Genomic DNA, 144,179 nt, shown 5'->3' with positions numbered 1-144,179 from the left:
GGTGTATATTGTTCTGGGATAAAGAAGTGTTCCTGCTGCATTGATACATCATCGCAGCCAACCACAATCACTGTCTGTGGACTGTCAGCAGAGACCAATTTGGGCCACATACACTCTGACCATGACATTTAAGAAAAATTAATCCCACTCTAAGCCGAAGAGAATTAACTCCGCTGCAAAAGACTATCATCAGACCTCTACAGAGGGCTGACGGTGCGTGGGGTCTTATAATTCTACAATTTTCTTGTGTTGATCAATAGGAGAGGAAGTGTTTGACAGCCTTTGTGTGAGTCGGCTGATTCTTTTTTTGTACAACCAGATGACACCAGCATAAGCGTCTCTCCCAGATGTAGATATGCCTAAAATTTGAATTGGATAACAGACTGAGTGTTGAGTGCGAAGCTCTGAGTAACCACTTAGGGAGCTGTCAATCACACCACTGACATGGCTCCTTTCTGTGTGTTGATAAAGTGAGATCGAGGTGGTGGAAAATCACGGGGCCTACAAACAACACTGAAGGTGCTGCTGTCAGGAGAGAGCATCCCGGCAGCTAAAGGAAGCTTTCATCAATCCTGTGAGGAACAAATCTCTTCCCTCAACACAATTCTATGGAGCCAAAGCATTTGGATAATAGCCAAGTTTCTGCCATGATAGAGACTGAAAGGATGAAGCCTTTTTTCACGTAGAGGCAATAGCAACACTCAGAGATACAATATCCCAGGTTATTAATGGGCTTTAGCAGTCAGAAAAAAGCCCTCAGAACCATGACAGTGAGACAAGACATTTCACTCAGACACAAACATACATCCTACATCATATGTTGTGTCAGAGCTTCAAAGGTTGTCCAGGCAGGAACATACTGAGCATCACTGCAATAAACTCACTTACATCTCACATAAAGAACATTTTGACAGTTTCTAATATTTTCACTTGACATTCCAAAATTGTGTGTTGTGCTGGTATCAGGTTGAACAATGTGTGCATCTGTTTCCAGACTCTGAAGAAGACCAGTAAAACTTGCTTTATGTAAAGTTCCTTTGATTGCTTAAGACGCTTTGCATGCTCTGTTTTGCAGAAGAACAGAATGAGCCGCAGACTCCATCTTATTTACATTTCCCTTTTTGTAACACATTCTGTTCCAGCACGAGCGCAGAGAAAGGCAGTGAGAGAAGACAGGAGAGGAAAACAGACAAGAAAAAGAAAGTGTGCTTCAATGCCAAGGTGCCTGGGCCTCTTTTTAAGCAGTAAATGTTCTGATGGGGGGAGAAGAGAAGGTGATAATGAGAGCAGAACTCCTTTCCAAGACAGCCACATTGTTTTAATTGTTCAGACCGGAGAGCAGAGGGAGAAAGAAATCGAGTCTGTTTTCTCAGAGCCAGTGTTAAAAAAAGAATAAACCTGGCTTTTTCCCTGCAATGTGTTGGAGCAATTATGTACAAACCCTGTAATTATGCATATCTCTTGGAAACATGTAAAAGCTGCATGGAAACGAGACTGGGCTGCTTTAACAGCACACACAGTGCCCCCCACGGCTTTGCATTGTTTGATATTTCAGGGTGTTTTGGCAAAGAAATGTGAGTTTAAGGCACATTGCAGCTTTGTGTGTGTTCATGACTCGTGTCTATGTGCAGCCACTGGGCAGGTTGATCAGTGTGGACATTAGCTGGTGGGCAGAAATGAAGCACAAACACCACCTTTCTCACTGTATCAGTGCACCCTCCCACCCCTCCCCCCATTTCCATACCTCCTCCTTCCTCCACAGATCCAATCCTCTCTCCTTCTCCCCACTCGTCTCTGCATGCAGTAGGTCCCACCCTTAATTAAGTCTGCTGGGGTTTAAAGTGTTGAATCTTGTTTAAAGCCCATCTCAGCACATTTAAAAGGACTATGAGAGTCTGCATGGTAATCAGGACATCCATAGCCATTTGGGTGAGTCGGCCACTGAGAGCATGATTTCAGACTTGATTCCTTCACAGTTGTTTTTGTTTTTCTGCATATATTCTTGGGAGAGGATGTGATTATTCCCTACTGTCATACAGTATGTGTATGCATCCTTTGTATGGACTCAAGGCTCCTACTGCTCACAATTACCACAAGTTAATCTTATCACAGCAAAATTCAATTACTTTTATCAAGGTTCTTTCATAGGCTACAGATGTAGCCTGGGTAGACCTTATTCTGCTAGCCATTGTGTGCCTTTGCATGTGTTTCTGTGCCAATAATTGAACTCTGCTTTTACCCACAAAATGCTGTGTCCCAAGCAGCAACAATGCAACATGTAACAGCTCTATGAGAAACCAATAATGGGGGAATTACTGCAGTTCACCTCAGGCCGAGCACCTGTTACTGTGTCTCCATTCTGGGCTCACACTGACATTTAAAATGGACATTTTCTGCATTGATAACAGGTTAGTGGCAGGGCTGCAAGCCAGGAGTCTGATGAAGGCTATTTAAATGCTTGCAAAGTGGTGAGATTAAAATCGAATAAGTGCAGCTTTTCCCCTCCCTTTTTCTGCCTGACTTATCTGGATTTGTTCCCCTAGACCCTTGCTGCAATTCTGGGTAACTCCCCCCACCCAACATACCAATTACCCCTGGATGGATTTTTTTTGAATGAAGCAGGATAATTGTGTAATTATCTTGGGTGAAATGGGAAGTCTAATGTGTTAAAGTGGGATTTTTTTTAAGCCACTGTAAGGTGGTGAAAAGTGCAGACAGCAGGGCAGGATTGTGCCGCTAATGAAGCTGTAGTGCCTATCTGCTAACACAATATATAAATGAATAGATAATGCCTGTTACATCCTGTTTTGTTTTGGTGTTTCCTGTTTCAGGCTCCAGCTTGATGAGCTGATTGACAAGCACCTGTGCTGCCTTGTTGGCCTTGTTGTTGAGCCTGTATAGGCAGATCCTCTGTTCAGCTCTCTTTCTCCCCACCCTGCTGCAGCGGCACCTTTGTGGTGCTGGGTATATGCTTTTCATTCATGTATTCATCTATTTCAATAAACGTTCATGCAGTAAACCTCTACCCTGGTAATAATTGGGGCTCATCCAGGATCTAAACCTAGTCCTATAACTAAAGATTAGTGAGATCATTTATTTGTTACCATATAAGATCAGACCCAGCTGAGTGAGCTCATGGGTGCTAGACAGACCAGCACCACTTTACTATTTTTGTGTAGCAACACTGAATGGCCCTTGTACTTGGGCACACCACTGAAGATAAAGCGGTATGGTAAGGTAGCAAACCCTCTCAGGTAAGTAGAGAATTGTTTGAGAGGTTGTCATCAAGTTAAAAATGAGCCCATGTCAACTATGTAGCAGCTTATTACAACATATAATGATGTCTTGTTGTGGCGTCTAGCAGCTGTAGTGATTACGATGGAAATACAGTAGATGACACAGTATAAAGACAACAACATCTATGTTAGGAGGATGTTGGGGTGGCTGGTTGGGTCAAAAAAAGACACAAGACTGATGGACTAGAGATCTGTCCAGGGTGTACTCTGCCTCTTGCCCAGTGTCAGCTGGATAGGCCCCAGCAACCCTGCAACCCATCTCTTGTGACAGACCAGACCCTGTGGCTTCTGGACCATGTGACCAGAATAATTCTCATGTTATTTATCCTGTTGTGACTAATTCTCAGTCTCAAAAAGCTGAATCTGTTTAAGGTTGATGATTTGACATTGTGTAATCTCCAAATTTTTGCTGAAACTCCATTGAGACTAGGTAGGGGGGAGAGTTGTATTTCAGAAGGCTGATCCTTCCTTAGCTAAACGTTTTGCAGCTGTTAAGCCTAAAGAGCAGTTGTCAATGATGGTTTTTGCCCGGGAGGGGATGTGCTCATGTGTAAGAGGACTGCTATCCCTGATAGTTTTGACTTGAACTCCACTTACCAAGTTATTGCTCCTCAGCATACCACTACAACTACCATAGATATTGAACTTCGCTCATGATAATTCTATGTCGAGCCACTTGGCCATTACAAAGACAATCGAATAATAAAACACTTCCTCTGGCCTGGTTTGAAGTTGCATGTTGTTGATTCTTACTTGTTATGTATAGATGGATGACAAATTAATGGAAAAAAATCTGAATTAATTAGTAGAGAAACATAACAAATGCAGATGCTTCCAAACAGGCACACTGCATGGTGTAATTAAGCAGTTAACATCCAATCATGCTCTGATGCTGAGCAAGCCCAGTTGATTCTGATTTAGTATCAAGATGGCCAGAGGAACACATCTAAGTGAAAGAGGGTTCATTGTTAGTGCACAGACAGCAGGAGCTTTAGTCAGCACACATTTAATGACTGTCATGCCTGTGAATTAGTGTGATACATAAGGAAAAACAGAAGAGCAACTCTTCCTCGGGTGACTGAGAATGTCAGTGCAGGACATGATCAGACTGTCAGCAACAAAAGTCCATCAACCACCACATAGAGAGGGATACTATAGCAGGGCTGCTGTGTATGAACCCCTTATTACAAAGATGAATGCACATGTTAGAGTTCACCACAGACACAGGTCTACAGAGATGTGGAGGAAAGTGATATGGTCAGATGAGTCGTCCTTCACCATATTCTCCACAAGTGGGTGATTGCATGTGTGGTGTACACCAAGAGAACAGTACAGGCCTGAATCCTTGACCCCTACAGAGAGGGGATCCAGTGGCTCTGTTATGCTGTGTGTGTGTGTGTGTGTGTGTGTGTGTGTGTGTGTGTATGTGTGTGTGTGTTGGGGGGGACTGTAAATCAATACTAAGTTGTTCTGAGTGATCCCATTTAATCTAGGATGAAACATTTCTGTCCTGACCCCATCCACAGGGCGCAACTAGTCACTAAATGGTTAGATGAGTATGAATATGATGTGAATCATGAGGCCTTCACAGAGACCAGATCTCAACCCAGTTGAACACCTGGAGACATTGGACCAACATGTGCTCTCCACTAGAGATGTACACGAATCCAAATAAGTTATGAGGGAAAGCACAAATAATGCAGTGGAAACAGGTATTTCCTCTACCCCAAGTTACTTGTTATTATTGAGAAAAAGTCAGTTCCTTGATTGTCATGTCTGCTGTGTTTCATCTATTATGTTTCTTCAAATCAGTTCTTACAGTTGTGGATGGTCACAGGATAAAAATACCAGCTCACCAACAGGATCCCCCACCCTCCCAAGAAGAGCAAAGAAAAAAGAAAGCTAGACTTATGTTCGCGTTTCTCTCCCACTTCCGTGACTTCACATAGTCTCACCATATGCGTCTGCACACAGGAGCCACAGATGAGACAGGTGGACAACTTGCCATTAAATGTAAGAAAAGCTCTGACAAGCATTGTAAGTCTTTGTAAATCATCCTTTCACATGAACCTTATCAAAAGCCTTTTTTTTATTGTTATGTACTGTATACTAACTGAAATACTAACCTCCCCGATGTATGATTGGCTCCAGTTGGGAAGGCGTGGCCTTCCCTCATCTCAACTGCCTCCTGCTCCCTGATTGGTGACTTGTAGTCCTGCTCCACCAATCCCTCAGATGCAGGTTTTTTTTTTTGTTTTTTTTTTTTTGTTGTTGTTGTTGCATTTAACAAGATACTTGTGTTAGCTCAGTATCAATATTCAATCAATATTAGCATCTGTAGTCACAGGAACATCCAGCTGCTTTGAGATGGTCTTGTAGCCTTTATCTCCTCAGACTCTTCCTTTCTTTCTCTTGTCCATGTTTAGTGTGGTTCACAATGAGTACCATTCTTTATAGACACCTGTGATACAAACTGAAGACAACTTTCTGCTTGAAATATCCCTACAATCCACTTATCTATCATCACTTCTTAGAGGTACAAATTATTTCCAGGCCATTTTAGAAGAACTGGAATTATCAAGAAATCAGTTCTTTTCACAGCTTCTTTGTTTAGAATAGACTATGACAAACCAAAGACATGCAGGTATGGATAAAAAATAATTAATTCCAACACTATTCAGGAAGAATGGAGCATTGTTTCAGTGAGGGGTAAGGGTACCATCACTTTTGCCTATCATCCTTTCACATGAACCTTATCAAAAGCCTTTTTTTTTATTGTTATGTACTGTATACTAACTGAAATACTAACCTCCCCGATGTATGATTGGCTCCCAGTTGGGAAGGCCATTATATACATGTCTGTGTATAATGGCCAGGTTGTCAAATTTCAACATGGCAGTATGCAGAAGCCTAACAATGGTACCATATGGGCCGATCCATTTATCAAAGACTGTACTCCAGTAATGTAGTTTTAATTGTTGAGGGAAAATGGGGATGAAAATATGAAAATCAATGGAAAGCGGTGAAGGTATTTTCCCCCAAAATAACATTGCATTGACCCTAATCCAAATCCACTCAGAAACCAGGCAATTTCTCACTGCCAATCTCCAGACCCTAGCTCTCGTCATGGCTGCAAGTGGGTGGTAAACACTCACGTGTGAAGGAAGGGGGCTGGGGGGCATGAAATGAAAATTCAAGGGAAGGGAACATAAGGTATGTTGTCTGCTTTCAGCAGTTGTTAGAAAATAAATTGCTTTTGAAAGTAGAAATGTTTACCTCAATTGAGAACCATTTTATGTCCTTGACAGGAAATTATTTCACAGCTTCTCTAGCAGTTGCTCTTTCCAGTGGTTATGTTTCCTTAACCCCACCAAATAACTTGGCTTTCACATTCGGTTACAGTATAAATAGCCTACTTTGCCCATGTTTGGAGGCCTTTCTCAAGGTATTCCTCAATTAATTTCTCTCCTCTATGGAGCAGCTGGAGGAATAGAATACAGGGGAAATCGTACATTGGTGTACCAGTAGCTTCAGGATAAGCTCCAGTATCTGACTGGCATTGGAGTAAATTTGTAGGAAAACAATGAGAAGATTAGATACGGAAGAACACAGCAAGTGGTGCAAAGACAACATCAGTGAAACAGCAAATAGAAAACCAAAGATGTTGCCCTTTAGATTGCTTCTTTTTTTCTTTTTATAATCACTGTACATAGAAAGACACAAAAATGGATTGGAACATTTAACATGACAAATCATACTCTTTGCACATTTTAATTATTGGATTATTGTTTCAGTTGTGATTTTATGATAATAATCTTAAATTGGAAATATATTACTCAGAGTTACACACAGCAGTTGACAATGACAGAATTGGCCATTTGGTCTAACAAATTGGTTACGTTTACTTTTTCCTGAGAAGTGACTTCTTGTGGTTTTGCAAATAACAACTGTTGCCAGTAAACAGAAAAGAGGGTAAGGTGAAGGTCTGCAAGACCTCCTAGATAAGAGGATGGTGTGAGTGTTTGGGTGTATAAATTGTTTGACTATGACAAGAGAGGACACGGCTTGCATCTTGTCTCCTGCCAAGAGTCAGATCTGAACTGCACATAGGAAGATTCCAAACTGAGTGACCCAGAATTATCAAAGTGGAAACCATTATAAAAGCTGGTCAAATTCTCTAAATGCTAAGGAAAGATGCCTCAGTGCTTTCTATCTAATTTCCTTTAGCCAGAGCTCCCTGGAGGATTCTTTAGGAAAAGAGATAACACTGACCCACAATTCCTTGAGGCAGCAACATTTAAAGTGAGCCACGTCAATAACATCCACTTTCTCACATTTACATAGTGTCAGTGCAGTCCAGTTCTCTCTTTACTCTTGTCTTTTCCTTAGTCCTCGTGAATTCTTCTTCACATCTTTCCTTGACCTCATTACATTTTTCATGGAAGTCAAGGAAAAGTGGTTAGAAAAGGCATAGGACATAATTTTTTTTTGACTATTTGACCACAGCCAGATCACAGGCAGATCGCACACACATTGATACTGAATGCATCAGTACAATTTTCACAAACACCATATTTGTTTCTGCCACAATATCTGATCTTGCTTTACAGTATCCACTCCAGCATTATGAAACGGTTTGGTTCTATTTAGACTCTTACAGCTCTTAAGTTTAGAGAAAGATCCTGGTCTGATTTAATTCTGAAAAAGTTCCTAGTGACATCAGACACAACACATTTATTTACATTTAACCAGATCATCGCAAAGAGTGGATATGGATACAGATTCAGAAGTGGAGTGACCATCAGACACCTCTTACACCTGGTTGACATCAAGTTGTACACCAGGGGTGAACAAGACATCAACTCACTGATCCACCTCACCAGGATCTACAGCAAGGACATCAGGATGTAATTCATATAAGTGTGGCTGATGGTAGCAAAGAGAGGGAGGATGATCAGCACTGAAGGGGTGGAGTTGCCAGAAGGCAGAATAGCAGACATATAGTACAGCTACAAGTAGCTGGGCATCCCACAGGCTGATGAGAGCCATGATGAGGATGCAAAGAAATCAGCCATAATCCAATAACTCCAGAGGGTAAGACAGGTGCTGACGGGCCAGCTCAATGGTAGGAATAAGACCCAAGCCATCAACATGTATATCTTACCACTCATCAGATATCCAGCTGGAATAGTAAGACACTCTAAAGACCAGGATTTCCACCTTAACCACATCCGTGGAAGATTTTGTGGCGCCATGACAACTGTAAAACCACTGATTCTCTCTGATTCTCAGATTCATTAAAAACAAAAAATTCCCAGAATGTTTGTAGGTACATTTTTTTTCTTTGTAAAGCTAAACCTATATACTTAGATTGGCACATCAGCTTGTTATTTTGGCTAATATGATAGACAACAATTGATACAAAAACACAATAATGTCAGTTCTATGATTGATTTCTTCACATCAGTTCTATATTATCATAGACCACACAGTGTTAAAAAAACTAGCGTCTGAGACAGTACACACCAAAGTTAGGGTGCAGGCAAAACAACTCACCTATGTAGGTACAAGCACAAATTCTATGCCAGCATTTTGGTCTCCAGATTTTGCAAATCATGGAAAAGGTAATGCAATCTGCATTGGCCTTCAGATGTAATGGTATTAATGAACATGTGGGAACGTGGGAACGTCGTTGATATGCTCCCAGCTCAGTGGGTCCATTAAAGGTTTCAGACCCTTTGATAGTTAATGACTGCTGATGAGTCAGATGTGGCTTATCCTGAGTCTTTGAGTCATTCTTTTATTATGAGTGGCTGTATAAATAAACCGGAGGAGATTTCATTTGATTAGGTTATACATTCTGATTTAAAACTTTACCAGGAAGTTTTATCAGGCATATTATAACATGGTAATTTCAGCAGCTCAGGAAAAGCAGCAATAATCATGATTGAATAGTGATGACGACTGTCATAAAGCTATGGTTGTCTGATCAAGTTAGTTCACCAAGACTAACGACTGCAACAACACAGAAGAATTGACGATGACTAATTAGCAAATCCATAATGTTTCCCTCCTCTTAAGCATCTCCCTTGAGGCTGTTTTGAATCATTATGCAAATGATGTTGTCAAATGTCAATTAACGTGAGCAGAAATCCTGTGATTTATTATTTTGAAGAGTTGTGTGCAGGGGAAACTTTCTTCTCCAAGTCATTAAAACTGTGTGGGAGACAAAGGTGGCAGGGAGGAAATAGAGGAGCAGTTAACTTGCATTTAGGTACAGAAAAAAAAACAGTCCTGCTGTTCAGACTCAACATCATTGACCAGGAAAGACTGCAACACAGAGCCACTATTCATGTGGTGCTGACGGAAATACATGTAATGGGCATGAAAAGTGGGAGAAGCTGTATGACTCAAACCTGGTATGGAAGACAGCCACAAACAGGAGAAATTAGGAAGTAGATGGCAATCGAAAAAGGTTGGTGATAAGTACAGTGGCAGAAAAAGGACAGGACTGCTAAGACAGCTTAGGTTGAGCTCAAGACAAGTGCTAGACCAGTCCAGCTAAGTGCCAGTCTGGATTGCATCAACAGGCTCATATATGCTGTAATAACAGTGATCTTGCAGGTTCAAGTGGTCTAATAAAATCTTGGTCATAGTCTGTGTTGGACTGTGCAGTGTCATACTGAGGCACCTAAGATTAAGTGTCACATCTCTAACCAGCACAATTTCTCTCTACTGTTTTAAATGTGGCAAAAGCAGCAGGTAAAAATCAATCTTTGGTCATTGCACTGTTTCACTGTTTTTGAGTTTCTGAACACATTTCTGGCAAGTTAAGATTCAGATGATCATTCTGGGATGTATTTTTATGTTTTTTCTGAGATGAGAGGTGATTTACAGCAGTTGGTGACAGGCCTATGTGTTTCCGTTTGCTCAGCCAAGTGCGATCATTAACAAACCTGCATCAGTTTTTTCCCCTACATTACACGTTTTATGAGTGGATTAATTCATAATTCCCATGTAGCCTATCTTGCGTCTTCACTGACATATCTCAAATTTTCTGGCTGTACTAGGTGTTTAATCTCTACCATTCTGATACACACTATATGCTAATAAGTCCTGAAAAAGTAATAAAACTTAACAACAATTATACTCGTAGGAAGAGGGGGCTGCTCATTGTGGCCTACTTGAAATATCCTGCTAGCATTTCTTGTTGACCAAATATGTTGGACTGTATTGATTGAATTATACAGCTTGAAAAATTCAGGGAACATTTACCATCACAGGATAAAACTAAGTCAGTTATACTTCAGAGATATTAATCTGTCCATTTATGAAACACAAGTGATTGTTAATCGGTTACACCTGCTTTGGCGCAAATGAAAGTGAAACCAGGTGCAATGAAGAGGCAAAAACAAGACAACCCCCAAAAAGGGAATGGTTTTGCATGTGGTGGCCACAGACAGTTGCCCTCTCCTTATCCTTCCTGACTGATTCTTCTCTAGTTTTGTGTTCTGCTAATGTATTTGTTACTGCTGGTAGCATAAGGTGGTACCTGCAGCTCAATCAGGATGCACAGGTAGTCCAACTCCTCCAAGATGGCACATCCATATGTGTGGCTGCAAGAAAGTTTGCTGTGTCTGCCAGCACAGTCTGGAGAGCATGGAGGAGATATATATCACATTTGCATGATGTCACTTGGGAATTCCAAACACAACTACATGACTTATTAGCTTGTAGTGTTTCAGAACAGTAGAGATTAAATGCCTAGTGTGGCCAGAAAATTTGCGATATATCAGTGAAGACACACAATTCACAAATTCTGAATTATTATTTTTACTATTTTTAAAATGAGTATGATCGCAAATGGAGACGCATAGGCCTGTCACCAACTGTTCTAAATCACCTCTCATCTCAGAATAAAATATATTCATATAATAAAGAGTAGACTATAGTGAGATTTGTTGAATAGCTTCTTTCTAACTGTGTGGGGGCAAACACATTGTAGGAAAGCAAGTAAACAAGTGTGATATGTTACAAACAAATGGAGTCAGGAAGAAAATATGTTCCTCAACAGACGTAATTGAGAATGCCGATTAATTGTACAGGAACTTAATTAAGCCCACCAGTGGCAACCAAAGATTTCACTATGTTTCTCACATGATAAAATTGTGACAATACAGGCTGCAATTCAACATGTACAGAAGTGTCATTGGTAACACATATGCACCAGAGAGAGTGATAGCTGCAGCACAGTCAAGTACAGTGTATGGGTTTGTACAGATGTGAGTAATGAGCACATGTAGGTACAAGAGTTTGAGCTTATTTTGAAAAGTTTTATTAGACCCCCATGTATTGCAGTATCCCTCTGACATTGTGTTTACAATGATGCTTCACAGATTTAGGAATTACCAAACAGACAGCTGGAGAGCTGGGGGAGCAAACCAAAGCACTCATTGTTCATGTAAAAAACACTTACAACAATCAACAGCTCCAATCAAAAACATGATGAAATCTTTGTTCTCTCCATTGTTGTGGTCCTGACAAGTACCCAGTGAACAGAACGAGCACAGACTTTCAATAGCAAGGGTGAAGTGGCTTTTTAGAGGCAGCACAATTACCCAATAAATCAACCTATAAAAGACAATACAGGGTGTCAATTAGCTTGTGTAATTGAATAATTACTGGCCAGAGAACTCAGGCACAGTCACTGTAGAAGCCGTTCTCTAAATGTCAAAAAGCAATTGAAATAAATTACACATATCTCAGATCACTCCAGCAATTAGGACAGCCATAACAATTCCCTCCGTTTACCTGCTACAGTTCCTGCACATCAGGATATCACTACACACACACAAACACACACAGAGTAAACTCCAGCTGGTAGATTGGCTTCAAATAAATCAGTCTAATAACTGATTTAGTTTGTTTATTTGTCTGATTCTGCATCTGTGTGTACATTTGTGTAGAAGCACAGTTTCTCTCAAATTCAAAATCAAAAGGCTTCACTGGCATGAACACATTCAGATAGAGCCCTGCTAAACACTGAATGAATACTGATGTAAACTTGGAATATATTCAGAACATTATTTAAAAATGGTAAAAGCAGAGGCAGGATGCACAATGTTTGGGGCTACTCCTGTTGGCACAGTCGCTGCCCATTTTAAATCCCACCTGGGTGCACCCAGTCTGTTCTTTGTTAACATATTTTCAGTCACTGTGGTCAGGTAAGTTTCCATAGCTTTTTACTTTGTGTGATTTTGTGTTTTAATCAGTGTGTTTTATTTTGGTGACTTCATGTCACTAAAAGTCACACAATCAGTCAGACAATTACAAAAGGTGGAAACAATTATCTGGAAAACAGCTGACAATAAAATCATTACTGTCCATCACAGTTTACTGACCCACTGACTGAGGTGTTTTTGCGGTGTGGTGGGAGCACGGTCTTGCTGGGGGAGGCCCCTGTCATTGGGGAGTGCATCTGCCATGGGGAGGTGTGCTTCATCTACAATAATGTTAAATTGGGTGGCATGTATTAAAGTAACATCCAGATGAATATCAGACCCCAAGGTTTCCCAGCAGAACATTGTGTTGTAAAAAGATGACTAATGTTATTCACTTCACCTGTCAGTGGTTTTAATGTTGTGGCTCATCAATGAATGTTCTCTAGAATCTTAATTTGTAATATGAGATATAAGGATGCATAAAATATGTGATAATTATTAGGGTACTTGGATTATAGTCAACACGTGGGTCACATTTCTGAAAATGACCTGTTACTCACTGTTAAATATGTTCTACCTAGAACACTTAGGCTGAACTATATGAATGTGATGCTATTATGTTAAGTATTAATTTCAACAGTAATTTCAGCCGTAGCCTCGGTCGTTGTGCTAATAACGAGTATCCCAGGTGTGGCTCGGTACGTACATAAGATAACACTGAGTGAACCAGGAACATAACCTGCTCAGAGCAGTCTAGAGGTGCATCATAGATTACCATGGCAGCAAATCCCGGTTAAAACCTATCAACCATTCACAGTACATGTTTATCAGGAAGTTACACCTGACATCACTAAGTACTCTTGAAGTTATCCTGAACCCAGTAACCTCGCTTCATAGTACAGGTGTCTGGTTTTTTACCTGTCATCTGAGTCCGTGAATGATGCATTTGGGTCCTGCCAGTTTGAGCTTTAAAAAGGGCTTTATTTGTGTTTCTATTTGTATATAAGCACTCTTACTTATGGCTATTGTAAATCATCTGCATTGTGTTTACAGCTTCTTTTCTGAGGTGTAGAATTTTCCTTGCAAAATAGTAAATCCAACAGAATGTGTAGTCAACCTCCATTAATGTCTCTTATTATTGTTTGTAACTCCTTTAAATACAAAGACAAGGAGGAGTCAGACACTTGCACAAATAACATGCGTTTGGAGCAGAATGTGTCACCTGCACCTGAAAAATTGCAGCACCCTCAGAACTGGCACATATGTGAGACACTCATGTAAACCAGTAGAATTTTCACCTCACACAACTTCATCACATCACATCACATCAGGGTTGTTGGGTGAATGGTTTAAAAACTCCTTATCAAACCTGGCAACAGATGATATTATGCTGCTGTTTTGATCTCTGAAGGACATTGGTATAAAGAAAGGCAGAGTGCGGTGAGAGCAGTGAGAAGTATCAATGTGCCAGATCAGCGCTTTGATGAAACACTGAAGGACTGCTTCTCTGCTCTGTTTCCATGGACTCCCATGAGTCTCCTGCCCTCCACCATTGTCCATCATGCACTGGAGCCAGGGTTAACCTCACCTTATTGGTCAGACCAACCTTTGATGGTTTCCTGGGAAACAGTGGAGGCGTAACTGTGGAATACTCACGCTCTTCATGAGCAAATGTGGGTGGGGACTGGCTTTTGATTGACAGCCCAAACTAAAGATGATCAAGGTCATCCTTAATAAGATGCTGTAGATTCATGTTTGTCATGGATCCACTGGGTCCATACAGATGATGTCCCATAACAGTGTGTGTGTTCATAATTTGAAGAAAATGGAATTTAAAAAACACATCTTAGAATAAAGCATTAGGAACAAGTAATAATAACAACTAAATAATGAGTAACAGACTTGAAAAATGATCAGTAAAAAGATTGAAAGTTTTTTTTTTTTTTAATAAAAGTCCAAGATGGAGGAAAAGAGCATGGAATAAAAATATAGTGGATTTTATTCCAACTATAGTGATAAATGTAAGACTGTGACTTTAAGAGTAAACCTAACATTATATTATATGTACCTTGTTGTGAACAAAGCCCATGAAAGGAAAAAACAGCAATATGTTAATTTCTAACTTGTGTATTCTGTGTGAAACAAAACAAAACAAAACAAGACAAAAAACAAAAGCACAAAGAAGGCTGGATTTTACAATACCTGTTTAATATTAACTGAAATGAGTTTGAAAAAAGCTTATAGTCATTTCTTAGAAAGGAGGTTTGCTCAGTTATCATGCAGATGATTCACTATCATCACTACAGTCACTAGTTTCACTAATGAAGGCTCAGTAGTACAAAATAAAAGGAAAAAAAGTGTAATGCTGTAGTTTTAGCATGTTGTCAAACAAATAAAAAATATTGGGAAAATCAACTGCAGTCACAACAAACTATACCATTTCTACATTCAATGATTGTTCTACTGTTAAAGACAATTTGAAAAATATAAAATATCATCAGCCTTAAACCTTTAAACACTTGTTAATTCTGCAGCCTCAGTTCATATGCATTATCTTAATAAACAGAGTGGATCGTGTGCCTGCGTCAGGCCTCGAGGTATGTGGAATCAATCAGCATGGAGACGATGAAAGTCTGTTTTAGATCCTGGCTGAGTTGATGAGTCCTTTCTCCTTTAATTTCCCATCAAAGTGTCGGTAAGATCACTCATTTCCCACATTAAACATCATTCACTGCTAACTTATTCAAGAGATTCCAATTAGCTGAGGAGTGGTTCTTCATTATTGTGTTCCCCATCCACCCCCCATTCCTATTCAAATACTTTAAAGAAAGCCTTAAAGGAGAAATCTCCCTTCCCACCCCCACCCATCTTTATCCAGTGCATGTGTGCTGCTGCTAGTGAGCTCTATCAAGTGGTATAAATCTTTAATTTTGGAGATCAGCATTAATGGCCGAAACAGCTTCAGATCTGGGCTCAGCTCGTTGCTTTCATCCTCTCGGCTGGAGGAATTCTGTGGGGGGGGGGGGGTAGCTGCCCGATCGTTTGCTCCCATAAGTACACAAAATTAGCTGCTTATCAGTTGATCTCCATACATGATCCTTCAGAAATCTTTTCTATGTGTTCAAGGCCGCTGCCTTTGCCAGAGTCTCGTATCCTCACTGGCTCCACAGAGAGGAGATGATAGAGAGAGAGGGTGGAGGGAGGTCTGATTAAATCGCTTTTCAAAACAATAAGGCCAGAGCTTCCTCCTCCTCCTGAACTTCCCCTGTCACCACACTAAGCTTCAGCCTTTTACCTTGCAGCTCTGTGATGTGAAGAAAATTGAATTGTCATTAATCTGGTTTAGCCTCCTGTGTTGTCCATTGCCCTGTTTTATCAAAATTCAGTGAGCTAAAATAAAGAGGGAAGCAGATAGAGAAAGAAAGGGATGGAGGGGAGGAGAAATACTGGGTGGAGAGTGAATCAGTCAGCACTGCAAGGCTAAGGCTGCTCTTGTTTTGATGTATCCCCTCGTTTGTTAACTCGGCTTTCTCCTAATCAATCAAGCACCAGATACATCATTTTGCTGTTCTATTTTGACTTCTTTTGCCAAATATGAGCAGGGGTTATTCTCCAGGCTGCTTCATAATGTTGCTATTGCCCTGTATTTCTCCACATTAATGAGTGCAGGCTGTGGAATTAGGCTGGGCGCTGCCTGTTAATGGGGCCTGTGAAAGCTGGAGAGTGACTGCAGCTCTCGTTAGCTGAGCCGGCTGCTATTGATTGCAGCGGGCCACTGGGGGCTCCCTACCTGCGGTTGACTTTGTACTTCTGCTGGAGTTGTAAGGGTCTGCTGAACAACAGGGACTACGCACATCTCAAACAAGGTCTATGAAAAGCCTATCAATTAGGCTTTGAAGGTCAAGCAAACTCTCTCCCCCCGCGCTCTCCGTCTCTGTCTCTCCACTCTTGCCTGGTCTTGAGCTGGCAGTATCTCCTCTGCTCTCTCCAAAATACATCTGAAGACTCCATTCAATTAAATATCTCTCAGCTCCAGCTGCTCCCTAAGTGAAAGGTCAACTAAGTCCAGGAGGCTAAAAGAGAAAGGCTTGGCTTCTTCACAACCCCTCCCCACAACAAAGCTTCCCCCAAGCAGGCGCTCTTGCTCTTAATGATACCCACTGGTCAATCCCTAACTAGCAGTGACAGTTAGCCCCAGAAGCACCACTGCAGACCAGAGCCAATCGATCAGGTGAAAAAAAAAAAAAACATATAATGATAACCGGCAGACATAATGTCAAGCCCTTGCACTGTCCCAATTGGTTGACATTCAGGTAGATAGTGGGAAGAGAGAGCTGGCCAGACATCAAAAGCAAGGTGCAGCAGTGAGCTGTCTTGCTCTCTTGTGCCCACTGAGGTGGGTTAACCCTCTCACATGAACTCTAATTATCCACACTGTGGCCTCAGGGAGTCCCAGAGGGATGGTCAGCCAGCCCAAAGACACACACTCAATAACCATCAACACAAACACCACCTAATTGAGTCAAATTGGGCCTCATTACTTAAGCTTAAGTGCAGCCATGTTGAAAGTGGAGCTAACTGTGTCTGTGGACCCAGAGATGCCACAGTAGTCCAGTTTCCTGGGCAGCTGTGGCAAAAGTGAAAAAAGATAAACAATTGATGTTTCTGTCCTTTAACTTTATTATTTCATTATTTCTAAATATTTTCTCATCATCATTCAGTCATTTTACATGGTTTATCTACTGTTCCTTCCAGGTAATGAATGGTTTCCATTCATTTTCATTTCCACAGATTTCATTTCACTAAATATGAAAAGCAGTCCTTTGACAAAATGGGTCATTTTTCATTCAATTTCCAAAAAAAGAAGAAAAACAATCAAAGACAGTTACAAAATGAACTGATAGGTGATCTACCACCTCTATAATTACTGTTTGGTTATGTTTAGCAAACTAAAACTACTTCAGGTCAGGGGAAGAGTGTGGTTATGGTTAGGTCATCTTTTAGGTTGATGCAAACCTAATGGCAAACATATTTGCATATTTATGTATCCAGTAGTTTGACAACCTTAACACTGATTTGTGGCAGTGGAATATTCTCTCTGCTAGCACTGTTTTTGGTCTCGACTGTAATCTGTAGCTGAGTTCTGGGATCCAGCTCTTTACATGCTCCACTACGTTCACCAGCTAGTCTCTAACTGTGTCTGTGGTTTGGTGCTGAGCAGGTAGTGGACAGTGAGTTTTAGAGTTTTTTCTCTGAAAACAGCTGCACTGTGAGGCTGGAAATGACACTATGAGAGCACTTACAGCTAAATGAGCTGAAACTCACTATAAAGCTTTGTAAAGCTAAGTGAAGCCCCAGATTTTAGGTGGTAATACCCTGTATAGTCATCAATATTAGTGAACCCTTTTACAAATAAAAACACACTTTGGATACAGAATAACATTATTGTCATGGGGAAGAGAAACCAGTTCTTCCTAAAGTCAGACACCGTTGACTCTTTTGTCCAGCTATATGAAAAACACATCAGTGAGCCACACTGTTGTACTGGATGATAATAAACACACAAACTATAGTTTATTTTGACTCAATATCCTTTAAGAATACTAGGTTGTATTAAATCAGAATATAAATTAACTGTGAACTGAATCATCAGCTTTGAACAGAGGTGATTCAGGGGCCATATTTACAAAGTATCTAATCTTATCATTAATGGTCCTAAATATGAAAATTTCCTCTGAGGAGCACCTCCGCCAAGCTGCTGAGAGACACTGAAAAGAACAGGGGACTCCTGAGAGGGTAGGGTTGACCTTTTTGCTATGGATGACTAAACTAAACATATATCTAAAGTGATGAAGTTGACATGTGACCAGTCTGTGTTGGTGAATGGGAAATTAAATATTAAAGGTACAAATTAGAGACTTGAGTTAGGTGGTGTTAATAGACCCTTAATAAACTGTCCAACAAACATGGGTCTGAAATGAACATTTTTGGTTTGATGAGAGACATTTCAAGTTCAATTTGTCATCTCTGTTGTTCTTGGATAAATATTAATCAAAAATAATACATAATAATAATAATAATAATAATAATAATAATAATAATAATAATAATAATAATAATAATATAATATTATAGATTTTACAAATAAAATAGTTTTGGCCAATTATTTGTTTCTTTCTTTTCTTGAAATTTATCACAGGTGCAAACAAATAACAAGAATAAATGTGGCATTGGTTTTATTTGCAACTACTGTGGAAGCTTCTATAATGTCTGCACTTTGCATTGTTGATTTAAACATTTCACACAAACAAATAAAATAAACAAATAAAAAAAATTATATATTCTTGCAGAATAACATACCTCTGATTGGCTATTCCCTCTTTTGTGATCACTTATGAGTTGCTCTTAAAAGTTATTTTTACACTGTGCTGTAAGGAGGATTAAGTCACCTCATGAATGTGTCTTGTTGCAAAGAACATTTATACAGTTATGTTGGTACATTAGACCATTCTTAAGTGCAAGTAAATGGTAAATGGACAATACAGCACTTTTCTTGACAGTACAAGTCATATTCACCCATTTACACAATATCTATTTTTAAGTGTAGAGGTCCTGCAATAAGGTCTAGCTGTCACAAGACATGGTGTGGGTTGCAGAGGCTATCCATCCGTAGTGGGACGTAGTACTGTGATTGTGTCCTCCTGCAGCCTCCTGCAGCCCATCCCTCAATCTGTGTGGGGATTGGCTCACTCAGAGAGACACTGTCCACACTTTCAGATCCAAAATCAAGCTTCATAATGGAACATATAGTCCTGTCCTGGATTTAGGGCTTGAGGAGGCGAAGCAGTGGCATAAACCTCCATAACTTATCAGGCTCTCCGGTCAATCCACTGCTTCATCTCTCCTTTTCAGTTTACTATGTTCCTTCCTGTAATAGTCTCTAAGGTTTCTAGACTGTTTCCTATTGTCCTCAGCTCTCACCTACTGCATCAAATGTAAAAATAAATATCCTGAACATACACTGTAAACCACAAAAATAGAGTTAAAAAACAACAACTATACACACACACACACACACACACACACACACACATACCTTTCACACCTTAAAAAACAGGGGGATATGGCATGTTAGTGTTTTAAACTCTGGCATAAGAATATATTGTATGTAAATCTAGAAGTGAAATATACACAGAGATAGCATAGTGGTGCTAACATGCTGTATACTACAAGTAGTGCTATTCTGTCTGCTTCAACTCAATAAATAAATATTTTCAATAAATTAGATTACCTTATGAATATTACAGTGAATTTTGAACTGTTGCCCAAGGCCAAATTTGAGCATGAATACAAGTGATATGTCACATTAAACAAAGAACTCTGCATTCTGTTTTGGCCGGCATAAGTAAAAAATATTAACTTGAAATTCTGACTTGAAAGACAGATAACACGCCAATATGGTCCTTTATATTTGCCCCAATACCACTGAGCTCAATATATAACTCAACTCAACTCAACTCAACTCAACTCAACTCAGCTTTATTTGTAAAGCGCTTGACCAAAGTGCTGTACGCAAACAAAGCAAAGCAAATAAAAAACAATGAAAAACAATAAAAGCCAAAGACCACTGACCTGTCTGAAACCTATTTCCACTTTCCCATTCCTCTTTCAAAGGAAAAGAATTTTAGCAATTAGTTGATATTACGTGCAAACTATGGCCTCTCCCCTGGTTCCCTTCTCAGATTCAAGTCAGGGTGTTCCATTTTTGGATATGAACCGGACAGACGGCCTGACTCCAGTGGCAGATGAGAAAGTGCTGGGTTGGGCCGCCCCAAACCCCCATCAATAGACTGTGGAGTGGCAGCCAAGCAGCAGTAAGACAGGATGGCTGTCGCTGTTTCACTGATTAGAACAGCAGACTGCAGGAGGATACGGCGAGACACTAAGAGACTGGAGGGATCCCTTACACAGTCCCTCTGTCTTCCCTCTGATTTCTCTATCACCCTCGCCCTCTCTTTCCAAATGAAAAAGCGCAGACTAAAGGCGATCACATTTCCCATATTATCAATACTATCTGCTCTGTCGCCCTGCTGCGATCCTGTCACCCCTGCTCTTGTAACCTTGTTCTACAGTCTCTGTCCTTCTCCACTACTTCACTGCTCTTACCAGGAACACTGGCAACACACAGCTGCAAGTCAACTCTTGATGAATGAGCACAATATCATCTCTGAATAAGTTCTACCTTGGCCACCAGCACTGATTGGCTGGTGGAATAATAATTGCACAGCTTTGATATGGAATTTACATCACAGGTTTTAAATTAATGTTAATAGCTGTAGGGTTACTGTTGGATCCTTTTAAAGAGTAGTTAAATATATGTAACTAATACATACTTGAAAGCTGACTTTCAATAAAATCCACAATGACCTGTGTAAATAAGATATCATGATTTGCAATGGATTATCCCAGTGGTTCTCACACTGTGGGCCCAAAAGTTTAAAGAGTTTAAATGTTCAACTAGCATTTTTAATGGCACAATTGTGATTCATCTGACCAAAAGTTTGTCTTATTGATACATTATACCTGATATAAAGCAAATAATTTTTTTAACTGTTAAAATGGCCATATACTTCTGAAGTTGTTGAGCTGGTCCCACAATGATCTCACAGATGTTGGTTGTAATTATTGTGACCTTAGCTGAAACTGAAACAGCTTTTCTGTAATGAAGTGCAATGCAATCTGTGACCTATTTTTTCATTATTATTGAATTAAATTGCTGTAGTGTTTACAAGTTGCTATTGAGGTGGAATAATTCTGACTCACCATTGCATGTGTGATCAGTTCAAATGGAAAATGATTCAGCAGTTTCAGTGTGCAAAGTGCTCTTTTCATATGTTAATACTGTGGTAAGAATCCCTGTAATATTTAATAGTCTGTGTAAATAATAACATGTCATGTTGAATGTTTTTAAAGTGTTGCCCAGAGTGAGGCCTGTCAGGTATATGTTTCTGATGCTGTGTAAATTCCCAACAAAACATATCAGTCAAATAGTTTGATGTACAAGGTTAGAAATGTGTTGCTGTGATTTGAGTGATTTGAATTGGTGGAGCTTTATGGAGGTGATATGCAGCCTGGGAATACAGTGAGGAACTTCAGTGGAAAGAACTGTCATTGTAGATGAGCTTATAAGCAACATTTAAGTGCAATATCACAATCACTGAAAAAAAAAGGAACTTACATGTGTGATGGTTCCCAATATCAAGAATGAACTTTGAAAGTCAACCACCAGAATTATCTGACACTAGTTTGATATCAAAACCAGTGTGATCAATACATAAATCAATTTATTATACATTTAATTAACACTGTAAGAAAGACTGAAATATTGTTCTGCCATCATGGTCAAAACTTTTACATTACAATTAACATAGAACCTCTGATCAGCCTTTTGGATTTGTATTGATTTAGGATCATTCTACTCTACCCTCCATGTCAAAGACAACAAACGCTGTTGAAACGTTGAGTTCTCATTATATTCATGTCTTCACAGTTCCACTAACAGAGCCTCCACGTCACTATCATTTGTTCTCAATGTATTGCCCTGGACAATGATTACCTATTGACCCCTCCCCTTATGGGAATGCTTTATATGACAAAGGGTCTATTCACATTTTCAAATTTCCTGTAAGCATCTCATTTCAGTAAACACTAAATCCATAACTGGATTTATATTTCTATGGCTCTGGGAAAACTGAGAACATCAGAAGGTGACTGTCTCATATGACATTTTACTGCTGTAGTAGTAGACTTGTTCTGTTACTGTATGACAGCTGTGCTGACCATTTTTCTGGAAATATGAAAACCTTCACGTTGATTAAACACTTCTGCAGATTTTGGATATGGACAGCAAATAAAACATTTATTAGTTGTTATGTGGTTTAGATGCTTTGATAGGTCACTTTAAGACCGTAAAGGACGTAGAACAGAGTGGTTAAACAACACCCTAACAATTGCTTTCAAGTTTGATTTCATTTTCTTGATGCAAAATCATTGCATTAAACTTGAGTCATATTGGTCTATGACTAAAAACCTTAAGTACACAGACTGATTAAGTTCCCTCTCCTCAACCTCTCATTTCAGCCAGGTTCAAATGCCTCCTGAGTGCCTGAAATGGCTCATTTGTCAAAGTAGTCCCCTGCATCCATTTCTTCAGATGCTGCACTCATTCATTTCCTTTGACTCCTCATTTCTCCCTTTATTCTCAAAGTAATACTTGTTTTCTTTGATTGAACTCAATAGGGGAAGTTAATCACTCCTGGGTTTGTTCACTTATTACCATGTGAACTCCTCCTGGCTCCCATTGTTTCCAGGCCTTCCATAAGGATTACCTGCTTTTGCTACAGAATTGCTCTGTTGTCTCCTCTGAAGCACAGGCTCCTTGTGAAAGGTGAATGGGTCCATACAGATTGTATATACCCCTGTGAAATATCACTAAAACTGTTAATGATTCAAATTTGTACCATCTTAGTAAAATTCTATTATCCTTATTTTTTTATTTGAAAACAAACAGGTCTGAAAGTACAACCTCAGTGCGACAAAAGTGATCACACCTGTAATTTACAGTTAAGGCTAATTAGTGTAAATGCTGAGAGTGCTCAAACTATTGTTATCCAAATTTTATTATTAATTTTCCATATGTTTTTCAGTTGCTAAATAGTCCTGCATACTTTCAGCTACTGAAACCATTCATTCACTTTGTTGCAGATATCTGTAATAGCTGATTTATATGTTTATGATTTTTTAAATGAATGGGATCCTATGGGAGTGCAACTCAACTTTCTTCAAACCAACTCAACTTTAAAAGCTTACTACACTGACATACATGTACCCACAGACTCCATTTATGATTTAAAATATTCTAAAGACTTTGATCTTTCATTATTGCACTGTTCATCTGCTAAAACTGTATATTTGACCAGATTTTGACCTTATAGTTGAAGGGTTTTAGAGTTTTAGAGTTCTCAACAGCATACCATGTACCCAGCATGGATCAGCAGGTTCTCCTGAAGTCCATGACAATCTCCTTTGTTTTAGTGTTGTTCAGGACCAGGTTTTAGCTACTACGTTTCCTTCTACATTTCACCCACTTTGAGCATTGCTTCAGCAATCTCTTCTGGCTTTCAGCTTCCAAGGTTTTCTCTCCATTTTAACTGTTAAAATCAAACTTACAGCAGCTGATTTTCCCAGCCACTTACAGCGATCACAGCAAGTTTTGCTTCTACATTTCAACTTTTTTCAGCAATTTTAAGCATTGCTGTCACACTTTCCTTTAGTTTTCAGCTTCCAATTTCCTTGGACTTGTCTTCTGAATTTCAGCTGTTTTTTTCCAGCCAGTTATCAGCACTGCTTCAATGATTTCCTTCAGCTCTCAGCATTCACAATGCATTTTCTTCAGGAAATGCATTTTCTAGTTGCATGAACAATGTTATAAAATAACCTGTGAACATCGCAGCTTCCTCAGTTAAATTTACTCATTTTGCAGACACTTTTATCTAAAACAACTTAGAAGTGGGGAACAACACTACAGTTTAAGTGCAAAAGAAGATCTTGCAGTAAGAACTAAGTACTAAATCTACTAAATGCAGCAAAGTGAAAGGAAATAAATTAGGAAGTGTGCTGAAAGTGCATAGTAAGTGTAGGTGTCAGAGGTGTTAGGTGAGGAGGTGCTCTCAGAGAAAATGAGTCCTGAAGAGAGTCTTAAAGATAGAGAGGGTAGTATTCTCTGATAGTATTTGGGAGTTTGTTCCACCAGCAGGCAACCACAGATGAGAATATTCTGGACTGAGAATGCCTTGTGTGCAGGGATGGCAATGTCAGACATCTTTGGAAGAACACATTGGCCAAGAGGAAGCATAAGCCTGTAAGATTGAGCTCAAGTAGATGGGTGCAGACCCAGAAGTCTCTATGCAAGCATTAGTGACTTGAATTTGTTTCAGACAGCCATGGGTAGCCAGTGGAGGTCAGTGAGTGATATGTGCCCTCCTTTTAGGCTGATCATATTTTGCTGTCATATTTTGGACCATTTGCAAGTGTTTCACTGTCTGTGAAGGGAGGCCCACCAGAAGGGTTAACCCTAACCTTGAGGGTGGTGTACTGAGAGAGGTAAGGCCTGGATTTTCTTATGTTGTATATTGCATATATTCTTATATAGTCTTAGAAAGGTTTAGTTGTTAATCCATAAGGATTTGTCTGAGAAATGAGATTTGCACTAGAAGTGTGGTGTCTGGTGGGAAAGGTATAGTATATAGTGTATCATCTGCATACCAGTGACATAAGAAGCCGATGTGAGTGGATAATTGTGGTGAGGGGATGGACAAGGACCTTTATCCTTTATCCTTAGCCATGACACACTGCAGGAGTGCCCAGTGAGATAGGATTCAAACCAATAAAGCACTTTGCCCAAGATTCTCATATCAGAGAGTCCTGGCCTGGGCTGTGTTTAATGCAACATGGTTCCTCAGGGTGAGGAACTTCCTGAACAACGAGAAACCTCATGAGAGACTTCATAAAGATGGAGAGGGCATCAGCATCAGCAGGCTACTGAACAGCTAAGACACAGCTGCAGCAGTGGTTAGGGGGTATAGGATAGAATTTTGATTGGATTGTTAGATTCACTTGTCATATGTATACCGACTGTATTTACACTTCAAGACTTAGTTTCCTTTCCACTTCAGGTTCACAAATCAGAGTTTGAGCACTATACTGTATGAAGGTGAGATTTAGTCTCAATTTTTTTTGGATATGTTTTTAGTCTGACTCAGATGTTTTCATTTTCTTCTGCTCTTCTTTGTTAGAACATTTTGAGAAACAAATACTTATTTTAATTAACAGTGTGTTATGTTCTGAATACACATCTATTGTTTAATAAAACTTCATGACAAACTTTATGCAAATTATTGTTTCTCCAACTAGGGGAAACAGGCTTACAGCCTATTGAAATTACTCTGTGACTTGTAGATGTGGGCAATGATTCAAAGGTCTGGTAGCAGGTTACATCAAAATTTCACAGAGAGCACACTATATTGGAGTTAAGAAGACCCCTCATTACACCACCTTTGCTTGTTTACACTGAACCCCACAAAGCCGGTGTAATGCTGCCCTGGTGTGTGATTTTATGCAGCATGTCACCATCACAGAATTAGGGGTGTGTAACATAGCAGCTTTGTCTTTGGTGAGCGTCAGTTTAGCTATGCCAACTCCCCTTTCTAAACAGAGGAATTCAGTTCTGTGACCACTTCTGTTGCCGGTTTAAAGGTGGGACAACAACACCTTCCCCATTCAACTTCTATACCTTTTATACAGAACGGTGAGGCAGAATAACAGTGCAGCATTCCTGCCTTAAACAGGATGTGTAAAAGGGGCTTTTTGTCCTTCTCTTTCTCCATGAACTTCTTGTTTGAGTCTCTACTGTTACCATCAAAAAAGACATGTGCTAAAAGTAATATAATAGTAAAAAACTAAAACAACATATAAACCATCAACATCTCTTGAATACAGTGCAAACCCTGTTGCTTACCGGTTATAGGTGTTGAGACACCCAACACCCACAGTCCTGTTGGGTGCTTTGCAATCATGTCTAGCATTTCATACATAGACTTGTGAGAAGGTCAAGCAGCCATTGTTAGTAATTAACCCCAGTGTTGACACAAGAAAACATTGCCAACAAAACCTCACTTCAGAGGGCCATTCACCCTTAAACTTATACTTATGACCCACAGCCAACAATCAACATCACCAACACACACGTACACACATATATCTGGGTGGATGGGAAAAGGTCAGACGTAGCACTTCCCCAAACCTTTCGAGGTGGTTTGCTTTGCCACTGGGAGAGCAACGTGTTGAGGGACTGTCAGAACTATGAGGGCTCTGCCAACAGAGGTGTGCAACCTTTAGTGTCCTGGCATTGAGGAGCACCACCACTCTCACCTTAACATTGTTTTAAAGGCCATGTGTACTATTTACACTTTACATTTACCCTTTAGTTTGCTATCTCCTCAGCTGGAGGTGTGACCAGCATATTTATGAACACACATAGTCCATATATATCAGCTGAGAGCACAAACAGTTATCAAGGCATTCTAAGGTACAAAACAAAGGCTTTTAATGGACACTTCATTCAAATGTTTCACTTAAGTTTCATTTTAGTACATTTTCATAATGCAGGAGGAAACATTTAATCTCATTCATTCACATCAGTGGCTTTGATTGACATCTTTCTGATCATCCCATTCTGGTTTAGATTGAAAGGCATCCTGAAAATCAAGGGAAATCTTAACTGACAAATAAGTATGTACATGAGTTAGGTTGACTCATCTGAGGAAAATGCAATTACATTTAATGGAAAAATTTACTGAATTATGGAGCTGCTTTCCTGTTTTTATTCAAGAGTGTGGTCTTTCAGTTTGAGAGCATATTGTCGCTATTTCACATTCAGTTTTTAGTCAGTTAGCAATGTCTCAAACAACAGGCTATTTGTTTGGCATATTTTCTACTGGACATTTTGACCGATGATATTTTCAACTGCTGGACAACAACGCATGATAGTGGCCTTATGTAAACTGGGAAATCCATGTTTCAACTGACAAAAGTGAGGCATTTGCCAGACAACCGCTACATGTAAAAGAGCCCTGGAGGTAAACGGTAACCACCCATAAGGGATGCTGTAAGAAATAACGTGTGTGCGCCCATATAGAAGCAGTGAGGATTTAGTTGGTTAGCATCATAGATGGAATTTTATTGGTTGATAAATGTTGATACGGTCATCTCAGGTTAAGTCATAAAAATCCATGTGCAAGAGGAGAAAATTTGAGAGCAGAAGGTTTACGAGTGTACAGAAGTAGTTTGAGCGTGAGGAGACATTTTAGTGCAAGCAAACAGTTTTTGAGCAAATTTGAGCTCGAGCAGTGACATTTTGAGAGAGGGGAGAGATTTTGAGCATGAGCAGAGCACATTTGTGTTCGAGCAGGGAGTATTTGAGAGAGAGGAGAGAGAATTACAAAAACTGAATGTGAAATAGTGACAATATGCTCTCAAACTGAAAGACCACACTATAAAGATAGGAGAGTAACTCCATAGCACTTGTGCTAAAACACTCAAGCAATGCATGTGGTGATATTGTGATGTCCATATCAAATAAATAAACACATAAATAAATAATACCTGAATGTCACTTTTAAAAACTACATTTGCATCAGTTTAGTGACACAGAGTTCTAGGAGACTATCGTATGGGGTGATGAAACTAGTGAATTTCTTTTGTTCCTGTGGGTCAGTGGTATGGCAGGTGTATGAAAGGTCAAGCTGATGACGAAAAGAGCGCTATCCCCACAGGGAAACATGGAGGGGGTGTCTGAGATTCTGCTCTGACTTAACATGAGTGCATCCCATCATTTCTGCAGATTTGTCCGCTGCACATTCCTGCTGCCAATCTCCTGTTCTATCACATCCCTAAGATGCTCTACTGGATTCAGATCTGGTGACTGCAGAGGCCACTGTAGTTCACTGAACTCACTGTCATGTTCATGTAACCAATTTGAATAACTAAATTGACTACAAATAAACACTAGGCAGACAGTGTGCTATCACATAATATTAACTATTAGATAAATATTTAACTTTGTACAAAGAAACAATGAATGCATTGAATAAAGCTTTAAAGATCCATGATAACTATGTAAAAAAAAAAACCTAAAATTTCTAATAAAACGTGTTGTTGATGTATATATGTAAAGTGCCCATAAATCATAATTCTAAATGTGTGGAAGAAAACAGTCAAATTAGGATGATGACATATAAATGTATATATCTTTCCCTAATCTTAACCAGGTTCTCAGTCCACAAGATATGACATAATAATGTTAAGCATGCTTTAGTTTCCATGAGCCGATACTGTTGGGTAAGAAGAAGGAAAATGTAAAGATTTTACTGATGCATTCCTCTATTAATATTTAATTATATTGATTTTAAAAAAGTAACCTGGGTTGCATTATTTTCCTTTCAAAAGTGTATTTGCTGTTGCATGTTTGTGCCATATAAACAGAATTTTGGGGAGAGAGGGTTGCTTCTGTGTTTGCTCCAAAACAGCACATTCCTTGATACTGCGATACCTCCACTGAAGCCCCAAATTATCCTGCCAGGTCACTGGTGATGTTTGATCTTTAATGAATAGCAAAGCATGTTTCATTAGAGCTTTTAAAGATACCTCTGAAGCTGTTAAGTGAAGTCATGTCCTATCCTCTGTCATATCACTTCCAGTGGGACAAACTCCCTGGCTACTACATGGATTTTATTGAAAAGCTGATATCAGCACAGTGATAAATAGCTCCAACACTGGTTTAGATGGCCCGGCTGGTGGCTCATTTGGAAAAAGAGATGCATACAAAGTTCATTCCCATCTGTCTCCAGCAGAGTTAAGAGTCAATGCTGGTGCCACAAACACTCATCCATGATATTTTGCAGTCATCTCTGAAACACATATCATCCTGTGGGGAGTCTTATAATTAGGAGTGTTTTGCATGATTTAATCGATCAACAGAGAGAAAAAAAAGAGAAATATCCACAAGGTATTAATTACCGGTCTCCACAATTTTCTGTTGCCATATCCACAATTCACTCAAGTGGGACACATTTACAGTCATAGTCTCTCCCTCCACAATGAAACATGAATGAGCATCCAGGGTGGTCTTGGCTTCTAACTATGCCCTGAGCCAATGCCATAGGCAAGGCGTTCCTCTGGCTCCTTTCTATACAACATCCCTCCAGCCAAGAACCAATGCCTTTTCAAGTGTGTTTCACAAAGTGGAAATGTTGAATATGAGGAGGAAGGAGGACTGCACAAACACAGATACATGAATCAAAGGCCTGTCAGCGTCAGGGGAGAGGAATACACACACCTTAATCAAGACAAGCTTGTATATTTTATTTATCACCTATTTATTATTGAGTATATATCACTGCTAAATAATTCACCAACTTCTTCTTTCTTACCCATAAGTTAGGTCTCAGTGCACAATACCTAGAGGGTACATTTTCACATTCATTTTTTTCCAAAGTATCACTGCTAACATTAGATCTCAACTTTCTTTTACTCCCCTCAGGGGACTTTTGATTCATAATTCAATCATTAATTCGTCCAAGGTGACAGAGGACTTCCACCAGTCAGGGTTTGCTTTGGTAATGTAATTAGCCATTAAACAGACACTGAGACATTTTTAAAGGTGACATGATCTGTCTATGTCAAACTTCATCACATTCACCCTTAAGGCTCACAATCAAATGGGGATATGTCCAAGTCAAATTATACAGATTACCAGTGTAATCACAGGTGATGCAGTGGCAGCAGTGCTGTCAATCAGCAGGCTGTAGTAAAGGGTGTCATCAGGTGGTCATCTCAGTCCTGAGCTGCTCCTGGAGCATATGAGAAGTGAATAAACAGTGCGGCTGGCCAAGCAGGCTGCCAGAGATGGTTTAATTAAAACTGTGACATTGTATCATAAAAACCAGAAACCTAATCGTGATGGAATAAGTATAATGTAATTATCAGCCAGGTTATAAATAGCTTTAATTTCATGCTTTGTGGAAAATGAAATGGAAATGGCGTGGAGGGGAGGTACATGAATGTGTGTGTGTGTGTGTGTGTGTGTGTGTGTGTGTGTAAGGGGGTAGTTTACCGAGCTTGTCGCCACCCTCTGCCAGCACCAAGAGACAGGAGCCAAATCCAATTTCTCCTCTCAGGTCAAACGTCTGTCCACTCAGCCATCCTTCAAACTTCTCGCTATCTGTCACCCTCGTCATCATCATCCTAACCGGAACATTATACAGTGTGACTCGTAAGGGATCCAGGACAGCCGGGAAGCCACCTGGCAGGCCTGAAAGTTCTGACAATTTGTCACCTTCTTTTCCAGGTGTTTGGAGAGCCTTCAGTAAAAAGTTAGCATTGAAAGATGAACTAATCATAAAATATTGTATTTCAAATTGAGCCTGCACAATAATATTTAACTATAATTCAACTGATTGCATGTTAAATCTGCTATACTGTGAAAAGTTAGTAAATTATGTGAATTATCTGCCAGCTTTGTAGCATTAAACACCACTGGAAGTGGTTCAATAAAAGATGTTGGTTTTTTTTGTAGTTGTGAGCTACACAAACTAAATTCCAGCCATCTCTTTTATATAGGGATGGAGACAGAAATCTCCAGAGACAGGTATCAAAACCTGGACAAATTGTGTCTGTTGATGCTGTTTATGCTGTTGGTCGCTTATGCTCACCTCAACCTGCAACTGCTCACCTCAACCTGCCACCTTCATCAGCTGGACTCTGCCATTCCTACCCATCCTCACTGCTGCCATCTCTATCTCTGTAGCGATTAACAAAAGAACTGGAGCCAAAATGCAGCACTTGGAAAAAACAAAGAGGGGTTTATTAAGAAAAAACAAAAACACTTGACAAAGAGCAGGCAGGCAGGCTGCCAAACAAAAAGGTGGACTCAGCCATAAGTCAAAACTTGGAACACTGATCTCCAGGGTGTGGCAGATGAACAAAGGTAAGGTACTGGTATCTGGGTTAGGGGGGAGAGACAAAGTTAGCCAGCAAGTGGAGAGGGTTTCAAAAAAGGAGTCATGCGCTTGAATACCATGCAGGCAAACGGACGATCTGGCGAAGACTGAAGTGAAGGACCAGGGTATAAATGCAGCCGGAGTCAGGTGAGGTAATGAACCAGATTGAAGTCAGGAGTGCTTGATTGAGTGGAGGGAAACTCAGGTAGGAGGAGATAACCAGATAGCCACGCCCCAGAAAACAAACACAGACAGGGGGAGACAAACAGGAGACACAGGGAAGGGAAACACACTGACACAAGAGGGGAGAGAGGCATACTGCCAAATCCTAACAATCTCATGTCATCTCATTCCCTTATCATTCCTCTGTACAAAAAACATCTATGAATTTCCACCCTCAGTCTGTGTCTGTGATTGGGTCCAGTTAAAACCCAGACCTAAAAGAAAAATCTGGCCACTTTAGATCCAGTGGACATGGAAAGAACCCTATTGTGAAGTCTGCAGACGACACCAACATCATTACCCAGATTACAAACAATGATGAGAATAATTTTTGGGATGAAATCAACAATCTTGCAGAGTAGTGCTTAGAGAACAACCTACTGTTCAACATCAACAAAGGAGCAAGGAAAAAAGGAAGCAAAGACACACACTCCTGTCAACATTAGTGGCACAAGTTAACAGTTTTAAGTTCCTGGAAATCACCGATGAGCCACAAGATTTAAAACCAATGACAGGTGAAGTGAATAACATTGACTTTATTATTGCAATGGCACCTGTCAAGGGCTGGGATATATGAGGCAGCAGGTGAACAGTCACTTAATGTGTTGGAAGCAAGAAAAATGGACAAGGGTAAGGATCTAAGTGACTTTGACAAGGGTGAGATTGTGATGGCTACGTGGATCTCCAAAAAGGGAAGCTCTTGTGGGATGGTCCCAATATAGACTGGTCAGTACCTACCACAAGGAGGGACAATTGGTGATTCGGCAACAGAGTTACTGAAAACCTGTTGGTTATGATACAAAGACACACAGTGCATCACAGCTTGTTGCGTATGGACCTGCATAGCCACAGACTAGTCAGAGGTCCCATGCTGACCCCTGTCCATCACTGACAGGATCCACAATGGGCACATGAGTATCTGGAAGAAGGCAGCCTGGTCTGATGAATCACTTTGTTGTTTAGATCATGTGGATGGCCAAGTGTACACATGTCATTTATCTGGGGAAGAGATGGCAGCAGGATGGGAAAAGGCTGTTGGAAGCAGGGTGGTGCTCAGACCAATGTTCTGCTGGAAAACTGGCATTTAACAATGAACACATTGCAGTGGTATTCTCAGGTGACAGTGGCCTCTTTCAGCAGGATAAGGCTCCCTGCAACATAAAACATGTTCAGGAATGGTTTAAGGAACATAAAAAGGGCTAAAAAGTGTTGATATGATCTCCAAAATCCCCAAGTTGTTATGAACTCTAGTATAGGACCCCAATGCAGAGAACACACACAGGTAAGTACCAACAGATGGCTCTTTAATAAGGCACTGATGAAAACACAGGAACAATAGGCAGGCAGCGTGGCAGGCGACTGGCTGACTATAGAAAGTACTGAAGACACGAGGAACAGAAAACGCTGCACTGGAGAACACAGGTAGCCACAGAGAACAGGAGAATCCAAACGCAGGTAGCGCTGAGAGCTTGCACACAGGATACAGCAAGGAATACTCTGGCAAAGGACTGGGGTGAAGGCCGGGCTTAAGAAGGCGAAGGGAGAACGAGCGGAGTGGAAACAGGTGTGTGTAATCAGCCAGCAGGAGGAGACAGCCACACCCCTAGCAACACACCAGCTCTGCAACCAAACAGAAAAAAGGGAAGGGGAACAGAGAGAAAAAGCAAGAAAAAACACAACACAAAGACAAACTAACCCAAACCATAACACAAGTCTCAATCTTACAGAGCACCTGTGGCATGTGCTGGAAAAACAGAACTGATCCATGGAGGCCCCACCTCGCAACTTACACAGTTAAGGTTAGGCTGCTAAAGTCTTACTGCCTTATACCAAAGGACATCTTTGGAGGTCTTGTGAAGTCCATGTCAGAGTTATTTTGGTGGCACATGGTGGACCTACACAACATTAGGTTTTTAATGTTGTGGCTGATCAGTGTATATTTGCACACGGCATGGTGTGATGTGTGGCAAATTAACAACATACACAGTATCATTTTCCAAACTCAACAGTAACAACGGTTGGGTCAGTTGGATCAGTTTGGGGAGAAGCTAGGAAGAAGAAATCTGACTGTCCATCTCACAAAAGCTGGAAAGACATCCAACTGCACGTAGAGTGTTTGGATGGAACAAACTTACTGAGGTAACAAATGGACACTATCTGTAAAAATAAATTCTTCAGTAAAGAGAAAGTGTATTTGTTTGAATTGTACAAGGGACAGTCTAAGACAATGAGGAATGCATCCAGCTTAACTGTAAAATGTTTTCCTTTGAGTGCAGATGAAGCAGAGAGGAAGAAAGAGCACACCACGGTTCCTAAGCCATACAGTGACCAGTGGTAGCTGAAGTTGGTCTCATCCTCCATTTTGAGTTGGCTGACACCCCACACTGTTGATGTTGATGTAAGCATGTATCAGAAATAAAATCCTTCAAAATATTCATTTTTTGTGACAACAGCTGTGGAGGAGGTTGTGAATGTACCAGAAAACACCAGAGGATTATGGGGGTAAACAAAAACTTAAAAAGTGTCACACATCACTAATACATTTAAAAACATCTTAGATGAAGGCAGGATGTTCAATACATTACTAACACACAAAGGAAAAGAGAATTATCCAAAACTAATAACATTATCCATTTTACTTCAACAAACAAAACAAACACCAATATTGTTGAACATTTCAACAGGATTCTTAAAACTAAAAAGACGTGGTGGTATTTATCAGCCAACAATTCTAGACATTATGTAGACATTTTGCAAGACTCAGGAAGTGTCCACAATAAACTTTGCCACTGCAGTGTAAAGTATTTATGTCAAAGAAACACTTTTAGATCAGGTCCGATCATCAGCTACATGTTCATAATGCTTCTTAATACATTTTATATGTATTTTACATTTTTTATTTTATTAAGTGTGTGGAGGCAGACTGAAAAATATGCTCCCCCTGAGCAGGAGATGCATTTTGTCAGAGTATTAATAAAGACAAGTTCTGTCTTCATGTGTTCTGACATGATGTTCTGTTTGTGGTTTTTATACACATACTCAACAGGCAGGTCAGAAAGCAGTTGTTCTGAGACAGAGGTGCTAAGATGTCTTGGCTTTATAATCAATCAGTAGATACACATCAGGAACACATTTATCTCTTGTTTTTGAAAAAAAACAGAATAATTTGTGTTAAAATTAATTGTCCGACTGGCTTTGCCTTGAAAAAAAAATGGTTAGAATTTAAAATTTTCCTTCTCACCCACAAAGCCCTCAGAGGTCAGGCACCATTGTATCTCAGAGAACTCAGAGTCTCATTTTATCCCATTGAAACACTTACTGGTGGCTCTTAGAGTCTACAAAAGTAGAATGAGTCTGGTTCTGTTGGAGGTTTCTTCCTGTTAAAGGGCATTCTTTCTCTCCACTGTTGCCATTTGCTTGTTCATGGTGGGGAAACACTGGGTTTCTCTCTGTAATACACTAAGGGCTTAACCCTACTCTCTAATTTCCTTGATATATTGTAGATTGTGATTTGGCTGTGATAAATAGAATTTATATAAAGATCTACTGATTTTACTGTTTGATAACTTAAAATGAGTCTGTATTACTCTCTTACTCTGAGATTAAATGTGGCAGTTGTTACCTTTTATGTGAATGGTAGAGGTCTAACAATCCTCTTACTAATGTAGCAGGTGTAGCTTTGTAAAGACCCCCCCAACTCTCCTTTAAAGCTAGGGACAGAAGAGACCCCAACACATCCTGCAGGAATCCTCTGTTTCACTTACTGGCCCCTCAAGATAGCAGTGCAGAGGGATGTGGAAGTCTTGGAAACGCTCAACACCTTCAGCAGATACACCCCATTTGCAAAACACACACACACACACATACAGACATACACACATACAAATGCATAATCACAAACTCACAGTGATGCACTCGCACACAGATACACATGCATAGAAATACACATGCACACCCAGGCACGTCCACATGTGAATAGGTGTCTCCTTTATTCTTCTTCCCTTGACAAATGAGCAGTTCAACAACCAACACCAAGAGAAAAGGCTCAGATGAAAGCAGCACAAACAGCATTGGTGATTTGCTTGTGGGAGGATGGAATTTATGAAGAAGGTTCACAGGTGTGAGAGGTGAAAACCCACCCGCCTTAGCCTGATCTGAAGGGGCCTTGAAGTACTCCTTGGGGAGTCCCAATAAAGGAAAGCAGGGGAGGACCACACCAAGAAAAAACATGGTGGTGACAGTGAGCCAAGAGAGGAGTTTTCCTTTCAATAATGCAGGAGCTGATGAGGAAAGGAAGGCGAGAATGGTCTAGCCTGCAGAGAAACACGCTTGCCGTTATAAGTTTGATAGTGTCTTTTCTCACTTTTCTCTGTTTGCTATAATCAACACAGATAGTTTAAATTTGTACAAATGCTTCAAGTGTAAGTGCTTTGCTAAATGTCTTTGCCTCATTGCATTGAAATTATGTTTATGAAAATGAGAAAAACAATTCAGAATGTGTCAAAGATTCAAAATAAGCCAATACCTAGGTCAGAGCCATTCATTTTATGGCTGCTTTAAAGAAAGGCATTTGAATTACTGCTTAGATAAAGTGAAAGTCTAAGCATTAGTATCAGCGTTTAATGGAAATGGTTCCAGTGAAAAGCAAAAAACAGAGCAGGCTATGCTTAGGGGGTAATAAACAGTGCTTAGGGAATAATACTGGACTTTTTCAACCCTCCTCTATAAAAGACCAAATGAAAGGTGAGTCTTAATTATATCTTCAGTAATGACCTACATATATTGAAGACTGAATGAGCTCAGACCATACATAACAGCAAAGGACAAAGTCGTTTTCTTGCACAGTATAATCATAAAATGAAATTCCCAGTGTCCATTAAAAAGAACCAGCTTATTATGTCCCAAATGCCTAAAGCTTGCTGATGATTGGGAAGCCTCTAACAACGGCAATTCCCTGTTTATGTTTATTTCAGCACAAACCCTGAAGTCTTATTTATACTTTTATTTTCTCTTTTTGCCAGCCTGCAATTTGTGTTTTAATGTGTCATATTAATTTCCCCTGAAGTGACATTCTGATAGGAGCAGAACAGATGGAAATCCAGGATTGTCCTGGCAAAATTCATCATGAAAAATGCATCCGACACCTGTGTAATTTGCCTAATCATCTTTTCCTAATAAGCTCCTTCCATTAATTATTCACGACTTCCACAATGCAATCAAGATAAGAGTAAATCTGATGACTTAATATCCTTCAAAATCCTTGCTTTTTTGTTCTGTGCCTTTCTCAAATTAAAAAGTCAACATAAAACTATTTGTTGCAACAATGCATGGTAGTTGGTGGTAGTGTTTTTAGTGATTGTAATCTGCCAAATTTTCTCAGAGTACATTTTAAATCGGCTTCTGTAACCTTTAATTCAAACATTAACCTTTAAGTATCTGTAATTAAATAAGAGGCTCAGCAATGTTTTTTACTCTTTAGATTATTGTAATTAAAGAAAGAGACCCAACAGATCCCACCATGAGCAAGCACTGAACTCAGGGTGGGCAGTCATCTGCCTCGACCGGTTGAGAGGGGGGTGGGGTAAATGGTAAATGGCCTGTACTTATATAACGCTTTTCTAGTCTTTTCGACCACTCACACTACAGATCACATTCACACACATTCATACAGCACTTGTTCTATACATTAGTGCTTTCTAGCACAGACACACACATTTGCACACCAATTTGGGGTTCAGTATCTTGCCCAAGGATACTTCGGCATGCGGACCGGAGGAGCCGAACCAATGACCTTCTGACTGCTCTACCTGCTGAGCCACAGCCGCCCCATAGTGGGGGGGCAGGAGAAAATAGCATAATGCAAATTCCATATAAAAATATAAATTGGTATCAGTAATACAATAGTTGTAATAATAGCAATGGCAGTTAAAATATTGATTACAAGTAACAGTAATACTAAAAGCAGCACTAATAATTTCTAAGTATAGCAGCAGGTATTGAGCGGGCTTGTAGGAGCAGCAGGAGGCCTGTCATCACAGATCAGACTCTACAGCTCCAGTGGCAAAAATACCTGCAGAAAGAGACAGAAGAGGAGAGACGGAAGAGCACAATACTACAGGAAAGGGAAGATATCAGGTTAGTAACAAATGATTATGGGACATGAATCAACACTGAGAAAGAGAGAGAAGCTTGTTGCATCATGGGAAATCCCCTGGCAGTCTAGGCCTATAGCAGCATAACTAAAGGATGGTTCAAGCCTCAGCCAACCCTAACTATAAGCTTTATCAAAGAGGAAAGTTTTAAGCCGACTCTTAGCCTACACTTCTTATAGAGACCCAGACTGGGAGAAGGTTCCACAGTAGAGGGGCTTGATAGAAAGAGAGATTGAAACTCTGGGAACTACCAGTAAACCAGCATTCTGGGAGTGCAATGTTCTGGTGGGATTGTAAGGAGCTATACAGTCTTTAAGATAGGATGGAGCCTGACCATTAAGGGCTTTGTAGGTGAGGAGGATTGTATCAACCAATACTGTAATACCTGCCAATAACGTAACAATTTTGGCCATTTTAAACATAATAAAGTCAATAACGTAATAACTTGCCAATAATGTAATAAAATGTTTGAGCCAATAACATAATAACATTTTGCCAATAATGTAATAAGTTATTTCCTGGTTATTACGTTATTGGCCTAGCATTAAAAAAATCATTTGAAAATGTAATAACTGCAGCCGATAATGTAATAATATATGTATATTTTTTTATTTCTATTTTCTGGACGGAAAGTGACACACACACACACACACCCTCACTCCCCCTATACAGGATGGCTTAGAGGAGCAATTATGAGTTGATTGGGTCTTATTTTCTGTAGAGCGACCATGTGGAAATGTTGCACACACAGGAAATATTTTCTTTTGCAGCACCCGCATTTGACCACTAGATGGCAATGGATTAGCTAAGTGTCAAGTTAGCGAAGTCATGTGACTGACTAGACTGATTAGAATTTTCTTAAATGCTGAACTTGGTGCTCTGTGCATACTGATGTTCAATCTAGAGCTTACCCTTTGCTTGACATGGTTGAGGATGCTGGCAATGAGCCTGGAGTTCAATACCTACCCTCAGAGATCTTATCAAGAATTACTGAATTTTCTCTCAAGCAAGATATGTCAGTGCTTGGGACATTCAATCAAGTCTCACTCTTATTCTGTGAACTGTCTGCACCATTCCATCCCAACCTACAGTACTGTGCAAAAGTTTTAGGCACTAAAGGTAAAGTGAGGATGCTGTCAAAAATAATCCCATGATTAATTTTTATTCATCAATGACTGACCTCATGCACAGTGCAGCAAACAGAAAAAACCCAAATCAGTATCCCCCCCCCCCCAACACACACACACACACACACACAGTAGTTCCTCTGTGGATTCAGGCTGTCTCAGTGTCTCTGTCTCTTCATGTAATCCCAGACTGACTCTGTAATGTTGAGATCAGGACTCTGTGGGGGTCAGACCATCTACTGCAGGATTCCTTGTTCTCCTTGTCTCTGAGGACAGTTCTTCATGATGCTGACTGTGTGTTTGGACTCATTGTCCTACTGCAGAATTAATCTGGGACTGATCACACACCTCCCTGATGGTACTGATGAAGAATAAGAGTAAAAACATCTGAACTGCCTGAAACTTTTGCACAGTACTGTATGTATAAGAGATGCACGACCAGAGAGCCTAGAACTGGACAAAGAAGATGACTGTTCCATTAGTATTATGAAGCTCTACAAGGCTGCTGGACACAACAGTGGTCTAAGCTTACACATGTAACAGTTATTTGGCAAGGACAGCCAATGGATGAAAGCCTGGATTCTTCTCAGTAATGTAGCTTTTGGGGAATACAAAGTTAAAGACATTTACTGGAAGAAGTAATACCAATTTTTATGTTGATGTTCAACTCTCTTCTGTTTTATTTTTTGTTGTTGTTTGTTTGTTTTGTTTTGGTTTTTTTTGTGACATTTATAAATGAGTATTCATGTTCTATGTTGTATATTGGAGTGCTATTATAGTGCCAGTTCAGTCATTTAAATACAGTTTTAAGTGAGGACTGAATCGTTGTAACAAGTTCCTTGAGAAATGTTTGAAAAAAGTTTTAATTAAATGTTTTGCCAAAAAAATGTGGTAAATTCATTTGACTATGCAACATCCTAGAGACACTGACATGAAATTATGAATTTACAAATCTAAGCAAATAAACAATGTTCTAAATAAAGACTTTGTACAACAAATAATTCTCAAATTACCTCTTACAACCATAATTAAGGAGAGAGTTAAGAATTAAGAATTAAGTGTGCTGCATAATACGTATCCTTGATGAATGAATATGATGACTATACCATCCACTATACCTATTTTTGATGAGCAAAAAAATCTTTTATTTCCAAGAAATGCAGTCCTTTTTATGTATTATTACATTATCAGCTACAATTATTACATTTTCAAAGGATTTTTTAAATGCTAGGCCAATAACGTAATAGCATTCCCCACCCCACAGCGACAGGACCCTAAGGACCTATTGCCAATGTCCTGGTGCCAGACACCACGGGACACCCCCAGAGGTCCTGTGTCCATGCCCCGATGGGTCAGAGCTGTTTTGGCATCATAGAGGGTACCTACGCAATATGGTTTTAATATTGTAGCTGATTATTGTATGCTGCTGTTCATATTAAGTTCAAGTCACTAATACTCACCTGCAGAGTAGCCACCAGCACAGCACCCACCTAACTGAGTTACCTACAATCTGAAAATGAATTCCAGTCAGTCCTACTATGAAATCTCAATCCAAACTATTCTCATGTTCAGTGCCTCTGTGGTGGAAGTTACCAAACATGATTTGGTCAGCTGAATCCCTTTCTGTCTGTCTCAGAACTGGCTTGAAGACCTACCTCATTAGATTTTAATGTAAACACATCAGAAAGTTCTTAAAATGCCATTCAAATTTAACAGTTCGAGAGAAAAAGAAACTTTAAGCCATGAATGTGAACCATTTCAAACATATCCTGAACTAGCCATTATCACTACTAACCATTGTTAGCAATACCAGTTGATAACAACACTCTACATGGTATTTTGCACATACAAAGAGCGTAGCAATAGGTGTGGACATGACAAACACTGAAAGATACTGTGTATAACTGACTTAATGTGGAACAAATAAGACAGAACTGCTATAAACAGTAACATTGTTACTAACAGTGTTCACTACTATTAATGCAAGTAGCAGCCATCTTGAATTCTTATGTCAGGGTTGGTGGGGTTTCTCCAACTTTCCAAGTTGGAATTCCAACTTCAGGAGGCATTCCAGTCACAACTTCCAACTAGGACCTTGGAAATTCTGACTGCCAAGTACAACTGTCCAACTTCTCAGCTGGAACGCTGTTAACTAGGTGATGTCACTCCCAGTTCCAAGTTCCGACCTCTGATGTAAATGAAACACACCATTACTACAATAGATTATTAGTTTTTGATAGGCATGCCTCTGTAGAACAAAGAGATGGGGTGCCCAGAAACAATGTCACCCCCTCTCATGTGACACTCTAGTATTCAAACAACCAAAAGCAGTATATCCAAAAGCAATCCCTGCAATGTAAAACATGTATTGCAACATATATTGACAGCATTGCATTTGTTAAAACTAAAAACATAGGAGACCATAATGCCTCATGGAGAAACTGAGTGGTGGTTTTGTAATTCAAGAGAAAATGTCACCAAGTAGAACAACAGTGGAGAAAGTCAAAGTTTAGGTTCACCATGAAATCTACAAGGACAGACTGGATGGCAACAATGAAGAAGTGCCCCAAGATATATAAATGAACCTATCCTCCAGATCTCTAGTATTACTGCTTGTGCTGGGTCTCACTTTGACCCCATAGGCCTGAGATCACTAATAGGATAATCGTCTATCAAACAGTGTGTTAAAATCATCATAGCACACATACCAAAGTTGTGGATGATCTGTGTATCTGTTCTTGTGCTCCTGAATCTCAGTGCTGCTTTTGATGCCGTTGACTGTGATTTTATTTTATAAGGTTAGGAAAATGGGTTAGCTTATCCATCATTTCAAAATGGTTCAGAACTTACAGGACAGACCATTCTTTATGTCTATTGTAGACTTTTCCTTGGATATATGGGTATTATGTGTGGAATAGGGTTAAATTTTTAGACCACTCTATGTGCTCCAACTTACACGTTATAGAGAAACACTAAATAAATTCTTTCTCTTGATGACCTAGATCTCATACATTCCCTGATTCAGTGTATTAATGATATTAGAGAATTTTTTACAACTGAACAAAAACAAAACGGAAATACCCATATTTGATGCAAAGTGCATTTTCTGCACTAATTTTGCATATTTGCTAATACAGATTAATCTTTGGCACTCACTCACTATGTTGCGATTGTATTGTCATTTATGTAAAGCACATTGTGTTGCCTAGGAAATGACATGCTGTAGAAATAAAACTTGACTAGCGTTTTCCAAGGTTTCAGGGCCACTCTCAGTTAATAAACTAGTGTTCATATCATCACAGGGTTGAAGTACAGAATGTTGGTCAGCTTTAGTATATTTGATTTTGTCATATCTACTTCCATTTATACTTATATCAAATCTTTCAGAGACTGTCAAAGTGGTGTAATTACTGTAGCCTGAGGATATTGTAGTTGTACCCTTCCTTTTGGCCACAGCCTGTTGTGTGGTCACAGGTAGCAGCTGTAGGTGAAGTTAAGTGTTATTAAAGCTGGCAGTGGTGCTCTGAAGACCTAATGAGTCAACCTTTGCTGGTTTGCTGTCTCGCAACGCAACCTAACTGTCATGATCTTACAGGCTCCATGTGTCTTTACTTAGTTTTGCCAAATGAGCTATTAAGAGATAGAAGGGAGGAGTATCTCCTGGGGTCACTGCTCATATAACAGCAGCTTGTTGTCCAGTTGGAATTTTCAGGCAAAACCAGACAATTACCTAAAAGAAGTTATAGGTCTCTTTGGAAATGGTGACTGACCTATCAAAACAAAACCAAGTCTATCTCTGTTTGACATGGAGCTCCAAGAAGCTGTCATGTGAAGGAGGCAGCAAATTTATTATATCAGTTAAACCCATTTACTCTGAAATGCTGTAAGATTCACAGTGTGCTTTGAGGTATGTCCATCACTAATGTAAGGAAAGTTAGATGAAAACTGATCTCAGGATAACGTTCCTGCTGTAACACTGCTGCTTTAAGTAGCTGTTTATGGTAGCTTTTACTTTGTTAATTTGACATCTGCTGAAGTGTTAATCAATGCTGTTGCTGTGGCAACTGAGCAAACAGCAGAGTCTCTGTTAATTGTGCTCCATTGTTTCTGGCACATGCAAAGAGAGAAACAAAGGAAAAGTATAGGGAGATGAAGAGGATACAGTTGAGAAATGAAGGTCTTTACTCATCAACCAGCTGTGGAGTTAGAGTGAACATTTTTACATTTATAAATAACCCAGTATGCCAAGATGACTAATCTAATCTATTGATTTGTACACCTCTATATCATTAATAAATATTTAATATTATGTATGTTTGCCAATAACCACTGCTTTGTTATTTTATTTAGGGTAGGTACAATTAAGTGCCGGTGACCAGGCTGAATTACCAGCTAGGCATATCAGGCTATGTGGGCCTAGTCTCCTGGGGCCTTGTTTATCAGTTCAGTTGGTATAATTTCACTAAGTGCAAATTGTTTTGGGAATACACCACTAAATTTAGCCCAGTCATCTAGAAAGGATGCTTATATATGACTAATTTGAAACAGCAAATACATTTTGGGAGGAAACATAATTGTGACCAGATTAAGTTTCCTATTAACATAATGAAGAAATGTTGACATGTTGACAAATCACAAAAATATTGATACTAAACAGTTGGTAAACCTAAAATGTTCCGTGTATTTGTTTTCCACCACAATATTCATCTTCACAGAACAATTTCCACTTGTAGTGACTACAGCATTACTAAACTGTTTTATGGCTCTGCTTAGACACTGGCAGCACTTGGTTAAGGTTAGGGGAAAGATTGTGGTCTGGTTTAATACAGAATGGCATGGGACCTCTCACGGTGTCCTATGGTGTCTGGCACTGGGATATTGGCTGCAGATCTTTTGGATCCTGTGGGTTGGGTGGAGCCTCCATGGAAATGCACAATAAAATAGGGATCTGAGGAGTTTGCAATGTGGTGGGTGTATTTTCCTGCTGAGGGAGGATTCGAGGGGTCTCAGCAGAACATTGCATTGTTACAAGATGATCAGTGTTATAGTGTGTGTGTGTGTGTGTGTGTGTGTGTGTGTGTGTGTGTGTGTGTGTGTGTGTGCACAACATGATTATTCATCAGACCAGGCCACCTTCTTCCATTGTTCTATGGTCCACTTATGATGCCCATGTGCCCATTGTAGATGCTTTCAATGATGGACAGGGGTCTTGGGACGTCTGACTGGTCTGTTGCTATACAGGCCAATAGTCAACTGTGATGCACTGTGTGTCCTGACAGTTTTCTGTCACGGCCAGATTAAAGTTTTCAGCAAACTGTTCACTTGTTTTCTTTCCTTGGACCACTTTTGGTAGATACAAATCATTCCATACCAGGACCACCCCACAAGACCTACCGTTTTGGAGATACTCTGACCCAGTCATGTAGTCATCACAATATGGCCCTTCTCAAAGTCACTCAGATCCTTTCCCTTGTCCATTTTTCCTGCTTCCAATGGATCAACTTTAAGAGCTGACTGTTCACCTGCTTCCTCATATATTTCAGCCTTTGATAGGTGCCATTGTAATGACAGAGTCAATGTTATTCACGTCACCTGTCATTGGTTTTGATGTTGTGGCTAATTGGTGCATATTATTCATTCAAACATACAATTTCAATGACACAAAAATTTAGTACATTATGTCTCTTTCTTCTTTTCTTGTTTTTCATTTCTCAGATTTTAACTAAAGAATCCTCTTAATCAAACCCTGTTTGAACTGTGCAGTATAGAACCACACTACACTGACAGCACCTTTTCCAACCAGTGTTCAAATGAACTCATCTCAGTTTATTATATTTTTAAATATATTTTCTATATCTTTTCATATCTTGCATCAATAACCACAAAATATAACCATTTCACAATAAATTTTATATTTTTGATATTTTTATTAAACTCACTTGTGCTAAACACAGTGCTATGGTATTACAAAATGCTAATTTTATGTGTGTGGAATATGAAAAATGTTGCAAAGCTTAACAGAACGAGTTAAAGTTGTATGTTTAAAAATCAATACGAAGTTTTAATGGGTTTTATGTGGGTAATGATAGGGGAGGTTAAGAGGCTAGGGCGCAGGTTAATGGCACTATCAGGACATAGAAGTGTTAAGTGCAAAGGAAGGTCTACCACCAGAGGTTAATTAACCTTTCTAAACCCAAGGTGTCTGAACGCACATACATATTGAATGGAAGCTGCCACAAAAAGCCTGTAGGTCACAGCTAATACATTCTGCAAGTTACAATTAAAACATCATCAGACCAATGCCTGTTCTCCATTTAAGAGCCATTTATGAAGCTGCAATTCAGGAAGCAATTTATTACAGTCAAAAGCCATCTGAATGGGTGTAGTTAGGTTAGCACATATGTAATTTCAGTCAATGCAAACGCAGTGACTGGGGAGAAAAGACCAGTGATGCAGGCAGTGAAGCATTTACTGAATCTACATCTACCTCTTTATTTATGTTTGTGAACACAACAGTGAGAGAAAAAATAAAATGACAGGAACACACAAGTCCTGAGGAGACTTGTAGTGCTGTACTGTGTGCAGGCTTTGCTTCCTAGACCACCATGTTCACAGTCATCTTTCTGCTGAAAACTGATTTGATGTTAAAAAAAAAAAAAAAGAAAGAAAGAAAGAAAGAAAGAAAGTCATTTGGTTTCTGTTATCAGGGTAGGGGATGAGGGAATTCTAATTTTTCCAGCTAAATGTCTGATTTTTTGGCCATGTATACATGTAATCTGGCTTTTCATCAGTTTTTTCCTTGTACCAAACCCTGTCTCCTAAAAGTTATGTTTCCTTACAACTAATCTGAATTCTCAATTACATCTGTTGAGGAACATATTTGAGCAAACAGAAACACGTAGACCTGTCACCAAATGCTCTAAATCACCTCTCATCTCAGAAAAACAAAATCATATAATAAAGAGCAGAATATAGCAAGATTCATTCAATGATTTAAAATCATTGAATGCGAAAGCGAATCTAAAACATAGTCATAAATTTAGCATAACCCTACAAACTGCTAGAATGATTACTCCACCACAGCTCAGCAAAGAAACAGACTATATATATTCTTTTAACTTCACAAAACACCTACCTGATTGTTCCTTAGCTTCAGCTGAACTTTAGATAGTTAGTTAGTTTTTGTACAGAGAGAGGAAGTTGTATTTTGCCCATCATCTCCTACAGTGCAGTCATCATGGGGATCTTTTATGGCTAGTATGAAGAAAAATTGTGTGCAGCTATCAGTAACATATATCATAATAACACATGCAAACTAGAAAATGCATTTCCTAGAGAAAATGCAGTGTGAATGCTGCAGCAATGCTGAAGCAATGCTTAAAATGGCTGAAAACACAGTTGAAATGCAGAAGAAAGCTGACAGCCAAAAGTAATCTCTGAAGCAATGCTTAAAATTTAATATCAATAGCTAATATCAAACGGTCAACCTTCTGATCAGGAAGCACCCGCTCCACTTGGTGTGCCACTGAAGCCCATACTGCAAAGACTTTGGAAAATGAGAGTATATATATTTCTCTCTGGTAAACAGATTTAAAAACAAAGCTTTTTTGTTGAGATGTTATTATTTTCTGTGAGCTCTTGAGTAGTTGAGCATAAAAATACATAGTATGCATCCACACTCCAATGGGAGTTTTGGCAAGTTAAAAAAATGGGGAGCACAGCACAGCCCTCCACTCTCCACTAGCTGGTCAAGTGACACACTGATAACTCCTCCAAGGAGCTGTGACATCCCTCACTAAAACACCACATATCTCCTAAATTAAACATTTTTAGCAGTTACAACACTAAAAGATCAAAGCCTTGGGAACATTTTAAGCCAAAAAGGAGTCTGTGCATGCACGTATGCCAGAGGGGTAAGCTTGCAAAGTTGAGTAGCTTCCATAGGATCCTATTCATTTATATAAAATTGCCCATGAATAACAGGAAAAGGTTGAATAATAGCAGAAATGTCCCCAAAGAGTCGAACATTTTGATACACATAGTTCGAATAACTTTTTTGAATGTGAATCTGATTACTTGTCTGTGTGCATGTGATACTGTTTACTGGTCACATGCTTCTCGACCAGTACAAGCTGTGATAAGGTCCTGCCCAACTGAATGAGGTGAGCAGAGAGGTATCCAAACAATATGGATGTAAATATGAGTGTAAATTGCTAAATAGTAGTATAATTAGTATACCACTAATTATATATTACTGTTAAAGCAGAGATACTATCAATTGTCATTTTATTAGGTTTACAAGGAAAAACTATGTATCCGTTATACAGAGAATTGTTTCTATCATTTAGCTTTCCCTCATTGTATAAATGAGGTGCACAAATAGAAACACCTGTCAGTATAACAATATATTTCAACAGCACACCAAACTAAAACAGTTTCAACAAAAACTGCACATTATAACCTTCATGAAGGAGGATTTGAATGAGTGTAGATTCAAATATCATACCACTACCTACAGACATTTGCAGTTACCAACAGGGCATCACATCATCATTATCAGTAAATTCCTCAACAACAGATCAGAGACAGCAGGTTTCCAAACAAGTATTTAATGTCTGTGTAAGGTTAACCGAGGAGTGAGGGAAATAAGGGCATGTTGAACTGAATCGGTTTGGCCAAAACTGAAGAAAAATAAAACTGAAAAGTAATAACAAAGATAAAAAATGAAGACAATTAAACAAGAAAACAACTCTTCACCAGGTTGTGCCCCTTTAACTTAGGGCCCTTGGCAGCTACAGTGGTCTGCTCATGCCAGCACGGTCTGGATTATTAGAATTTAACAGTAGAAAAACACTCCTGAGCATAAAGTGGGCTGAGCTGCAACTGCTTTATCAGTTCCTGGGTCCAAACCAGGCCAAGTGCAGTCACCAGTTCACCAATTCACCAAGGAGGTTTAGTGTGGTAGTGTTAGCTTCTTGTGAGTCAGACTATTTTGTGCCTGGACAGGTTAAAACAAGAGATGATTGCTACCACAGACCATGGCTCATTTTGTGATTTTCTGTTGGATTGCTGACATGCCACCCTTGGGAGGAAAAGAAAAGATAAAGGAAATGTGCTGAAGTCAAGACCACTCAGTTTTATTTATATATCATAACAGAGCAGAACTGGGCTCAGGATGGGATCTTCCACAAGCAGTTGGGTGGGAAAGAAAAAGAGAGGGAAGAGAGAAACCCGTTTTATACAGCTGGGCGGGGATGTTGTGTTCTCTTGTTTTGCCATTCTTTGCTACCAAGCAAATAGCATAGCAAGATTATGACATCAGAGGCTGTCCCTTATCAGCACCTAAATATAGTGTACACCTGAACCAGAAGAACCAGAGGTACTGAAAGGTCCACAGAGCATTTTCCTGAGCTGATTGATTTAAGCACATGTAGCAGTAAGTGTACAGTAGGAACTTACTGATAGCTCCAGCTAATCCACACTGCTTTGTTCAATAGCTAATACAGCCCTCAAGCTATGGAGGAGGAGGCTAAATGAGATGCACGCACACACTAAAGTTACATTATCAAACACATCTTCGTCTTTTAGCCAGCCAGTACAGCAGGTTCTGCCATTCCCTAAGCGACTGGTATCCCTGTTGATGCCTCAGCACTGCAGAGTTCCCCACAGGCAAACACTTCCAAGGGGGAGCCACACTGGAAGCAGGTTTTTTGCATCCTATCTCCAGGATGCTTCAGCGAAAAGGTAGGTGACATCAAATGGAGGATAGGTGGGATAGGGGTTTGTGATTGTGATAAAAAGCCAGAAACACCCAATCAAATTCACATCTCCCTCCCCTGAGCCTGTCGATCTACACATTAATCAAAGACAACAAAGCAATCCCCACTGGAAAGCGGCCATTTCTGACTGCCTGCATGCATGTACAGTGTCTCTTGCTTCTTCTCAGACTCATTCACTCACACAAACACAGACACATCTTCCATCTTCCATGATGTAATGAACCTGCAAGGTTTTCCCTTTTTCTCTCCTCACTCTAGGATCTTTTTTTCATCTGCACTTTTGACTGACTTTCAGAGAGGGGAAGTTTTTAGAGTGTGCCCCACCCCTATGCTTGTAACATGTCTCCTCCCCCACCCAGTTTGTCTTTAAACACAAAGTTTGAGCACATGCCACACCTACTCTCTGGATGAGGTCTATTCCCCCGCCTCACTCTTTCCAAGTAATTGCCCTGTTTTTCAGCAAGTACAGATTCCTGCGCCACACCAGTGCAGTACTTTCATTTATGGGTAAATAGGTTTTCTGCTAAGTTTAAAGGCGCTGTGCCCATTGGGGGATCCAGCTTTGGGGAGATACTCTGAGCCTGAGAGAAATCATTAGGCGAGGGATGGGAAGGGGTTTAGCACATCATGATGCAAACAAGCAGTCAGCACTGACCTGACAAACTTGTCTGACAACAACTCACTTGTTGGATTTCTTTCTTTCAGTGACTGTACAGAGTGTGGCTAAAGGTTAGATTTACTACATATGAATACAGATGTTTTGCTTAAACTGTACAAAATGCTGAGCACTTTGATTTAGGGCTAGCAGACTCCACACAAATACCAAACATTGATTATGATAAATGATTATGATAAATGGATGGGAGTCATGGCACAACATTTTAAAGGGTTGTTTCAGCCAAATTACATTTTAAAAAAATCAAATTCAAGTTGTATTTTAATATCTTTTAGACTGAGATTACCAGAGACTTCAACTGATTTCATGGGAACTATTTTTTAGCAGATGGTTGCTTCAATGTAAACTCTGAAAAATTGCTCTTGATATTTTTTTTTTGGGGTGATTCTTTTTATCCACCAAATAGTCAAAGAAAACTATAGTCAAAGCTATTAACTGGATACCACTAGATGGATTCAAGACTTACACTGTGTCAAACATAAACTCTCCAAATTCTTTATATTAGAGTTATATAAGAGTTCTGCAAGGTAGGTGCATGTTTATGCATGTCTGAGGAGGTGTGGACAGTCCTGATTCTAAGGGGAATCTACTCGGTCAGGGAGAGACGATTGTCACCTTGCTGGTCGTTGTTCCTCTCTCTGGCTTGCAGTGTTGCCACTCTAAAACAACCACAGACAAAATAATCAAAATAACTCAGGGGTGTACAATAACATTATATGCTTATAAAGCTGATAATATCAAACTCTTTTATGGCTTAATGTGGTAATGTCAGTCTGTCAGAACAACATATGGAATTAAGAGCAAGAGACAAGAGAGAGCTCACTGACCTATGTGAAGTCCCATTCAAAGTCCATGAGGTTCTTCAGTAGTATGGAGACGTGTGTGGCAGACTTCTTCTGGATCATCATACCCGTCTTCTTGGAGACACACTTTCCTCTGATGGCCTTTGATCCTCTCTCTCCAGATTGATACCAGTGAAGTGTCTGAATAGTCTATGATCAGAGACTAAAAGGAAAACTATAACATTTTGTTGTCTAAAAGAGGTAGTTTGAGTTTTCTAACGTAAGTTGATAGGAGTAGTTAACTGGTACTGATGTCATGAGGTATTTTGTGTAATTAAATCACATACACTGAAGCTTCTAGGCAGTGTGATGTGAAAAAATATTTTTAAGATACAGGACAGGAACATCAAGCAGTAGAATTACTCAATATGTGTTGTATTCTTGTTTGAATGGTTCATGTTTTGTATGTTGTGGCTTGAAATAGTTTTCTTACCTGATCTGAGCCCCCTTAGTGTTCTGCTGCTCATTTTTGCCTAAGTAGCAGGGAGATTTCTGATCACAAAGTCTGAGTTCATGTCTCTGTCAAATAAATTAAAATGTAAAGAAATGAAACCCCTATGTTTTGCAGTATAATCATAAAAAAATTGTTACATCTCATGTAAAAGTTGTTTTTCCAGAGGGAGATTAACGTTAGCTTACTTGCCTTAACTCAATGTTCAACAAATTTCATTCAAACTCGACAGAAAGTAAAATAAAACTCATCACAACCATCTGTCATTTCACTGTTCCATCAACCACCAACTGTAGTTTGCTCGAGATAATCCCTTAATTCCCTCGGCTAGATGTAAAACTGTTTTGGCTCAAGGACATGCTCTTTATCTCCTCTGCCTTTCAGCCCTGGCCTCGTTGTGCTAACATGACTGCGTAACGTAAACTGAGCAGCAGTTCTCGCTCGTTCGAAGAAAGACCAGTATGTAAAATTAACCTTAGAAAAATTTAATGTAAAAAAAAACAATATGTTATTCAAATTTTAGCCTCAGTGTTAAGTGGCACTGAAAATCACACACTCACTAGCTAGACAACATGCTAAGCAAGTTTGATTTCATACATCATTCTCATGGTGAAGAACTAATGATAAGTTAGTTTTTAATTATCGTGTTATTTGTAGATGCACAATCCGAACGATGCGGACGAAGCAAGACTTCTTGTTCATGTGTAGCAACACATGTCCGCTTTGCGCTGGCAAGAGAACTTTCCCTCACGAGTTTGGCACGCACCAAATTTCAAAAATACTGTAGTTAACTGTAATTTATAACATTAGCATACTGTTGACAGCCTGCACGCTGGTGCTTCACGTTGAACAACCCACAAACTACAGTACAAAACCGTATTACATTAATACAGTATGTTACTGTTTGAAATTGGACGTAAATTAACAGCAATAGCTTGTGTTGACGTGTTTGGAGGATAGAAGCAGTAACACCACACTCAGAAAATAAAGAATATCTCTGAAGAATAAACCAATAATAATGGGATAAAGAGGATTGCTGCTCTGTTTATTCATCCTTAGTCCTGACGGTCCAGCTTCAGTGTCAAGTAGATTCTTCAAGGTTCATGACAAATGTCTGCACCTCTGTCAGTGTTCACTTTAGCATTTGATTTGAATGTAGATTTACTCTTTTTCACAAAAATGTATTTTCATTTAACACATTTTAGTCATTTGATTATTGTATGGTGATTACTTTTTGATTTGATTTGATTTGATTTTTGGAAATTGGAGTAACTGATATTTATACACTGAAGTACTGTTGTAGCTCTTTAAAGTGGAGCTGGTTTTAGCTGCTTATATATGGTTAGGTAGTTACATCTAATGGTTAGAAACCAAGGGGACAGGCCCTACCAAAAATTCAAAGATGGTTGTGAGATGATTAATGGGAGAGGAAAGAAGAAAGAACAAAACACTGCTTAATACATTTGGATTCATTTCTCAAGACTTCTGCTTAAGTTTAGATTTTTTGTTACATCTCTGGGCCTCGGTCAGGAATCACACATTAGATTAAACCATGAGAGAAGTTAAGACAGAGAGTCTCTTTGAGTCTCATAGACATCTGAAAAATAACAAAGGACCCCAGACCCACCTTTACTGTAACAGGATCACAAGTAAAAAGGTCAGAAACCGTACTCTAATTCTAGGTATTGTTTGCTGAAGGGTATCTGCTTATAGGCAACTGAAAGTTAGGCAAAGTAAGGAACTGTGAATTATTAATATTACCAGGAACACTAAGAGCAAGATGAGAGAAGCACTGCAGAGATTCTTAATATATTTGCAGGATAAGACTTGGTTTTATGACTTGATATTAATATGGCACAGTTCTATGTACTGACTCTGCGTGTCTTATTTAAATGCAATACATTAATTTGACAGTATACAGGTGAGTACAGAGGTTGCAGCTGTGTGGAAAAAAAGCTCTGTCAGTAGACCTACTATCTATTGATGATGTTGAGAGGGAAAAGAACCTTGGGTTTATTCTGCCCACCCCCACCATGTCTGTCTTGGACAGAGTATTAGCACCTTTGTATGGCTATTTGGTGCTAATTTAAAAGAAGCATAGTAAAAAGAGGGTCTTCAGTGGTGTGTTATAATATCCTGGAGCTTTTCTCCAGCCCCCCAGACCTTGCCTGTCTGATGCTTGAGTGACAGCTTTTGAGTGAGTTAGTGTCCCTGACCGTCAATTAGGAGTAGACCTCATTGTCACACATAAAAAAACCCTGCCATCCAGTGCTTTCAGTAATTGCGGGCATGGCAGTTTATCATTATCAATGAAAACCACTGGGTTTTGCAAACACATGGCTGTTTTGATGGTCCTCCACCACTTGAGTGTCACTCAGTTTTGTGCAGCTGTTTGTCACCATGTGATTATTTTTTCTCTCCCAAGGCCAAATGGTCATTTTGCTTTATTGAGCTCACCATTCTATAAAACACATAGCAGCAACAGGGTGTGAAGTGCAAGGTTCCAAATGCTGATTGAGAGTTTTTAGCAAGGCTACTAGAGGCAGACAATGGGCAATTACAGCTAATTGTGTTTGAACATCTCTACAAAATATTCTTCTTTTGCATCTGCACTCTTTACATATTTTTGGATTTATTTATATATTATATTATAAGCATTGGAATTTAATGTGCATACTAATGTTTTATCAACACAACCATAGATTTATAAATCATTCAATGTCAACAAATCTGGAAAGGTTTGTTCAAGATAATATAGAGGTTTGTTTTAAACAATTATCCTTATTTAAAGAGTTCAGCCTGCTCATGATAACAGAGACTTTATTCAAAATAATTCTCAAACTGCAGAAAAAACAGTATAGTTTCTGCTGCCTAAGTCTGATACAATGACGTACTTGTGAACAGCCTAGAAACATGACTCAAGTATCAACACTTGACGCCATGATTACCATTTGACAAAAACATTGTTAATTACAACTCAGAAGTTAAGTGAAGGGCCAGCAGTGAAGCATTAATACATAAATGAAGCCTTTGCCCCCCTTCAGCAAAGGCAGATAATGGGATTCTACATCAATAAACACTTAAGAGATTTTGTTCACATCAAGTGCCAGGATCCTGCAGAAAAAGTGCTATTTGACAATAATATTTCTGCTGTAGTCACTTAAGAGATTTCTGTCCAACAGTGCTCCTATTTATTTTGATGTGACTTTTATTTGTTGTTTTTTGTTTTCCTTTTAGAGCCAACTCATTTGATATCCCTTGGTCTTGAAACCTTGTTACATATAACATCTTCCAGCTAAGATAGCCTTGCCCCCTATGTGTTGAATAATTCATGGCTTACAATCCAATACTATTGGATTGGTAGAGTTGAATTCAAAAGTTGAATTACAAAACATCACATTCTTTCATCTCATGAAGTTTTTTTTACAAAGTGCAGAGGTCAATTATGAGTCCTCTGGCAATAGCTGGTATGAATAATACACCAGAGGGCATCAGAACCTTGGGAGAGTTCCTCCACTTGTGTAGATTATTGACGCTTTTACTTTTTTTTCTTCCTATGCTCAGGTAAAAAAAAAAGGACCCTTTGACTGTGGGCTCCTGCACTGTTCATGCCTCCAATGCCTCGAGGCAAAAGAGGCCTAATTTGCACCAATCTGTTTTGGGGCCAATTATTATAATACCAAATGTACTGGAAACACAATAAAATTGAAAACAATAAAGAGTGGGCCTACCAATATTGTGCATTTCAATAAATCCTCTCATTAAAGATGCATTTTATCTGTTCAGCAATTTGCAGAGTTTTGCCTCACTCTCTGTAGAGTCTGTCACATTACCTGCAGTCCATGGATATCCTGCTCCTGGTCTGCAGAGAGCTGGTGGGAGGTGATCATGTCTTTCTCAGTATAAGTTCCCTTTCAGTAAATTCACACACAGAAGATCAAATGTAATATCATTGCTGGAAAATAGCATGTAGAAAGAACTTTTAATATCATGTGGGATGAGAAATATGACATTTAATTGATTTAAATTTAAATACATTTTCTCACTACAGTCTTCCACTATATAGATGATGAATAATAGATTGTATTGGATTGTCACCTGTGAAATTCTTATGACATGTAATGATTCCCCACCTTAAATCTGTATTTCATATGTGATTCAGAAGTGATATTTATGTGATTTTAAAAAATGTAATTAATTCATTTTGGTTAATCTTATCCACTTACATGACTTAGTGTCTCTGTATATTGACATGGTTAGAAGCCCTGTTGAACATGTTGTTTCACAGCAAAAAAGAAAAAAAAACAATAAAAACATCAATTCATCAATTGATCCTGTATGGAACTTGTGACTCATCATAGTTTTATTTAAAGTTATCCTGGAGCTTTAAAATATGCATTTGATGTGATGTTTGTATAAAAATCCTCCTGACTCTTACGTCCATAGTTAAATTAGTGAAGAAGAAAATACAATAGGTAGTTAATAGATAGTTAATAATACTGTTAATTATAGCTTTGCGGTTACATTTTGTCTGTATAACATACCTTATTATTACTAATAAAAATGAAATCTGTTGTTTGTTAAAGAAACAGGAATATTGACTGAGTGTGTTTTACATCATCTCATGTTGAACTGTGTTTTTTACCATTGCTGCAATGACATTGTGGCCTTTAAGGATTGACAAAATGAAGCAGTTTCACAATTATTGTAAGGAATGTATGGTCCCAGACAGACAGACATGCCAGCACCAGAACAAAAACAGGTAACACTACCGACTCATCTCCCCAGGCAATGGCTTCTAGACAGAACAGAGACACAAAGAAGGGCTAAGTCCATGCTGAGTCCACTGGGAGATTTGAGGCAGGTCACCTGCAGCTGGAGAGTGGCAGAGCAAGAGACCCCTGTTGGGAAGCCTCTGGACCAGATAGGAAGGTGCTCATGGAGGGTGACCAGACGATAGGGCCAAGCCATTCAGGAGGGTGATCAGATAGCAGGTCAGACCTTCTGGAGGGCAGTGATAAAGGTGGAACCCTAAAAGGATGAGCAGGAGGCCAACAGGAAAGGAGGAAGCTCCCTTCGATGGGCAAGCAGGAGACAGGGGTTCATGGCAGGACGCAGGACAGGCAGAATACTGGAGATCAGGACTGGAGATCATTCCACCTGCTGGAATGCAGCCAAATGGACAGCAACATGAACCCATCACATGATGTTCCTGGCTGAGGACCAGAGCAGGCAGCTGGTGTCTGGAAACCAGAAACATCATCAGTGGAGGCTGGAGACTGGAGAGCGGGGTGGGAAGACGTGCTGCGGTAAGCCTGTTTCATTCCGGTTACCAGCGTTTGGAGATCATTTCTTGCTTGCCTGCCTCAGACTAGTTCATTTCTCTTTTATCGTCACTACATCCCTGAGTCTATCACCAATCTAATCTGCACATTCACAGTAATAGTAGTTGCTAAATCACCCACAACTCTTCAATTCTGTGTGGTACTTAACTGATTCACACTATCTTCTGCTACTGATTTAGCCAAACTCTCAGCCATGGCCTCTCGCTCTCATTCTCCTGCTTTCTCTTGCTCTGCGTGTTTAATGTTTAGTTACACCTCTGCCTCATTTAATGATAATAGCATATGTAATAAATGTAGTTTGTTTGCTGTACTTGAGGCGAGGCTTTGTGAATTAAGAGTCCCAGCTCCGTGCCATGGAATCTAATTCAGCAGCTAATGCTAAACACCCCCCTGTAGCTCCTGTTAGCATTCCCCCGGCAGTTCCCGAGCAGCCGGGAAAACGGGCCAGCTGGGTGATTGTTCGTAAGAACAGGAGTAGTCGAAGCAGAAGCCCACTGCCGACCACCACCCAGTTCACAGTTAGATACTCCCCCGACATTAAATCGTATTTAAAGCTGCTGACTAAGGATAAGCATAGCTATAGTAAAATTGTCATTCACGTCGGCGCTAATGACACCCAACTATGCCAGTCGGAGGTCACAAATTGTTAATATAGAATCGGTGTGTACATTTGCAAAGACCATGTCGGACACCGTAGTTTTCTCTGGTCCCCTGCCCAATCTGACCAATGAGTGGGTAGATCATTGGAAGAGCTTCTTGGGGAGACCTGGTCTGATTAGGAGAGACGGCATTCATCTCACCTTTGATGGAGCATCTCTCATATCTAGAAATCTCACAGAGTTTATTAGGAAGCCAAAGCCCACAATCCAGAGGTCAGGCCAGGAGACAGAGTTGCAGTCTTACATGCTTCTTTGTTCCTCCTTTAGAGCAGTCATTACCATAGAGACTGTGTCTGCCCCCGACCACTTAAATCAGCTAAATCAAAGGTCAACAAAAGAGGAGCTAGTCACAATAATCTAATAAAAATCAACACAGCCAATTCAAATGTACAGCAAAATAAAATAATTAAATGCAGGTTGCTTAATATTAGATCTCTCTCATCCAAAGCTGTATTTGTTAATAATTTGATCTCAGATTACCATCTTGATCTATTCTGTCTGACTGAAACCTGGCTGTGTCAGGATGGAGTTGCGTCAGGATGGAGTCGCAGCCATTTTCGATTCCAGTTTACTAATCACAGACACTAAACCTAAACTAAATTAGAATACATTTGAAAGCCTCATTCTTAGTCTGTCACACTCAAGGTGGAAAACACTAAAGCCAGTCTTATTATTGTTATAGCATACTGCCCTCCTGGGTCATACTCTGATTTCTTATCTGAATTTTCAGAGTTCCTGTCGAGTTTGGTACTTAAAACAGATGAAGTCATTATAGTAGGTGACTTCAATATTCATGTAGATGTCAATAATGACAGCCTTAGCACTGCATTTTCCTTATTACTCGTCTGTATTGGCTTCTCTCAGTGTGTAAATAAACCCACTCACTGTTTCAGTCACACTCTCAATCTTTTTTTAGCCTATGGTATTGACATTGAACATGTAACATGTAATTGAATCTCCTTCTATCTGACCACTTTCTAATCACTTTTGAATTCATATTGCTGGATTATGTACAAACAGGTAAAAATGTCCTAACTAGAAACATTTCTGATAGTACAGTAGCTAAATTTAAGGAAATGATTCCAGCTAACCTAGGTCCAGTGCCTCAACTTAATTTAGCAGAAGCTACTCCCTCCCAGCTTGATCATCTTGAGGACAGTGTTGCAGACTCACTGCGTACTACTCTAGACTCCATTGCCCCGCTAAAAATGAGAACAATAAAGAGAAAGAGGCAAGCTCCATGGTTCAACTCCCAAACCTGTTCACTGAAACAAACAGCACGTAGGCGTTCCACCAAACTGGAAGAATCCCACTTAGCCTGGCAAGATAGTATTACAATGTATAAGAAGGCCATCTGTAATACCAGAGCTGACTATTACTTATCATTAACAGATGAAAATAAGAACAATCCCAGGTTTCTTTTCAGCACAGTAGCCAGGCTGACAGAGAGCCACGGCTCTATACATCCATGCATCCCTATAACCCTCAGCAGTGGTGATTTTATGAACTTCTTTGATGATAAAGTTTCTACTATTAGAAATAAAATTAATCACATCCTGCCTTCAACTAGCACTGATTTATGTCAAAACACAGGACCCATAGACTCAGCTGCAAAACCTAACCTTGAGTCTTTTTCTCCCATCGACCTCCCCCAGCTCACATCAACCATTACAACATCTAAATCTTCAACATGTCTCTTAGACCCCATCCCAACTAGGCTGCTTAAGGAAGCTCTCCCCTTAATCTTAGTGCTGCTTTTGATTGACCATCACATCCTTTTACAGAGACTGGAGCATTTTATTGGGATTAAAGGAACTGCACTAAACTGGTTTAAGTCCTATCTATCTGATAGGCTTCAGTTTGTACATGTTAACAACTACTACTCCATGTGCACAAAAGTTACATGGAGTTCCACAAGGGTCAGTGCTTGGACCAATCCTGTTCACTTTGTACATGCTTCCCTTGGGTAACATAATCAGGAAACTCCATAAATTTCCATGCAGATGATACACAGGTTTATCTGTCAATAAATCCTAACAAAACCAATCAGCTAGCCAAACTTCAGGCATGCCTTAGGGACATTAAAACTAGGATGACAAGCAATTTTTACTGTTGAACTCAGATAAAACTGAATTCATTGTAATTGGTCCCGAACATGTCAGGAATACATTTTCTAATGATGTAGTTTCATTAGACTGCATTGCCCTGGCTCCCAGCTTCACTGTAAAGAATCTGGGAGTTATCTTTGACCAAGATATGTCCCACAAACTTCTAGGACTGTCTTCATTCACCTGCGTAGTATCGCCAAAATTACACATTTTCTGTTTCAAAAGGATGCAGAAAAACTAGTTCATGCATTTGTTACTTCCAGGCTGGGCTACTGTAATTCATTATTTTCAGGCTGCCCCAGCAAGTCTCTAAAGACTCTGCAGCTGATCCAAAATGCTGCAGCACGATTATTGACAGGAAATAGGAAAAGAGACGATATTTTTCCTGTGCTAGCCTCTCTACATTGGCTCTCAGTCAAATCTAGAATAAAATTCGAAATCCTCCTCCTCACCTACAAAGCCCTTAATGGTCAGGCTCCATCTTACCTTAAAGATCTCATAGTTCCCTACAATCCTACTAGGACACAACGCTCCCAGACTGCTGGTTTACTGGTGGATCCCAGAGTTTCTTAAAGTAGAATGGGAGGCAGAGCCTTCAGCTATCAGGCTCCTCTACTGTGGAACCTTCTCCCAACTTCGGTCAGGCTTGAACCATCCTTTAGTTATGCTGCTATAGGCCTAGACTGCAGGAATCTCCATGATGCTCTGAGCTTCTCTCTCTCTTTCTCTTTCTCTTTCTCTCTCCCTCTCTCTCCACTCAATATGGATTCATATCCCATGTTACATGTTAGTAACTCAATATGTCCCCTTTCCCCCCTCAAACCAACTGGTCGAGGCAGATGGCCGCCAACCCTGAGTCTGGTTCTGCTCGAGGTTTCTGCCTCTTAAAAGGAAGTTTTTCCCTGTCACTGTCGCCTAGTGTTGATCATGGTGGGAACTGTTGGGTCTCTCTCTGTAAATACCTATTTTAAAGAGTATGGTCTAGACCTGCTCTATATGAAAAGTGCCTTGAGATGACTTTTGTTGTGATTCGGCACTATATAAATAAAATTAAAAAACTGAATTGAATTGAGGCGAATGATGATGGTTAGCGGCAGGGTCAGCCAGGAAGTTAGCAAGCTTGATGTTGGTTGACTTTGAAGCAGGCTGGAGGCAAGCAGGCCCAAAGCTACCTGACAGGGGTTCAGACTGGAGGCTAGCAGACTGAATGCTAACCACTTGCGAAACAGGCTGGAGGCTAGCATCCCAGTGTTAGCCGAATGATGTGCACACCAGAGGCTAGCAGACGGGAGGCTCACCGGTTCAAGAACAAGAGCAGACAGGCAGTTAACCAACAATATGTGTGGGTGGGTAACCATAAGATAATGGCCAAAATAAACAGGGCTGAGACAGGAATTGTGACAAAGTGTAGTAGCCTTCAGTGTAATAATTACAGGTTGGACTATTATTATCATTTTTCAGAAAATGCCCGGCCCCATATACACCCCCCAATACACATTATTATGTCATAATATTTCTTGAGGCGTCACAATGGAATAAAAGTTTGAATCATTTGACCCTAAATAGGAAAGCAAAGGTCCAAGTAATATTTATATGACAAGTAATATTGATTACAGACATGGAATAAAAACATGCAGTCTGGAGGAGTTGGTATGGTCATTCGTTGTTTATCTGTGATCCAACTGATTCACCAAAAAGCTGTCCCACTTTCAGATTCAACAGAGATTAGCACTGCATTTTTTTCCCCCCAAATTGGTATTAATACACGGACTAAGCCAACGTGACATCTATCTTCAATCACAATATATGTGTGATTATCATTGTTGTTTATAATAGCAACTCTGATTAGTTCTTAATCACTCCTTAAGTTAAAAAAAAGACAATAGTGCTTTAGAAATTACCACTCAAACCACTACCCAGATGTGAATTCAATAAAGGTACAAGCAAGTGCAAAATACATTGTATCAGCTGGTTTGATGGAATGAGTGACACTGGTTGTTAAAAGACTATTGAAACCACTCAGATATGATATCCTGCAGTCCCCCTCTTGACTTGTGTCCTGTCTTGCAGCAGGACTTGGCCTCTATCAGCACTAGATGTCAGTGTTCTCGCTCCTCTGTGGAGCTGCAGGCAACATGAACTGCAGCCTGGGATTAGCTTCAGAAAAATGCATCCTATTTTTTCACTTGAAAGTCCTCAGTCCTCATGGATTTCATTCTATAGCCTCCTGCGTCACAGCCTGATTACCGAGGGCATCACTTTTATCTTTAATGAGCTACAAACTGCTGAGCTGCACTTTCTTCTGGAGCCATTCTCACATCAACCAGTGCACCATCTCTCACCACTTGCTACTAGTTATGTTGTATCTTTCCTTAAGGTCTCCCTAAGTAAAAAAAAAAAAAAAAATACTACTTTACACATCCACAGTAAAATCTGTTGAAGGTCTGGGAATGAGTCTAAGAAAGTTACAAAAAGAAAAACAGAGAACACTACCAAGACTACCAAAAGTTCATTCAGCTGTTTCAATTTCAAGCATATAAAAATCATTGGTATTGCTTGTTCCCCATAGTCTATATTTAGGCCTAGAGTTTTGGTGAAAAAATAAGATGGATTAGAACTCCAGGGGTCTAAAAGCTCCAGGGAATCAACTGTGTCAACTGGTTTATGGTAATTTGTTTGAGGATATGCGCCACCAAACTACATTATCAACTAACATGATAAGGGCCTTAAAGTGGGTGCTCTTTGATACCTGACTACCTGTCTTGATAAGGGCCCCTATGTAATAAGTCTTCCTATATTAATGTTAAATCAGACTACCACACGGCAAACCTGCACCTCTGTAGCACAGAAAAACTGTACACATTGTGCAAAGTAAAAAAGGGGTAAACTGGGGCCCATGGGCTCATTTTTGCTCTGGGGTCCAATGAAAGGTTCATCCACACATGATGTTTTAATGTTTAACATATTAAAACAGGATTCACAACACAAATATATTACAGTAAAATCATAATATCTAATAAATCTCAATAGATATTATCATACAATACATATCACTCATCAGAGTAGACAGTTGTTACGGTGTATGTCTTAGGGGTTGGATTTGAAAGATGAGTAATGAAGAATGTTCTGTTGTTCTATTCCACAGAGTAAAGATTGTTTTAGACTGATACATTTCATAGTTTATTATTAGGAGAATAACTGTTCACAGTCACACAAAAGCATGGTAAATACAAGACGCCAACATAAAAGTGCCAGTAAAGTCAATTCATTCAGGTTCATTTTAAAATTCTAATTAAATCTAATTTAAAATACTGAAAGTATTCTTAACCTCTGTGTGTTGGTCACATGTAATTAAGGTACAGTGCTGTGTCAGAAAACAATGAAAGATGTATCCGTATTTAGAATGATAAGACAATAACCAGAAATATTCACTTTGATCAAGCTGTCTTCTGTTGTTGACAAATATGTTGAAAAGATACAACATCACATCAAATCTGCATATCAATACCCTTTTCCTTTTGACAAAACTCTGAATATCAACCCTGAATAAATGTGTGGAAAAAACAAACAGTGTTAAACTGTTTAAAGCATAATTGTTCATCAGGCTAAATGATGTACAGTGAATTCACTCTCAATTTATCTAGAGTGAACCAAACTTTTTTTTTCCTGTGTATCAGAGCTGTTGCTGCCATTGAGCACACCAAAGTCATGTTCTGGGTAATATTACTGGGAATTTGGCCATTTCAATAACAGAAAGAGAGGTGGCATGGTCGTGGCGCAGTGGTTATCACTGTCATTTCACAGTAAGAAGGTTCTGGGTTTGAACCCTGGTTCATCTGGGGTCTTTTTATGTGGAGTTTGCATGTTCTCTTTTTCTGTGCCTGTGTAGGAATGGCTGAGTCTCTATGAGTCAATCCTATCTGTTATACACTGGTGATCTGTCTAAGGTGTACCCTGCCTCTCACTCAGTGTCAGATTGTAACTGTAATTTATTTATTTGAACAAGGACAGTGTAAAATAAAACATTATCCTCATACAAAACAAGGAGAGATGCTTAGGAAATGGAGAGATGGAATAACATGGAGTTTTTGTACTCTACAGTATAAATGTAGTGCTTTTTAAAACAAACGTAAACTAAATGTCTGTAAATTTTACTCTGAATAACCGAAAAGTTTCTTTCCAGTGAGTGTGTACATATTGAGCTCAGTTCTGGGTGGAGCTGGTACAGCAGCAGTCTCGCGCGCCGAGCGGGTGGTGTTTCCTGTTATTGTCTCGGTGTGGAGCAGCCAATCAGCGTGCTCGTCAACACCGCATCCCGGAAGAAGGAAGTTCAACCTGAAAAGAGCGCCTTGATTAAAAGTGCAGACGTTACCTGAAGGTAAGATACGTATTACATACTTCTATATACAATATATAAGCAATATTAAGTCATTTCATGTTGATACAACAGTGTGTTTCTTACACGAAATATAAATAACGTTAATTTGTTGAAATTTCTGAGACGCTACCTTATATCGCCTCTTCATAAAAACAGATCCCAGCCATAATATCCGTCTAAGAAATAGATACTTACCGCGTGTATATAACATTAACATCACCACAACATAAACGTATACAGACGTTTGGTATTATTTAATGTAATGCCACAGTGTCGCACTTAAAATATCCACGTTAACGGAGTGTGAGTAATATTTCAAGACGTTGTCAGTAACTTTAAACTTTGACTCGGTTAGCTCACTTTGTTTGTGTCTGTCTTACCCGGCGTCTCACAGTAATTTGTACCGAAAGAATACTGTAGTTCACACAAGGCAACAGAATGCCTAAAAAATAAAAACTCGATAGATCCTTGGAACATCTCAGTGTCAGAGTGAATGTAACTCTAACGTGTAAAACAAATCAATTTGATCCCGGTTAAATCTTTTTTTTAAATATTGCTTTCACGTTTTCTAGCTATCCCGGCACTGATACTGTGCTTTTAGTACTAAAATCCTGCTCTGCACAGTGCACAAAGAGATATTTTCACATTAAAAAGACTAGAGCTTTGGAAGATACCTGCTTAATAGTCAGACTGTTGAAATTGTGTCTTAGTGTCAGCAGACCATTAAGATACATTTTGCACAATGACCGTTAATTTTGTCTCCCATCTCTTACAGTGGTATCGTTTTAGTAAGGGAGCTCTTAGTTTGCAAGCAGTATAGACAGGAGGAACAATTGAGAGGAGCAAAAACTCTTTCAGTGTACATTTGTATATGTTGTTGTTGTTTAAAATAGATATGAAATATATGAACAGATTTTTAAACAAATTCAAACTATCAGCAGGTACACACTCATTTGTAGATGACATTGCTTTCAGTTTGTCATTAGTGTCATGCATGTCTGTAAACCTGGCCTGCTCTGATTGCTTGTGTCTCTGCAGTGTCCTCCTCATCAGTGTGACCATGAGTTTATTCCCTGGCCCATGCAGCAGTATCCAGGAGCAGAGGGACCGCTGGGAGAGAAAACGCAGTCGAACAGCTAGAGAGTTGGTGCAGACAGAACAACATTACTGCCAGCAGCTGAAGCTGGTCACCACTGTACGTACTGCACTTGTCTAATCTGCTGGAGGCTCAGAGAGGTTGCACACTGTCTGAACTAAAGGCCTCAAAAGTATGTGTCAGAAAGCCACCACTGAGCCAACACTGCATGTTGCAATGATGGGTCTGTTTTTTTATTTATATTATATTTTTATACTTCAATACTAGTATTAGTACAATCCAATACTAATACTACAACTATTATAAGTATACTTTAAAGTATACTATTAAAGTACACTTTTAATAGTACTCATACCCCTCTCCACAACCACAGATATGCTTACAGGAATTGCTTAAATGTATCTTAAATTTTACTGTAGTGTTAAAAAAGTTGTAGAGGAGTATTAACTTAGGCGTTTCTTCAGTTTCTGTTAGGATTTATTTTTTATGTCTCTCAGCTTCCTGGCGCTGAATCATTTGTTCTATGTAGCAGATACCACCAAACTCGAAGTAGATCATGAAAAATATGTTTTTTTTTTTGTTTTTTTTTCCTAAACAATAAATTAATAATTCACTGTTAATGTACATTGCTGTTCTACGCTTAGGCTACTCTAGTTAAGTTTGGGAAGACTTCATCTCTGTAAATACAAATCAACAAAAATAGCTACAAGTGATTGAGAAGACACTATAAATACGTCATTCTGTAAAGGCCACAGTCATACTGTACCTTCTGCATCAGACATCTGAACTGGAAATGTTCTAATGAATACAGACCAGGTTGTGCTAATAGACTGAGTCAGTGTAGTCCTGATATAAATATGATTGCTGGCTTTGACAAATTAGGCTGCTACTACTGCCCTATACCATATGATTCAGGTATTCTGAATAGGTCTGTTTAGCCAAATTACAAAACTTATTTTATAACTACCATCCATTCATTTTCTGCTGCAAGAGGCGACAGGAGAACATAGCATAATGCAGATTCCATGTAAAAATGTAAAGTGATATCAGTAAATAATAGTAATGACAATTAAAGTCATAAATGCAATAGCAGCAGTAATACTAGAAGCAGTACTAATAATTTCTAAATATAACAGCAGGTGTTGAGTGGGGTTGTAGGAGCAGCAGCAGGCCTGTTATCACAGATCAGACTCTAAAGCTCTGGAGAAAGAAATACCTGCAGAAAGTGACCGAGGGGGAGAGAGAGAGAGACAAGGGGCCAAGTACAATGACTTCAGTTTTGTCTGAGTTCAGTAGTAGAAAGTTGCTCGTCATCCAAGTCTTAATGTCCCAGGCATGCCTGAAGTTTAGCTAAGTGGTTTCATTAGGCTTCATTGAAAAATATAGTTGTGTATCATCTGCATAACAATGGATGTTTATGAAGTGATTCCTGATAATGTTGCCCAAGGGAAGCATATGCAAAGTCAAGAGAATTAGTCCAAGCACTGACCCTTGTGGAACTCCACGTCTAACTTTTGTGTACATTGAGGAATTGTCGTTAACATGTACAAACTGAAGCCTATGTTAGTTGCAGTTTAGTGCAGTTCCTTTAATCTCAATAAAATGCTCCAGTCTCAAGACAAAGAGACAAGCCCGTTGTCTGATGCGATTAGGAGGTCATTTGTAACTTTCACAAGTGCTGTCTCTGTACTGTGATGCAATCACAATAAACTATTGTCTTGTAGAAGGTCACATAACTGTTTTGCAACTGCTTTCTCCAGGATCTTAGAAAAAAAGGGGAGGTTGGATATAGGTCTATAGTCGGCTAATATATCGAGAGTAGGCTTTTTCAAAAAGGGGTCTAAAAGACAGGTTGAAGGTTTACATGAAGAAATAGTTGAAGTGAGCTGGTGGAGATTGATGGGAGAGAAACAGTCTAGATTAGGTTTTACAGCTGTTTCTAGGGATCCTGTGTTTTGACTTAACTCAGAGCTGGTTGAGGGCAGGAGGTGGTGAATTTTGTCTCTAATAGTTAAAATTTTATTATTTAAGAGGCTCATGAAATCATCACTACTGAGAATTATAGGAATACATGGATCAATAGAGCTGTGGCTCTCTGTAAGCCTGGCTACTGTGCTGAAAAGAAACCTGGGATTGTTCTTATTTTCATCTGTTAATGATAAGTAATAGTCAGCTCTGGTATTACAGATGGCTTTCTTATACATTTTAAGATTGTCTTGCCATGCTAAATGGGATTCCTCCAGTTTGGTGATACGCCATATTCTTTCAAATTTATGTGTTGTTTGTTTTAGTACATGGGTTTGAGAGTTAAACCATGGAGCTAGCCTCTTTTGCTGGAGCCTGTAACACTGTCTGTGAAGACAAAATCTCCATGCCAAACATTCTCAGAGGAAAAAGATTCAGCATTAAGCCAATACTGTACAATATGTTCCACTGGTACAGTATGTAGTGGACTCTTTGAGTTCAATACATATTAACAGACTCAAGGTAGAAGTCATGGTAATCTTCCTCCCTGCGGAAAGAACAGACTTTTCCTCCCATTGTTGTAGCCTCATGTCTACACAATTACTCACCCTTCACCCTTTCACAGTTAGGAGTCATTTTAGGCCTAATGTTCATTCAGGTTGCTAATAATATTTTCATGTCAGTTGACTTGAGACTAGCACAGCTGTCAGTTTATTGTGATTGTTGTGGTACAACAACAAATCTCTATACGTGTGTGCCAGTATAATGTTAATGGTCAGTCTTTGCTGTAGAGTAAAAAGCTACCAACCGTTTTTATAACTTAAAGGTCTGTTCTGTGCAGTCTGGTTTTGGTATTAGTACATTTGTAAGTAATAGTAAGTAATAGAGATGTCAGCAGTGAAAGCACCTCAAACATATTTGTATTTATCAATGACATATCCAGTCAGAGACAGCCCACTTCCAGCTTGTTACAGATGCTGAGAAATAATGTAATGTTGTTTCCCTCTGCTCATCTCTTTCTCATAGTACTTTGTGGAGATCTTGAAAGCCAAAGGAACCCTGAGGGAGGACATTAGAGAAAGCATCTTCAGCTCAATTAAAGCCATTAATTCAGTAAACCAGTAAGTATCCTCTGAATAATTTAAAGAATATCTATATTTTGGAGATTTTGGTGAGAGACCATTAGATTAGTAAGTTATCTCTTGTGCTGGAATGCAGTCAAGATAAACTCTCAGTTTGCCAAAGTATAGTCCTTATCTTGACCATTAGCAGAAGTCAGTGATACTGTGCTTTAGTGTAGAGGGGTTCTCTTCCTTAGTGGATACATTACTGCATATCAGGTGGAATTACTCCAGGTGATATCACAAATGAAGAGCATTATTGTTAATGAATTGTCGTTACCTGCCTGACCTGTTGGAGATCTTGGGTGCTGAGAGAAGCTGATCTTACTACATTTCTAGACATCACATCATTCATGCTGTAAAAATAAAATCTCCAAAAGCACCTGAAAAACTTCAGAAAGTGTGGTTACATAAATAAAAGGTTGGTGTTTGAAGTTAGTGCATGTGTACGGAGGCATTAGATTCAGCTATGGTATCCATAAATCAATAAAGAAGAAAAATAGAGCTCATAGTAGGTCTGGGTTTTTGAAAGCTGATACCAAAACTGATATTTTTGTTTCAAAGTGGTAATATTTAAATGTTGGTCATTTCTATGTTAAGATAACAACATTTGTTTTTATCACTGGATTTCAGTCTTCTGGTTCTTTGAGCTCTGAATGACTGCCAGATATACAGTATTATCCAGTAGGGCTTTAATGTGGATGTGTGCACTGTTTGTTGACACTGCAGCAGCTATTGACAGTTCACCTTGCTTGATCAGTACTGCAGAGATTCCAAAGACTTTTGTCCCTATCACTTATTTAATTACCAAGAGTTATCTCTCTTTAAATGTGAACATACTGTATACAATGGAAAAGTTTGGTTTTACCTCCACTGATTCATTCATGGAGTGTTTGGTCACATGACTTGGCTAGACTCTCATATTAACATTTAGCACAAGCAGACATCCCTCAAGGAGTTCAGTTGTGCTGAGTCCTTTAAATTAATTACAGTAGCTTTTTGTTGCATCATGACATTTGTGCTTTATTTTTGTTTAAATGTAGGCTATTATATGGCTCTTAAAAATATATGCCTGGTAGTAGTGGAATTCTTGATTACCAGACAGACTGGCCATCAAAAGTCTAGTGTAAACATTGCTTCTGTAGCATGAATGATATATATTCATATATCAGGATATGAGATTTTGGTCTTATCACACAACTCTGTTATCCAGGCAGTGATATGGCTGTGTAGACAGTCAAGGGGATAGCAGTGGGTTATGAGTGTTTTTTTGGGTCTGTAGGTGTGGTTTGGTTAAGTAGTAGGATCTACTGATACACACACAGAGAGGGAACATGAGAGGATGAAACTCAACATGGAAGAAGCAAGGCTTGCTTTAGATAACACGTCAGAAGGAGTGGGAAATTTTTTATGCGATTAAGTGTTTCTCTCTGGTACCAAGTTTCAACCCTGAGTGGGTCAAGCTATTCTTTCAGAGGTTTGAGAAAATAGCTATACAGTGAGCTTGGCTGAAGGAGGAATGGGTAACTCTCATTCAGGGCTCCGTAACAGGTTAAGCCCAGGAAGCTTATGCTGCTTTAGACCTCACTCACATCTGCAGCTATGATGTAGTATGACAACTAAAAGTTTATGAGCTAGTTCCCAATGCATACAGACAGTGGTTCAGGACTGAGGGATTGCAACCAGGAGAGAGTTATTTAGACTTTGTACATCAGCAGGAAGCAGCATTTGATAAGAGCTGATGAAGTGTTCAACTTCAAGGAGCTGCAGGAGTTGATTGTGTTGGAACAGTTTAAGCATGCCAAAAGTCATGCAGACCTACTTGAATGATTTTGGATGTGTGTTTGAGGCTGCTCAAGCAGCTGATAACAATGTCCTCATTCATAAGGACTCATGGCGTTGATAAACCTAGTGGTCAGACTAAGAGGGCAGGAGAGTTTGAAAAACGCCAGTGATAAAACTGGTCGTAGCTGCCATCCCCTTGTGAATCCTCAGAATAGTGGGCAACAGCACAAGCGTCTTCTTTCCAACAAGACATAATCTGCCATTACTGTCAGGAAGCCTGATCACATTAAGTCTCACTGTCCAGCCCTCCAGAAAAAAGACACTTTGAGAGGAGAAGCTGGTTGTTCTGTTCAGTCCACAAACCTATGGAAACTGTTGATAAAACTGATATTTGTGACGTTTGCTGGTTTCTTATCAGAGGGGACAGTGGCAGTCAAGGAAGGAGAAGCTTAGACACCAATTAGAGTTCTCTGAGACACAGCTTCAGGTTAGTCTGTCATGGTAGCTATTGATCTGCCTGAAACATCTGCACTAGGGACATTTGTGCCTATCAAAGGTTTTGGAGGAGCATATAGTAGGGCTGCACAATTCTGGAAAAAATGAGGGGAGAAGCTTTCCCAGTTTGTGTAGTTACCCTGTCCCAAACAAAACCAGTTGACCTTGCAGACGCTGCGTTTGCAAAATGTGAGAGGCACACTAATTGAAGCACAGACACAGGAGTCCCCTTAGAGAAACAGCTTCTACTGAGGAGGAGATTAAAAATATGGCGGAGGGATTTTACCTCAAAGACGGATTGCTCATGAAGAAGTGGAGACCTCCTACTCGATCTGCAGCTGACAAGTGGAGTGTGCATGACCAGATAGTTCTGCCGTAGGGCTATAGTGAGAAGGTGTTGCTTCTGACACGAGTTAGCTGGCCACATAGGCATTAGGAAGACCCGAGGCTAAGATCATGAGACACTTCTGTTGGCCCAAGCTTCATCAAAATGTAGTAGCTTTTTGTTGGTATTGTCACTCCTGTCAGGTGGTTGGGAATGCTAACCAGAAACAGTGTTTCCCACAGGATTTTAAGAGACTGTGGTGGGAGGGTCTGAGACCCTCGGGCAACAACAACAATCATTCTTTCAAACTTTCAAACAAACAAAACAATGAACAAAGAACATTGGTACACTATTGGCAGACTTTGCATCCTGCATTTTTGTATTTGATTTTTCAAATACAATTCATTGGTTTGGTGAAAAACAGTTCTAGTGCTCTCCGAAAAATTAATGCATCTGGGCTTGGCCCATTGATGGAGATCCTCAGGCAGACAGCACTGTCACTGCCACTGTCAGCAGGTCTGCTCCAAGCAGACACTTCACAAACTTTATTTTGTAAGGACAAACAAGATATTAATTTTGTGAACAGTGACATGCTGGATAAAGCAACCATATACGCACTCTCATTTATAGTGATTATTGAATAAGGTAACCTAATAAATCTCTCGGTTGCTCTCCAGTCCAGTACAGACTACATAATCTCCTGGTAGAAACTGTAAAAGACCTGTATTAACATAGGGAATATTAGCATCACGGCGAGTGGACATTTAGCCTTAGTTTATGTTTGAAGTTGACTGGCGTAGTGAGATCGGGCAGCAACACACAGTGCTCCATTATCTAACTTAATACTCTCTGCACCGGGCCCCCCAAAAAATAAACACTCAGTTGTCTAACCTTACTTACTGTACTTGTAAACCATCTTCAAATGCCGTCCTCAGATATGGTGTCTTGCTGGATTGCGCCAAGTGCAGCCAGGAAAGTTCCAGACAATGCTGTGCAACCTGTGCATGCGTATGTGTGTGTGTGTGTGCAGGCTTGCTCACGTGTGAGAAAGAGACTAAATGGCAGCTGTGATAAGAGCTAGTCGAATTCTCTAAATATTAAGGAAAGGTGCTTCAATGCTTCCTATCTTATCATCCTATTTCCTATCTTATCTCTGAGTTCTCTTCCCTCTACCAGGATGTCCCAGGACATACAACTTTAGCTGTCCATGACGTGGATGTAGGCAACTCTGCTCCAATAAAACAACATCCATATAGGTTAGCTCCCTTTTTGCTTTAGTTTGCTTGCACGCAGATTATTGCAGTGGAGCATTGGCAAAGTGAATGGAGCTCCCCTGTAGTGCTGGTTCCCAAGCCAGATGATATGTCAAGACCATGTATTAACTATAGGAAAGTAAATCGGGTGACTAAAGCTGATGCTTTCCCCATTCTCAGACTGGAAGACTACATAGACCGCATAGGTAGGGCTGAAGTTGTGTCCAAATTGGACTTATTGAAAGGTTACTGGCAGATGGCCCTAAAGCCTGTAATTCTGCCTTTTCCAGTGTGAAAGCTATACTGGCATGTGTTGCTTGGACCCAGTTTTGATGCACCATTCAAAATTGCGGTGGATATATGTGACATTGGTATCAGGAAGAGTGCTCTTGAAACGTCACAAAACAAGTATCTGTGTTAGTGATGGTTTGGCCAGCTAGCTAGGGTTGCGAGGTAATGTTAGCTTGTGATAGTTCAGCTATAGCAAGCTGAAAATGTCAAGTTGAATGTCACTCTGCACACAGACAGGGTAACCATCTGTGTCAGAGCATGTGGCTACTTGTTTGATGATTGGTTTGTTGTGACTTTCAAAAGGATTCAGATCCCTCTCACTTTTTGCACTTTATAGTGTTGCAATGATAATTGAAAATAGATAAAGTTGCCATTTTGCCCATTAGTCTGCACTTAATGGCCCATAATAACAAGGTGGAAACATGTTTTTGCCAACATACCAAATAATTAAAAATCAAAAGCTGAAATCTCATTCAAAAAAGTGTTCACTTGTGTTTCTTGTTTTTTTTCAGAGTTTTAACTTGTTTCTTGTTTGCTTTTGGTTTCTTGGTTTTATTTTGTTATTCCTTTCCTCTTGTGCTCCTTGGTCTTGTAATTCCTATTTTATTTGGAAGTCTCATGTCCTATATCCCATTCTTCCTGGCAGATCCTCTATCACTGCCATCCTTGCCACAGATGTTCTATGGGGTTTAAGTCTGGGCCACTCAAGGACAGTCAGTCCTGAACTCACTCCAGTGTTGTTTAGGCTGTCTTCTTTAGGACATTGTCATACTTAAGGGGCAGCTATCTCCCTATTCTTAGGACACTGTCCCTGCTGCTGAGAAACAGCATGATGATGCCACCACTGTGCTTCACTGTAGGGATAGTGTTAGCCAGGTGTGTGGTATTTGCTAAACATAGTGTTTGGACTGTCTATCCACTCTACCATAAAGAATTCACTGATGGAGACTACTGAGATGATCATCCTTCTGGCAAGTTCTCCGATTTCTGCAGAGGACTTCTGAATCTTTGTTAGCGTGACCACTGGGTTCTTGGTTTCCTCCCTGACCATGGCCATTCTTGTCTGGTAACTCAGTTTGGCTGGATGGCCAACTCTGGGAAGAGTCCTGGTGATTTCAAACTTCTTCAATTTCACAAGTACTGAGGCCATGGGCTCTTGTTTTAGACATGGATTTATACCGTTACCCTGATCTGCAGCAAGCCATAGTTATATCATGGAGATCTACAGGGAGTTCCTCAGACTTCATGTCTTAGTTTTTGTGCTGACTGCAGTATGAACTGTGAGACCTTGCTAAACTACATCCAGTTAATTCAGTGTGCCACAGGTGGACTCCAGAAAAGTTGTAGACACATCTTATATTTCAAAATGACCAATTTAAAATCATTATTGGCTATTGAGTGCAGATTGATGGGCAAATAGCATAATTTTATCCAAAGGAATCTGACTACTACTTTATGAGGCTGCTGTATTTATTCATTATAGTTAGGGCACAATCATTTGCAGATAATGTGGACTGTCAGCCTCTAGTTTTGAGGAACCATTTGCTTTCTACAGTCTGAACACAGTCTAATGGACAAAAGAAACTCAGTTCAGTATCAGACTGCACAGCATTGCAAACCGTGGTGTGAGTGGCTGGAATACCTTTGATTGGAAATTCCATTTCCAGACTAGATAATGAGTGGTGTGGGTTCCCACAGGCCCCCATCCTCTGCAGACTGACAGGCTTTCTTGTTGAGAGTGCTACAATGAAGACTGAAGTATGAATTACACAGTCTTGAGTAAATGGTTGTGCAGATCTCATAGATCTTCATTATGAGCCCCTCATTGAATCAGTGTTTGAAACATAATGACAAGTACTCCATTTAAAAAATGGTTGAGGGAGAGAGTGTGTTAGTGCCAGACTTATTTATCAGTGTTAAGTGAGTGGTTTCCATATTCTTTTCACTTTCTTTTACTCTGAAATGTAGTATACATTGAATATCCCTGTGACAGTGCCAAGAGTAAGTGATAATAACAGACGTGATAATTAGTTCTCATAGATCAATCTGTCACACATGAAACGTAAAGTATTGTATACTTTAAGTCTCAATGCATTAAACAAACTCACAATAATCAAAGGACATGTTGTAAAAGACTTCCTGCTTGAGCAAGCCAGCAAGTGCACTGTCTCAGTTGAGGGCTGGGTATCTACTCTACCAAAACATTTTCTTTTGGTAGTGACCCAAATGTGTCCACAACAAGTACTGAATGTCACTTCAGATTCAGAATTGTTTTCACAGTCTTTGATCAAATTGTTCCTTATAGTGGGACTAACCTCATTTTGTGATTAAAGTGCCATATTTGGTACATATAACCTAATATATTTTAAACAAAACGTGATATTGGGCAATTGAAAATTGGTGTTCTGATGGCCATGACAGCCATTTTTCAAAATGGCTGCCAGTGGTTACTGGCATAGAACTGGTCTCTCAATGTTACAGTCAAGGCAACAAAATAAAAGCCCATACCCTGAAGGGCAGACTGTTACAATAGCTGTGTCAGAAAAACACTTTTAATCTGCTTCTTTACGCCGATGCCCTCTGCCTCTGTAAAGAAAAGTGCCTTGCTTGTTTCTCTGAGCTGTTTGGAGGAGACTGATGTGGCTCTTGGGGAAAAGGTGTTATCCAGCAGGCGCAACTCCATGTACCTCACAGACTTAAAAGCTCCAAGGAAATGGCATTACTTTTGTCATTCGCAGTCACTGCCTCTTTATTTACACCAGTCATCTGAGCATGGTTAAGGCTTGCATGGAGATCAGCTTCAGGGAGTACCTCCTGAATCTTGATGTGCCTCTCTGAGTGGTTCAGCCCTTTCAGGCAGACATGATGTGAGCCAGCTATCCAGGAGACATCCAGTGTGATGACGAGGCTAAGGCTAACTGAGCATGTGGATCAAATATACCCAGCATTACCTGGCTGTCTGTGATAAGAACAGACTGCTTGTTCTTGCTTCTCCAACAACATATCTAGTTGAGCAGGGACTTAGTCCGGCCCTCTGCAGTTGCTTGGACTAAGTAACAGACCTTTATAATGGATGGCGGGCTCAGGCCCACAAAAGGCTGAGTACCACTGGCTGAGTAGAATAACATCCTCAGTGGTACTCAAGTAACATATCACATATATTGTGTAGTTTGGTTGAATTTGTTGGAAAATCTAGTTCTGCCAATTTTCCAGTTTGTATCAGCTGCATGCTCTTGGACTCTTCAAAATGTTATCAAAACTCTTGAATGAAAAGCTATAAAGCAGATCATGATATGACGGAGCTGATATTTAAATCCAACAGGATGTTTAATGTTGTATGGGTCCGAATAATCCCATCTAGGTTCATCAGAGAGCAGGTAAATGAAATATTTTCATCAGGCCATTGATACCCAGGATTAGTTGTTGATCCTCACTGAGCAGCAAGAAACCACTTTTCAATGTCAGAAACACCCTGTAAGAACTGTGCTTGACAGCTCTGCACAGCCTAATGGCTCTCTGATCAGAAAACAAGTGTTTCAGTGTGTGCAGAGTGAAGGTATATTCACCTGATCTTCCTGTATTTATTTACTTCAGAGTGCAGTATGAATAGAGGTGATGATTTCTGCCTTTATTAAGCTTTGGTGAGTTACATAAGAAAATTATACTTGAATACTGTATATTGATATATCATACCATTTATTCTGCTTCTGCCTGTTTATGGAAAGCAGAGAACAGGCAGCAGAAGGAGCAGCCCAATTATTCCCAGCTGCTCGCGTGACAGACAGGAATCAGCAACGTGAAAGAGCTGTCAGTGGATCCAATAAGGAGCATACGATCAGCAGTAGATTTGAAAGGGGGGTGTGGATGGCCGTAATAAGAATAGGTGTGGTCTAAGAGGTAGACCTGACCAGAGTTTATGCTAGACTTTTTTTGTGACGGCCAATTTGTCCGTTAATATTAAGGAATTCCAGCCAGATAGAAAAACTACTGGACATATGTTTTAAACAGCAATATAACAGCCTATATTTAAACAACAAAGCAGAAATATTATGATCCAACAAATGTAATTTATTTAAAGTAGTCAGCATGACTGAACTCTGAGGGACGTCTACTTAGACATGTTGGAGTCGTGCTAAATGCTAATATGCAAGCCGAGCCGTGTCACCAATAACTGAGTGAATGAAACAGCGGGGGTAAAACCAAACTTTTGAATAATAAAAGTTTATATGTTAAAAGGGATAGCTCGGTCATTTTTGACTATTTTCGGATCCCATTTTTGGGTGTAAAGGACCCAGACACCACGAGCAGCTGCTGCAATGTACGGTGCACACATCCACATCAAAGTAGTTCGCCAAAGTGGTTTGTTTTGTCACTGACAGGCTCAGATTTTTATTATAATTATCTGTCGACATTATGGATATGATTCCTACAGAGATAGGCCTTTTTATTCACCAGAAACACCGCTGTTTTTATCTCAACCGTACTCCATTGACAAAAACGGTCAACACAGGAGCTGTTGAAACATCACTACCTCGTTCTGTTAGTTTGCTAGTTATTGTGTGGCACATTTTCCTTAGTAAATTTGAATACTTCTTCCGCCAATGAAAGTAACACACATTAACTAACAGATGTGGGCAGTGAAATTCCAGCACCTCCTGTGTCATGCTTGGTAAATACTGTTTTTGACAAGGGAGTCCAGATCAATAACGCACCGATTCCAAAGATTTTTGTCCCTATCAATCATTTATATGGGAAAACAAGGTCCAGGTATCATAATACCAATTATGATTTGAATTGTCAAAAAATATTATTTGTCACACAACACACTATTTAGGCTATTAAGCATATTTTTAACTGGATATGGTGATATTATCATCTGCTGCACAACAATGCAAGATACTGGCCATAATCCGGCATATGCCGCCTATTGTAAACTCTGGATCAGATATAGAGCTACAAGACTAACTCTGTGTCAATACAGCATGAAACACATCATACAGTTCACTGAGAGCAACAAAATGCTGCTTTACTACTTTGCTATCAGTAATTTGTGGTTATGTTTATTTATTTCATTAATTAGTCATTTATATTTAGTGGATGCTCACACTGTGTCATAACAATTAGTATTCCTCTGTTCGAGCTTTCCCCAGATGAAGGCGTATCGCCCTGAATTGTTTGGTCAAGGTTGTATCCACCCCAGATGTCGCAACTGCTCAGAATTAATGTGGATTAACGTGACACACACAGAATGCTAATGTTATCTCCATCCTGCTGCTGATGGCCAGACAATTTAATTGCTGTGAAAAAAGTATAAAAATGTAATCCATAATTTCATATTTATCATAATAGCCTCTGGCAGTGAGAGGAGAAAAAAACGGAAACACAGTTTTTCCCGCCCTTTGCCCTCGTTAGAACTCTCCCGGCTGCTCCTGCGTCTCCTGATTATGAACAGAGGCTACCTTGGCACGCAACTTCATTAAAATCTATTTAAATCAACTTCAGCGGCAAAGTGCTCCTTTTTACAGCATGTACGAACAGAAGTCTCTGGGAGCATCATTAGAGAGTGCGACTGTGTGTGTGTGTGTATATGTGTGTGTGTGTGTGTGTGTGTTTGTGTGTGTGGTACTTCCTCTAAGTTTGGATAACAAGCTCCTTCACAAGTGTCAACACCCCCAACCAATTGCGTCCATGTTACTGTAATGTGCCTGACAGGCTGAACGATTGCTTTTCCTCTGCCTTGATCCAGTTGTTTTGTTCCTGAGTTTAGCAGGCGTGTTCTCACTACAAAGTGGCCCTGGGTGCCCTGAAGACAGACCCACCATCTGGGTCCCAGTAAATACGTCACCTGCAGGGACAGGCCTTCAAATGACACTACAGAGCCCCGCCTGCTAAACCTTCCATTAACAGGGGAGCAATCCTCTGAACTTTGCTCAACCTCCGCACTTTTTCTAAACATGTGTGCTTTCGCTGAAAATGATGTTTTTAAGATGTGATCTTGATGTGATGTGATCTTTCCATATTTGAGTTCCTCCTTTTCCCCTGAGCAGCAGCAGTTCATTCTCTGGCAGGAATGTACACTAATTAAGTGATATTCAAATATGACTGGGGGTGTCATGCCTTATTGGAAGCACATTAATAGTTTTCCCTTTATGGTAATAATGACAGAATTGAACTAAACTAAGTTACATCCTACAATGTTGATATCTGACTAATGACCCCTCATAATACATCTTACAATAGTGCACTTTAACTGCCCAAGATATTGTTCTTTGGCTTTTCAGACTGTAAATTTACTGAGCTCCATGACTGGTGTTGTTTTTGTACAGCAAAACAGAGAAAACGTATCAACAGTTTTTTTTAAATGCATCAGTTTTCGGAGTGTTGTGTTTCTTTGATAAAAAACATCTTTGACTGAGGCAAAATAGTGGCATACAGAAAACATGTTAACCACACACCAGCCAGGAGTTTATTTTTTGTTGTTTGGCCAACTCACATAATTAATATGAATTAACTACAGCTGAGTTGCCACCTGCCAGTATAGCTGGCCTAAATGCTTTGTCTCCTGCAATTTGTGCTCCTCCAAGTAATGATTTTTAAGCAGTTGTTTACTCTGTTTATGGCATTTTTGTGTCTAATTATATCAAACCTGTTTTTTTGCAGATCTCTTTTGGTTCATTTGGAGAATGGCTACTTTGGCCGAGGTTTCGACCAGTTCTGTCCACATCTGCAACACTACAATACGTATGTGGACAACGTCTATAATGCCAACAAAGTGCTTGGGGTAGGAACACACTATTTCCAGATGGCTATCACAACTCTGTGTCAGACATTCCTGTTGCACTTAAGAGTATTTCAGAGGCTGTTTATTACGTTAGATTTGAATACATTTTAATAAGCCTTATGGGGAAATTGACCAATGTATTCTCACTTTCTCTGGACTGAATATACATGGAAATATATGTGGTTATTGGATTTTTTGTTGCCGACAGAATCAGTGCCCCCACACGGAGTGATGCCCCTAATGTGTGGAAGCAGATCTGTCTCACCAGATTCTAAATGTCTAGCTCTGAATTTTTTTGCATTCAAATTATGTTTGTGAATTTCTTGCTCTCTCAGTAACTCTTTTCATTTCCATTTGTTCACAAATTCAGAATAAATAATAATAATTAAAAAAAGGATAAACAACATCCATCAAGTTACACTACATTGGTCATGTGATACTGATCGCAGGAATTACAGAAAGGCGATTAGCTATGGCGACAAACCCAAACTCTTGTCCCTTTCACACAGATATTGGACTGTATTGGTGTTAATTCCCTTGAATACACTGCCTTCTTCTGTGATTTTATGCAGCATGCTGGCATCATGGAGTCAGAGGTGTGACATGTAACACAGCAGCATCAGCACTGATCGTTGTCTTTTTTTGATGAGTGTATTCACTCTTTTACTCGCCTTTTTGTGTTGTATGTTTTTGTAAGATTCAGTAATAGATCATACTGAAAATGATCATAATACTATGGTTAAAAACAATGAAAGACTAAAACCAAGCATAAGAGGTAGAAAAGTAGATTAATAATAACCATAAAAGAAATGTTATGAGAGAGCTTTTTTTTTTTTAAAAAAAAAGGTCATTCTTCAAAAGTGATTTAAAAGGTGCTGAAGTAGTAAGCCAGAGGTTCAATAGGTGGTTGTTCCACAGCTATGGAGCATAGTCATAGCAGGTTCCTGCCTGAAGATCTCAGGTATATCTACAGGGAACTTAAAATGTTGATTTTCATTAAAACGGTGATTGCTAACATTATGTGAACATGGTTTATTGTTGCTAACATTACTTACAGCTCTGAGGCAATGATTATAATCTGACAAAAAAGCAGTAAAAATGGCCTCACTGACTGTACATTTAACAGCTGGGTAGATAAGTACCTAGCTGTTTCACTTTACCCAAACCTTTTTTTTAAAAGAAGCACAAATGGGGTACGATTGACTGATGAATCTCCTTAATGAACCATAAACCAAATAAATTTCTACTAGGTTCCATCTGAATAGTAACTATCAAAATTGCAAAAATGGCAAAATGCCACATTTATTTTGTTATCACATATTCAAGTTGTTAGATAAATAAACCCTTGGTCAGTGGAAAAAATTGAAGCATTCCTTAAAGGGTTTTAAATATTTGCTTTGACTAGACATTGCAGCAATTTTAAACTTTCCAAAATTTGTTGCCTAAATGAAATAACCTGATTTTTTGTGACAGATGTTGATGCAAAGGGCTTTCATCACCTTCAGCTGTAACAGTCTGAAAAAATAAAACAAGTACCATCAAGTTCACATTTAACTCCTGCTTGAATGGTTGATTTGAGTGCAGAGATTGTTTATGGGGAATATTTTAAATAAATCAGCACGACTGAACTCCCCCAGGGATGTCTGCTTAGACATGTTGGAGTGCTAAATGTTAATATGCAAGTTGAGCCGAGTCATATGATTAAACACTGAGTGAAACAGCAAAGATAAAAACCAAACTTTTGCAGGATATATTATGTGTAAAAAGGGATAACTTCCGTTATTTTTCACTTTGTTAATGTTTTTGGGTGTAAATAACTGATAGGGACAAAAGGAGTCGATGCAGTATTAATCAACAGTGAACCCGGACACCGTCAATAGCTGCTGCAACGAAAAACAAACGGTGCTCTTGTCCACATCAAAATAAGTCCAAAATGAGTTATCCTTTATGTTGTCATCATATTTTATATGTCACAAAGCAGACTATTAATTTGGCATATTCTCCACTGGACATTTTGGCCTGTGATGCTTTCTCCTGCCGGTCAACAACGCTGATAATGATACTGGCCAAAAGCTGGCATACGTGTTCTTTTGCTAACGAGGTGTCACAGTAAAATGCTCACAGTGTAGGAATGTCATGTTATCTTTTCTGATGTGTACATCAATCAGGAGATCTGCTAGAGTTTTGTAGCTATGGTAGCACAATCACAATGCTGGACTGGCTAACAGTTTGCTGCACATACTGTCTGCTGACAATGGTAGGCAGCAGTGCGTAATAATTATTCTCATAAGCATTTGATTCTCCACTCTAATGAACAATGAACAAGGCATTAATTTTAAAATGCAACAACAGTCAGTTGGATGATAAAGTTAAAAAAAGAAAGCCATCAGCTGAATAATAAAGTCCAAAAATGGTCAGTCATATTCCTGACGTGTAGGTAACCTCAGTTTGGCAGTGTCTGCATATAGTTTTCTGTTTATCTGTCTCCTTTTCCCCTCTCTCATTTCGTGACACGGGGAAACTGAAATACTTCCACACGTCAGATCTAAAAGACGCTGGAGCATCCATAGTTCCAAAGGCTTTGTTTCTCTCTCCCCTGGTCTGTTCTCCCTCGCCTCCAACACAGGTGTCCGACAGCGAGCGGAGACACCTGGTGGTCTGGAGTTTACCATCTATTCAGTGTAACAAACTACATAAGAGACTATTATTTCCATCTAGGTAACAAATAATAGGTATCCAGACACTTTTGTTATTACAGTATTGTGAAATTAATATATATACAGTCACATCCCTTATGTCTTAACTAAGCGTAAGAATGTCTGCAGACTACTGACTCATTGCATTGATTATGGAACCAAGCTCTCCCAAGTTTGCATTGATCTGCTTCCAGATTGACAGTCCTTATAACTGACTGAACAGGGAAATGTGTTGTAGTGACAAGTGTACTGGTTAGCTCAGGTGACCAGCTGTCAGTCCTCTAAAATATCAGCAAATATGGGAGTGTGTGTGGTTCTAAACACTGATCAGAGTTATTGTGGTTACCTCTTCCTGCCATTTACTGCTGCCAAAGTAACGTCAATATACAGCGCTGTAAGGTGTGATGTTGTACTCCGGGTTGGAATCCTCCAACACTAAATCAAAATTGTCAACTCTTTAAGGTTTCTGAATTACAACTTCACTGCACTCTACCACTACTCCTCTTCAGCCTAATAAGGGATTCCTCTCACATTGTCCCCATCATCTACTGACACACCACCTGCCTGTTTACCATGTCCAACTCTGTCTGCCACAGGCATAATGACCAGCTAAACAGCTGTATGTGAGCAGCACACATATACACACACCACAGTTGGCATCTAAAGTCAAGTGGCATACACTGGTTGTTTTCAAAGCTGTGAAATTCCGTTCCTCAGGTCTATTTAAATACAGCAGCAGTGTAGCAGTTATTTTGATGATTGACGTGAATGACAAGATAAGATTTTTTGTCATCCAATTGTTGACACATACTTATGCTGACATGATGTGCAAATGCATATTTAATGACATCTACAGACTGCTTGCCTGCCTTCACCTCCCTATACCTCAGCTCGCAATCAGGTGTAATGAGTGACAACGAGATGATTTCTGGGTTTGTTAGCCGAAGTGCACATCTAGTGTGTGACATGAAATCCAGGGATAGTCACTGGCTGTGACATGTCCATCATTGCCTCTACGATCTGCATGCTGAGGCATATATATATATATGATAAGTTTATAATTTATAATAAAATGTTATTTAGAATAAGATTTCAACATAACAAAATGTGAAAAAAGTGAAAAGGTCTGAATACTGTCTGAATGCATTATATATATTAATGTATGTGTTAATGTATATATGTGTGTTCAGAGGTGCAAAGCACAATGCTGTCTTTGGGCCTCTAAGGCTCTGATAATAATTTCACAATATCTTGTGTGTTTCCTTTAGATCCAGCTGAAGAAAAACAAGGCCTTCAGACGTTTTAAGAAACTACAGGAAACACGACCAGAGTTCAACAACCATAAGCTGGAGGACCTGCTCCAACTTCCCATTCAGCGGATTGATCAGTAAGCTTGTCTTCTACCTGCTGTGTAAATGAAGGAGAGTAAAAGTTTAGGACATAAAAATAGTTTTGTGCCTTGTATAGTTATATTCAAGATGGGGATTGTGATATGACCTAAAAATAATATCACAATATTCAAACTATATTTCCTCAGAAATTCAGTATGAATATGGTTATGATGTAATTGTAATGATATAATTGTGGCTGGTGTGGTCAGATGTATACATCCAGCCCCTGTTTTCAGTCTGTGATCTCTGCTGGATCCACAGGCTGTGTTGGAGGAGTGCACAGAAGCAGATGCGCCAGTAATCTTTAAAATAATTGTCTGATCAGAGTAACTGATGCAAATGGACTTGCTGTACTGACAGTAGATAGCTGAGTGTAGCTGATGAGTACTGAGCTTTAAGCTACTTTCAGCACAGCTGAGACCATACTGGGTGAAGTGTGTGTCCTGCTGAGCTGAATCAGATGCTGATGCAACTTGTTTGTTTTTTGTCAGTGCAGTTACTAGATGACATGATGTGTGATGTTGTCTCTGCTCTTTGTCTCTAAGGTTAATATTATCACACCACTTCCACATGAATGAAGCTGCTCTGTAACAGACTCCACAGAGACCTGTAGCAACAGTATAATCACTTTCGGCTATGTGTATGTCATCATAACAAAAATACTCCAATACTCACAAAACCACAAACATAGTGATATGACAAATTTTTACCATGTTAACATTCATACCTGGTTTTCACAAATGCTGCTGCTACATACCCCTAATGTACCACACAGTAATAAACCTTCATTCATTCTAATGTTCCATTTACAGCTCCTTTCAAATAAATCACTTACACTGGAAAAGATCAAAACACTACAAATGGTCAAAAATTGGACTATGAGCTTGGGTGGGCCTCTCTCCTCACATTGGACATTACTGTCCAAGCATCTTGCAAGACAGTAGAATTACTTATACTGTAATGACTTCTATGGTAAATTCAGGATAATGTACATTTCCACAGCATAATTATACAGAGTTGTTTCATACTCAGCATATGCTTCAAGTTTGTTTTTTCATAGAAATACTATTTACTACTCATTAATACTCATCAGCACTCATTTACTACTGAAGTGTTTCTACTTTGCCTTTTCTTGTTTGCTGCTATCAGTGGAACTCAACACCTGCACAGTTGATTCATGTTTCACTGTCATCAGTGTTTTTTTAGAATTTGAGCAGCCAGGATTTAGACATTTTGATGTTCCCTCTGTCACCTTTCACTAGTTATTTTCTCTACTTATTGTATGTACAGTATATACCACTCAGAGAATCTTAGAGATATTCCCCAAAACACAGGGAAGGAACAGGGCACAAATTGAAGACGTCTCGTCGAGGGTGAGAGCATTTTTTTTGCAACCCCCAGTACATCTGCAGTTGTCTGTATGCAACTGATACTCAAGTTGTATAAAATATTTCTGTTTTTCACTCAAACACCAAGTTGAGTGTTTGGGAAGGTGTTGAGGTGCTGCTACCCGACCATCAAGAGCACTGCCATAGTTGGGTCACAGATTTTACGCTTGAGCTCTGTTTTTGCTGTTTAGTTGTTTTCCTTCCACCAGTCATCTGCTACATTGCCCAATGTATAGTCTCTGTGACAGATGTAATTATTATTATTTGATGTAGCGCCCATGTAGTACTCAGGCTGTCCAGAAACTGTCAAAATTCCTTTTGTTAAACACCAGTTTTTGTTAGCTGTAATTTCATGCGGTCTTGATCTTGCTCGTTAATTAGTGGAACAAGGAGGAGAGATGAAACGTGCTTTCAAATGCAGCAGCTATCATGACACTGGTTTATCAAGCTGCTTCGTTGTATCTTAATTAGGGCCCTGCTCATCTTCTCATCTCTCCAGATGTACAGTTGAGCACTAGAAATGTTACATCCATCCATCATGCAAGAGAGAAGCTGACTCTATGCTTTTACATCTAAGACACTTTACTGTATATCTCATTTATGTTCACATTCTCCTTTACAGCAAAGGATTGGTTTCCCTTTGTTTTCTCACTGTTGCGCTTCAGGGATAATGTGGAAGTCTTCAATGGAGCTTTCCATGCCATGGAAAATGATAGGGGTACATTAATCCAGCCTTTTCTCCTTCGGTATGATACCTCAACATGGGTTGTCTTCAATACACAGTATAAGCCTTAAACCAGTGCTTTCTTTTTTACTATTCAAAATCTGTATAGCTCATTACATGGATCTCATGGGAATCATATTTATGTAAGGTAAACCTCCATGCATGTTATATCATGAGGGGCTTTATTTTCCTGAAATAGAGGACAGACACAAACACAAGCAAAATGTCCAGATGCAAACACCTGGAGTCAGGGTGAGCTCCTCTCATCTAAACAGTATTAGAAAGAAAGAGAGGCTGAGGCCTTAGAGAGAGAAACCATGCGCTCAATGGTAGAATTGTCAAGCATCTGCTGGAATATCGACAGGGCTGGTTATAGTTGTGCAAACAATAGGGTAATAGACAATAGGTCCAGAAATAAAATTGATTATTTTGTGGTGGTAGGGATTATATGAATAAGCATATACATTAAAGCAGCAGCATTTTGATGATGATTTTACTGTAAACGTTCAATTTGTCAGTAAAAGCTTTTCAGTTTCAGTACTGTTAGATCCTGAACAACCCTTTTTCTGGGTCTGGCGATAATTTAGAAACTCATGTTGCTGTGACACTGATGTCTAAAATTACCCTTAGCTCAAATCAGAGACTGTAGATGATACACAAAATGTCTGCTGTTGTGTGACGGATACAGTTATTTAATGAACTACGCTCTACAACAAACTACACAACTACACATCTATAAGTTGTTGTGGGGAGTTCACTCATAGCTTACAATAGCAGTAATAACATTACTACAGAACTCTGGGCCACAGGATGATACTTGTGGGTGATATTGTTGATATTTTTTCTGAATCTGCAGTAGATGGAAAAGTGTAGCAAATGAAAGAGGCCACAGTTGACATATGATGTATGTTTTCACATGGTCAGGGTCTGTGTATGCCCCTGTCAAGTAAAGCCATTAAAAATTATCCTGCGTCAGCAAGAGGTTGTCAGGGCAGGTTGTAAGGCAATGTAATTTTGTGCTACAATGAGCACCAAAATTGCACTGTACCGCCTAATCAGCCTAAACCACGCCTCTCCTCCCATATTAGCGCAAATACGTTTGTTTGGTACCAGGAAATTATCAAACAGGGTCAGGTACAGGTCCTGGATGAAAAATGAGTACAACAAAATGTCCATGAGGCTCTGAAAACTGCCAAACAAAGACTCAAAGCTCTGGCCTCTTGACTGAAGAGTATGGTGTGTGTGTGGTATGGTGCGATGTGTGTGTGTGTGTGGGGGGGGGGGTATAATAATTCTTGAGCAAGAATTCTAATGGTAAAATAGCCCAGCAAAGTGCTGGCAACAACTCAGGATCCAGTCCAACTCAGGCTCTTTCACTGCTGCCGCTGTGTTTTTAAAGATAAATGTACATCATCACACATTGATATTTCATATGAACATCCTGAGTTGACTGAACTAACTCTGATCAGGGGTTGTGGAACAGAAAACTTTGAGTTTCCCATCTCAGGGTTCATCAAGTCAGAATTCAGGGTTAGATTCAGAGTTTGTTAAACCTGTTTTCTGGAACAGGCCTGGTAATTGAAAATTTGTGGAAATATTTTCTTTACAAAGGAAGGAGGTCTGTTTACTGTTCATATAACCTATAGGGGAAATGTGTGTACCCTCTGGCGCACATTTGAGTGTTCTGACTACTGTTGTGTTTGACATATAATCAGGTGGCCTCATTCTCCCTAGCTCAGCCCTGTCTCGCTCTGCCTTTTTTTTCTTCTTTTCCCATCATCCTCATTGATTAATCTGTTCATCAGGAGACTCGAGGGATGTGTCTAATTGTATGATGATTTTAAGTGGCATGGCTAGATAATCATCCATGGCTGGCGCTTTACCTTGCACTGGCTCTGTGACTGGGAATAGCAGGAAATTGTTGTCACTTATCACCATTCAAGGATGATGGATGGCGAGCAGGGCCTGGAGTGTGGATACTTATGTTGCTGCCGGGGGAGGAATAAAATCATTGCCTTTATTAAGTGGCATTCACTAGAGCTGCTGGATTGGTGTCCTCCCCACTGAGCCCACCATTATGACAGTGATGGGGTCTCGAGTTGATTGTGGCAGTAAATAGCAACCTTCCCCGTCTGTATTGGCCATGTTTGTGTCAATAATAGAGATGCAGCTCTCACAGAGATGGCAGCAATTGGAGGCCTTGAGATATATCTGCTCTAAGCCGAGCGTCATTTAGTATAACAAGGGAATGAGTCAGTGGTCGGCTCACTGTGGAGAGCTAGCATGCTGCATGTAAAGCCTGTATATCTCCAGAGGTCTTGGGGTCATTGTCATACTTGCTACCCAGTAGGTAAAGTGTAGCTGTGTGCTATACTGACCACGCTTGATTTTGTCTTTAATTTGTCCTGGTGGAATTACATTTTGACTGCTTTTTGTATTCAGGTAGCTCCATCGTCTCCACCAGCGGAACACAGTACGGTTCTCCAACACAAGGACAGAGTTTTGATTGATTTCTTTTGAAAGAATTCAGAAAAATGGAATTTCTTAAGTGGCTTTCTTAAGTGGCTGCTCTCTGTGGTCTGAAGGTAGTGAGTTGTATTTCACTCAGTATTTTGTGTTATATTGTCTGTCAGTTGACCCTGTAGTTCATTGCCAAGTTGGCAGTTTACCGCTGACCTTTGTACCATTTGAGGCTATTCACTGGATTTGAGCTGCTAAAATTTCAATAGAAACTGAAAAAAATGGGGATGTTCTACAACTCCATGACCAGGAGAGTATGTTCTGAATGTTACGACTCACAGTGATATAACTATAATGTAATATACTGTACATTAGTGCAAGAAAGAGTCAGAAGTGAGAAGCTTCAACTGAGAACATCAGGTCTGAACTGGGGCCTCCATGACTGATGGTTCCAATCAATAAGGTTCACACGGCAGCTGAAATGACTTCCCTACAATATATTGACTTAAACCTGTCAAATTGCAATTCTCACATTAATTTAAAGGCCAACATATGGTTTGGTTTTTGATTGTCCTTTAAGGACAACCGGGGTTATGTGTGACGTTGACTTCCTGACAGCAAAAGTCCTTTGTCTGTTGTATTTGGGTGAACAACATGAAAAAGTAAAACAATGAAAACAGCTTGTGCCATTTAACAAGAACATGACCAAGAGGAGAAGCAAACAGTACACACTGTACATAGGAAATTTAACAGAGCGATTAGACACTCTTTGCAATCAATTCATATTAATTTCCTAAGTTTGGACAGTGGAGCATCTCTTTTCTTCTGAGTTTACCATGCATGTGCATTCCTTTGCTTTTAAGCTATTAAAGTTGAGTAATTACCCACAAGTCCATGCCATGTTCACTAACCCATGCAGAAGCCTGCCAGTGCCTCTTGTCTCTTAATTACAAATTTGAATCCTTAATGCATGTATGTGAAGCAAAATAATTAGACAGATATTTCCTCCATCTCTTTTTTTTTTTTTACTGACGTGTGTGCAAATGCCCAAATGACCCGACATGTCTGCCAGGAGGGAGAGAGAAAAAAGCCTGTATATCATCTGCATATTACAAAGGAATTAGCACCTCCTGCTGCAGTGGCAGCAGGCACATCCCTTTCACCAGCGCGAGCTTTCTAAAGCTGCATTCTTGATTAGAATATCTGAACTGTTATAAATATGGTTCATATTACGTTATTGTCTCATTATCTTTTCTTTGCTTTACTGCTAATGAGCGGGACAGGACAGCTAAACGAGAGAATTCCGTTTACATTATTTGAAATGTGCTGTAATAATGCTCATCAGAGTGTTTCTTTTTTGTTACACAGCTGCTTTAATTAGATTTTCATCTCCACTCCTTAATAAGAAAAAGGGGATCCATTGCTAATGATACCTGTAATGTATTTGTTATTACAAGATGAGACAAGAAGAGAAAGAAGTGAAATTATTTCTCTTTTTAAGTGTCTCTTAATTGAGAGAGGCATAATTGGAGCTTGTTTGGCTTCTGTTTCATTTCCAGTGAGTAGTCGACTACAAGAACAGTGCTTTCCTCCTCTTCCTCCTCCTCCTTCTCCTTCTTCTTCTTCTCCTTCTCCTTCTCCTCCTCTTCTTCCTCTACCCACAGACCCACTACTTTGCACACCCTTGACCACATTTTGGTCAGTTTTAGGCCAAACCACACTTCAGAGCTTTTTTTCTGTGAACTTTTACAAGCCAAGTAAATGAAATTATCTATGGTGAAAATTGAGAGGGGTGATAAAAATCTTTATTTGAACCAGACATTGGTACAACCTCCTCTACTGCCACTGAGCCTGTCTGCAGCAGATGGTCTGACCAAGACACACACATTTTATTTCTATGACGTTGTGTAAATCTAATATCATCAGATCAGACATCATGATGAACAAAGGCATTAAAACCAGTCTTATGGTTGAAACATGAGATTCATGTAGACTGTTACATGAGTTAAGTGTGAGTTGTTGTTTACTCTGCAAGTGGGCTGTTCTATAACTGGGCAGAAGTAGTGAATCATATATTTCTCATTACTGAAGATAAATTATTAAAACAACAACAAACACATCAGTAGTAGATATAGCCACAAGCACCAATGTGCAGGCACTCAACAGAGCCACAATTAATCCAGGTTGCATGGTATGTTTGATTCATTGTTATTTTCACAACAGAAGTACTAGGCATATTAGTTTGGATGCATATTAGTATGTATGTTTTTTGACCACTCTTTGTCCATGTATAATGAGTTGCCTGAGCTGGAAATCCATCATTGTGCTGTTTATTGTTATTAAGGTGTGTGATGTATATCTGTGCCAAATTTCAAGTCTTAGCGACTCACAGTGTGGGTAGAGGCCAGCCTTTTCAAAGTTTTTACTTTTTTTAACTTGGCGCCACCATCAGACCGATTGGGATCATATTTCTTGGGAAGCAATTACACATCATCTCTCGTGCACACTTCTCATATGTGATTGCAAACTGAATATTTTCGGCATTTGGACTGTTGGTCAAATAAAGCAAGCAATTTGAATTAATCACCTTGGGCTCTGAAAATTATGGCCACCTATCACCTTTCACTATTTTCTAACATTTTATAGATAAAGCAGTTGGTTATTCAAGACAATAATCAGCAGATTAATTGATAATACACTTAACGCTTCCAGATGCTCAAAATTTAGCAAGGTCATAAACATTCTGACCGCTCCCTGCTTAGCTGACTGATAGTACAGTCACAGGATATTATATATTAGTTACAGGATTATATCACAGTACATATGAACGCTATCACACTTCACAGTTGTCCCTCTCCAACATGTCTCATCCCGCTCATGCCACCAAATGGACCGTTGGCAGCAATGTACAGTCTGCTAGCACCACTAATGGCCTCCCTCCTTGGCACCACTATGTCTCTCAAACAAGCCCAGACTGCACAAATAGAGGGCTGCAAAGGAAGAGACAGGCAGTGGAAATCAATGTCAATTGTCAATGTACTTCAAGGTCACATCATTCTAGTAAAAAGGATAAAGATTTCTGAGGAAGCTCATGTTTAACAACTGTTACTTTAGATGGATACTGAAATTGGGACAACATGTTACTTACACTCACGTTAGTTACACTCCTCATATTCTCATAGTTAGACTGAATTTATATTTAGTTTTTACTCATACACAGCAAAGTGTAGGGCTGGCCCTTTAAAGTCAATGACTTGATGCATCAATAGAGAAGACCAGGTATAACCAGGACACACGTTTACTTCTATCTGTGTGGCAACCTGATGTTTTCACATCACAGATGATCAATAAAACATTTAAGCGTTTTACAGGTAAAACATGAGACATGTTGGCTGATAGTGGAGCTTAGTGAGGCAGCAGAAAATATTGTTTTATCATAAAACTCTTTATTTTATTGAAAAATTATCTGTATGAACTTGATAACAAGGGCATTGATGTGTTTCATTCAAGTAGGTTGACCTGGTTGAATCATCTCAAATGTGGTCAGACAACGGTTGAGATCATCATGGTGCGTTACTGTGAAGACTGTGAGCCTTCATGAGATGCCCTTATTGTGGCGCCGTGGCAAGTTTGGATGCTTTGCCATGAAACAGGAAGTTGTTGTAACTCCCATATGCACTGTCATGTCGCAGCGTCATGGCCTGAACACATAGACATGACAATATTCAGCTGCAGTCATAGCGCCACCTACAGGAAACAGGAAATGACACATCAATGTACTCCTCCCAACAGCCTGACACAGATCTATTTCACATTTGGTCAGAAATCGAGAAGGGTACTTGTCAAGTCTGAGGGCATTGGGCCCCTCTTAGGGTCTGTCTGTGCAGGCGGCTACCTTTGTGACTTTTGACTCACTCATTCTGTGTCTGGCGATCACGTAGTTGCAGAACTGCGTTGTGCGACTGTGGGTGTGGGGTGTGAGGGCCCGTTCAATGCTGACAGGCCCGGTGTGGGCCAGCAACGGACTGATGGCAGTGTGATGGTTGGGCCCTGCAGAATCAGAATCAGGCATAGAAACACAGAATTGCGAATTTAAAAAAGCTATAACACAGACTCCATAGGGCTCTCCATAGGGCGAGTATAATATGTTTTTATAAATAAGTAATTTATTCAACACACGTCAGAAAATCTACTTAGAATCTAGTCCTACAAATAATCTGACAATGCTGTCTTTTCACCAACAAAATAAACTATATGAAATTAAATGGAATGAAATTACATGATATCAAAGTTTTTCACGCTACAAAAAAGTCCTGACTGGCTCCTGATTCTTAAAGCCTTGGAATGCTGGGTACATTTCAACAACAAATTAAATTCAAATAAATGATATCGAGGTGTTTCCCTCTAACTTCCCTCTAATTCAAGTCCCTTTGGTAAGAGTATGTCAGCTACCCATAATTCTTGCAGCACAGACTGCATGTTGGGCCACTACACTCTATTCTCCTGGGTCATTCAAAGAAAACTTCCAGGGCTCTCTGGTAGTCCATCTCAGCCACAGTGGTACAGGCAGTCTGGCCTTTCAGCCTGTTTCTGACATTTGTCTTGATCTATTGAAGAATAATCACTTAAGTACAGTACTGAAAATGTCATTCATTTGGACTATTTCATGTTCCAGAATACAATAAAGGGATTTAAAACCACCTCTAATGGCTTCATGCTCAGTATTCATCACCAGTTCAAATGCATCAGCCACTGACAGGCCTAATGTGAAAACTGAGCAAGGTCATTTTTCAGTTCATATCATCAATGTCAAAAATTGTGATGTTACTTACTTTTGGTGCTGCATGCTACCATGCCACTGCTGGTGCTGTGGTGCAAGGAGTCAGTTTGATCATGTGGGGCATGTTGCCAGTAAGTTGTACAGGACACTTAAAATACTAATAAATGGACTATGAGAAGTTGTGACATACTGTAAAACTATAAAAACCTTTCTATAAATTACAGTTGCAGGCCAAAAGCACAACACAGGGATATGTATTAGAACAGGCAAAAACACGTTTGCTGTCTTATATAGCCACCCACTATATTGCAGATGACCATCCATTTGTGATTCCACCCGGTGATAGTTCTGGCTCAGCTGTACAGAGGACAAGGTGCTTGACAGCCTCACCTTGTTGACCTGAGGCTTGGCTGGGTGTTATTGCTGGTGGAGTGTGAATGTGAACAGTTTCTTCCTCGTTGCCATCACCTCTAGTGTTAAGCTGTCTGTCTATGTTTTTTTTGGCTTTTACCTTTCCTCTTTGACACTGTCCCTAAATATCATAAATAGGGCCGAACAGTTAAATCTAATTGTGATTTTTCTGCAGTTTGATTTGCAAAATAATTTTGTCAAGTCAAGCTTCAGTCCATGATTCACTTTATACATGTAAAACGTAAAAGCTCTGTGTACCAATCCAAGGATAAGAATGAAAATAAACATATATATATATATATATACATATTCTAACAATAAATGTATAGAACATACACGTAATGAGCCAATTCTCACAAAACAAACAGTAGCATTGTGTTCGCTCGCCTTATTTGCAGTAGCTTTACATCGGCCATTCTGCTGCTTGTGGTGATTTTTGAAATGCTGATACACAGAGGGGGAATGACAGGAGACTGACAGACACAGACACAGTCGATTAAAACTCGATTAAAAATACAAAATACAAGTACATATCTAACTTAATATTAGCTGGTTCATTCCACCATTTTCTCATCTTTCAGCGGATATTTTGCAACTTTATAAAATGAGTGGCAGTAATTTTCCTGTGGCGGGCCGCTGCTTCAAAATATGTATAGCGGAAACACTGCAGACAAAGTTGGCATCTTGTTTCGCAGCTCAGTTATCTCTCTTGCCGGCCTGTTGACACTGTTAGCTGCTTTTAAGTCGCATCAGTAGTTTCCGCTCCCACGACTAGCATACAAATCGGCAGGTAGAACGTGACACCGGAGAGGAGAGAATGGGAGTGACTCACACTGCCTGCATCGCTCTGTTGCTCTGCCATCCATTTTCATCAAGAATCTAGCGCCACAGTTAGTTTTGTTGTTTGGTTATTTTAAGACAAGATTTGGTTGTAAAGTTTACAGCCTATCGTTCTGTTGCTCCTGCAGTGCTCTGTGTGTGAACTGTTAGGCAGCTAAAAAAAGTGTACCGATGCATCCACTAAAAATAATCGCAGTGTTGGCGGTTTGCAAATCTCATTAGCTCAAATCACGATTGCAGTTCAATTTCGATAAATTGTTCAGCCCTAATCACAAAGGAAGTATCTGTGCTACTGACGGTTCGGCCAGTTAACTAAGGTTGTGTGATAACGTTAGCTTTTTCAGTCAGGGTTTTTATTCATTTCATCAGATGTTATAAATAAGACTTTTGTAAGACTGTGATGAGGTCTGTTTTCTTATTAATTTGTCTCAGGTCTTGATTCACTCATTATTTATAACCTCTGGATGGAGTATTAGTCAGTGTTTGATTTGTTTTCTGCCAGGCAATGTGTCTGAGGAGGACTCAAGTAAAACCAGTGCAGATCTTCATCTCATGATGTTACAGCTGTATCTGTCAGAGGCTGTCACCATCAACACTACTTCAAAGCAAAACCTGCTCTCTCCATCTGCATGAGTCAGGCGCTTAAATCAGATGCTGTGTACATTTTCTGGCCTGTTAGATTCCTCTAAGGTTCAGTTTGTAAGACGCTGCTGCTGTTTTCCTGCGTTCAGTCTGCAGTGACAGGACAGAGAGTGCACAGTTCAACAGTGGATATGGTTCTGATGGTGGTTGGACTACATGAGTAACACCGAGTGGAAATAAAAAGTCTCATTTACTTTAACGCGCTTGTTTCACTTTACCCTTTGTCCTTTTTCCAGTGATATTTTTAGTCAGTGAGCATGCACTGAACCTGATTATTTTTCTGTTTTCTTACAGGTATAAACATTTCTTACAAGACCTGACTGCAAACATAAGTCCAGACAATCCAGAGTTTCAGCAGCTCTCCAGTAAGTGTTTTTTCTGATCATACTGCTCCCGCAATAAGCATTTAGCTGCATTTCAAGGAAAATACCTGCAGATTAACCCCGAGTGCTTTTATTATGGAGTGATGTGTGTGGAGCTGTACATGTGTGAACTTGAGGTTCACTCAGTGATTCCACTCACTCAGAATCACTGGGCTTTGTCAGCAGCAGCAACCTAAGAGCAAGTGATGTGTGTGTGTGTGTGTATGATGATGTGCTTTGCATCACCAGTCACAAAGACTCCTGGCTCATTCACACTGGAACTCTTCCTACTTGTAACAAGCATCGTGGAGCACAGTAGAGTTAAACAAAGCTGTACAATTATAGAATAAGGCTAGCCATCCACCAGCAGGAAAACAAACAAACAAAAAAGAAAAAAAAGAAAACCAACCTGTGAAGACTTTCATCGCACCAGTCAGACTCATAGTGAAAGACAGGCCTCATTATCTTCATTTGAGGAACAAAGGAAAGTGCTCTCTTTCCCTCTCATTCCTCATTTGTTGTTATTGTCACAGCAGTGCTTGGCTAGTAGCGAAATGAAAGCAAGGCAAAGCTCAGTATGCGTGTAAGTTCTAGTTTGATGTGGATTTTGACATAATTAACTGGGAGCGGATCAGAGGATATTAAGCGAGAGCTATATTAATAAATAAAATCTTGAACATCAACACGAATCCCGATAATGACTAATTTCAGTCGTCAAATAAACAGCAAATCTGACTCAAGTGCGGATGTACACAAGGAATTATTTATGTGTATCAATTAAAATCTCATTGCTGGTGTGCTGCCTTTGCTTACAAATTAAAACAGCCCCTGACTCTAAGATGAAGGTACATATCTAAATGTGCTTCACCATCGCCTCTTCCTCTTCTCATTAGAGATCCTTTTTTAAACTCAGCTGCTTTTTTATTGGGGTTGAGTTTTTTTTTTATATGTTTAGAAAACTTCATATAGTCAGCCTGGTTGTATTGTAAAGGGAATAATTTTAAAAGAAATTCCAGACAAATCACATTGTATCTGATTAAGCAAACTAGCAAATAGAATCACAAGAGGCTTTGTTGTTATTGTTTTCTTGTTGTGCATCTCTGCTTTTCCTTTTCTTTGTCTTTTTCCCCCCAAGCTTCCCTCTTTCCTGGCAGTGCTTTCAGGTTGGATTTAATTGTTGTAATTACATCACTTTAGGAGTTTTCATCAGGCATCAGCATTAATATTATACTTTAACATCTGACACCAGGCTATAGGCAACTATCTGACTCTGTCCGAGATTTAACAGTAACAGCTAACAGTCCTCATCCCATGGTCAAACGCTATCTAAACAGTGAATAAAAGGAATAAAGAGCTGTAAGAAGAGGAAGTTCTCTTCAGAATTCGTAATGGGCTAGATGTATTATTAATGTCTCAGCCAGAACTCAGTCCAAGAATACTGTAATTAGGAGCTGTTGTTTTTCTTAAGCAGGCAATGGAAAATATTCCAAACACGTACAACAAAGGAAAAAAGTCTACACGGATGCCTTGTTTAGTTTACATTGTAATTGTGTGAAGTTAAGCGAGCCAATTAGGCCGTGATTATTTTAGTGTAGACAAGTCGCCCTGAGGATCAAGTTCATCTGCTGAGTTTCAGTGCTCATAACAAAAGCAGGAAAGTTGAGCTCGAAATTAGAATCCATGTTTGTTGTTATTTTGGATGCATTAATGATGTAGTCCTAAATGTTCACAGCAATTATTATGGCTGACACACAGTAATTGGATGCTTCTGTCTATTTTGATGATTTTCCTATTTGTTCTGGGGCAAAGATTTTAAAGCTTTGTTCAAAAAAGTAAGGAAGGTAGTTTATGAAAGAGTTCTTTACATGCAGGTATAATAATACAGTTCATTCGTTAACACAATATTTTCAGTTTGATGGATATCCATTGAAAATAGTTCAGTTTTGATATTCTGTTGATTTATTGAGTAGGACTAGGTGTTGTTCATAGGTATGTTTTGAAAACTGACCTAACTGTGTCCATAGTTGTATGTATGGAAAAAGTATAAGTAAGGTGAGACTTACTTGGTCAGATTAGTCTTCTTTTCCTCAGTGTTGGATGGATTTTCTCAGCCTGAAAAAATTACAATAATTGGCAAAGTTTAATTCATGCCAAACTAAGATAATTAGCTCCACTACATACAGACAGCTGTCCTTTTAGCTTAAGTAATGGGATGGAATTTGTGCCCAAATGAACTGGGATCACAGGCTGAGACAAAAGCAGACATGGAAAATGGTATCATGCAGCGTCTGACTCAGCAGTATCCAAAGATACTCTTTATGACGTTATCAGAACAACAGAAACTCACTCAGACTTTCTTCCAGGCACACTCCCTCCGATTTACTCAGTATAAGTCATTAATAGGATAGACGGATTATCAGCTGGGCTGATTCTCTGCGCCGATATTCTGCATTTTGACGCATATCGGCATCGCCCTTTTTTTTTTAATCTGATGGCCAAGAAAGAGATCAATTTAAAACTGGGTTATTTTGGCTCTGATGCAGCCGTGCTTCTCTGTCTGCAGTCACTACTCTGTCTCCAGCATTGTCCCACCACAGCACCATCTGATTGGTTACATGCAGAGCCACGGAACGGGTAACAGCCAATCAGCAGTGAAAGTTTATAAGAAAACTTTCTAAGAGATGCTGCTGACCCTGGGAACTCCCTGCACTTTTTTTTTAAAACTTTATTTACTGTAGAAAACTTTAGGGGGCTATCTATTTGTTTAAGTTTTCATTTAATTTTATAAGACATGCTGCTGAGCCTGGGAGCTCCCTGTACTTTTTATTAGAATTTTAAAAGATAAAAAAAAACCTTTAACATGTTGCAAATCTGAAAAGCTGTTTAATAAACATATGCTTAAAGGTTGATTAAGATTAAGTGTTGGAGTTTGTATTATTCAAAATTTTGACGCCAATATTTTCACTTTTACTGCAACTGAATATCGGCTCCAAATATCGGTTATCGGCCTCCCTAACTACTAAAAATTGGTATTGGCATCAGCCCTGAAAAAAACATATCGTCTATCTCTAGTCATTAATTTATGTTTCAGTTATTGGCCTTTTACTTTTTACTTTGCACTTACAGCAACGAGCATAGCTGTCATCAGCTCAAGTTATCTTTACTTCACCACCACCATAAATGATCAAATAGAAAATCGATATGTGGTGGTCAGTATTGGTATTGAGGCAGGAAAATAAATTAATGTATGGGAAACACTGGACCCCGACCTGAGAATGGGGGGTGGGGGGCAAATTGCAACTCGCACTGGCATCCTGCACTGAATCAAGGATCGGTATTGGGGCAAATCCAGGCTTATTTTAATTAATCAGTATTGGCTAAGATAGAGCTGATCAAAATCTGATTCTTCCTTTATTGGAGTATATGAGAGTGAAAATGAATGTGTGAAAAAGTTCAAAGTTGGGCGCTCCAGTGAGTGACCTTGAGTTCAGACCCTGAAACTGGCCTTTTCACTGTAAGCATCAGTTGTTTTAGATAGCTGTAAGTAGATACACCATCAAATCACCCAACCAAGGTTCATGTAATGTGGGAGATAATAGTGGCTGATAGTAATTGACAGACAGCATTTTGACAGATTTCTGTAGTCTTCTTCATTAAAGCAAGTTTACCTGATGAACCCATCCCAGTTGTTCTTTTGCTACTTTCATTAATATTTCTGTAACGCATTTGTGCAGAAACTTACTTTAGAAACTGCCCTGCTCCACTCTATTTTGCCTTTATGTAGTGCCCTATATTCCTTTTAGGGGCTTTGTGATCCATCATGGAAACTGGTGTAATTTTTCGGTATTTCCTTAAAAAAAAAAAGTTGATAAATGCGTGTTTTGCGTCCTTATTAATGCATTATTTATTATCAAAACATTTTTTTTAATGAAATTCATGGCGGCCATATTGACTGTGTAAACCAATCAAAAGCTGTGTTGTTGAACCATGCAAAAACAGTAAAATAGTGTGCCAAGATAGTAAGCGGTGTGGTGTGCAATAAAATGACACTTGCAAAAGATATGGCTGCCAAGATGCGGCTCTCCTGCAGGTCTCTGCCGCCATAACAACCCAGGGGAAACTGATGGAGTTTTTAGAGATTTTGAATATAGAGGTTTTGGAGATAGTGGTGACCATATTTTGAACAGTTTTGTGCCCTGGCAGTGCAGTGTGTGCATGATGTAGCTCTCTGCCTTTTCCTGGTCAGAAACTATGGTTCAGAATGGCCCCAGTGAAAAAAACGAGTGGACGCATAGATGTAAATATTTCTGCCTGTGTGTGGACTAGAGACTTCATTTTTCTTTTTTTTTCTTTTTTATGTTTGTTACTTGAGACCTTGGGCTACATGAATTTAGACTCCAAATACTAGTATATATTCAAATAGCCCAGGTTGTGCTGAAAAAATGGTACCAGTTACTTGCTTTTATCTTGCAGTATTGGATTTATACAGTTCATTAAATAGTAAGAGGTCGGAGGCACAAGTGCACTGACAGAAGTGGCCTGGACCCCAGAGGATTAAAATGCTCTTGTTGTTACTACCAGTTACCACCGGTGTCACCAGATCCACCAGAACTGAAATTAGTTATTATAATAATTTATTCAGTTAAAATACTAAACATAAACCAATATCAGTTTGTATGATGGTGTTGTGCAGGGGCTAAGGTGGAAATGGTCTAATGTAGTAGGAAACACTGTAGAGGAGGAAATAGGTTTATTTAACCAAATGAGCTGTGCTTATTGGGGGCTGCTGCTGTTTGCATACAATTACAGACTGACAGCTCAGCTGATTTGCAGGAGGGCAATGCATTATAAGCTACAAGGGCCCCTGTGGTGGAGACTAGCATCCCTCTAATTAATACTACCATGCTGAGGCGCCCCTACACACACATTCAAACACAACACACAGCCCAGCCTGACCCACACAGCAGACCATCAGGCCCAATCAGGACTGTCTGGATATTTCAATTTGCACAGCTCAGGTAAGGTCTCTCCAAGTGCTTGCTGATGAAATCAGGCACAATCAGGCCTTGATGTAGAGTGAGCCTCCAAAACAAAGGTTCCCACTTCATGTGCCTGTGTATGTTTACCAGTGTAACATTTTCAAGGCTGCAATAGACTTATATGCATTACCACAAGAGGAAAACAGTATTCTTGGATAGGCTTTGTTGTCATGATATAACAGCTGCTTTAACTGAAGAAACTGCGGTAGTAGAGGAATGACAGTAAATGAGAAAATAGAGAATTAGAGAATAGCATTCAACATAAGTCTCTATTATATACGAGGGTCATTCAATAAATAAGGTGAATTTTTCGGTATAAGGACTTTTAATACAGATAGAAGCTTACTTTTTTTTAAAAAAATTTTTGTTTTACTTTTTTTTCACATGGATTTAATTTCTTTTGCAGATTAAAAAAAACTTTGAGAGTTTTGGCAATTAACAAAGATGGCCAACCAAAAAGCATGTGCCAAATCATAGTGCCAAACCCATGTCTCGTCACATGTGACCACCTTCTTCAGAAACTCATCACCATCCTTCTCATAGCGGGAAAGACACTGCTGGGACAACTCGACCCTCCTCCGTTTGTGCTCTGCAGTAAGCATCTTTGGCACCCACCGGCAGCTGACCTTCGAGTAGCCAAGGTCATCATGGACAATTTTGTGTGCTGTCCCAACAGATAAGCTCAAAGTCCTTGCAATGTCATCCACTGTCACCCTTCTGTCAGACTGAATGAGGTCATTGACTGATTCGATCAGGTCTCCCAGGCCTGCCTTCATCCTCAACACTGCTCCGTCCTTCTTTAAACAATTTAGCCCACTTGTAGACATTTTTTGGCTAAAACATGTGGCACCATACACAGTTGACATTCTCCTATGAATTTCAACGGGTTTGCACCCTTCAGCAACCAAAAACTTGATAACTGACCGCTGTTCAATCCTGGAGCATGCTTTTTGGTCGGCCATCTTTGTTAATCGCCAAAACTCTCAAAGTTTTTTTTAATCTGCAAAAGAAATTAAATCAATGTGAAAAAAAAGTAAAACAAAATTTAAAAAAAAAAAAGTAAGCTTCTATCTGTATTAAAAGTCCTTATACTGAAAAATTCACCTTATTTATTGAATGACCCTCGTATATATATGTGTGTGTGTACACACACACATCAGAAAGACATGTGACTACCACCATCACCACCAAGTAATGGGATGGAATTTGTGCCCAGATGAACCTGGGATTACAGGCTGAGACAAAGCAGAACAACAGAACTCACTCAGACTTTTAATCAATTAAGAAATGAATCAGTAACTACTGAAGTCAACCAGTTGGTGTTCATGTCATTCCCAACCAGTCGAGGCAGATGGCCGCCCATCCTGAGTCTGGTTCTGCTCGAGGTTTCTGCCTCTTAAATGGAAGTTTTTCCTTGCCACTGTCGCCTAGTGCTGTTCATGGTGGGATCTGTTGGGTCTCTCTCTATAAATACCTATTTCAAAGAGTATGGCCTAGACCTGCTCTATATGAAAAGTGCCTTGAGATGACTTTTGTTGTGATTTGGCGCTATATAAATAAAATTTAATTGAATTGAATTCCAGAATTCCATATCTGTACGAACAAAATGCAATAATTTCTCTGTCTAGGTTCACTCTAGGTTCACTAGGTTCACACCTTTAAAGTAACAGGAAATAACAATGTTTTGGTTAAATGTCTCCCCTTTTGTTTTCTTCTCTGTTCCGTGCTCCCTGTCTGCTATCATATCGTTAATCCATCCCTTTCACTATCAACTCATTGTAGCTGGACCTTGTGTAATGTTTATAATGTATATATATATAATGTTTGTAATGTTCAATTAATGTGTTTTGGGTTTTGGTGGTGGTGTTGTGTAATTGTTAGCAGTTAGTTGTTAGTAGCAACGAACATGTAGACGGTTTTCTCTGGCTCACATCTCAGTCCCTGTCTTTACTTTGCTCTCACATTTAGTTATTCTTCATCAAAAGATAATAATTCATGTTTAAGAAAATCTTCTTGAGGCCACCAAAAAAAACCTGTAGTGTTATCAGGTCTGACTTGTTATTAGTGTCATCTCAGTGGACCAATAGTTGAGCTGGTATGGCTGTCGTAGTAATTCTTATTAATATTCCTCAAATGAATCATTTCCTACACTTCCAACAGGATACACACTACAGGAGTTTGGAGTTTTGCAGCGCATGTCTAGAGATATTTTATTATTACTCAGAAAATATTCCCTGTATGTATGTTGCAGGGGCGGTCACGGCGGTGTGTGAGGTGTCCCAGCGTATCCAGAACAACACCCGGCGCCATGAGAACCACCTGCAGCTCTGCCGGGTGCAGAAACTGCTAAAGGGACGAAAGACAAAGGTGCTGTCTGCAGGTTAGAGCCTCTGATCACATATTCCTTTCATCACCTCCATGAACCACCTCCATCTCCTCCCCACCTCTCTCTGCATCTACTGCTCGATGTCCTTTGGGACACATGGGTGGGGCGGGGGGCAGTATAGATACACTGAAGTGAAATTATTCAAGTATGGAGACGCTCTGAAGACATTTGCCTCGATTGTTTTAATTCATTGGACTTTTTGCAGGAAACTGAAGAATTGTGCACATCACTCTGAGCCCACTCAATTAATAGTGTTATACTTAACTGTTAACTGCTCCTCTTGTGAATGAATATACTTTTCCCCTTTATCTTTCCTTCCCGCTTGCTCATTTATTTCCCCTCTTCCGTTTGTGGTTCCCTCTCTACTTGTGGAGCTGTGGCCCTTTTCTTCCTGCCACTCCCTCTCCTGGTGTTTGTCTCTGGAGAACCTGGCCTTCACGTTGATCTGCTCGTCCTGCCAATCTCCCCAAGGACCAATTAAAGCCCAGTCTCATCTCACGGACCAGCAGATAAAAAGGAAGCTGGAGTGTGTTTGCTGGAAGTGAACATGTGTGTGAAGCCATGAGTGTGTGTGTTTGCTTGGCTATGCAGGCTTGCTTTGTGTGTGTATTTATGGATGTGTTGATGTAGGCTGGGAGCGAGCACTGAATAGCAGCTCATCTCTCTAATGCCGATGTGGGAAGTTTCAAAAGCTTCCTCTCATCCAAGCTCTCAGGCTCTCGCAACTCCGCCGGCTTCCTTTCCAGCCAATAAAGCCTCGGTCCCACCAGACAGACTTCAGAGCGGCAACAGCACCACCCCGCCCTTGCAACCCCATGCCGACCCATTCTACTTCCTTCCCACCAATACCACCTCTAATGTGGGTAAAAGAAAAGCGCTGCCTTTTACAGATGAGAGGCATCAGATCCTCTCAAACATATTAAGTAGCTCTGTAGGAGATGAGGGGGGCGATTGTGAGACACAAAGCCTGAATCAATGGGACATTGATACAGCAGACAGTCAGCCTGTTTCCCTGGGAGGCTGCATATTTGTGTCTGCCAGCCTGTTCCTTCAATTTAAAACCAAGATGTTTTACATTTTCTATTTTGTCTCACATTGATTTTTTTCCAATTTATATCCCTTTATGCCCCTGACTGCACGTAATTGTGTTTTGTTTTTTGTCATTTTTATGTATTTCATTTTTGTCTCAGGTGTCTAGAGCTCAATTAGACTACCTTATGAAATTAAGCATTATTATAAGTTTGGGAGGGAAACAAGAGAGACAAATGAAGAAACATTTCCTTGTTTTGTCGTTGTATTCCCTGTTTCCTTTGAAAATTTTCCTCCTACACAGACCCATCAAATTTTGTCTCCTTTTTAGTGCTGAAACATTTATATGATTTATCGTCAGTCACATAAAATGACCAGTGAGTCATTTAAGTCACTCCAGCTTCTCCAATGTGAGGATGTGAGGTGCCTCTGTCCAGTTTATATCATTATGAAATTAATGTCTTTGTATTTCAGACCACTGTTCATCTTGGGGAATTCTGGTGAAGTCTAATGAGTAGTTTTTTTTTTTTTTTAAACAATGTTCTGACATTTCATATTGACAATTGACAATTGTTTGAACTTGTCACTAGGCCCTGCAGTGGGAACCAGGCAGTGCGATCATAAATGTATTGGGCCCCATGACAGGAAACACCATTCTCCAGTCTTAACCTTTAACATACCTTTAAGCTGCTTTAAACTCCTACTGTCACCCAAGCAAAGAACAGAAACGTGGCAGCTTGACCCAGCCTGTAAATGCGGAATGATTGTTGGATGTTGAGATCTTCTACTTGTTTGTGTTTTTGTTTATTCCTTGACTGAACCTCTTTGCTCATTGTAGCTCATTCTCTACTAATGTGACTGAATTGCACCTACACATACTAGGCTAACTAGCACACTACCTGAGCCACTATATAACCACTCTTGTACAACCACCATCCTAGCAAGCAACTGATCATGTACCTTTGTTTGAAGTATCATGAGTTAACATTCACTGTACTATCCTATCTTTGCCCACTCACTCATTTTTGAAAACCGTACATTATACTCACAGTTTCACTTTGTTGTCAGTCCAAGCAAAGAAGTCTCTGGTTTTACTTTTCGCCTTTGCTGTTCTGCATTCATAGTATTTTCTGCAACAAAGCAACCAAGAGCACAGTAGACAGTCTGCTTACTGTTTACATGTGATATTCACTTTCAGGCACTAGGGGTGTAATGATGCACCGTCGTATGATGAATCACAATTTACTCTTATTTCTCTTGCATAATTATTTTCTCTGACAGTTAACATTTTTCAGATTCATCACCTGTGACAGCTGTAACTCTCGGCTATTTAACAGATTTATTTAGTTTCATTTCTGCAGTAAAGGCATCAGGAGACTGTCAATATGATAGATATAAATATTGAAATAAATATTATATTGCATATTGCAGCTTTGGAATGGCGTAGCGATCTCAGATTAGCACCAAATTATCTGTAACAGAATGACTGGACACTTATTTCATATAATTTCAGACATATATTCAAAGGAGGAGTGTGTGTGTGTGTGTGTGTGTGTGTTTGTTTTTCTATTCTGGTGGGGACCTGAGATACTACTCACCCGTGGGGTCCAGTTTTTCCCCTGGGGTCCAAATCTTGGTCCCCACAGGCACGAGCATTGCAACCAATAGAAAACAGCCTGCTGGTATGCTTAGTACGGTTTTCTTCTTGACTACCATCCGTACCCCCCCCGCCCCCCACTCTGTGACGTTGTTCAGTTAGCTGCGCTGCCTCGCGGTCAGAAGTAAGGGAGGGACAAACCTTTTCAGACTCCACTGGTCCCTATGACTACCATCCCCATCCCCAACTCTGCGACATCGTTCAATTAGCCGCGCTGCTTCGCAGTCTTTAGCAACAGCGTGGAGGAGAAGACAACTGGAGCTGGATGAGTCAGCATGACCGTTGGAGGAGAAAGTGATGGAAACTAAGTAAGTAGATAAAATGAACTGTTTTTAATTAATGACGATGTTAGCCACCGTGTGTTATGTTTTTGCAGCCACAAATTCAGTCGTTTTTTCATGATTTAATATGACATGGTTATTAGCACTGCATAGTGTGCTAATGCTAATGTTACTTAGCTTGTCACTGTAGAGCATTGAACAATATTGTTAGCAAACTTTGATTTTTAGATGCCATTACAGCGTTTTTAGGCAGTAGACTGCCTTTTTGACACATACATTTGCTTGATTTACCTGCCCCTCACATGTATTGGGCTGGACTCAGGCAGAAGGCTGAAAGCTATGCTAATGTTCAGGGTTGTGAAAGTAGTGCCAGCATCAGGAGGGCGTTTAAACCTGCTACATCTCTGCATCTAATGTTCAGTTACTGTAATAGTTGAAGTGAATGTAAATGTCGTAAGTAAGGAACAATTAATTACTCTTCCCAGTCTTATTGTTAGTCCTTATTGAGAGTTTCATGAATTTGATTTAACTTAGACAGACTTTTAGTCATTCAGTATGCAGCAAGTGTATACAGAACGAAATTTTGTCTGCATAGGCCTCAGTTTTTCAGTTTCAGTGCAGTGCAAATGCATGTGCAAAAGATTTCTGCAAGCAGAATGAGAATATATATACATAAATATTAAATATGTACAATTTAAATATGCGTCAGCAGTCCAGTGTTCGTCCAGCAGCACTGAGTATATACAGACAGAAGTTAATTATTTAAGACAGCTATTCATCATTGTCACAATCTTTTAACAGACAAAAATCTTATTTGCTAGTCTATAACAATGTTAATTGTAGTGCGGCTCTTCATCAAAATTGTGAAAATAATGTATTTGACAGTCAAATATTACATCAGGTAGATTCACTTTTTTGTCTTTGATGTCCTGCAGACAGAGTGGCCAGCTCACCAGATTGAGGACACACTTACGTCATCTGAGGGGGCGTTATTTTAATTGCTTGTCCAGGCACACGGAATACAAAAAATACCAAACAGAGGTAATAATGCTGGCTTATTATTTGGCCATCTGATTTTCAGTTGTGGTGACCATAATCACATTACACTATTCTTGTATAGTACACCATTAGCCTCTTTTACCAGCTAAGTAATAGTCAAATAGTATCAGTCAGTCAAACAGTATGGAGAGAATCCATAGATTAGTTCCACAAAAGTAAAGTGCTCAAAATAAACCCCAGACTCAGATGCTGCAAGAGGCTTTTGCCTGCAGCAACTATGATGGAAGAAGATAATGTTGCCACTTACATCAGCAAAGATATGGCTACAATTTACATGTTCAATAGTCATTCCTTTTTAGCTCATTTCATATGACAGTAATTTAATCTGTCTATTTATCTCTCTCTCTCTATGTGTGTGTATATATGTGTGTATATATATAACAAAAAAATAACAAAAAATTCTGAGATAATCAAAATTACGAGATAGTAAATTGAAATTATGAGATAATGTCGAAATTACGAGATAGTAAACTGAAAGTATGAGATAATGTCGACATAACGAGATAGTAAACTGAAAGTATGACATAATGTCGAAATAACAAGATAATAAATTTAAATTATGAGATAATGTCGAAATAACGAGATAATAAATTTAAATTATGAGATAATGTCGAAATTAAGAGATAGTAAACTGAAAGTATGAGATAATGTCGAAATAACGAGATAGTAAATTTAAATTATGAGATAATGTCGAAATAACGAGATAGTAAATTTAAATTATGAGAATGTTGAAATTACACGATAAAATGGGATTATGAGATAAAAACTCGTAATTATGAGATAACATCACAATTCTGCGATAATAAAGTGGAATTATGAGGTAATGTCGGAATTGTGAGATAAAAAAAAAATTATACAATTATGAGATAATGTCGAAATTATGAGAAGTTGAAATTATGAGATAAGAAGTCCCAATTGTGAGATAAATCGCAATTATGAGATAAGCCATAATTATGAGATAATGTCAAAATCATAAGATACACAGCAATCAAAGTAGCAGTTCTTTGGCATGAGTTCTCTTATTCAACTTGACAATGAAATGGATTGTGAGCACAGTGAAGACTATTTTAAACTATTTTAAAGGGCTTGTGTAGACAGAATAAAAATGATGTGCCTGAAGTGGCAGTCTTCATTGAACAGCAACTGGAAACATCTGGCCAGTGTCATGGTTTCTTTATTTAAGATAACGTTGTTGGCATGGCAAGGACAGGTAGGGGCACCACTGGAGTGCATGCAGACTTTTCCAAATTATTATCTCAATTTCAGCGTATCATCTCATGGTTATGACTTACTTATCTCTCTGACTTAATGTGAGCAGTTTTTTTCTTATGCCGGTGAAAATGAGCTTCCATAGGCTGAAAACATTTGAACATCTAAAAAAAAATAATGCTTTTATTTCAAAGTTGCAGACACAAATGGTAAGTATTACTGTAACAGCTGAGAAAGATACTGTCTCTGTGTGTGGCCAAGACAAAGTACAGAATTTTCTAATCACTCTTTAGCTAGTTTAAGGAAAACATTGTATACAATCCTTTCTTTATCTGCACTATCAATTAAGAGGCTGATAGTGTGCTGTTTTGCCTACTAACTGACATTATCTTGTATTAATATACTCATAATTCCTTATTTGAACAAGATCCTCAAGGTCAAAGAAAATGCTGCAACCTGTTGAGTCTTACAGTGATCATCTTAAAACAGGTAGTTCACACACAAAAGATACTAGATGTCAGAAGTGTCTTTATTAAAAAAAAGTGGAATTAAAAGATAATACAGTGCAGAATTTTCATGCTCAGTTCACATTTTAGCAATGTTAAGACAAACTTACAAAGCGATTAAATGTTTTCTCTCTCAGAACCACCAGTGAAACAAACTGTAATGCAGTGCACTGTTATGCTTAGGTAATGTACGGAAGTCTATCTAGATGGCTTACATTCAGACAGTGAACGTGTGTTATTAGTTAACTGTCAGTATCTTGTATCAATATAATATCATAATTCCTTATTATACAGGATCCTCAAGATCTAAGAAAAGATAGCAACCTGTTGAGACTGAAAGTGAAGACCCAGAAACAGGGATTGCTTAGACTACATGCACTGGAATATGTGCACATTAGTTTAACTTGCTTTTGTGATAATGGTGTCAGTGTTGAAAACATGTCAATAGTTTACTGTAACTTCATAAATCTGTATTTTGGGTGACTGTCTTCTCAATGACAATAAATACACCACCAGTCTTTGTACTTTAACTAATAAATATACAAATAATGGTTACAAAGAAGTTTGTAGTTAATAGAATTCATATTAATGGTTATTATATACATCATTTCAGATATTATCTTTCAGGAACAAGTTATGAGAGTCACTGCTAATAATGTCACACGTCTTACTGTTTGCATAGCTCTTCATCAATTTACGATTACCTGAATTTGTTTTGAACATCTTTTTGTTGCTCATTGTTACTATATGACACAAATATCATAGACATAGTAATAATGGAAATAGAATACCAGGCAGCAGTCATTTTCTTGTATGGTAATAATAATCATTATTAATCATTATCATTATCATTCATTATTTTAACAGGATCTTTAAGATGTAAGAAGGCAGTAACCCACTGACCATATAACTGTTATTTCAAACACTACACCCATTGCTATTACTAATAGTTTTACTTAGTTAATTTAATCGTTATGAAAAAGATTGTGTTATTGCCATACAGTGCTATGGTTCTGGCTTTATTGGTCTTAAAATGGCCTTGATCGTTGGCTACATTAACCAGTGAGAGGTGTTATCTGAGACTCCAAAAGCCTGATCTTACCTTAAACTGTTAAAAAACATCTGATGTCGCTCCCTTTCTCACTCACCATAGATGGTAATAAGTCAAGTCAATGCGTTGTTTCCATGTTTATAAATGCTGTTACTTAAAGAGTCCTTTTCTGCCAGAGTTCATGAACAGACTGCTCAACTCTTGAGAGTTTTGCTGAGCTGTTTAATTTCGTATTGTCAACCATGTAAATCTCAGGGTCTCACTATGTAATAATATGATATAATGTGATCAGTAAAATCACCAAATGGGTGAATTTCAAATAATCCTGAATACATTTAATTTATACATTTACCTCATGTTACTATGCATAAGGGGTCTCCCACTCCTTCTGTCAAAGGTCCACTTAGCCTATTATTGTTTAATATTTGTATTTTTGTACAGAATTAATGTTATTTTTATTAGTATTCGCCTATATCAGTGTGAGCAGACTCAAAACACATAGTGAATCCATGATCGCTAGATATTAGACTAGACTAAACTAGATGCTCTCAGAGTTCAGTTGAAAATGTCACTGAAGAATGCAGTCCTGATTTTTTTTAATATTGTTGTTATACATCATCTGTGGATCTGCGTTGATTTTAAAATAACCTATTAGTCTCAACTGTGAAATGTACTGACCCCAGTCCCATTCTGAATGTCAGTGCAGATCTGAAACTAGGTATATATGGCACCAGGCAGCAGAAAAAGCTGCTTACTGACCAACAGCAGGTGATCATCAGGTCTTAAGAGTCTCAGAGAGAGATACCACCTCTCTTCTCACAGTGGAGTATAACCTTGTTACTGTGGTTGCTGTGGTATGTTTTTATGACATTGCTGACCAACATTACATGTGAATAAGTAAGTCTCATTACTGCACAGTTAATTATAGGTAATTGAATTGCTGGTCTCCACCCCTGATTTTCTTTTTTCCCCTTGTCTTTTAGAGACCTCAAAGAGGAGGAGTGTGCTGCCTGCCTTAAGGCCTCACCTGAAGCACTGAAACTTAAAGTGCAAGAAGAATTTACAAAATAACACTGCACCTGTTTTTTCCATTTGCACTTGTTGTACTTATTGTGCATGTGTTGAGGATACATGTGTTGATATTATAAGTTCAGAACACTATACAGCCACCTATATAAGAGCATACCTGTCATGTATGAGTGAGTGGGAGCTCTTATTGTGAAAGGACTGCTATGGTTACTCATGAATAGCATGATGGATGTTCATAAAGTAGGGATAGACCGATTATTGGCCGGGCTGATTATCATTTTGACGCATATCAGCATCGGCCGTTTTTTTTAATCCGACAGCCAATAAGAGATCGATTTAAAACTGGGTTATTTTGGCTCTGATGCAGCCACGCCTCTCTGTCTGCAGTCACAACTCTGTCTCCAGCATTGTCCTACCCACAGCACCATCTGATTGGTTACATGCAGAGCCACAGCAACAGCCAATCAGCAGTGAAAGCTGTGCATGCACAGTGCTCACACACACTGAACAACTCTGCTTTTTGCACCTCAATCTGGTGCTGCTCAATTGGGACTACTAATTGATTTGAGACTCACATTTCTGTGCAAATTTTATTTAACTTTGTTTTATTTACTTTATAAAACTTCAGGAAGCTATTTACTTATTATTTAAAATTTCGGTTAACTTTCTAAGAGATGCTGCTGACCCTGGGAACTCCCTGCACTTTTTTTTTTTTTTTTTACTTAAAACAAAGATAAGTGAAAGATAAAATAACATTTCAGTTATATTGAAATTTTGGAGAACTTTATTTACTGTAGAAAACTTTAGGGAGCTATTTGTTTGTTTAAGTTTTCATTTAACTTTATAAGACATGCTGCTGAGCCTGGGAGCTCCCTGCACTTTTTGTTAGAATTTTAAAACAAAGATGTCTATTTTCTAAGATAAAAAAAACAACCTTTAACATGTTGCAAATCTGAAAAGCTGTTTAATAAACATATGCTTAAAGGCATTTAAACAAAGTTAAGTGTTGGAGTTTGTATTATTCAAAATTTTGATGCCAATATTTTCACTTTTACTGCAAATGAATATCGGCTCCAAATATCAGTTATTGGCCTCCTTGACTACTAATAATCAGTATCGGTATCGGCCCTGAAAAACCATATCGGTCTATCAGCATCATAAAGTAATGCTTGTATTGTCATGTAACATATACGAAGATAGAACTTGGGACGCACATGAGACACTGAATTTCTGTCAGTTTTGTTTAGAGGAAAACTTTTGGTCCCCACAGGGACTAAAATTCAGGTTTATAATTTAGGTTTGAGTATTTGATGTTTCATGTGATTTTCGTCTTAGCAAAAAATTATTAGGAATTTAGAAGTTAAAATTATGTTTCTAGACCACTCAGAAAGGGTGGATCCCACCGAGACCCTTCCAGTCAGTCGGTCTCACGGGGTAGTAAAAACGTGTGTGTGTGTATGTGTGGCTCAGCCCCGCCCTCGGTCAAGCAGACACAGACCTGCAGCTCTTTATACATCCATGACACTGACAGAGAGCGAGGACAGAGACTCAGTGATGTAAGGGATTGCATCTATATACATATACATTGTTTTTTTTTTTTTTAAAGTAAAATGCTACATTGTATATTTATGTAAGTGTCGACATTTTTGCGACTTGTAAAATACATTATTTAACCACATTTCCTGCTTATGTTAATAGAAAATGTAATCTGGCTGCAGTTGGTTGCATTTTTGGAGATAAGGTTGCATACAGAGTTACTTGGAAGAATTTTTTGACTGTTTTTTTTTTCTCCCAAGTTTCATACAGATTTTGACTTGACTCTGTGCTTATGTATTGGTGTAACTGTATCCCTGACTGCTTGTTGGGTTTTCTATACATTTTGGCAAATCTTTAAACCCCTACAATTGACATATTAATAATGAAAATAATCAGTTGTTGCAGCCACTGTCTGATTTCTTCACAGCTCCACAGTTCCCCTGTTATCCTATCATTATCTTCAAGTCTCAACTGGATCTTGTCTCTCACCTACAGTAAAATAGTTTTGTGCATTCATAAACAAAGTGAAAAGGGCCTTGACTCTCCAAACTCACTGGTTCCAAACCTGACCTCTCTTCATTCTGCCACACTGGCCACCCCCTGCTTCTGTGATTCTTTTGGCCTCATACACATCAGGAGGAACAGCACCCTTTGTAGATCAACCTTTATTTCCTGCCCCACCCTCCTGAGTCCCCCTCCCACTTGGTCCAGCCCAAAGACTTTGTAGTAGAGCAGAGGTGCTCTTTGACAAGAGAAGCTGAAAGGCTTGGACATGGAAAGGAGTGCTTGGCACCTCCTGCTCTTTGAACCTTGTGCTGCCTCAAAGCACCACAGATGGTCAGATGTAGGCAGGGGGTCTGACAAGAACCTGGTCCACAAAGAGACTCCTCCTCACAGAGAGCATATCCAACCTCTCTGACTCTGTCAACTTAATTAGGCAGGGGGTCTGATTAAGTTGACAGAGTCTATCTATCTGATCATGTCTTAAAGGTTAGGAACACCATAGTTTGCTTTCCAAAGTAGTACTGAATTTAGAATTAATTATCAAATGGGCAGGAGAAGTTATACTTCTTGACTAATACTGTACATAACTATAGACTTGAAATCTATAGAAAATGTCCTTTACAGCTGTGTACAACTACATTATGGTATATAACAAATACTTTATTAAATATTTATATACTGCCTATAAATGCTAAATAGGAGAATTTAAACTGTTACTGGTACAAGAATGAATTTTAATTTTTTGTTCAACAGATAGCAGGCATTATGACAGTTGATTATTGTCCATGATATTTCAACCAGAGTTGAAATAGACAGACAGACAGACATGACAGATGGAGACCTTTAGCACACATTTCCTGTTTAGATGTGTAGTTTGAAAGGTGAATAGAGCCAAAGAGGATTCAGGCACATTTGGGTAATCAGCACACTTGATGCCTACTGAAATACATCAGTTTCAGCAGACTGGACACTGGCAGCATTCTGATGCTTGAGCAAACATGTTTCACATAACTGCCCATGCATAAATTAAAAGTGATAACAGAAATAACAGAATGCTGCTGTGGTATGTATTTCTTAAGACTGTGCACACAAACAATCTGTATGAGTCTGACCTGTTAGCTAAATATAACTCTTATTGCCATTGTAAACTGACTATTAGTGTGATAGCAATTTTCTTATCCACAATCATTAAATAATAAGCATTCATAGTCTTAGTTCATGATGTGTATGATATTATACTTTTGGTCACAACAGTAGGAGTGAGGTTGTAAATTAAGTATTTTCTTTAAGGGACATTCCTCTGATTTTACACATTGTGGTCTGTACAAATGTATCTGAAAATGTCTAATTTTTGCAAATACAAATGTATAACAAAATCTATAGCAGCCTGTGTTACACTGTGGGCATGGAGTTGTTGGAGATGTTGCCATTAAGAGGCAGCTGTGGCTCAGGAGGTAGAGCAGTTGCCCACCCATCAGAAGGTGGTTCGATTCCCAGCTCCTCCAGTCCGCATGCCGAAGTATCCTTGGGCAAGATACTGAACCTTAAATTGCCTCCAATGTGTGTCATCGGTGTGCAAATGTGCGAGTCTGTGTTAGAAGGCACATTGTATAGAACAAGTGCTATATGAATGTGTGTGTGAATGGGTGAATGTGATCTGTAGTGTGAAGCGCTATATAAGTACAGTCCATTTACATATCCCAGATAAGGAGGGTCTAATGAAAAGTTTCTGGATCAATTTTTTCCCTTTTCTGTATTCACACGAATATTTTTTTAAGCAAACTTGAAACAACCCCCTCAATGTTGCTTAACACTGAAACACCCTCTTGAGTTATGAAATCCAATAAGATTATTTTCTAACCACCAGTTTTCATTACTTCACCTTGTTTTCAACTTAATGAAATAACCTCAGTATGCAGTTATGAGGTCAGAAAACAAATTTGCCAACAGAAAAGCTCTGTCCAGTAACATGTCGGTTAAAATATGAATAAAAGTCTTAGGTCTGTCAGTTATGTTGTGAAAGAACTGAGGTTGTGAGGTGTTTGTTTTACTTCCTCCAACAGTTATCCAACAATTCAAACTCTCCTTAACTGAACCTGACTGGGTGCTTATTGACTCTTCCTTCTCAATAAATGTGTCTTAAAAGGTTGTATAAGGCTCAAATAGGGTTTTATTTACATCATATTTAATAGAACGATTACAACCGCTGCTCCAATCTCCACACAACACCTGAGAGAGTCATGGCACGTCTCTTGACTGTTTTCCGTTTGAGACCCATGGCATTTTAAAAGCAATTTGACCCCCGCCTGGCCGTGCCACTTAATCTCAGTAGGCTTGTCTGTAGCTGAAAATGTCCTCTCTAAGCCCCAGAGGCACAGCTCCGGCCACTCAGGCTAGCTGCAATCACAGGCTACTGGCTGGGGCAATTACAAAAACACCCTGGACCCAGGCTGAATTTTCATTTTATCTATCCAAATGTCAGCCTCTTGCTTATTAGCTATCATCCGGCTGCTGCCAATCATGGTCCAGGAGATGAAGAGCTTTCATCTGCAGCCACACCCCGATGTCCCTACCCCCTACTGAGTCTGTCTTAGATTCTCTCTTGTCTTTTTTGTTCCCCTCAAATAGTCTTCATTTATCTTTTCAATTCAGAATGGCTTCATCTCATTATTTTTGCTCTTTGCAATTTGATACTGAGGAGACGATGATTATAACCACTTTTACTCTGATAGAGTGATACCTGCATTGGTTTCCTATCCACCAGTATGTATCAAATCCAAATTCACTATTGAATCTGCTTACTGAATCTGAATCCTTTCGAAACCCTTATTGAATTTAAATCCAGTTCAGGTTTCAGCATTTGTAAGAACTTTTGGTTAAAAATTACATATAAATGCATACAAAAACCACGTTTACATAGTCAGTGGTTCCTACTGTTGAGCCTCACAGTACTATTGGATTGTAAATGTGTATGTAGGTCCATCCATCTGGTCATGAACTCACACAACCTGCAAACTTTCCTTTAAGCTCTTTGTGCTATTGGACAGGATAAATCAAGAGTTCAGTGAATAAAATCTATTGAGTATTTTTTGGTGATTACTACAATATCTAGAACATGTAGATAATTAGCTACTGTAGAAAACATTCATCACGTTAGATTTTGAGCTTGTTATGTCTGTGCTCTATATATCTGGACGAGAGGGGTAGTCAAAACATCACAAACATGGAGACAATCGCATCTCACATGTTTACATATGGAAAGAAAATACTAATAGAAATATAATGTCTTTGATGAGTCACTATAACTAAGTGTGTTTTAATTTTTAATTTAGACCAGCCGTGAATCTATATCGTAAAACAAATACATGTAACTGATGGTGAGCTTTTGTCTGGGCCTTGTCTGATCAGACAGCTGCTTATTGCTTTGGGCAGAAACAGGGTCTGAATGATCTGGGATCTGGACACAGACCTCAGATGTTTTACCTGGAATCTGCAGGAGCCATTCTCCCAGTTTGGGGGTCACAGCCCCCAGTGCTCCAGTATTACTACCAATTCCTTTCTGGACCCTGCTCATGTATTGATTCGTGCCTACTAAACTTAGCTGCTGTGATGCCTGAGAGGACCTTCCATGTTGCAGAGAGGCTGGTTATCAGCCGGCAGTTAGCAGGTGTCGTACCCTTGTGGGGATCCTTCCTGAGGGTTGTCCTGCCCTGTGTTAGTCAAGTCAAGGTGCTTGTTGTTAACGGCTCATTCATGTGTGCTGTGGAACATGTCAAGGCCTCATGCTCTCCAGCTCTTATGAGATGTGATGCTTCCTTCTCCCATTTGCTCTTCCAGTACTGTTCAGTTGCAGCCCTGGGTGAATCTGTTCGCATGTTATTACCCTGCCACACTTTGTACACTTTGTATGGTTCTGTGGAAAATGCCCTGTTTATTCTTCAAGCCTCTGCCTCCCCTATCAGCTTGTTGGTCTCAGTTATGGTCTCAGTAGGGACAGTGTTGCATTCATATCTTCTAGCAGACTCACTTAGCCTTTGTAAATGTATATGTAGATGGTTTCTTTCAGCACATGGGAATCTCTATTGTTTAGCTGTGATCTAGATCAAACAAATTACCATAAAAGATCTGCAAAGATTCAGATTTGATAGGAGCTTTCAGTACTCAAGTCAGTGTCAATGATGTTATCTAACCCCATACATAGTCAGGTGGTTGGGAAACTTTAGACATGACTGTAGCAGCACTCTCGGTAGATGTGAGATTTGTCTCCGGTGTCTCAGTTCATGCTGGGAAAAGATGTCAGTTTTTCTGCAAGTACTGAGCTGCTAAAGATACTGATGGTTTGTGTTTCTGTCCATTCCTCCCTCCTCTCTCAGGGAGGTGGTACATCCGTGAGGGCTGGCTGAACATGGTTCCTCCCAAAGGTGCAGAGGCTAAGCCCAAGATGTTCTTCCTGTTCTCTGACATGCTGCTGCAGGCCAAGCGCTGCAGCCCACTGCATCCCACCAATGGAGACAAGTTCACCGGCCAGCATGCCTACCCCCTGCAGGACTGCACTGTGGAGAAGGTGTTTGGACACACCAAGAGCCGAGGAGGCCTGCTCAGCGTGAGTATCATAACAGCCTACCTGAGTTTTGCTCATGTGACAAGTTTCTTTCTAAAACATTAGAGGGATCAGGGAGTTTCTGGATATTAGATGATCTACGTCTCAGTCGAAGTAGAAAATAGGTAAACTAGGAAATAAAGAAATTTTAAAAATGAATCCAGTGCTGACTTACTCATGAACAGCAGCTGAAAACTCATATTAGAAGAAAGAGGGATAAATAAGAGAAACAGCATGAAATGAATGATTACACTGTAACCATTCTTCCTCTTCATACATAGACTGGAAGATCTCATTCTGTGCATATATTTATCCCAAAGTTGTAGCTATGAGGCTTGAGTTATATAATAAAGAAATTATATATAAGTTATGGACTTTTTAGTATGAAATTCCTTAGTAAGTGTAGCCTGTCAGTGTGTCTCCTTGCTAAGAGATACATCCTGGGAATTGCAAGTAGTTTGTTACTGGGTACACACTTGCAGTAACCTACACATGAGTGTCAGGATGAAGACACCTGCTTGATTTGTCTTATTCAGACTGCTAAGGCTGCATATTAGCATTCAGCTAAACATCTGAATGCATTTACACTGAATGTGGACTGTGGATGTTGTCCTATCCTCTTGTAGTAACCACAATGAACAGGAGGAATGATGACGGCCATCAATAACTATTTGAATGTACATATACTGTATCAATTTTGTATTAAAATAGATTTAACAGAAAGGTGACAAAAATTAGTAGAGAGTAGAGGATTACAGTGTCTCCACCCATAAGGCACAAGGAGTCACTGAATGAGTATGAAAATAATGTGAATCAGATGCTGAGGCCTTCACAGTCACCAGATCTCACCCAGTTGAACACCTGTGGGAGATTTTGGATTGACTGTGCGCTCCACCACCATCATCAAAACATCAAATGGAATATATTTTGGAACAATGGTTTCATCCCTCCAGTAGAGTTCAGAGACTTGAAGAATCAATGGGGAGGAGCACTGAAGCTGTTCTGGAGGCTCATGGTGGAACAACACTTTACTCAGACACTTTAAGTTTTTGTTTTTTTTTTTTTCATTTAATTTGTCACCTGTCTGGATTAACTCCGATTTCATGTGGAGCATTTAATGATTTATTTTGGCAACCTATAATTTTCCTAGCTATTCTAACTAGAGCTGTGTCAAGACAGAATAGACCAGAAACAGCTTTCACTGTCATTTACTAGTCTCAGTGTTTATTTGTAGTGTTTTTCTGCTAGTAATCCTTCTAATATTACCAGTTCTCTCCAGATGTTTTAAAATAGGCCAGACATAAGTATTAGTTCTAAAAAAGCACAGTATCTCAGCTTTAACCTTTTGAGACAAAGTACAGGTATATCTTCACTGGTGAAACTCAAACCAACTGTAACTGCACTGACATTGGTCTATTTGCATATACATCATTTAGTATTATTTATCACAATTAATATTACAGATTGTTAATTTTACTTTAACTTGAAGTTAAATCTTTTGTTGTACTTTGGTGAGTGAAATAAAAACTAAATTTTCCAACATCTTCATTTCCCACCAACTAAAGCACCGATAAAATGCCATCGAAGGCCATCTCTGTCTGTCAGGCTCTAACTCTAACACACCTCTCCAGCTTGTTCTTATTTACCATAGTCATGTTACTAAACCAGATTCATAAAGTCATGCTAGGTTTGAAGTCTGCCATGATTATCACTGAGCTCCTACTTTTATTGTGCACTGTAGGTCTCTTTTTCAAAACTTTAAATCAGAGCTCTTCTTATTTTCCTAAAGACAGAGGCTATCTACAGTGGCTGACACAGGATTTGTGCTTTCCTTTGTAACTAAGTGGAAAACTAGGAAAAGTTGAATGTGAAAAAGAGAAAGCTGAGAGTGTTGGGCAGCAGGTGGGGAGACATCTGTTCACTGATGTGAGTATACACATGAGTGAGTCCTTAGCAGAGGCATTATTTAATTTCCACTTTTGATGTATGTTGCTTTGATTTGTCTTACTTATGGCCTTGATGGTTTGTGCTGTATAATCTGCCAAACAGAGGTTTCCTGCATGTTTTCCAGCTTCACTAAATGAAATGTCATTTAGTTCCGCTTGTCAGAGGAGACCTGTGTTACCTCACCTCTTCTTCTCCCTAATCCCCTCAAACCCATGTTGAAGTATCCCAAAAGTTGAACTTTTAATGTGTCTTTCTCCATCTGATCTGTCTTCCTGGTCTCAGTACAGCTGCTGGCTGACAAATTGTGTCTAAATGATGTAGTTGCTGTCATGAAACATTCAAAGGAACGAGTTGCGCGTCATTGAGCAAGTAACCAAAGCGTTTATGCAGCAAGTGTTTAGTGCCCATGCTGCATGATATCAATATTCATTTCCACTGATCTGCTCTGGCTCAAAGAGCTCTTTATGTTGTGTTTGTAAAGTGCCTCCCTGTGATTCACAGCAGCCATTTGATGATTGAAGCTTGGTTCACACAGGACCAGTAGTATACAGTTGGGCTGAGGAAGAAAATTAAGCGATTATAATTACCAATATTTTTTATTATCAATTCATCTGTCTATTATTTGTACAATTAATATGTTTTTTTAGTCTATAGTAAGAACCTTTTTGGCAAATTGGCCAGTTTACTTCTACTTACTACACATTATGATTCACTACCATTCACTGGTGTCTAGAGATTTTGTGTATGTATGATATGTGAGTGAAATGCAGAATTTATATATCTTGTGAGGATCTGGAACACAAGTCACATATGTGAGGGTAGATTCAGGTGATTCAGGTGATTGTAGTTTAGTGCCAGCAATGTGTTGATGGTCTGAGCTGGCCCAGTGTTGTATCAACATGACCAGGCCTGTGTGACTTCATTTTTCAAGGCTGTGTGAATTAAAGCTTCCTTCAAGTGACTAATTCAGAGGCTTCTGATGGGGAGATTAGTCAGAGCTGAATTATTTGGAGTGTGTGTGTGTGTATATGTGTTAAGAACTGAGGAGTGCAGTGATGGCTGCCAGCTGTAACAGAATCTCTCAGTTGCTGGATCAGATTAGGCTGCAGATCCATCTCTTCCCGCCCTCCAGTAAATACATCTTCCTCAAGCCTGTCGCTGCTCTCCACCAGCCTGCTGCACATTATCTAATGGCAGAAATGGCATTTCATTAGCCTCTTATCCCACCGAGGCCCAGATGCATACTCAATAGCATTACATGTAATTTCTCATAAGGACACATTATTGATCCTGGGCCCCTACCTAAGCCCAAAGAAAAGGGCTGTCAGCACTCCAGGGCCCTCGTCATCCAGGGCCATGAAGAATTAAAGCCAAATTAAATTTGACAGCTGTAAATGCCATGGCAATCTATATGCAAAGTTTAAAAAAAAAAAAAAAAAAAAAAAAGCTTTTATTAAAATTAAGGTGTTTTGTTGTTGTTGTTTTTCCTCCATGTTTGTAGAAAGCTGGCTTTTACTTGTGGCTTGCCCCGTTTTTTCTCTTTATTTTCTGTCTTCTCTCCTTTTGTCTGTCTCGACCTTCCTTATTCTCTCCTCTCTCTCTCTCTCTGTCTGCAGTCTTACTCCTGCTAATATTCCCTTGCTACTTGAATATTTTCCCACATCCCTGACAGATTCTCTTTGATGTATAAATAATCAAGCTAAATTATGTGCAGCGATGAGGCTCCATGCTCTGCCGTTCTTATTATACAAAGTAATTTCTACCTAAGAGGGTCAGATTTCCTGACAAATCCCTAATTACCGCATTCCAATAGAAGTAGAATGTATTTGTGCATAAATCAACTGCCGTCCCCCAAGTAGCGAGTGCCTAATATCATGCGCCACTCAATTCAGCCCCACTCACTGAACTCTGTAATTAGATAATACTGTTGATGATGGTACATTTGAAATCTTAATCTATTTAATGTATAATGAGAGACACTCCCCTCCCCCTGTGTAAAAACATCATTATGTTTGATGAGCTATATGCTCCTCTGTTCGAGCATAAAGTTCTGTCCAAATACACATGGAAATGATCAATATGTCACTGCTCAACAAGCTGCATTCCTTTGTAGAGGCTGCACCCGCAGGTAAATGTGAAAGGTCATTTAATATGGTGAAGGGCTAATTCTGATCCTCTGTAATAGCTTTCCCAGTGTAATTATGCTCCTCTAAAAGCCCCTTTTGTTTGGGCTCAGACATCTCTCACTGGTTTGTTTGACAAGTACAATCTGAGTCTGGTTTTAGCAATGTGAGTGAGAGAGTTGATAATTACTGTTGACTCAAAGGAGGCGGACCCTGTCACTCTGAAGACCTGAGAGGAGCCCACAAGAGATCTGAGAACGCAGTTCTGTCCAGCTGCCTGTAGTCTTCCACTGAATGTGACCTGATTGCAGCAGATTCTTTACTTGACTTAACTTGTTTCCTCCATCATGTGTACCTTCAGGTTTCATGGTTTTAAGTGAGATGAATGTCTGTGAAGAACAGTACCAGATTTTTACTGAATGACGAGCTGACAAAGAGAAGAGGTTTTAGCTTACCTTGGTCTACCCTCTGCTGTCTTTATAGTGTTACTGCAGGTTCAGCTTTGCTGGTTGCAACTAAAATGCAACTCACAGCTGATAAATCTATAGTGTTTGTGATTCCTGTGTACATTAAATGATGAAACTGTCCCGAGTGACAGTGCTGCTCACTGCACCAACACATTAGTCTCATTGAAATGAATGAGGACAGCTGCATTTTAGCTGTGTAACAGCCAATCAAACACCCATCACAGCCATCACAACACCTCATACACACCCATACTGTCAACAGCATCCTGACTACTCTCCTCTACCTCCTCTTCATCCAGTTAACCTTCCCCAGAGCCAAACTGCTGCTGATGTCCAGCAACCAGGAGGATCTGAACGACTGGTACCAAAGTCTGAGCTCAGCTGTCAGGTATGAACGCACACAGACACAGACACACACAGTATGAGTAGCATACTTTTCAGTGGGACATGGCTGCTGCATCTCTAAATATAAACACTTCTCCTTCAATTAGCCCTGACCCTCCGGTTCTTTAAATTTAAAGAATACAAGTTGTGTCTACCCTTTATGACAGCAGCACATTACAAGACTGTGTGTTGTGTATTGTTGTCTGTATGTAGACTGTCAATCAAATATTCAAACCCAAGAAGTCATGTTATTTTATATCTGCACTATTGGGAATATTGTATAAATATAGTAAATAAATATTGTAGAATCCTTTATATACACTCATCCTGACATAAATTGTTGGGTATCTTCGGGGTGTGTGTTAATGTTAATGAAGGAACATGCAGGGCAGAGGTGTGGATCACTGATGTTAGCTCTGTGGCACAGACGAATAAGATATATCAGACTTTAATACACACACAGTTCTCAGTAGTCAGTTATATTCAGAAATGTTTTGGGTTGGTACATGGGTTTAGTTGATGAGAATATAACCAGTGTTACAGATATTTTGGTGGGTTTTAGCCACACAGCATTGAGCTGAAATGATGTATTATCTTTGATTTTGGAGCCATTTCTGATACATGATGTATCTTCTTTGTATTTTGGGATCTCTGGATATGTTGGATTTCATCATGTGATGAAAAGTGTGGAGCTTGGAGCTTCACCAATGTGTGGTATGAACAGAGATAATCATCTGTGGGAGCAGTAGGCAGCGAGTGGAGAGTGTTTCGATTGCCTCGACTCTCACAAGGTGTAGAATGACTCTTAATAAAACTTTCACACACACTGATCCTGCACCTCAGGCCTGTCTGTCTCTCAGCATTGATCAGCCAGACCTCAGTAACTCCACTCCCAGCCCGCCTGGCCCCGGCTCCCCCGAGGAGGGTCCAAGTCAGCCCCGCTATGTGGAGGGGCCGGCTACGCTGAGGGCCCCGACCCCAGCGTGCCTGGCCAGGCTTATTAGTTTATCACTTTGTCAGGGAGGAGAGAGAGAACGCTGTCAGAGAACTCAGACAACACAGCAGATGGGGGTTGAGGCTGCAGGCTGATGGCTCTGAACTCCAGGGAGTGTAATTAGCAGTGGTGGAGGACCAAGGAGGGGACAGGCTGAGAGGACCAGGGGTCAGCAACACTCACACCACTGGGGAGAAGTACAGGGCTGCAGGGTGTGTGTGTGTGTCTACACACAGCTAAATTATTGATTTAACAAAGACTACACACTATCTGGGCTGACATCTCTGAATCTATTGGATGTTGCTCTCAGTGATTATCAAACATTTATAGTTTTCTGTGGTGAGGTCATAGATTGGTAGGCATTGTTTCAATATTTGCATTGGTTTTGAAGGAAAAATACCACTTTGACACACACATTCACATCACCAGCTATATTTCATCTGTGACCAAACACAGATGAATTATAGCTGGTTTAACACTTAAACTAGTTTTTATTATCTGTGCAGTTTTCTTTGGTAAAACAAATATCATATTAATACTTAGACACAGACATGCACACATCTCCTAGCCAAGGGACTTAATTAGTGTGTAGATGTATGCTGGTGACACAGAGTGAATGGTGAGCCAAGCCGAGGCCTGACCACCAGGGACGAAATGAAGGCTAAAGACACTTTAACTTCAGCTGCAGAAGGTGGAGAGGGTCTTCAGGTTGACCTCAGAAGATTCATTCATCATAATGTAGCTGGACATAATTTCCCCATTATTATTTATTAACTCTAAGTGGAACTGTATGGTGATATGAAATCATTATTATTTCACCAAATTCTGTGGTCTACATTAAAATAATGATACAACCTGGTGATGATGTTTAACTCAGACACCACTGACTAGTGGTGAATCCCAGTGTCTGAGCATGCAAGCAAGCATGGTTCACTTAATTATCACATGTGACAAGTTTTGGTTTTATTTTATTCACTACAGTGGAACACAGTTCATGACCCTAAAACTAGGTTTATTTCAAACATCACTTTACCATATTGTGATTTATTAATATTGGAAAATGTACTTGTAATATAGTGATATTAATTTTCACCAAGATCACAGAGTCATACCATACATACTCTGCTAAAGCGGAATTCAAATTTTATTTTGTTGTGTATCTAAATCTGGTGGATCAAAAAATTTATTAAGTCAAAGTGAACACAAGCAAAACTCAACTGACAGTTGTTTTAGATTGATGAGATGATCAGAGCAGCTGTGTGAGGTGGTCTGTATGTGGAAACACATCATGTATTGATTACATGGAGGTGCCTGAGCGGCTGCATGTTGTCCATTTCACTGCATTATATCTTTGTTCTTGATTTATTTATTTTCCTTTCTCTGTCTCCTGAACTGTCAGTTGAGAAATGTATGTTTGAGGTTTTAGAAACAGTGAGTCTGTTACAGAGAGCATTGGCGGGGTTATTTTTATGTTGTAAACTAATAGAGGTGTGTACACACTTGGAACCACACTGCAAATTTTTAGCAGTGATAATGTTTTTGTGGATGGGGTAATTAGCTAGTGTTTGTAGTTGTCTTTTGTTCAGCAGGGTGGACAGGGCATCACATCATATCCTTCAGATGAATACAGTTCAGACACAAGCACTAACTGTGGTATAAAACATGACCACATCTCAACAGGAAGATTGGAAGCTTCATGAAGTGGTGATGTGTTGCAGAGCCATTGTATTGGATGTCATTAAACGGCATGAACCCGATTGGTTGCAAACTGAGTGTGTGTTGTCTCCACAGGAAGCTGCAATCTAAACAGACAGTAGTTCATCAAAGACATGAGCTGTGCCAGAGACCACTGCACTCAGCTGCTGACAGCCACAACACACCGAGCAGCAGCAGCAACCCTGGCAGGAAGAGAAACATGGTGAGTTACACAGACATTGTCACACACAGTACCTTCAAAACCTTTTAACATGAAAGGTAGTGCTTTCAGTGATGAAGACACAGAGAAATTATGGGAAAGGCTCAGCTGGAGAAAGATGATGTCATGTATTTCCATGTATAAATCTGGATTCAGCCGCATTTGAATCAAAATGAAAATGATAGTTGTGGGGTTGTTTGCTTGTGTCACCAGATTACTGTCAATCAAATCAGATTCAGCCACACTCATCAAGTCCTGAAGCAAATGAACTGAGGATGTTTATTTTCAAACTTTAATTTTGATGACTGCTCCCAGTTACATGTTCTCTCAGTGCCTATGTGGGTTCAAAGACATGCATGTTAATTGGTGACTAAATTACCCGTAGGTGTGACTGTGAGTGTGAATGGTTAGACTTAGACTTAGACTTGACTTTGGTGGCTGTGGCTCCGGAGGTAGAGCAGTCACCCACCAATCGGAAGGTCGGTGGTTCGATTCCTGGCTCCTTCAGTCCGCGTGCCGAAGTATCCTTGGGCAAGATACTGTACCCCAAGTTGCCTCCGATGTTTGTCATTGGTGTGTGAATGTGTGCGTCTGTGCTAGAAAGCACTTTTTTATAGAGGTGCTGTATGAATGTGTGTGTGAATGGGGTGAATGTGATCTGTAATGTGAAGCTCTTTGAGTGGTCGAAAAGACTAGAAAAGCGCTATATAAATACGGTCCATTTACTTTATTGATCCCTTTGGGATGACTCCCTCAGTAAACTCTTAATAGGATAAAAAATAAACAGTAAACTTTGTAACTAAATATACAAAATATAAATAGAATAAAATAAGGATGGAATAAGATAAATATAGAGAACTGTATATGGCCTGTGGTTAAATTAAATGGCCTGTGGTTAAATTACATTTGTTTTGGTTGTTTGTCTCTGTATGTCAGTCTTTTACATAAACACCTTTGAGATTTCAAACCAAACAAGCTTTACTCATAGAAGCAGAAAGTTTCCATCTAATTTCCCATCACAGTGAAAAGTGTCTCTGCCCCTCTCTTCAGGGGAGCATTGAGACCAATGAGCATGTTCAGGAGCCTCCAGTTGAGTGGGAGGGCAGCACCCCCAAGAGGATGAAGCAGTCTGACACTCCAGAACCGAGGTGGTATCAGTTTAGTTGTTTTATTGGTCCATCAATCTTAAAGCCCTCTTCCACTCAGACATATATTGTGCTTATTGTTACTTCACTTGCATGTTACAGCTTCACTGTGCAGAATGATGTACAGTGGCCTCAGAAAGTATTCAGACCCCTTCATTTTTTGCACATTTGTTTGTGTTTTAGACATTGTTGCTATTTTGTTAAAAATTAAAAACTAAATTTTCTTTTTAAAAGAAGTATTCAGACCCTTTGGTCTTGTGGTCAGGTGTGTCCTGACTTTAATTAATTATCCCTCAGATGTGTCCAGAACTTGAACTTGACTGGAGTCAACCTGTGGCAAACTGAACTGACTGGACAGAGTTTAGAAAGTCACACACCTGCATATATAAAGGTCCCATAATTCACATTGCATGAAGCCATGAAGTCCAAGGAACTATCTGTAGACCTCCATGATAAACTCTGACTTGGCATAGATCAGGCTAAGGGAATAAAACCACTTCTAAATGAGTGTTCCCTGGACCACAGTGGCTTCAATAAAATGGAGAAACCACCAGGACTCGTCCCACATCTGTGAAGAGATCCGATGATGGCAATTCACAGACACTTCCCATCCAGTCTGGCAGAGCCTGAGAGGATCTGTCAGGTAGAATAGGATAAACTGCCAAAAAAAAAACTGCCAATCCAGGTGTGTGAGGCTTGTAAAGGCTTATCCAAGAAGACTGTAACTGCTGCCACAGAGACTTCTACAAAGTCCTGAATGAAAAGTCTGAATACTTTAGTAAATGAGAGAGTTCAGTTGTTGGTTTTTAATAAATTAGCAAGCATGTGTGGAGACATGTTTTCACTTTGTTTATGGGTTACTGAGTTTAGACTGATGGGCAAAAATTGGCAGCTTTATCTATTTACAATTAAATCTACAACAATATAGTGAGCAAAAGGTGAAGGGGTCTGAATACTTTGTGGAGTCACTGTTTGTGCAGTTTATGGCTGTTTGACTTGGATCTGTTAAAGGGCGAATGTTTCTCTGTGCTCCCAGTTACTCAGTTTAACATGTGTAAGTGATGAAGTGGGACACATTCTGTTTTGAGGAGATCTGTATAAAGAATATAGATAAGACTGTCTGACAGCAGCACATATTCAGAGCTTAGAGTGATGGCTGTCTTACTGTTTTTTTTTTTGTTTTTTTTGTGATGGAATATAATTTGAAACCTTCTCTTTCAGTGCGGAAGCATCCACTTCTGGCTGTGTGATCCTCTGATGGGCTTGTTCTTCAGACTCTGATTGGAAACCGGTTTGAGATGATAGTGGATCCAGTGTGGTCTGTCTGAGAATGTCATCTCAGACTGGCTTTTGTATTCCACTCAGTTTTGCCAAACATGACACACATGCTGCTGCAACAACTTATTGCTTTATTTCTTTCCTGTGCTTGTGAACTTGTCAGTGTGAAGTCAGGAGGTTTGTCTTCCTCCTAACAGCAGTGTCAGCCTCTGCTCATCCTGTCTGACATCAACTATCTCCATGTGCTGCTTTAAAGACCGACTATCTGATGAATGTTGTGTGCAGTTGTGAGCAGTCTATTGCTGCATCAATGCTGTGATACAGCTGTGTATTCATGAGCTCAACCCTGGAAGTCCCTTTTCTTGCTCAGTGCCTAATTGAATCTCTCCACTTATCTTCAGTCACTCAGCATTTTACATTGTATTTACAGGCAGACTTCAGAAAGCAAGAGATGAAAAAAGTACAAAAATCTATGTGAAGATGCAAAGAGGGAGAAAAAGTCAAAGAGAGTCCAGTGACAGCAGCATTTTCACCTGTGATTCTGTGTGACAGAGGAGAGACTCTGACCTGCTGCCACTGTTCTCTGACCAGAGGAAACAGAGCTGTGTTCAGGCGTGTGTTCTTCACACACATGTTCCACTTTACTGTAATGACCAGGTTCAGTCTTGGAAAAGAGAGCAACATCTACATTACATATGAAACTCCAGAATGACCCAAAATGACACATTATGAAATGATATAATACCAAACATTATGAAATAAAGAATCATATGAATAAAACCAGAGTAAAATATGAAATATATGAACCAAAGATTTGTGAAGTAAACACACAAACACATAAAATGATTATTAGAAAATGTTATTCATCATCACTTATTTCATTTTAATTGTATTAGTTTATCACTGAAATATATTTTATTTACCAACACACACACACACACACACACACACACAAATAGCAGTGGGGACAATGAAATGAAGATTCCAATACAACTATGAAATCAGATACCAGAGAAATAAGAATGATGAAATAACATTACACAGTAATGAGCTCAGTGTTAGTAAGTAGTTACATTATTTCACAATGTGTTGGTTCATTTATCCATTGTATTGTATTTATTTATATGATTATTTGTTTTATAATGTCTTATTTGTTTATTTAATAGTGACAGTTATTATAATATAATTATGATTACGAATGTTCTGCTGATCTTTCATTTCTACAGAGACTTTTAAGCTGAGCCCTCATGTATTAATCATCACACTGTTGATTCAGTGATAGAAGCAGCCCTGCCATTATTTTCGTGCCTCACACTGTGTATCTGCTCACACATGATCATGTGATAATCTGCAGTACAATACTTAGAATATGTGATTTGATTGATTCATTGATTGACTGATTGATTGTCAGATATACAGTGTGCTTATAGCTTTTACATGTGAGACATATTGTGGTGACATGTCATAACTGAGTGATTGCATTGAATCAGCTGCTCTGTATTGTAGAAATGACAGCCTGTGTTTGTGTGAAGTATTCACATCCAGGCAAGAAACACTATACTGATTATCTGGTGTTTTTATTCATCATTATATCCTCTAATCATATCCTTTATCAACAAATATTAGCTTGTCTTCTGTAAAACATGTGATATATTTTACTAACACTGTATTGCATTTTTAAGCTGTGTGCATTTTACAGATTATTTTTAATATCCTAATTTTATACCTTTGGTTGCTAAGATGCTCTATAAAGCTGGCTAACAAATCATAACTGGAGATGGAAATAATGGTTATTTCCCAATAAAACTCTAAACAGAAATTGTCGTAGTTTTGTTGTAGTTTTCAGCTCTTTGATTTACCAGACATCTACCAAGAGGATACCAGTGGTGCATTTACACTTAGCATTAAAGTTGTTGCCCATCATTTGTGTAGGTTCAAAAACTCAACTTAGAGAGGAGCAAAGAATCTCACACACTGTTGGATCTGTTTACTCACACATGATTACAGTTTGGTCTTGAAGATGAATCTTTAGAGAAAAGTGTAAACATTTGCTTTCTCATTTCTACAGTTCTGTCTTTAAACAACAGTCAGGTGCCCAGTTTTTGCAGGCTGTAACTATTCTTCATGTTTATACAGACCAACAGTCCTGTCTAAAAGATAAAGTAAATGTATCCCTGAGTAACAAAGTCAAACCATGTGACGGTTGAAAGGTCAGGCAGCTTCATGGCTTCATAAAGCTGAGGGTGTTTGAAGTTAAATTTTATCTTTAGCAGGATCGTGATTCTGATTTTGATTATTAGTCCTCCTCCAGTAGCAGGCCAGTGAAATGCTGATGAAGATATTTTAAATATTCAACACTTCTATATGTGGACTACCGAGCAGAGAAAATGATGAGGTTTCTATTTTAGAAGATAGATGATAGGTGGTCACTTCCTCAGCAGAGTCCACATTCTGTGAAACTCATCACACTGATCAGTTTCTCTTTAACAGTAGATGATCAGACACACAACCCTGACTTGAAACTGCAGTACTGGTTATTAACACAAGATGGAGGCAAAGATAAATTACCCTCACTGTGAGATCTGATGAGCTAGAGACCACCTACCCTCATCACAACAATGTTCCTATTGGACAGCAGAGACAACTTGATCATGATCACAGGCTGTGCCCATCCAAATGACCACAGATGTTATAAATGTTTTTCTAAAGGGGTGATTTAAATGTTCACTTTCTGTAAGTGAGACAGTACATGTATATAACAAAGTTTTAATGTATTGGCACAGATGTAATGTTACAGAGCCAAACTAGATTTGTGTGAAGTACAGTAATGTCAATCTACACATGTTTATTTTTACTTTTCTGAAAGCTTAAAACATACAGTTTGTCCTGAGAGTGGTGAAATCGTCAGTGTCACCTTTTACAGAGATGATACATCTGTACTCTGAGCCAGTTTTCAATCAGGACTCTCATTTTAACAGTAATACTCATTTTAATTTGGACTTAGTCTTACTTAACTTACTGCCTCCCAAAAGGGGCACTTTACATTGTGCACATAAAATCAGTTCTTTTAATGATGTCTTTTTTTTTTACTTTATACCTTGCAAGGAAAAAACGACTCCCAGGTATTACACCCCACCCTTGGGTGCACGATACTCCACCATTGACCCACAGAAAACACCTCAAGAACAACCAAATCCATTAACATGAAGATAAAACAAAACAACCAAGACTAACTCAAGACTACAAGAGACACAAAGTCAAAACACAAAAGTAAACCAAGCTGAGAGGCAGCATGTTCAGCAGTCCCACACTAGAAGCCTCTCCTGATCTTAGCACAGGACCTTTTAAGTACCTCACTCAAGTCAGGTGCAGCTTATTGATGGCTGATCACATACCAGCTGTGTGAAGACATGAAAGAAGACATGGGCAAACGGAGCACTACAAAACATAAAGCCAAAAAAGTCTGGAGAAGATTGAACACAGTGCTCTGAGCATCAGCCCATCAAACCTGTCCTTCTCTGCTCATATACACTGTGTACAACCACATTAATGTCTGTGTTCTAATTCACATTCTGATTTTTTTTAGTAAATTGTTTGAATTTAAACAGAAAGCAACACACAGAACAGTCAATGACGACCACCCGCCACCTCCACAGTCTGACGGCACATCTAGAAAAAGAATACACACACAAGTCTACAAAGAGAAAAGGGTGAGAAAACTACAACAACCAAAGGAAAAGTCACAATTTCTCTGTCAAAGTCTGGTGCCTATCTCTGTACCAGAGGGTTTTATCAGGCAGGGCATCTCTGATCTAGTTTAATGTACTTGAGAGTGATTAAGAGGAGGTTATCAGCAATTTTATGGTATGAGGAGGAAAGATGCAAGTCCCTGATATGTCTTTGATGTCTTTAATTTTTTAAATTACACAATAAATGTCCAGGAATGTAGAAAATAGTTTACAAATGCAGTGGAAATTCATTCCAACTTTATCTCTAAATAAAGTGTATAAATCCCTCCACAGAGGAGCTGATGGCTGCCGGACAGTCAGGATTCTGGATTATATTCAACAGTTTTCATCTCAGATGGTCATTTATATCTCAACAAATGTTGTGCTATTAAAGACTGTGTTTTACTTATGAATTTATCTTGTTCATTCAAGCCTCTCTCAGATGTAACCATATTCAGAAATATCATACATGACAAACCCAGTTTAAAACATAGAACAGTCAGAGGAAGAATGAAAAAATATCATCAGCAGCAGAGTGATTTTATTCTCCATATTCCCACCACTGTTCCCTACACCAGCATGCACCCATAGATTCTCAGCTGTCAGACACCCTTTGTTTCTGTGTCTGTTGTTACACAACAGAATGACGAAGAAATAACCTTGTGATTTAATCCCAGCTCAAACGTCAAAATACTGTACCAGCTGCTGTGCCACAGAGGAACACAGTTGCTAAACGTATGCTCTGTCCCTTTGTGCTCACCTGGACTCACCTGAGCTCACCTCTGTTGTGTTTTAATGCTGCCAAATAAGAAATACACAGAAACATATTTGGCCTCAGCGTCCCAGCTGCTAACCAGCGATCGCTGCAAGTTGGTTGCTGATGAAATCTATATTTTATGACCTGGACATCGTCAGCAGTTTTATGACAGCAGCTGTGTGATATATCACATTTAAATTGAGTGTTCACAGAGGTGCTGTCACTCACACTGAATTTAATATTTGTGTGACTTGTTGCACAGATCTTTGAGATTATTTATTCACCAGCTGCTCACTATGTCCACATATAGCAGTGGTGAAGTAGAACCTTTGCAACACTGGGTGGCAGAAAAGAGTAGTTGGATTTTTGAAGGTTGGTGCATAAGTTGGAGACACTGTGTGTTAACCACAGCGACCCTGCAGAGGAGCTGCAAGGAAACCAAAAGTGCATCCACTAAATATGATGATATGATTGGACTGCTTTCAGGATGTGTGACTGTAAGATGACTCTCATACTTCATTCTCCACTTCCTTTCAGCTGAGAGAAAGATAGAGATCCCAGTGTCCACAAACTTTAGTCCACTTTTAGTCTATGTGTGTTTTTCCTGATTTTGGCTTAAAACAGTAGTGCCTGTCTTCAAACATGACACAAGGCCAGTTCCATAAAGAAATGTTTTTCACTTTGATTTAGTGTAAATGGACTTGACCTAAACCCCACACAACACCTTTGGGACTCAACTGGATCACTGACTGAGAGTCAGACTTCATCACCAACATCAGGGTTGAGCGTCATGAATGCTTTTGTGACAGAGTGGGAGTAAATCTGTGCAGCAGGTCCAATATGCAGAGTGGCTGTTAGAGCAGCACATGACTGAATGACACGTGGCAGGTGTCCAGGTACTGCTGTGGCCCTGACTGAGGAACTGCTCAGGCAGATATTTCCCTGTGGTTATGGAGTTAATGATTTTTATGATTGCATCATTTGTGTTCTTTTGTTGTCATTTTCCATCATTGTCACACACCCTCCATAACACTGACATACACACTCCTCGCTCCTCATTCAGTTGTTCTTCCTCATCATGTTATCGGCTCTGTCTGTGATGTCTGACATTGGGTTGTTCAGCCTGTGACCCTCGCAGAGACACCAGGTATTCCTGGGACACATTTCTCTGTCTACAAATTGAATACAGGCTGTTCAGCTTTCAGCATCACAGATTCAGTCAAAGCATTCATCACATCTGTTCTCTGTTTTCGAGGAGCCAGTCAGTCAAAATCAGATATAAAACAACAGTGAATTTTTCAGCATGTCATCTTCTTCCAACATCAGGACTAAATAGAATCTCTTAAAGATGTCTGACAAAAGCATCAGGTTTGTTCCTGTATTGGTTTATTCATGATGTCTGTCCTCTTGTATCTGTATTACTCAGAGCACCTGTACCTGTTGAGTTAGATTCACAGCTTTCACCATGTTGAAACATCATGTATTATCTAACAGCACTGTCAGTGTGCAGTTATTATTGCATGTATGCTCATGGCCTATCTCATGTTGGTTCATAAGTCAGACTATACTTCACAACCTTCAGCCAAGTGCACAGACTCCTCTCTGATTCTCTGACTGGTATTGAAGAGGAGCTCTTCTTCTCTGGGTTCATCCATCAGTGAGTGTCATAAACCATTCTTAAATCCATTTAAAAGAAGAAGAAAAACATGTGCTGTAGATTAGTGATACTGTTTTGGGGATTAATCATGGTGATCATATTTTGAGCACTTAAAAAAACTCAATTAGATTTGGCAAATAAATGACAAAATCCTGATAAATGCATGCAGAACTTATTTGGAACAGAGAGAAACACTGGCCACATCTGAGTGTAAATTCACAAACAGGAACATTTCTGACTATTGTTGAATAAGAGTCAACTTTTATTAAAGGCAGGAATATTCAGCATCATACAGTAGTGTACCCTTGACATGTTTGATTACAAATGATGACAGTCTCTTTTTCTGTACATTCAACCTGTGTCACTGCAAACTGAATCCAGGTAACATGACTAACACTTGTTACCAGAGCAACAATGTCATGTTCACTAATGTAGGCCTGTAAAGTTTTGTTATGTTACATCATTTAGGTATATTTCAGATCAAACCTGAGTGTTAATGACTTCATATCTCAGAGTTCAAGTTGACCTGTTGTTTCATTAAAACTTACTGATTACCATCAGTCAACTCCACATTTCTCAGCCACTTCACAGTCCACTCATATTGTTCATGATCTACATGGTTTTCAAATGTTTTCTAGATCCATGAATATGCTTAATATTTAAGTTCTACAGTTGTGAAAAGAACAATTAATAAATATAAGTATATAAATAAATGTTAAACCATGCAGCAACACCTTTGGTTACATCACCCTTTATGTCTCTTCATTAACTGCAGTCAAAGTCTTTCATTCTTTCCCAGGGGAACACTGAGCACACTCAGCTCCTCGGTGGATTTTCTATATGGTAGGCACACAATGTGATTTACTACATGGACACTTTGTTGAATTTAGAATTTCTTTTCTGCATACACCGTGATGACGAAGAAGTATGTGACTGAACAGAATGAAATAAGCTGAAGTGACTTTGCTCTGTTGAGGCTGAAAGCTGCTCACTGCTCCTCAGTGTGCTCATATTGCCACTGCATTCACTGAGTTACATCAGCAGTTCACTTGATGAATTCAGTGTTGCATAACTGGTTGATATAATTTGATGTTGGTTTATGACCATATGTAGTATTATAATAAAAGATCCATATGAACTATACTAACTCGTGCATTCATTTGTGTGTACAATTGGATGTTGTGGTAATTTTCAGTCATTCTAAACATGACTGTGAGATCTGTTGTCCTAGGGTTGGTTAGGGTTAGACATGTAATTTAGACACCTCCCACTGTGATATTATATTTCAAGCATTTGCAGAATGCCCTCATGTTTTCATGCTAGTCAAATCACAGTGAAGATTTCATGTACCCAGGGACAGCAGAACAGTATATCAGTGTGTGGTCAGATGAAGATGTTTTCCATTGAGCTGTCTGTCAGGATGATCTGAGTAATGTGAGAGAGAAAGTTAGAGGGATTTCTAATGGCTGGAGTGGATTAGAAGCCACCATGCACTGCTTGGATTTTAGTCATCATAGGGGTGAGGCTGGAGGCAGGTGGTCTCTCCTGTGCCTCAACAAGTCCTAACCAGAGCCACATCCACTCACCACATCAAAACAAATCCAGGCCTCCGACCCTCTGCTGGATCCAGCCAGGATTTAGATCTGCTCTGCATGTACAGGACCCCCACCCCCTTTGATATTGTCTTACATAAAGTCAACATGGACAGTGGAGATAACCCTCGAGAAGCTGGACATGAGATGAACCCAGACTGATCAGATGTTTCTGATGACATGGTTAAACATGGTTAACAAAAATGGGAATAATTATTGAGGAATGATGAAGAACAAATCGGGAATAACTTGATAATGAATTATTAATGACTCAGAGTCAAGGACCTCACAGTGGATGATGAGTTACAGGCTGAGGAACAGCATCAATGGTCATTTTAAAATGAATCATAGCCAATTTACAGCAGGACTCATCAACTCGTCTTCCCCCAAACTTCCAGCTCTGTCAGTCAGTAACAGTCATACTGTACCCTGCAGTACGAGAATAGGTACCATTATCAGTTACAAGGTACCTACAGTATAAATTCATTTTAAATACCCAGATCATTAGCCCCTTTCCTCTAAATACAAATCTTGTTCCCTTGTAGCTACCTGTATGTATTGGTATGTACTGTATAAAAAATGACAGAGTTGGGAAGAATGACTATGTATGTTGCGGACTATATTCTAAAGCACCTCTGACCTACTACTTCGTCTATTCAGCTTGTTTCATTACCAGATTTCAAAACAAAGCAAACTGATGACATTTCAGGGTTGGAATGTGAAACTGGAGTCAGAAACTGATTTGAGATTGTGCTAGATAAGAAGTCAGAGATTTAGTGCAGACAGAATATAATGTAACTGTAACCTGCTGAGTCCAAGCAAACAGTCCATGTAGGGCTGACCTAACCAAGGATGATAGATACGAGTATTGTTCTTTACTGAAAGAGGAGATTTAGTTATTTTGTTGTTGTGGCATTTTGTTGTGGATGGAAAACAGGTGTGGACATGACCTTATACCGTCATGTTCTGTCTGTCTTTACAAACAACTCTCATCAAGTCCTGCAGTGACTGCTGGGGTCACATCTCATTGGCCATCAGGTCTGCAGCTCACAGAGAGATATACTGACTGACTGCTGACTGATTCCATTTCATGTGTTCCCCCATCAAAGATTAAAAATACTGAGAGAAGATTAATAAATGTGATCAACACCTTCCCGAGCAAATCAGAGTAAAATAAACAGACAGTATCATTTCAATACCATGAAGATAAAACAACTTGTAGAAACAAAAAGGAAATTCTTCTTTTCACAAAGGGAAGGAAGTGGACCAGGAGGGAGCAGAGAAGGAAGTCAGCTGATGTAGGATGTAGAGTGATAAAATCGACATCAGAGGGAGAGAGGTTAGAATCGGACGGATGGGCTGACTTTCTCTCAGGAGTCGAATCGTCAAAACAACATTAGCAGGTCGATGCATAATTACTTGATACATAATTAATGCAGAGCTGTGACAAATTCTCAGTTTCAGAGGTCACAAGTCTCAAGTCTTAGTATTGGAACATCAAGTCTTGAAGTCATTATGCATCTGTTAACAAGTTTTATCTCATTTTAATCATTTAAATAACACAGGAACTTCCAGTATTTGTGAAACATGTATTTATTACTATCATTTCAAATCAAACTTATTGTGTGTGTCAGTGTGTTATTCGTTTAACACAGTTACCAACATTTGTCATTTCTGTTGTCAGTAAACTGAGGAGTTCAGTGGTTGTGCAGGTAGCACAATCTTTAATCTTTATGCCTGCGGAGGATGTCAGGTCATTCAAGTCTACGTGAAGTCACGAGTCATTGGTGTTAGAGTCAAAGTCAAGTTACAGGTGTTTATTGATGTCAAGTCACTCACAACCACGGAGTGCCAACTATGCTACTGCTGTAGTTATCATCACAGTCTACCTGCTACAGCTGGACAGCAACATCAGTCATCAACTAAAAGCACAACCATCACTGCAGACTTCATTCATGCAAATTTAAAGACCATTTTTCACAGATTCCATCAACATGTCGAGTTTGCCACAAAAGGAGAGAATAAAATACTGAACCTTGTTTACATCAAGTTGTCACTGCTGATGTCAGAGTTCCCATTGTTACCCTTAAGGCCCAGCTCAGCCCAGCTGTGACATGATGTTGTCGTGACTGACAAATTTCAATTCATCAGGCCCGAATCTGAATGTCAGGAACACATCAACATTTTCAGGATGACAGAATGCTCTCTTGCATTAGGGTTATTTTGTCACCTGCTCTGACATGCTCTTGACAGCAACAATTTCTTGACCCTCACAAGGACGTGAATGACGACTGGTTGGTGACACTTATCGTGTTGCCAGTCTCCTGATGGAGTATGGCTTAGCTTCATTTCATTTTCTTGGATTAAATGACACAAACTTTCTCTCTCATGAAAGGCTTCTAATAATGTTAGAGTAAAAGCATTGATCAGTGTCAGTAACCCATAGTATGAGCTGTGTACTACTGTATTATCACACTAACACCATTCTACACATATATCTGTCAGTTCTATGCTAATAAAGAACAACACAAGCATAATCAAAGATAGAAAGACCAGCTGGAGGTCTCTAGCATCACTGGTCTGGCCTTTACTGTCAGCTGTCCTTGTATTTCATACTGATTTCCTCCTTTTGCCAAAGACGTTGTTGATGAGTTTGGCCATGGACTTTGAGCCGCTGGGGCGTCTCCTGCGCTCCCTGGCTTTGCTGTTCAGGTTGGCATTTTGCACCATCTTGGAGAATATGAGCGCCACCTCCTGGTAGTGCTCAGCTACTGACAGCTCATAGAACTGGCAGTGAAACTCAGCAGCTAGACGCTGACCCTCTTCATGCTGCACCTCTCTCATGTGGCACAGGTCCTGTTTGTTGCCCACCAAAAATATGTGTAAGTCTATGTCCCTGTAGGTCAAAAAAAGAGAAGAGCCATACAATCTGTGGATCACTCTCACTTTGAAGACTAAAATACAGTGTTCTGTTTACATGCATTATTATATCACAGTGATGTTAGTTCATACCTTTTGGCAGATCCCCGGTGTAGCTCTCGGATTTGGTGCACTATAGCTTTGGCAGTGCGGAAGGAGGAGCGGTCGGTGATATCATAGACCAAAATAAAACCATCAGCCCAATGGATCTGGTCATTTAAAACAGGCTTACCCTCACAGGCCTTAAAACAAACAAAATTACAGTTTAAATATTACAGTTTGTGGTAAAAAAAAAAAAAAGAAAATGTTGCATAAATTTAGAGGGGTTGATATTCCTGTGCTCTACCTCAGGTGAATGGACCTGAGACTGGGAGACAGTGATTCAGCTGAGGACAGCCACACGGTCAACTGGCTCCGTAAACTAGGACGAATGATACTTTTGCTTTACACTCACTAAACTCTATTTAATCACACAAGTACAACGAGTGCAGAGTGGTAGGTCTTGGCCACACAGATTCATCTTCAAGTGCCCCTTATACTTTGGTTCATGTACAGGCATCAAACAGTACCATCACAGAGGCCTTTGATCGGTCCCTAATTCATTCTGCAGAGGAACAGGAAGTCCTGCAGCAGATGGTGTGCCCCCATCAGAACCCTGATCTCAACATCATGAAGTCAGTCTGGGATTACATGAAGAGACAGAAGACACTGAGACAGACTGAATCCACAGAACAACTATGGAAACTTCTCTGATTGGAACAACCTACCTGCAAGAGGGTTCGTGGTATTATTGTTAACACAGCCTCACTTTATTTTTAGTGTAGTGAAATATTTCCTGTGTGTGCAGCAGTGTGTTCAGAAATGGGCTGAGTAAAGATTTGAAGGTGTGGTGTTGATTAATACAGTTATTCTGTTAGTCATACAGCTGTGCCAATCAGATGGAAGCATGACAACAACAGCTCAACAAACTGAAAGAGACACAGCACCAAACACTGCAGCCAGAGTCAACGATGATGATGGGCACTGCATATCTTCACTCGTGTGGTACAACAGTGTTTGCACTGTGATGCATTTCAAGAAGAATGAAACCCAAAGGAGGTGGTGATGCACAAGAGTGATGATCTCCAGTAATCTGATGTGTACTGCAGTGACAGGCAGAATATAGATATAGAGTATAGATCACAAACAACAGCTCTGATGTGTGTGTGTGGTTGTTTTGTAACCGCCTGGTGACATGTGATCATCATTTACTCAAGTTCAACCCAGTGGACAATTGTGAGTAATTTCAGATGTTGTGCTGCAGGACACATTAATGAACTACAGCACTACAATGGAGCTTCTCATACAGTATACATCAGTGAATGGTAAATGGTAAATGAACCACCGACCTTCTGATTGGTGGACGACTGCTCTACCTCCTAAGCCACAGCCGCCCAACAGATACTGGAGGAATCACTCAGATGCGTTTATGTTCCTGCTTTAACCAGCCTAAACATTACATTTTAATTGTGATTTAAACTAATAGAGTTGGAAAATGTTTAATAACAACAGCATAGTTATATTATATAAAAGTGTGAGCACTTCATTCATTTATACACATAATACAGCTGCTTTAGGTTTACAGTATTCTAGTGAGTGCAGAACAAGATAAGATAGCTACATGAGGCAGAGCTAGGTGGGGTTAAATCAGTGGATAGAACAGCAGCTGAAATGAGATGGAAACAGATAAGTGAAACAGGGAAAGGGGGTTAGGTGACTGACATGAGTGATTGGAGAGTTGGTGAAACAAGGTTGGTGTTTAGTGTGTTTGGTGTGAGGTAAGACACGTGGTGACAATAAGCTTGTACAATTTCCTGAGCATCATTATTCGCCAGTATAATATGACATCATTGCAGTATCTTGTGATGTCATTGTTATCATGACAAATGTGACATTTGTTTGTATAAACTGTCTTTACTATGTGACATGACATGTTGAGCTAATATGAGGTTAATAGGTTATATCCTGATTACATTATATCATTGTAAAACATATTGATGATGCCATCAAGGAACTGGGCCTTCTCAGTACAAAACACAGGAGGGCTAAGACCAGACCACTGCTTGGCAGCTGGCTGACCAGGGATCATTTGTGATGCTGTCTTTGGTTACTGGGCTGTTTGTGTGGACTACATAGATTAAACTGACAGTGGCACAGCTGGATGTGTTGTCCCAGACAGAAAAATGCAGGAAGAATCACAGTAACATCTTATGATTCTTGCTCACTCTGTAAACTCACCTGAGAGCATGGGTCATAGAGCTCAAGATTAATCTGCCTCCCATCCACAGACACACACTTTCTGTATATGCATTCTGCAGAAGAAAGAGGGAAGATGATACTGAGACTCATCAGCTCGCTTTTGCATAGGCTCCCAAAAGAAACAAAATCAAAAGAGTGATCAAATTATACAAGTATACAAAAAAGAGACATCTCTAATTTTAACTAGAATCACCACATTGTGGTTAATTGTTTCCATCAACCAAGTTGCAGGAAATATGGTCACAGTCTGTTATAAGTTATGGGTTTAATAACAGTCCAGAAAAGGGATTTTACAGAACATTATGATCACAGGTCACAGTGACCTCTGACCCTTGGTTCAGATCATCCTTGAATCCAGAGAGTTCAGTGGAATGGGACTGCCAACCTTAAAACATAACACCCTCAGCTACAGCTGTTGCCAGAGGAATATAAAGCTGATGTTGATATGACTGCATCACATTATTTCTGCTGATCTGTCAGCTGCACATTCATGCTGCCAATTTCCTGTTCTACCACATCCCAAAGGTGTTCTACTGGATTCAGATCTGGTGACTGAGGAGGCCACTGAAGTTCACTGAACTCACTGTCATGTTCATGAAACCAGTTTGAGATGACTTTTGCTTTGTGGATCATTATCCTGCTGGAAGCAGCCATTAGAAGATGGTAAACTGTGGCCATAAAGAGATGTGCATAGTTGGCAACAATACTCAGATAGGCAATGCCATTCAAACTATGACTGATCCAACTCCACCATTGCACCACCACCAGTCATGGACTGTTGACACCAGGCAACTTGGCTCCAGGGATTCATGCTGTTGAAGCCAAATTCTGGCCCTACCATCAGAAATCCAGATCCATCAGACCAGATTACATGCTTCCAGTCTCCAGTTGTCCAGTTTTGGTGAGCCTGTGTCCACTGCAGCCTCAGATTTCTGTTCCTGGCTGAAAGGAGTGGACCCTGACGTGGTCTTCAATTATTGTAGCCCCTCTGCCTCAGGGTTGGACCTGTTGTTCACTCTGATGCTTTTCTTGGAAGTGATTTTCTGAGTTACCACTACAACACTATGCTAGTGGTTTTCAAAGCCCCCTGTCATTCTTCCAGGAAAGTAATAACCATGCCTATTGGACATTCTGGGTCTTAGTAAGGTCAAAGAAATATTGATATCAAACATGAAAATAGTTAACATCAATGGATAAAAATACTATACTACTAATACTATGTATTATGACAGACTTTAGTTATAAATCCAGGAATTCAGGAGAACATTTTTTGATATAAAATATGGAAATCAGGCCTGAAGGTTTTTTAAGTACCTTCATGTCCTTCATGAGCTGTGAGTTACAGTTTAAGCTGCAACTGCTCATCATGTTGGTGAGTGGCCAAATCAGAGGCTGAAGCTACAATTACTTACTTGCTGTTATTTTTAATACACTGGCATTTATGGAGAGAAAATGGTTTCAGTATTGGTAACATTTTTACAAATAAACACATTCCAACCTGAATAAATATCAGTGTTTTATATAAACATTTTCAACTTCAAGTTCATAGATCAACATTTGCATTGGAAAAGGTTCCTGTGTATATAATTACCTGAAAAAATGTTGTTTGTTGTTTTGTATTTAGATTATTAAGTGTGTGCATTGACCAGCATACATGGATTGCATTACATTTGTGTTGGGAGTTTTGAGACTCTTTCTACATGTCAAGTCAGTTTACCAGAGCCCAGCTGAGCTGTTGATGCAAGTAGTCCTCCCATCCCCCACAGTCTGAACTCAACAGCTGAACTGGGCTCTGCTGCCTGCACTTAAACACTGTGCCCTTACGTAATATAACTAAACTATCTCTATTCAAAGCTCCATAAACAGATTTTCTTTTGGGAAACAGAATCTAACAGTCAGTGAGTGTGGTAAAAGACACACCTGTTAGCTAATCTGCATTGTAAAAATACAGTGGAATTGAATATAGACTGCAGTGCTTCACTTCATTTTTGTTTATTGAAGTGTTGAGATATACTGTATCTGTGCATATACAACAGTCACAGAGCCAGCAGGCAACTGAGCCAGCAATAAAATACCAAAGAGTTTGCAAAGACAAAACTGCACACAGTGAGCAGCAGGTCATCTCAGGAGACGGACTGTGAACTTCCGAGATGACTGGTCAGTCCTCACATCTCTGAAAGTGTTGGAGCAAATCTCCAGGAATTACTTGGATAAACTGATCACATATTTGAAAAAATTGCCTGAAAAAATAGCTAAAACTTTACACACTTAACAAAGTTAAACACATAAAGCCTGATGGATATGCAGTATCTGCATCACTGCTGTTTATTCACCTCTCACCCTAGTATATGTGTGTCTGTGTGTGTGTGTGTGTGTGTGTGTGTGTGTGTGTGTGTTTAAAATCTTGGCAGCTACTGCAGCTGCTGTTTGGTCAGTTAAAGGACAGGGCTCAGATATGACATTCATGAAATTAATTTTGCAACCTCTATAGCTAAAAGAAAAACTGAAAAACTCCAAATCAGTTTTTGTCATTTTCAGTCAGGCTGGCATTTCCCTCTTCCTCAAGCCTTATAATGAGGCCACTGTAACAAGTGTTACAGTTACATCATAAGTAGCGCAGCTCCATTTCAGCAAAATGTCTGCACTGTTGTCTCATTTTGTCTCATGGGATTTGTTGGGTCTCTCTCTGTAATTACTTATTTTAAAGAGTACGGTCTAGACCTGCTCTATATGAAAAGTGCCTTGAGATGACTTTTGTTGTGATATGGCGCTATATAAATAAAACTGAATTGAATTGAACTGATTTAGTCTCATGTTCAAAAACAAATCCAAAGGTGTTTAGTTGGCACTTTGGCTGAGAAGCTCAACTTCTGTTGGAACTGTCTATCAAATAGTAACATCAGTATTGTTAAACAAGTTGTCCCCTAAGGTCAGTGAAGTTATACAGGTAGAATTTGGAATAACAAGTACCCAAGCTGTTAGACTCCACTGAAATAACATTAACACCTGACCTTACATCCAAACTGTGAGGGCTAGGCTTCACTAAAAACTCAAAACAACTCAACCTAATTAACAGCTCCAAGCTCAACATGTTATCATACAAGCCAATGAAGGTCTCATCAGTCCACACTCCTCTCAGGTGTGTTGAATGTGCCCAGCACAGAAGACAGTAGCTTTTTAGATCTATGAACTTTCAAATCCATATATTTATTTTACATGTTATGACTCAGAGTGGAGATGTATTCTTTTTTTTTTTTTTTAAAAAATGGTTTCACATCTGTTCAAATTGTTTTGGACAATGCTTTAGTGATCACCATATACTGTTCACACACATTTGTAAATCTTGTGTTTATTTCATTATGAACCATTCATTTGTCAGCAGTATTCAAACTCATTTCTTTCCATAACATCTCCCCCTGCAAGCTGCTGTTAAATCAGTTTTTGCAGTAACAGTTTGTGTGTGAACGGCTTATGACCCTTTGTGTCCAGGGAGTGGAGATATTTTACTGTACTCAAGGTACAAGTGTGTTTTATTCATTACTGTCTTATGCACTGTTTGTATTTTATGTCCATGCATTATGGGTTTATGCATGTATGCTCTAGCTGTATGCAGCTGTATCCAGCACTATGGCCCAAGACAAATTTCCTTTGGGACGATAAAGTTTATCTTATCTTATGCTTTGGGCCCAGAAAGGACTGAGGAAAGCCTTCTTTGGTATGAATCATGTCAAGTCTGTGGCTCTATTTTCCTGAAAGTGGGTGCAAGTGCGAACAAATGGGCTTCGACCCAGGATGGCAGCACTGAAACTGCATCTGTGCAGTTTAAACATGCAAGGAAGTTTCATTTGTAATCATTGAACCAAGGCCAGAGGAAAACATAGATTATGAAGCAGTTGGCCTGGTCAGAGGCCAAACAGTGACACACTGAGACTGAACAAGCTCAGACAAAACTAGATTATTCTCAGGAGAACAATGGCATATTAAGCCACTATCTGAGACCAGCGTGAGTCATTCCCCATGCAGGTCAGCCCACAGGATATTATCATCACAGCATGGTGACTAACAAGCTTCAAAAATCACACTACATGGATCAAATATGTAGGCTTTGTTCTAAAAATTAAGTTGCAGTTAATTTGACAGAATCTGACCAGGTATCCAGTCCCAAGGTTTGATATTTATCAGACTCGGATACTCGGCCTTGGTAAAACTTAGCTTTACAGACATAGGCACAAAAGTTTTGAAATTCATTATTCATTCATTAATGATAGAAAAAATCAAATGTAGGACAATACACATGCAGCTGTGAATATGGGACGTTTGTAGCTGCAGACTGGTGAGCCTGGTGTTGCATTGAGTTAGACTTTATGGAGAGGGGCAGGTCAGTTACTGTACCTGTAGAGGAGGCGTACTCTCCAATAAAGCGTCTGGTGAGGAAACGAACGATGAGAGCTGCGCGCGCGCACACACACACACACACACACACACACAGGTGAGGTCTATCAGAAGCGTCAGCATGTTTATTTCCGATGTCCAACAACATGTTCCACAGCTCACCTACCTGATTTTCCAACTCCGTCGCCGCCCAGCACAGCGATCTTCATCTCATCCATGTTGCTGTACAAATAGAAATATCCGCAGACAGGTTAAAGTGAGGGTCCACAGCAGTGAGGAGCTGGTGGTAACGCTGGTCTTTTATGGCGGTCCAGCTCAGTCTGCAGGCTGGCCGGTGGGCGGCTCCTCAGGAGGAGGCTGGCGGCATTTTTTTTTTCCTATGGATGCAACGAGCCACTAAAGTTAAAAATAGTCAGGACGTAAATCATACGTGTGTGAATTTGTCATTTTCAGTTACGACGTCAAAATGTCAGCTCATTGTTGTCAAGGTATCAAAGCAGAGGCAAATGTCTTCTGTGAATGACATATTATTATATGACATAATTAGACTGTTGATATATCAATGTGTAAGCAGCATTTTGCTGTTGTAGCTGGTCGAGGTGGAAATAGGTGTAACTACTTTCTATATAGTAAACTAGTCCAGTTGCTCCCAACCCAGGGGTCAGAGTCATCTGAAGGTCCAACAAGAAATACATTAAAGCAGTCATGAGATGGTTACTGGAGCTGGAGCTGGAAAGCAGAAAATAAAGTTCTGCTGTATAGAATCATTTCACCTGTTCTGAGTTATTTAAATGAAACTATGTGATACCTTTAGAGGAGGAACTGATGGAGCTGATCATCAGCTCATAGACATCTGAGATATGATGAGGAGCCACGACAGACACCACACACAATGCTCTGTATTTTAGAAGTGTATAATATGTGTTTTGTTTGTTCTTGATCTGAGAAGTGAGTAATAACTGACAGCTCAGTAAATCACAGATTAGAAAATGTTCAGTCAATCAGAGCAGCCCAACCT

General features: G+C 39.5%; 2 protein-coding genes across 2 annotated transcripts; one reads left to right on the top strand and one right to left on the bottom strand.

Annotated features, from left to right (window-relative positions):
- Nucleotides 1–62,762: 62,762 nt before the first annotated feature.
- On the top strand, nt 62,763–127,637 carry arhgef39 (Rho guanine nucleotide exchange factor (GEF) 39). Its single transcript, XM_051077667.1, has 12 exons — nt 62,763–62,873; nt 63,912–64,068; nt 66,961–67,055; nt 77,865–77,985; nt 81,950–82,068; nt 93,612–93,682; nt 100,970–101,098; nt 115,339–115,568; nt 120,402–120,490; nt 123,272–123,398; nt 124,446–124,543; nt 125,762–127,637. Exons 2-12 carry the CDS (start codon nt 63,934–63,936, stop codon nt 125,796–125,798), a joined length of 1,251 nt encoding a protein of 416 aa, XP_050933624.1. The 5' UTR covers nt 62,763–62,873; nt 63,912–63,933; the 3' UTR covers nt 125,799–127,637.
- A 4,240-nt stretch (nt 127,638–131,877) lies between these two features.
- On the bottom strand, nt 131,878–143,466 carry rergla (RERG/RAS-like a). Its single transcript, XM_018697223.2, has 5 exons — nt 143,328–143,466; nt 143,162–143,218; nt 138,749–138,822; nt 136,565–136,713; nt 131,878–136,448 (listed from the first exon to the last, which is right to left on the bottom strand). Exons 1-5 carry the CDS (start codon nt 143,377–143,379, stop codon nt 136,163–136,165), a joined length of 618 nt encoding a protein of 205 aa, XP_018552739.1. The 5' UTR covers nt 143,380–143,466; the 3' UTR covers nt 131,878–136,162.
- Nucleotides 143,467–144,179: the final 713 nt, after the last annotated feature.

Source organism: Lates calcarifer, linkage group LG18 (genome assembly GCF_001640805.2).
Source record: "Lates calcarifer isolate ASB-BC8 linkage group LG18, TLL_Latcal_v3, whole genome shotgun sequence".
NCBI lineage: Eukaryota > Metazoa > Chordata > Actinopteri > Centropomidae > Lates > Lates calcarifer.
This window is presented reverse-complemented; position numbering and strand designations above follow the sequence as displayed.

Coding starts and splice junctions, on each gene's coding strand:
- arhgef39 (XM_051077667.1), top strand. CDS start 63,934: ATGAGTTTATTCCCTGGCCCATGCAGCAGTATCCAGGAGCAGAGGGAC. Junction 67,056..77,864: donor GCCATTAATTCAGTAAACCA/GTAAGTATCCTC, acceptor GTTTTTTTGCAG/ATCTCTTTTGGTTCATTTGG. Junction 77,986..81,949: donor ATGCCAACAAAGTGCTTGGG/GTAGGAACACAC, acceptor TGTTTCCTTTAG/ATCCAGCTGAAGAAAAACAA.
- rergla (XM_018697223.2), bottom strand. CDS start 143,379: ATGGATGAGATGAAGATCGCTGTGCTGGGCGGCGACGGAGTTGGAAAA. Junction 143,219..143,327: donor CGACGGAGTTGGAAAATCAG/GTAGGTGAGCTG, acceptor GCGCGCGCGCAG/CTCTCATCGTTCGTTTCCTC. Junction 136,449..136,564: donor CACCGGGGATCTGCCAAAAG/GTATGAACTAAC, acceptor TTTGACCTACAG/GGACATAGACTTACACATAT.